This window comes from Budorcas taxicolor, chromosome 21, assembly GCF_023091745.1.
Source record: "Budorcas taxicolor isolate Tak-1 chromosome 21, Takin1.1, whole genome shotgun sequence".
NCBI classification, from domain to species: Eukaryota; Metazoa; Chordata; class Mammalia; order Artiodactyla; family Bovidae; genus Budorcas; species Budorcas taxicolor.
In genome coordinates this window covers 409033-524761 of record NC_068930.1, presented here as the reverse complement: position 1 = coordinate 524761, position 115729 = coordinate 409033, and the positions used below count along the sequence as shown (strand labels likewise).

The 115729-nt window shown below is 51.5% G+C and overlaps 1 protein-coding gene and 1 non-coding gene across 3 annotated transcripts; one reads left to right on the top strand and one right to left on the bottom strand.

Annotated features, from left to right (window-relative positions):
- Positions 1-7901: 7901 nt before the first annotated feature.
- On the top strand, positions 7902-8008 carry LOC128067151 (U6 spliceosomal RNA). Its single transcript, XR_008201353.1, has one exon. It is a non-coding gene; the product is annotated as a U6 spliceosomal RNA (small nuclear RNA).
- A 52586-nt stretch (positions 8009-60594) lies between these two features.
- Positions 60595-100585, bottom strand: LOC128066548 (Krueppel-like factor 13). 2 transcript variants are annotated; one of them, XR_008201225.1, is made up of 3 exons: positions 99655-100585; positions 62692-63301; positions 60595-62196 (listed from the first exon to the last, which is right to left on the bottom strand). XR_008201225.1 is itself a non-coding variant. In XM_052659580.1 (2 exons), the coding sequence occupies exons 1-2, from the start codon at positions 100241-100243 to the stop codon at positions 63012-63014; spliced, it is 879 nt and encodes a 292-aa protein (XP_052515540.1). In that variant the 5' UTR covers positions 100244-100585; the 3' UTR covers positions 60595-63011. The 2 variants fall into 2 exon arrangements, 1 of the variants encoding a protein (XP_052515540.1); XM_052659580.1 differs by having other exon boundaries at positions 60595-63301.
- Between the last annotated feature and the right edge of the window lie 15144 nt (positions 100586-115729).

Genomic DNA, 115729 nt, shown 5'->3' with positions numbered 1-115729 from the left:
TTCCCAGCATCCGGGTCTTTTCCAATGAGTCAGTTCTTTGCATCAGGTGGCAACATCAGTCCTTCCATTGAATATTCAGGACTGATTTCCTTTAGGATGGACTGGTTGGATCTCCTTGCAGTCAAAGGGACTCTCAAGAGTCTTCTCCAACACCACAGTTCAAAAGCATCAGTTCTTCATTGCTCAGCTTTCTTTATATAGTCCAACTCTCACATCCATACATGTCTACTGGACAAACCACAGCTTTGACTACAAGGACTATTGTTGACAAAATAACATCTCTGCTTTTTAATATGCTGTCTAGGTTGGTCATAACTTTTCTTCCAAGGAGCAAGCGTCTTTTAATTTCATCTGCAGTGATTTTGAAGCCCAAGAAAAGAAAGTCTGTCACTGTTTCCATTGTCTCCCCATCTAGTTGCCATGAAGTGATGGGACTGGATGCCATGATCTTCGTTTTTTGAATGTTGAGTTTTAAGCCAGCTTTTCCACTCTCCTCTTTCACTTTCATTAGAGGCTCTTTAGTTCCTCTTCACATTCTGCCAAAAGGGTGATATCAGCTGGATATCTGAGGTTATTGATATTTCTCCCAGCAATATCAATAACATCAGATATGTGCAGACGACACCACCCTTATGGCAGAAAGTGAAGAGGAACTAAAACGTCTCTTAATGAAAGTGAAAGAGGAGAATGAAAAACTTGACTTAAAGCTCAACATTCAGAAAACTAAGATCATGGCATCTTGTCCCATCACTTCATGGGAAATAGATGGGGAAACAGTGGAAACAGTGTCAGACTTTTTTTTTTTGGCTCCAAAATCACTGCAGATGGTGATTGCAGCCATGAAATTAAAAGACGCTTACTCCTTGGAAGAAAAGTTATGACCAACCTAGATAGCATATTCAAAAGCACAGATAGTACTTTGCCGAAAAAGGTCCATCTAGTCAAGGCTATGATTTTTCCAGTGGTCATGTATGGATGTGAGAGTTGGACTGTGAAGAAAGCTGAGCACCGAAGAACTGATGCTTTTGAACTGTGGTGTTGGAGAAGACTCTTGAGAGTCCCTTGGACTGCAAGGAGATCCAACCAGTCCATCCTAAAGGAGATCAGTCCTGGGTGTTCATTCGAAGGACTGATGCTGAGGCTGAAACTCCACCTCATGTGAAGAGTTGACTCATTGGAAAAGACTCTGATGCTGGGAGGGATTGGGGACAGGAGGAGAAGGGGACGACAGAGGATGAGATGTCTGGATGGCATCACCGACTTGATGGACATGAGTTTGGGTGAATTCTGGGAGTTGGTGATGGACAGGGAGGCCTGGTGTGCTGCAATTCACGGGGTTGCAAAGAGTTGGACACGACTGAGCAACTAAACTGAACTGAATCTTAATTCCAGCTTGTGCTTCATCCAGCCCAGCATTTCGCATGATGTACTCTGCATATAAGCCAAATAAGCAGGGTGACAATATACAGCCTTGACATACGTCTTTCCCAATTTGGAACCAGTCCACTGTTCCATGTCTGGTTCTAACTGTTGCTTCTTAACCTGCATACAGATCTCAGGAGGCAGATAAGGTGGTCTGGTATTCCCATCTCTTGAAGAATTTTCCAGAGTATGTTGTGATGTACACAGTCAAAGGCTTTGGCGTAATCAGTAAAACAGAAGTAGATGTTTTTTCTGGAATTATCTTGCTTTTTCAATGATCCAGCAGATGTTGGCAATTTGATCTCTGGTTCCTCTGCCTTTCCTAAATCCAGCTTGAACATCTGGAAATTCACGGTTCATGTACTGTTGAAGCCTAGCTTAGAGAATTTTGAGAATTACTTTGCTAGCTGTGAGATGAGTGCAATTGTTTGAACATTCTTTGGCATTGCCCTTCTTTGAGATTGAAATGAAAACTGACCTTTTCCAGTCCTGTGGCCACTGCTGAGTTTTCCAAGTTTTCTGGCATATTGAGTGCAACACTTTCACAGCATCATCTTTTAGGATTTAAAATAGCTCAACTGGAATTCCATCACCTCCACTAACTTTGTTCATAATGATGCTTCCTAAGGCCCATTGACTTTGCATTCCAGGATGTCTGGCTCTAGGTGAGTTATCACACCATTGTGGTTATCTGTGTCATAAAGATCTTTTTAATGTAGTTCTTCTGTGTATTCTTGCCACCTTTGCTTAATATCTTTTGCTTCTGTTAGGTGCATATCATTTCTGTCCTTTATTGTGCCCATCTTTGCATGAAATGTTCCCTTGGTATCTCTAATTACAGCCTAGCTTTGATTTTACATTATTGTCAGGGCGAGGGAAAGTGAGGCTTTGCCTAACCCAAACAAAAGTAGGGGAAAAGCCCAGTTGCAGAAGTCTATAGGCAATATAGGACTGCAACGACGTGGGCTTGAGAATGGCCAGAGAGAAACAGCAGCTTCTGAAGCCCCTCGTCAATAGCATTTTGAGCAGCTTCTGCACAGGTAAGCCTCAGGGCCAGCAATCTGGCCAGAAAGGGGGTAGGTCATGCAGTCTGCCTCTGGATGTTTCGTCATTCAGCAAGCTCACTGCCATTTTATTTGGTGGGACTGACGGCCATCTGTGGGGTCCTGCGCCTCCCTTCACCAGGGTCCTGCGGAAATGGAATGAAGTGGGTGACACTGGGCAGGCTGAGAGGTCGACCTCTGGCTTTTTGAGATAATGGAGCTCTGCCCGCCACTGAAAGAGGCGACCGTGAATAACACTACATGATACCGATGTTGGGGTTCTATACCTGTCTTACTTGTACAATTTTTTGTCACTTAATTGTTATTAGGTGACAGGTGCTGTTATTGAATATACATGAGTCCACCTGCAATGCAGGACAAGTGCCACCCACAGGTTCGCTCCTTGGGTGGGGAATATCCCCTGGAGGAGGAAATGGCAACCCACTCCAGTATCCTTGCCTGGAGAATTCCATGGACAGAGGAGCCTGATGGGCTGCAGACCATGGGGTCACAAAGAGTCAGACACGACTGAGAGACTGAGCACAGAATTGAAAGGATTTTCTCCTGTCGTTCACCTGTTCAAAAAATCCTTAGTTTGCTCAGCTGCAAAATGGGGAGAATAAGACTACCTTCCCATCGGTTTCCTGTGAGAATTGTATAGACAGGCTGAATGATGAACTGATGCTCAAAAAACGGTTAAAGAGGACACATCCCAAAGTCCTTACCTTGGTGTTTGAAGTCCAAACAACCCCCAGCTGTCCCTCCAGGCTTTATTCTTGTCCTCACAGCTTTCTAAACCCTCTTGTGAACAGGCTATGCACCCCATGAATTTATGCACCCTCTTCATTTATCTGACTAGTTTTTCCTTCAACTTTCCCTTAATACAACCCCTTCTCTGACCACAGAAACCCACAAAGAACCCTCACTCCCTTTTTCTGCATAGCATCTATCAAAGAAAGAGGCAGGGGCCTCCTGGCAACCCCATCACCACACCAAAACTCTGAGGTACATGTCTTGTTTTAACATTTTGAATACAAAATATTTTAAAATCATTGAAAAAATGAAAGTTGCTCAGTCATGTCCAGCTCTTTGCGAACCCATGGATTATACATTTCATGGACTTCTCCAGGCCAGAATATTGGAGTGGGTAGCTGTTCCCTTCTCCAGGGCATCTTCCCAACCCAGGGAAGAACCCAGGTCTCCTGCATTTCAGGTGGATTCTTAAACATTAAACACCTCCCTATTCCCCCTCTGCCCCTGGTAACCACCATTCTACTTTTTAAATATTTATTTATTTGGCTGCACCCGGGGCTTCCCTGGTGGTTCAGCGGTAAAGAACCCGCCTGCAATGCAGGACACCTGAATTCAATCCCTGGGTTGGGAAGAGCCCCTGGAGAAGTAAATGGCAACGCACTCCAGGATTCTTGCCTGGAGAATTCCGTGGATAGAGGAGTCTGGCAGGCTACAGTCCATAGGGTCACAAAGAGTTGGACATGACTGAGCGACTAAAACCATCACAACCTATCTGGCTGTGCCAGGTCTTAGTCGAAGAACACAAGATCTTCCATCTTTGTTTTGGCATGTCAGAGCTAGTTCCCTTGACCAGGGGTTGAACCCAGGCCCCCTGCATTGTCAGCATGTAGTCTTAGCCACTGGACCACCAGGGAAGTCCCCCTGCTTCCATCTTTTGATTCCTGTGAATCATGCTGCTCTGAATGTGGTGTACAGATATCCAGTCGATTCTCTACTTTCAGTTCCTTTGGGTGTCTTTGCAGAAACGGAATTGCTGGATCACATGGTAATTCTATGTGTAATCTTTGAAGGAAGTTCCTTTGGAACTTTAGCCTCTATTGTAAGTCACCTCCATAGTGCTGGCCTCTGTTTCTTCTTCTACAAAATATGAGACGGAGGGGAAAGATGAAATGAGAGGGGAGGCTGAGATAAGGCAGGGCTTAAGGAGGTCTAAGAAGCTCAGAAATTCGTGAACACCTGGGAAAGTGAAGTGAAAGTGCTAGTCGTTCAGTCATGTCCGATTCTTTGTGACTCCATGGATTGTAGCCCACCAGGCTCCTCTGTCCATGGGATTTTCCAGACAAGAATAATGGAGTGGGTTGTCATTTCCTCCTCCAGTGGATCTTACTGATCCAGGGATTGAATCCAGGTTTCCTGTATTGCGGGCAGATTCTTTACCGTCTAAGCTACCGCAAACGTGCTGGTTGCCCTTCCTTGAGTCTCACTGAGTGTAAGGAGGAAAGCTTTCTTTATTACAAAAAGGAAATGCACAACTTGATTTTCACTGGATATTGGGCCTGGGGACCCCTAGAGTTAGAGGGTGGAGGATGGGTGGCCAAGGTTGCACCAGTTGGCCTGGTGGCATGGTTGGGACCCCTCTGCTTCACTGCGTCCCAGTCCAGCATTTCCTCCTCTCTTCCCTCCAATTCTCAGTTTGCCTGTCTGTATTCAGAAGAAGAAGGTGAAGCCAGGGTTGAAGTGTGTCTGCAATCCAAACACTCTCGAAATTGTAATAAGAAAATTGCCTTGAGGGGAACTGTAGCATCTTCCAGTGTCACCATGGACATGGCTGAGATGAGCACTCTGAAGACCCTGGTACTCCTGTCTTCTTTTCTCCTCCCTCTGGGTGTACTAGCCGAAGCTAAACCCCACTCCTTAGTGGTCTGGGGAGATCTTTGTAGCCAACACTTTCTTTCTTCTATTTCCCTTAAAACTCTCCAAGGTCATCCACTGCCTCAGGATCAAGCCCCAGGTGCAAACACCTTAACAAGACCTGTGTGGTCCTGGCCTGCTCTTGCTTCAGTCTACCTCTCTGGTCTTGATTACCCATCCCCTCCTGCACTAGATGCTCCAGCCACATTGGGCTAGAAAGAGCAAAGCCCAGTGGACTTTCAAGCTTCCAGGATGCCACATGCACTTTTTGTTTTTCTTCTTTTTTTCTTGGCCATGCTGCTCAGCATGCAGGATTTTAGTTCCCCAACCAGGGATCAAACCCACGGCCCTTGAAGTGGGAGTGCAGAATCTTAACCACTGGACTGCCTGGGAAGTCCCTCACAGTTAACGTTTAAAGACACTGTGAGAGATGGGAGGTCCAGAGATGATGGCCCAGCACTGTCCTCAGTCTTGGTTGGCTGAAAAGGAATTAAGTATCATTGGAAGGGCTTGGTGCTCCAGGGCCAGGCAGACATGTGAAGGGACCAGGGCTGCCTGAGAGACTAGAGGTCTGACCTCAGGGGAGCCACTGCCGGGCAGGCAGGCCCAGCACCACCAGCTCTTCTGACTTTATGTAAAAAGGAACCAGAAATCTGGATTTTAAGCAGAAAGGCCTGATTTACAAATGTTGACAACTCTTTTAAAATGCCAGTATGTGTCGACTGAACAAAACCCACCTGTGGGTCACTTGTAACCTGCAGACTGCCAGTCTTCACCTCTGGAGTAGATTGAGTCAGTCCCTGAACCTTGCAGGATGGGTTCAGTGGGTGGGGACAGGCCTCCATGCCCTCCTGCTGTCTCAGATCTGGTGGGAAGAGTTGTGCCACCAAGAGTGAGAGCAGGTGCTCCATGCCTGTCACCAAAGACACCCCTCCCTGGCATCCAGCACCTCCCAACCTGAGTCCCCCAGTCCTCAAGGAATTAGCACCTGATCTGGTGGGTCAGACCAGGATGCCAGGCTAGGACATAAAGGGAGTGGTGGCTCAGGCAGTGATGGGAGGGGAGCAGGTGGCAATAGTGAATGGAGTCAAGTCTAGAGTCCAGCCTCATGTGCCCGTGTCCCTGGGGGTTGTTCTGAACCCCTCACCCTTTGTCTCTGTGGCCAATGTTTCTCATAATAGCGTCAATTTGATCTCTTGTGTCTGAAATTCGTAGTGTATGTACTATTGACACTTTTATCTTTCTGTTTTCTTTTTTACAGTATGAAAGTGAAAGTGTTAGTCACTCAGTTGTGTCTGACTCTTTGATACCCCACGGACCCACTAGGCTCCTCTGTCCATGGGATTCTCCAGGCAAGAACATTGGAGTGAATAGCCATTCCCTTTAGGGATCTTCCCGAACCAGGAATTGAACCTGGGTCTTCTCATTGTAGGCAGATTCTTTACCATCTGAGCCACTAGGGAAGCGTCTTTTACCGTATAGAGCTTCTCATTTAGTTTTCCAAGTGAACGTTAAAATCAGCTTGTCTGACTGCAAGAAGAAAAAAAAGTGCTTCTATTTCTTATGGGATCATGTTAAATCTACAAATGAGCTTAGGAAGGAACAATAAGTACAGTCCTCCACATATAGGACATAGTGTGTGAGATTCTACTTGTGTGCCTTTTGGAGATAGTATCATTTTCCCATATATGTGTTTCACACATCTCAAGTTCACTTCTCAATACTTTTGCTTTAATTAACATTATAAATGAAATATGCTCTTTCATTATGTCTTCTAACTTCCTTTTGTTTCTTGTCGTTGTTCAGTCATGAAGTCGTGTCCTACTCTTTGTGACCCCATGGACTCCAGCATGCCCATATCCTTCATGTCCTTCACCATCTCCTAGAGTTTGCAAACTATGTCCATTGAGTTGGTGATGCCATCCAACCATCTCATCCTCTGTCATCCCTTTTTCCTCCTACCCTCAATCTTTCCCAGCATCAGGGTCTTTTCCAATGAGTCTGCTCTTTGCATCAGGTGGCCAAAGTATTGGCCAATGAGTCCTTTAGCATCAGTCCTTCCAAAGAATATTCAGGGTTGATTTCCTTTAGAATTCAATGATTTGATCTCCTTGCCAGTTCAAGGGACTCTCAAAAGTCTTCTCCAGCACCACAATTCAAAAGCATCCGCTTTTGTTTCTGCATGAAGGCTGTTTTTCACGTGTGTCAATTTTACATCCTTTTTGTTCATGCTGTTCACAGACTATGCCTGGCCGTCTGCTTCCCTCTTGTGGGGACATGGGTGCATTGCCCATTCTGGCCCCTGTGGTTGGATGCACCCTTTGCTTCAACTGCCTTTTACCAAAACTCCATTCGTTCTTGACCCACTGGAACTCATCTTCTAGTAATCTTCTCATGAAAGATCCATCCATTTGATTAGTATTTCCAGAACTCATACATGTTTTTAAATGATGCGTCCGTAGCCTTTATCCATGAAGAAATAGCCTCAGTTCAGTTCAGTTCAGTCGCTCAGTCATGTCTGACTCTTTGCGACCCCATGAATTGCAGCACGCCAGGCCTCGCTGTCCATCACCAACTCCCGGAGTTCACTCAAACTCATGTCCATAGAGTCGGTGATGCCATTCAGCCATCTCATCCTCTGTCGTCCCCTTCTCCTCCTGCCCCCAATCCCTCCCAGCATCAGAGTCTTTTCCAATGAGTCAACTCTTCTCATTAGGTGGCCAAAGTACTGGAGTTTCAGCTTCAGCATCATTCCTTCCAAAGAACACCCAGGTGCTCGCTTCGGCAGCACATATACTAAAATTGGAACGATACAGAGAAGATTAGCGTGGCCCCTGCGCAAGGATGACACGCAAATTCGTGAAGCGTTCCATATTTTTTCCCACTGGGACCGTCTCCCCGATGGCTCCCCCCGGTAGCACTTGTCCTTCTAGAAGCTTCACTCCCTCTGTCGCCCCAGCCCTGCCCGGCGCCCTCTGCAGGGGCCATCGCTGTGTCCTGTGCGCCTCCCAGCCAGACGCTGCGCTGCACCAAGGCGTTTTTTTATACTCAACTTTAGTATTTTTACTATTATGAGACTATCCCTCCAAATTCTTCAATAAAAATTGCTTTTCAAAAAAAAACACAAAGAACACCCAGGACTGATCTCCTTTAGAATGGACTGGTTGGATCTCCTTGCAGTCTAGCCTAGATGGGTATAAACATTTCTCAGCTCACACCTCTTTATTTCTTTCAGTATCTTGTAAATGTGGCCCCCTGTGTCTTCAGGCATTGAATTTGGCTGCCAAGAAGTATGTTACCAGCCTGACTTTCTTTGTAGCTAACATATTCAAATAATTCTCTTTTATCTTTAAAACTTAATAATATTATGAGGCTATATCGTGGTGTCAATTATGTTAGGACAGTTTCCTTATATACAGTGTGCCCTTTCAGTGTGTAGATCGAGTGTTTACATCAGAAGTTCTGTCTTTTGAAAGGCTAAATCTGTGAGTGCTGGTCTTAGATTTCTCTTTTAAAACTGCCATCTGTGCTGCTCTTGATTCTCCTCCACTTTTCCCTGATTGAATATCCCAGATCACTCTACGATGGCTAACCATTTTTGTCTCTTCTTTTCCAACACAGACATCATATATTTTTATTTTATTCTTTTAATTATTTTTTAAAATTTTACTGTTGGAGTATACTTGCTTCACAATATTGTGTTAGCTTCTGCTGTACAACAACGTATTTCAGCTATCTTTGTACATATATCCCTCATTTTGTTTCTTCTTAATTAATGAAAGGATATTAAGGGGATTGTACATCTTAAATTCTTTTAGTATTTACATTTGTGTGCAAGCCATTTTTTCTGAAATGATGAGATAAAGCCATATATGGTTATGGTGATTGTTGTTGTTGTTTAGTTGTTAAGTTGTGTTCGACGCTGCGACCCCATGGACTGTAGCCCACCAAGCTTCTGTGTCCATGGGATTTCCCAGGCAAGAATATTGGAGTGGGTTACCACTTTCTCCTCTGGGGGAACTTCCTGACCCAAGGATTGAACCCATATCTCCGTGTCTCTTGCATCTCCTCCACTCATAGGCAGCCACCTAGGAAGCCCTTCTTTACCTCTAGTCTCTTCTGTGCCATTTGCCTTTAGCCTTTACTTCATTCCCTTGTGGCTCAGCTGGTAAAGAATCCGCCTGTAATGTGGGAGACCTGGGTTCGATCCCTGGGTTGGGAAGATCCCCTGGAGAAAGGAAAGGCTACCCACTCCAGTATTCTGGCCTGGAGAAATCCATGGATCATGTAGTCCATGGGGTCACAAAGAGTCAGACATGACTGAGCGCCTTTCACTTTCACTTTAGTTTATTACTCTTCTCTTTTGTTCATTTTACTAATTTTCGTTTTTTACAGTCATTACTATGCTGGCTGTCCCTGTTCTCTCTCTGCTCCCTTATAATTGGATTTCATCTCTGAAATTATTTTAACCTTTTTTTGGTTTGCTTTTACCCTGAGTTTAGTCAACTTTTGTTTTACATCTCCCCATGGGCTCATACGTCTCTGCTTCAAGGTTTTCCTTCACGGATGGGATGCTTTAGTGCTAAATTAAAGCATGATATACCCTTTTGAGAGACAAAGCAAAATAAACTGTTTAACTTGAGGTCGAACCCCACTTGATGTTCCTTTAAAGACAATACAAAATAAAATAAAATGAATTCGAAGTTTAAAACACACCCCTAGCAAAATGTGCTAGAGGGTGAAACCTGTACCTGCTGCCCCTGGATCACCTGCCATGCATGACAGTCACAAACCCATGTGGAACCCACAGAAACTGCTCCTAACAGATGACTGTTCTAGAACAGTGTTTCCCAGATTGGCTTGATTTGAAGATCCATTAGTTCAGTTCAGTTCGGTCGCTCAGTCGTGTCCGACTCTTTGCGACCCCATGAATCGCAGCACACCAGGCCTCCCTGTCCATCACCAACTCCCGGAGTTCACTCAGACTCACGTCCATCGAGTCAGTGATGCCATCCAGCCATCTCATCCTCTGTCGTCCCCTTCTCCTCCTGCCCCCAATCCCTCCCAGCATCAGAGTCTTTTCCAATGAGTCAACTCTCTGCATGAGGTGGCCAAAGTACTGGAGTTTCAGCTTTAGCATCATTCCTTCCAAAGAAATCCTAGGGCTGATCGCCTTCAGAAAGGACTGGCTGGATCTCCTTGCAGTCCAAGGGACTCTCAAGAGTCTTCTCCAACACCACAGTTCAAAAGCATCAATTCTTCGGTTCTCAGCCTTTTTCACAGTCCAACTCTCACATCCATACATGACCACAGGAAAAACCATAGCCTTGACTAGACCCATAGAGGATGCTTATTTAGAGTACTTGGCATGGAACTCTGCTCAATGTTATGTGGCAGCCTGGGTGGGAGGGGAGTTTGGAAGAGAATGGATACATGTATACATAAGGCTGAGTCCCTTCGCTGTTCACCTGAAACTATCACAACATTGTTAATCGGCTAGACCCCAATACAAAATAAAAAGTTCAAAAGAAAAAAATAAAGAGTCCTTGGGTCCGTTCGCCTTTACCAAGCGCTCCAGGGAGCCATGCGCCCCATCTAAAGAGGGAGCCTCTACCCTCTGCCCCCACCCACGGGTGGGATGCTGGGCCAACCCTCTCTGTTGGTGACTCTTGGAACTTTGGGAGTGGCTCCTGGGAGTGGTCCAAGGGCGGCTGTTTGGGAACCAGCCGGCAGTCTCCCTGGGCGTTGACTCGCCGCAGCTCAGCCCTGGGAGGGGCGGCTTCTGTGTGTCACACCACACCAAGGCAGGACCTAGCCAGTCTCTGGCCGAGGCAGGGCAAGCCGCCCTCTATCTTCCAAACCTGAGCACAGTGCCGCCCAGCTCCATCCACCTGGAAAGGAAAATCCAGGGGCAAACCTGTTTTTCCCTTATGGGGGGAGGGCATGGGGAGGGGATGAGTTGGTTAAGAGGATTATCTGTGTAACTTTGTCAACACTAGAGGGCAGCACTGAGCCAGTGTTTCCGATTTACAGGAAAATCCACTATTCATGGTATTCGATCTTGGATTTTTATGTATTTATTATTTATTGATTTGCCTTTCTTTTTATGCTATGACACACTTGCCATGAATCTTGGGGAAATGACAGACTCAAGGCCAGCACCTGGGGATGGGGAAGAGGAGGAGAAGTAAGGAAGAGGATGTTAGGTAAACCTCAGCAGGAGCCCGGTCCCACTTCCTGGAGTGGTGCCTGGGGGCTCAGTGTCAGAGATGGGTTCTTGGTGCCAAAGGAAGCAGCATGCAAAAGACCCCAGGTGCTCAGTCAGGATGGGAGAGAGGAGCTCCAGGGCAGGAACAGGTGAGGGTGAACAAAACAGGGAGGCTCCCCCACCTCACCAGCTGTCAGCTCCTCATCCACTTCCTCAATGATGAATGGGGCCAGCCACACCTGCCGCCTGAGCCAGTGGGACAGCAGAGGTGAGACCTCCTGGTGGAGGTCCTGGCAGGGCCTGTGTGAGGCTGCAACAAGACCCTGCACCCACGTGTACCATCCCCAGCAGAATTTCACACCCAGTTCTCCCTCCACCAGTGACTGGCACAGAGCCGGGAAGCCCACCTCCAGCAAAGCAAGCAGTGGCCTGGCCAGGCTCCGGGCTGTGCTGCTCTGCTGGGCCTGCCGTGCAGGGGGTCTGCAGGGCATCTTAGTACAGCCTGCCCCCCCACCCCCCAGCGAGGCTGCTGCTCGGTTCAAGGGCAGAAATGGGGTGACTCCCACTCTCTCTCCCCATTCTCTCTGCCCCTGACAACAGGGGTCAGCACATCACTAGGGTGCTGATCTCACTAGGCCCAGAAGGGCCCCTCAGATCCCAGACAAACCTGCAAACACAGGCCTCCACCCCAGCCTTTCTGATGTGGGCCCAGGTTCCTCCCCCCAGCCTAAATCAATCCATCGGGGCAGAGGGGGGCCCATCTCTCGTCGTCACTGCCTTGTCCACCTACACACTCTCTCATGGGAAGGCTTGCTGGCTGGCCTGCCCTAGAAAGGCTTGCCAAAGCTCCCTAGGTCTGCAGTTCACCACCTGACAGCTGAGCAGTGTGCCACTTGTCTATCCTGTCCTGGGTACAGGATGTGAGCTCCTCTGGCCAGGGTTCCTGGATCCCTGGGTCCCGCACCGACACACATTTGCTGAATGAATGAATGTAGGAGCAGGTGGGCCGCCAGCCCTCTCTCCCCTTCTCTGGGAGGAGATGGGCAGGCCTGGCCCCAAGCCCCCTCCTGGGTGACCATGTGTGGTACTCCATCTGACCCAGGTCCTTCCTCAGAAACTGCAGCAGCAGTAACAGCTTTTTTGGTCTGCTGCCCAAGGAAGGCACCTGCTTTCCAGCCCACGTCTCAGCCAGGTGATGTCTCCAACTGTTCTTTAGTGTCCACAGTAAAGAGGAAATACTTAAAACGGCTAGTGGTGGTTTTGAAGGCTCTAGCCACAGTGCTCATACGGATGCAGACATTCTGTGTACACCTCCATTTGGTTTCCTTCTTATTATTTTTATTGGCTGTGCTGGGTCTTCCTTGTTGCACAGGTTTTTTCTCTAGTTGTGGTGAGCGGTGGCTACTCTCTACTTGGGGTGGAAGGGCCTGTCATTGTGGTGGCTTCTCTTGTTGTGGAATACCGGTTCTAGAGCACACACTCAGTAGCTGCGGTTTGGGCTTAGTTGCTCCATTGCATGTGGGATTTTCCCAGATCAGGAATTGAACCTGTGTTTCCTGCATTGGCAGACAGATTCTTTACCACTGAGCCAACACGGAGGCCCTTTCTGGGCATTCTTATCTTCTGAAATTAAGCAATCATTCAATTGGAAACCTAGCATCACTTAATGAATTTTCCCTTTAAATCAGTGTGTGTGTGTGTGTGTGTGTGTGTGCTCAGTCATGACTCTTTAGGAATCCCTGGACTGTGGCCCACCAGACTCCTCTGTCCATGGGATTTCCCAGGCAAGAATACTGGAGTGGGTTGCCATTTCCTCCTCCAGGGGATCTTCCCCACCCAGGGATTGAACATGTGGCTCCTGCATTGGAGCTTCCTCCGGGAAGCCCTCCATACAGTTTCTTTAATCATGGAGACATCTGGTCTCTGTGGCCCTTTCCTGTCCTCAGTGAGGGTTGCAGAGGCTCTGAGCCTCCGTCTCCTCCTGGGCCACCTGGCACAGGTCTCTCTCTTTTGCGTTCCAGCCGGGATCCCTCTGAGGGACTCTGCACTTTGCAGTGGACACTGGGCTGGACTAGGGGTGGGATAACGCCCGCAGGGCGGGCCTAATAAGATCCTACCCTATGACGCCTCCCCGAGCGCCATACAGGGCGGCAGGCTGTCTCAGGTTTCTGTAGAGAGGCTGGGGGCGGTGCCTGGGGCTGGCCGGCCTGCGGCCGGGCCGGGGTACACGCTGGAGAGCTGGGCTCCGTCTCACTCAGTGTGCCTCTCTACAAACACCGATCCTGATCCTGTCGCTAGAAGCTAAGCTGGACCTTCTTCGCAGCTGCATCAATGTGACGCGTTTATGGATCCCTTCCGAGACCCGGGGAAGCCTGGCGCGCGCCGGGACGGACCGGCGGGCGGGGCGCATCCTCCACGCGGGGGTTCCCAGGCCTGCCCTCGGTCGCCGCCGCCCGGGCTCCGTCTGGAACGCGTGCCTGTGCGCTTGTGTGCGGCGGGTCGGGACGTAGGCGCGCGCTCTGGCTAGGGGAGTTTTTGTCCCTTTAGTTTCTCCAGAAGGAGAGGCATAAACACGCCTATGCAGAAAACAAACCGTAGGCAAGTCACAACCAAAACTCTCTCTGCCGAGATTGGAACACGATATGCTGCCACGGAGGGGAATTAATTTTAACACTGTGTGGGTCCTTGGGAAAAGCTGGGAACCGAGGGAGTAATTCTTGGGCACACCTCCTTCTCTTCTCCTCCTCCCGGGAGGGGAAGGCAGTGAGAAAGGTGCCTTCCACCCCCTGCAACTCCACCCCCCTACCCTCAGGGAGGACCCATGTTCGATATGCCTCCGGTTGCTCAAAGTATCTGACTGATTGCCGCGCGCGATCTCAATAGTAAAGCCCCAGGAAAAAGGATTTGCTTTAAAAAAAGAAGCAGCTTACAAATAATTGCTCTCCTACCCAATGTTTTAAAAAATGTTTATTTATATTTGGCTGCACCGTGTCAAATATAAATGAGATGATGAGATGGTTGGAAGGCATCACCGACTCTATGGACATGAGTGTGAGCAAGCTCCCGGAGTCTGTGATGGACAGGGAAGCCTGACGGTGCTTCAGTCCCCGGGGTCACAGAGTCGGACACGACTGAGCGACTGAACTGACTGACTGCACCGAATCTTAGTAGCAGCAGGTGAGATCTAGTTCCCTGTCCAGGGATCCAACTTGGGACCCCTGCATTGGGAGCTCGGAGTTTTAGCCACTGGACCACCAGAGAAGTCCCGTAACCAGTACTTTTTAAGTTTCAAGAGGAAAGCAAGTGAGGGGCATGACTGGCACACAGTCAGTACCCAGGACAGGTTGGCACTTCCCCGGGGCGCTTTCCTCCTTCAGCATTTTCGTGTATCTCGTCTTCACAGGCTCCCAAGGCAGGTCCCCGTGTTATTGATTGCACAAGTGTCAGTCGGTGGCAGTGTGGCCCCAGAGTCCAGATCCTGGGCTATATCGTGACGTGGTCGTGGGTGTCCTTAGAGAAGACCGCGCCGTCGCCCACGTACAAGGCGGCGGGCCCCAGGCGACAGCTGGAAGTACAGCATGGACGTGAAGCTGAGCTCAGCATCCTGCGCGCCGCCGTGCAGGGCGAGCAAAGGTTCATCTTCGCGGGCCTGCTGCTCACCAGCCACCGGCACCAATTCCAGGAAGAGGTGATCGGCTACTACCTGATCCGCGCGCAGGAGTGCTTCAGGAGCAGCGGCGCCGCGAAGCCTCCCTCTCTGCCTCCAAGATCAAGTGGCCGCCGGGTAGGCCAGAGGCCGAGAGCTCGCGGGGCTCGCGGGGCTCGCGGGGCCCGACGGGCCGGCTGCCCACCGAGCTGGTGCTCAAGCTCAAGGAGTGCGCGAGCCTCGTACCGGCGGCGGGCATTCGGGCGGCGACGTCCAGGCCTCCATTGCAGCCTCTGGGCGCCGGGGAGACAGAGCGTCCCTCAGGTGCAGGCGGTGGGCGCGCTGTGGCTGTGCGCCATGTATTGGCAGCAGAACCGCTTGCAGCCAGGCACCCGGGCCGGGGCGGCGGGGGCGGAAGAACCCAAGTCGCAGAGCTACACTGAGGCCTTTGGCCCGGCTCAGGCCGGCCTGGTGTTAGCCAATGCCAACGCGCGGGCCGCGCACTTGAACTGTTAGGGCAGCTGGGGTGCAGGGCCGGCACAGCGGCGCTGCCAGGGCGAGAACTACTGGCACCCGAGATCCAGCGCTGCAGCTCACGCCGCTGCTGCTGGGAGCGGCGGCGGCGGCGCAAGGAGCCTGCGGCCTAGATCCTGAGCGCGCGCCGCGGCCCCGCCTGCCCGGCTGTCCTCTCCACGCGGTCAGTGTCTCCTTTGCGGTCTGGTCCACCCGGAGGCCAGCGATCCTCCGTCCGTGCTCTGTATGCGTTTGGTCACAAGGTCCTCGTGGTGCCGGAACCTGCACTGACGCCAGCCACCCAGGTAGTAAGTACACAGATACGACACAAGTTATGCTGCGGAAAGTGGTGTGCTAGCTGGTGTCTGCCTCGTGCCTGTGGGAACTCAACAGCCATTGAATGGGGAGAGAAATAAAGACATTTACAGCCCTTTGCTTTTTGATGGGTATATTTTACATGCTTTGGGGGAGGGGCTTTTCCCCCCTAACCTTGGCAACTGGCCTCTTCCATGGAGCGGTCACCTGAGTGTCATCGGGCCCACTCAGGGTTTTGAAGTGAATTTGCCTCCCTGGGATGCGGGTGGCGGCTCTGCCCTGGCCTCCCACCTGTGCCCCCATCCCTCTCCCCGCGCCCCTTGAGGAGAGGGTGCTTGGATGTCCACTAGCGCCTTTAGGAGTACTGGTTCCATCTCATAAGCAAAACCTCCTCCCACACCCTCAACTCAACAGCGACATTCACACATCATCAGAACTGCCAGGGACTGCAGAATGGGCCTCTCCAGACAGCCTACCTCTCAGGTTGAAGGCCTCTGGAACTGTAAGATGCACACAACTCCCCTGGAATCTTTAAAGCAGATTGTGACTTAGGTGTGTGGCAGCCTGAGATCTCTGCATTTCTTTCTTTAAAAAAAGAAAAAAGAAAAGAAATTGGCCACCTGGGCTTGTGGAATCTTAGTTCCCTGACCAGGGATGGAGCCTGAGCCCCCTGCACTGTAAGTCTGGAGTCTTAACCACTGGACCACCAGGGAAGTCCCTGAATGAGGTATTTGTAATGAGCATAAACATGGGACATAATATTTCCATACGTTAAGAGAGCTGTCTACAGATGTCTTCCTTTGTTACCACATCTGCTGGTCACAGACCTTTGAATCCTGTTCTTTTCAAGTTCCTGACCATCCAGTAAACTGTCTTCCCCTACCCATAAATCAGTGTGGATTGGGATTTCTTTTTTCTCTCTCTTTTTTTTAAATCTTATTTTTTTAACACCGAAAACATTTTGTATTGGGGTATAGCCAATTAACAATGTTGAGTTAGTTTTAAGTGAACAGTGAAGGAACTCAGCCATATATATATATATGTTGGATCGAGATTTCTCTACAGTGGCGCTAATCACATTTGGGATTAGACCATCCTTTTTTTTAGGGGAAAGTCCTGTGTGCACTATAAGAAGTGCGCCAACGTCCCTGGCTGACCTCTACCCCCTAGAGGCCAGTAGCTCCCTCCACCTAAATATGACCAACAAAAATGTTGCCAGACATTGCCAAAGGTCTCCAAAGTGGTGGGGGAAGGGAAAGAATCACTTGTGTACTTGAATTCTTCTGGCCGTCTTTCAATCCAGAAAAGCAATAATCAGTCATTCTGCTCAAGCGCCATCCATGGGGATGGTTTCCCTTCCCCGCTTTCTTCCAGGGACACTTGACATTGGGGCTGTCATGCCCTCATAGCCTGCTCTCAGCAGAGCCAGTGCATCATGGAGAACAATCTGAAATCATGCTGCCTTGACCATCTGGTCCCTGGGAATATCCCAGGAGGTGTCAATGGAGGGAAAAGAGTTCACAAGCAAGAGGACATGTTGCAGGGTTTGAGCTACCTGTTCACTCAACTGCCATGCACCTTCTGGGTTTTCTCAGGCTCCCATGCATTACCTCTGTGAGATGACAGAATGCTACCATGTAGACCCAAATTCATGGAAGGGTGGGCCAGCTCACACTCAGTCCATCATGCACTGAGCTCAGGACTGCATTTCGCTGACATCCCAGCCAGCCGTTCAGTCCCCACCAAGACCCAGTAGTAGCCAGGAGCTGTTTCTTGGAAAGAGGAATTGTCATGTGCAGAGAGGAGGGTTTGGCTTTGTCCAGAACATGACTCTCTGCTTTGTGGTCTGCCCCCTGGGCTCCCTGCAGCCTTGCTATTGGCCTCAAACACTGAGTGCCATTGGGTCTGTTAGGAGATGAAGTCAGGGGCCTCTACCCATACCTGGTGGCCTTACAGGTTCCTTGGTAAAGGCCTTTGGAGGGCACAGCCAAATGGCCCACATGCATGTGTATGCGCTAAATTGCTTCAGTTGTGTCCAATTCTTTGCAACCTCATGGACTGTAGCTCGCCAGGCTCCTCTGTCCATGGGATTCTCCAAGCAAGAATACTGGAGTGAGTTGCCTTGCCCTCCTTCAGGGGAACTTCCCAACCCAAGGATCGAACCTGCTGCATCGGCAGGTAGATTCTTTACCACTAGCGCCACCTGGGAGGCCCAAATGGCTCACAGGTTGCCTTCAAAATCCAAAAAATGGGGACTTCCCTGGTGGTCCAGTGGTTGAGACTTCACCTTCCAATACAGGAGGTGCAGGTTAGATCCCTGGTCAGGGAGTTAAGATACCACATGCCTCAGGGCCAAAAATACAAAACAAAACAAAACAAAAAACAGAACCAATATTGTAACAAATTCAACTACAGTTGGGCACGTTTTGACAAATGTCTACTCCCTGGACACTATCTGGATAAGCTCTTATCCAGGCCATTCTAGATTTGCTCTGTTCTTACAGACACACAAAGGGAATCCAAATATGTCCTGTTTGGGGCCAGTTCTCATTTGTTGCACAGGTTTTGGGGATTCACCCAGACTGATGTGGGTCTTGGTCATCTGTAGCTGTTTTATGGCTGGACAATGTGACTGTACCACAATTTGTGTATCCAGTTTTCTGTTAGTGAACAGGTTGCTTACAGTTTGGGATGTTATGAATAAAGTCACCATGTACCTTTGTGCATGTTTTGTGGACACTAGGTTTCATTTCTTCTGCATAAATACAAAAGAAGCAAAATTCCTGGCCCACAGAATAAGTATATTTTTCACTTTATTAGAAATTTCCAGGGACTTACCTCATAATCCAGTGATTAAGACTCCATGCCTCCAACACAGGGCATGTGGTTTCAATCCCTGGCTGGAAAACTAAGATCCGACATCTTGCAAGGCCAAAAAAAGAAAAAAATCCCAAACAGTGTTTCTAAATATGTTTATTGGATTTCCAGTCCCACCAGTAATGGTTTTGGTTACTTGAGACATGAGCATACCCAGTCCATCTTTTCTGGATCCCTGTGCAATAGCCCCCTCGATCTTCCAACCAACCCCATCCCTGGAGCAGCCCGGGTGGACGTGGACTCCTGGCATATACAGACTTTTACACACCTGAGTGGGCATGTGTGTAGAAGCACGGGGCTGGTAAGGCCCTGTGGTGTGTTTGCACAGAGCTGCGCCATCTGTCTTTCCTGCCTCTGCCCTCTCCCCATGACTCCCTTTCTCCTGGAAGCTGAGCTCCATCTGTTCTCTGCCCTAGCCACACTCACACAAGCACATCTCCGTGCTTGCATGTTTGTCTCTGGGACATCAGGACGTCTGTCTGATTTTGCCCGATGCCCAGGGGGCACAACCCATGGGTGTGATGGCACCTTTCCCCTCCATATGGAAAAGGAGCTCTCCCCTGTGTGCCAGGTGAGCCCAGCAGGCAGCTGCCCAGGGAATAGGGCTGAGGACCCTCTCTGCATTTCCCAGAGCCCGGCTGGGCTCCAAGCAGGAATCTCTGGATAAGGAGTGGAGAGTTGCATCAGATGGAGAAGGGGTTAAGGGTATTCCGGCAGGTAGAGTGAGCATTCCTTACAGAAACACTGACCTGACCTGACCAGGAGACTGCTCTGTGCTGGGCACACTCACGCTGGGGACCTGCCTGGGAAGAAGACAGACCAGCTTCCTGCCCCTGGGGTCAGGAAAGGGGTAGTGACTGATTACTGTAGAAGCTCCTGGCAAGAGGATGGACAATGACAATTGCTTCATGGCAGTGGCCACTTCCACCCTGGGTCCCAGGACCAGGGGAGGCTTTAGGGAGCCCCTGCAGGAGGGTTGGGGATGTCCTGGCATGGCCTGGCCACTCTTACACCACCACAGAGGATCATCATGGCAGCTTGTGTACCAAGAAACCATGGCCCACTGAGAGTAACAACATCCACCTTGGGCTGCACACAGAGCCATCCACCGGCCCTGAGTTCCACATTTGTCCCAGACATGCCCGGAGAGAGAGGGGAAGCTGGGGGTCTTAGGAAGGCCATGTGTCCAGCAGCTGGCGATGCTGGCCTGCACTGGAGGTGGGGGGCCAAGAGGAGCATCCTATCTGGGTTGATGGATCTCCACCTGTCAATGACACACCTGCTTGGGGGCCCCAAATGCAAGTCCTCGCCCCAGCCCAGGCTGCCCCCAGGAAGACAGAATGGCCCACCCTGCACTGCACTCCGCTGTCTCTGCCCCATGCCTGTCGGAGTGGAACACACATGACTATGCATAGCACTGTCTGCACTCTCTACCAAGGGCTGGCACATGGTCCCATTCTGGCAGGAGACGTGCCTTAGAACAAGCCCCAGGGAAGTGGTCAAGGCCCCCTGGCAAAGTGATGGGGATAGTCCTGCCTTCCTAGGGCCCCCTCCGCCCTGGCAGAGCCCTGATATCCAGTAGGTCCAAATGCGTGGTCTGAACGCTTGGACTCACAGATTTCAGTAAAAGCAGCACAGCTAGTGGAATGACCACTCAGTGTGGAAACAGGGTCAGGAGTGTGTGGGACTCAGGAATGTACGGGATTTGTGTGTGTCCTTTGCCTCTAGAAGCCCGGCCACCTGAGGAGGAGGGTTGGGAGGAGAGGATGGAGAGCCCAAAGGACAAGCAAGCGACTCAGAAAAGGTGATGGGTCCTATGCGTGCTGTGCTAAATCGCTTCAGTTGTATCAGACTCTTTGCGACCCTATGGACTGTAGCCCACAAGGCTCCTCTGTCCATGGGATTCTCCAGGCAAGAATACTGGAGTGGGTTGCCATTTCCTCTCCTCCAGGGAATCTTCCCTACCCAGGGATCGAACCCTCATCCCTTATGTCTCCTGAATTGGCAAGCAGATTCTTTATCACCAGTGCCACCTGGAAAGAGTCCTGGGAAGTGTAAATGACACTGCCCCAACTGGGGGCTAAGGTGTCCTTTGGATTGGTGACTAATTCTAAATCTGTTGATTAATCATTTTAAACATCTACAGTAGTAAACATATTCATTCTGCCCTTCACAGGTGACCCAGCTGGAGATTACATGTGAATTTTGTATTTTCTTCTAGAAAAGAGGGAAATATGTAACGCAGTGTGGTGCACCCAACAGTAACTAAATCAGAAGTTTGGACTCAACACACAATTTTTTTAAAGATTTTTTTTTTTTTGATGTGGATTGTTTTTAAAGTCTTTATTAAATTTGTTACAATTGTTGTTCAGTCTGTAAGTCATGCCTGACTCTGCGACCCCAGGGACTATAGAATGCCAGGGTTCCCTGTCCTCCACTATCTCCCGGAGTTTGCTCAAATTCAGGTCCATTGAGTCGGTGATGCTATCTAGCTATCTCATCCTCTGCCATCCCCTTCTCCTCCTGCCTTCAGTCTTTCCCAGCATCAGGGTTTTTCCAATGAGTTGTCTCTTTTTGCTTCTGTCTTATGTTTTGGTTTTTTAGTTGCAAAACATATGAGATCTTAGCTCCCTGACCAGGGATCAAACCCCTATTATCTGCAATAGAAGGTGAAGTCTTAACCACTGGACCACCAAGGAAGTCCTCAACATTTTGTTTACGATAAAACAAAGACCAATCTCTTTGCCACCAATGAAAGGGTTGGGGATATGCCAGATCCATTCATTTCCCTGCCGAGAAACAAAATGAATAATGACACCAAGCAATGCACTTCAAAAACAACTTTTTATTTAAAAATGATCAATGCCATCAGTTAGATTTTTTGATACCATGTGTTAAAAAGTTCTTCTCTGGGTGCTTGAAAGAGAGATGCAATAGATATAATCACAAATCACTGCCTCTGAAGGAAAAATGTTTTAAAAGTAGCTTTAACCTTTGAATATTTTTTGAAGGCTCCTCCCCACCACTTTCCAGGGACAGGGGAGCCTGGTGGGCTGCTGTCTATGGGGTCGCACAGAGTCGGACACGACTGAAGCGACTTAGCAGCAGCAACAGCAGCAGCTCCACCACTTCCACCCTCCGAAAACACCCCTAGGGCCCCTTCCCACTTGGTCAATGCTTGTGCTTATTTCCTGCTGCAGGTAATGTGATTCTGGCAGCCATATGGCAGGTGCTTTGTGACCATGGATGAAACCCATTAGGTTTCATCTCCTGTGGATGCCCTGGACTCCCAGATGCCCAAGGGTGGGTGGTGAAAATCATGCCTCAGGAGAGGGCAGCGGGTCCCTGAGCAGAACCTGGCTGTGAAGAACGCTTGCTGGGGATCCCTGTCTCCTGAAAGTGGTCTGGTAATAGTTGCGATGCTCCTTTGTCTTTGCTTTCTGTTACAGATGGTGATGAACAAAATATTTGGGTCCCCATCAAAATTCATATGCGGAAATTCTATGCCCCAATATGATGGCATTTGGAGGTGGGACCTCTGGGGTGATTAGGTCATGGGGGTGAGGAGCTTGTGATGGGATTAAGGTCCTTATAAGAAGAGGCCAGAGCTGCTTCTCTCTCTCTCTCCTTCCACCTCTCTCCACCTCCCCCCTCCCTCCATGTGAGAACACAGCAAGGAGAAGGCCCTCTGCAAACCCTGTAGATGGCCTGGGCCCTGGAGTGCTGCTTCCCCCCACTGCTCCCCGCTCTACCTGGCCTGGAGCTGAGAAAGTGCTCGGTGAACCTTTGCCGGAGGAGAGGCCCAGAGAGGGTGGAGGAGCTGGAGGCAAGGCCAGGGGACAGCAGGGACAGAGGGATGGCTAGGGTGCACACCTTTCAGGAGCACTGGAGGCCAGTCCCCAGAGGCTCAGGGCCGGATGGGGTGGGGAGGGCCAGCTGGGCAGAATGAAGAACAGCGGGGCTGGGAGGACTGACAAAGGGGCAGGACCCACCAGGAGCGACCCCTGGCAGGGCAGAGGGCCTGAGGGAAGAGGGCTGCACGCATCCACCAGTCAGCTGCTTCTTGGAGGAGAAACGAGCCTCAGACAGAAGGTCTGGGTAAGGGTGGCCAGATTAGAAAGAATAAAATGTAGGATACCCAACCCAGTTGAATCTGAATTTCTGATCAATGATGAAGACAATATTTAGAACATACTTACACTAACAACAGCTTTCTGTTGATTTTCCACTCAAATTTAACTGGTGTAGTGACTTAGCAGCAGCAGCAGCAGTAATCTGTTGGGGCTGCTAGAACAGAATTCCAAAGCCTGAGCAGCTTGTATACAACAGAGATTTGTTTCTCATGGTTCTGGAGACTAGGAAGTCCCACGATCAAGGTGCTAGCAGGGTCATGTGTGGTGAGAGCCCACTTCCTAGTGTTTTATTTATTTATTTATCCTTGGCCACGCCGCACGACATGTGTCATGTTGGATCAAACCCCAGTCTCTGCACTGGGAGCCAGACTCTTAGCCACTGGACCACCAAGGAAGTTCCTCTGTGCTGTCCTTAGAGGACACCAATCCCATTCATGAAGACCCCACCCTCATGACCTCCCAAAGGCCCGCTCTTCATCCCATAACCTAGGAGATTAGGGCTTAAGGTAGGAATTGTGGGTGCAGGGTTGTCACATAGAAACTGAGTCCACAGCGTGTGGGTGTCAGGATTTTCTCTGGCAAGCCCAGCTTAGTGACCTGAGGGACAGGTGTCCCCTTCAACTACCCAGGCACAGAGGTGGGAGAAGGACCATCTCCGCTTATGTTGACGTTAAACCATCACAAAAACTCCGTTCCTAGAATTCATCTCTCTTCCTATCTGAATCCTCTGAATCTTGGGACTTCTCTTGAGATGGAAATCAACCTGGGAGAATGGAAAGAATTGAAGAGAACCTGCCACTGCTAATCACCCGTCACTGGACTGCTCGGCCAGCCACAGGCCTGTGGGCAGGGTGAGCTTGGTGGGGCTGGGGGGAAGAGCGACCCAGGACGCGCTGGCTGAGGGCCCTGTGACTTCATGCTCCGAGGGACCATCTACCTCCTGGCCTCTGCAGCCCTGGACCATGGAGGCTGCTCCCTCCTAACTGTGGAATTACTTACTAAAGTCTGAAAAATAGCAGAGCAGAGCAGCAGGGGCTCAAAATGGGCTCAGAGGCCACAGGCAAGGGGAGGGGAAGCAGCAGGGAAGGGACCAACCCTTCCTACAACCCTCTCCCTGCCCCCAGGGTGGATGTAGGGGTGAGGCTGGCATGTCTGATGGTCTTGCCTGCAAGCCTCCGAGAGAAAAGACTCCCAATGTCAGGCCTGGCAGGGCAGCCACAAGCTTGGCTGTGATGTGGCCTTCATGGAAGGAAGAGGAAGTGAGTGTATAGGAGGCCTTGGCTGAGGGGAACGAGTGCCTCTGAGTGTGTGTGTGTGTGCGTGCGCATGTGTGTGCACATGTGCATGTCCATGCCTGCTAGCATGTCTGCCCAGGGAGGTGTCTCTGGTCTCTCTGGGGATCTCCTGTGTACACATTATGCCCATCTCGGGGGCACGTTTCTTTTTTCTTCTTTTTTAAATTATGAAAGTATGATAACATTTACAGGAAACTTGGAAAATACAGAACAAAGTCACATATAGTTCCACTACATATTACAATTATTTTTTAAGTAAATAAATTAAGATTTTTAACTGGAGTTTCAATATCAGACTCACAAAAAATTAATAGAAAGAAAAGACAGAGAAGTAGAAGTATATAGTTAGATCTGAAAAGCACCATGAACCAATTCAATATAATAAAGATCTATACAATTTTCACACAACAGCAGGATACAAATTCTATTCAAGTTCCCATAGACTATAAATCAGGAGACACTGGAACATATCCAGGGGCGTAAAACAAGGTGCAAAAATTTCCTGGTCTAAAGGTGATGAAATCATACAGTCTGTTCTCTTATCACAGTGAAATTATATTAGAAATTAATATCAAAAGATATTTGAAAATAACCCACATATTTTCAAGTGCAATGTGACTGTTACCAAGAGAGACCTCTGACTTAGCCATTGAAAGGGGGGTACAGTCCTTCCTCCACAGCCACCCCCCAATTCTGCGGCAGGGAGGATAGAGGGGCGACAGGCCTGCTCTGTTCCAGGCTGAGATCTGGTTGTCTCCTCTCTCTTGCTGGAAGGTGTCCTGTGGGGGTTTCCCTCTGGTTCCAGGTGCCTGGAGCCTCCATCTGCTGCAGTCCACGGTGGGCAGGGGCCGCTGGGGTGGGAAGGTTTGAGGTGAGTCACTCTTAGCTACCCGGCCCAGACATCTCCTTGCGCCAAGTTGACTGCAGTGGGGGGAGGTGGGGCCGGAGTCCCGGTTTGTCTGGAAGCCCGGGTAAATAAACAGGAAATTCCCAAGCAGCTCGTGAAAATGACTCTGCGTCCAGTGGGGGTGCACATGGAGAGTCTTTTGGAAAAACAGGACTCAACGTTCACACTTTCTTCCCAAACTCACTTTTCCCCAAAGAGATGTTTTGATAAAGTTGTGAATAGACTCTACACATGCATGATAGAAGGACGTGGAAAGCAATCTGAAAAGGGGTGGAAACCAGATTTAGGAAAAGGGAACAGTGAGGCAGGGAACTGGGGTCTGGTCACCCATACTCCAAGGCAGCATCCGCCCACCTGCGGAGTGTGTGTGTTGTTTGGGTGTCCTGGCTGGTGTGAGCCTGGATGAAGATGCCGGGTGAGAACTTCTCCACCCATGCGAGCTAACTGTGTGCATATCAAATACAACATCAAAAGCAGAATTCTGGGAACTCCCTGGGGATTCATTGGTTAAGACTGCCTTCTGGGCGTCCCTGGTGGCTCAGTGGTAAAGAATTCGCCTGCCATTCAGGGAATATGGGTTGAATCCCTGGTACAGGAAGATCCCATATGCAGCAGAGCAACTAAACTTGTGTGCCACAACTACTGAGCCTGTGCTCTAGAGCCTGTGCTCAGCAACAAGAGAAGCCCATGCACCACAGCTAGAGAGTAGCCCCTCCTTGCTGCAACTAGAGAAAAGCCTGAAGAGCAATGAAGACTGAGCGCAGCCAAAAATAAATAAATAAATAAAATTTTAAAAGACTTCACCTTTCAATGCATGGGGTGCAGGTTCGATCCCTGGTCAGGGAACTAAAGTCCCACATGCTAAGGAATATTGCAACAAGTTCAACAAAAACTTCTAAAATGGTCCACATCAAAAAAAATATCATTAAGAAAATGAAGCAGAATCCTGCTTTCCAGCAGCAGACACGGCCCACTGTGTGAGTGGACGGCCCTAGCCTGAAATTGTGCTCCTTGATGAACTTGTTTCTTTGGTCACAAGCCCTCCTTTGTCACTTGCCTTCACTGTTTTGAGTCCCTTTGCAAGATCACACAGAGAAGGCAATGGCAACCCACTCCAGTACTCTTGCCTGGCAAATGCCATAGACAGAGAGCCTGGTGGGCTGCAGTCCATGGGGTCGCTAGGAGTCGGACACGACTGAGCGACTTCACTTTGACTTTTCACTTTCATGCATTGGAGAAGGAAATGGCAACCCACTCCAGTATTCTTGCCTGGAGAACCCCAGGGATGGGGAAGCCTGGTGGGCTGCCGTCTATGGGGTTGCACAGAGTCGGACATGACTGAAGCGACTTAGCAGCAGCAGCATATATATATATGTATGGGGGCTTGATATATATATATGTGTGTGTGTATATATATATATAGACTTCCCTGATGGCTCAGTGGGTAAAGAATCTACCTGCAATGCAACAGACACAGCAGACACGATTCGATCCCTGGGTTGTGAAGATCCCCTGGAAAAGGGCATGGCAACTCATTCCAGTATTCTTGCCTGGAGACTCCCATGGATAGAGGAGCCCGGCAGGCTACAGTCCAAAGGGTCGCAGAGTTGGACATGACTGAGCGACTAAGCACACACATACACACATATGGATATATGGATATATATGTGAATATATTGTTTAGATGTGATTAACATTTGAATCAGTACACTTTGAGTAAAGCAGATTATCCTCTGGAAAACAGACGGGCCTCACCCAATCAGTTGAAGTCCCTTTGGTTGTGAAACGTTGTTGTTGAACCACGCAAAGACGCCAGGATTCTTGGCCTCTGGAGGAGAAGAATTCAATCCAGGGCCAGAGATGAGGCTTGATCGCTCAGAGCTTCTGTGTAATAAAGTTTTGTTAAAGTATAAAGGAGATAGAGAAAGCTTCTGACATAGACATCAGAAGAGGGTAGAAAGAGTACCCCCTTGCTAGTGTTAGCAATGGAGTTATATACTCTCCAATGAATCCAAAGAATGTCTGGAGGTTGTAAAGACCTCACCAGACCTACTCGCATAATTTACATTTTAAAATAACAGAATTAGCCAGAAGGTTTAATCCAGAGACTGTCCTCAAGCAGGATACATTGTTATATAATCCTTGTAAAGACCAGGCCTACTCCCATAATTTACATTTTAAGATAACAGAATTAGCCAGAAGGTTTAATCCAGAGACTGTCCTCAGGCAGGATACATTATTGTTATATAATCCTAAGGAATGTAGAGGAAAAAAGGTTTGTCCTTTCTTCCTCCTTGAGAATTCCAGACCCCTCTTTCCTTGGGGCCCCTTAGACTTCTTATCAACCTGCCTAGGAAATGACTCTATCAGTTGTTGAGGTGTCACATGGTATACAAAAATTAACTCCAAGTGAAACATAAATCCAAATGAAATACCTAAGGCTATAAAACTCTTAGAAGGAAACAGAAATAAATCTTCATTAGCTTGGGTTAGACTAGATACAGCATCAAAAGCAAAAGCAACAGAAGTAAGACAACCCACAGAATGGGAGGGAAAAAACTGCAGATCGTGTATCTGATAAGGAACTTGCATTCAGAATATACAAAGAACCATGACATCTCAACAACAAAAACTCAAATAACCCAATTAAAAATGGGCAAAGGATCTGAATAGATATTTCAACAAAGAAGTCATAAGATGTTCAACATCATTAACTGACAGGGAAGTACAAATCAAATCCACAACTGATACTAGTTCACACTCACTAGACTAGATCCAACTAGAATAAAAATCAAATTACAACAAGCGTTGGCAAGGAGGTATCCCTGACTGCATGGAGTGCAAGTGCCAAGGGATCGGGTGCGGGACTATGAGGCCCACCAACACAACCACTTCCCTTTCAGTGCTTGCTAACCATTGACACATCAACTGTGATTTCTAATGTATGGACACAGTTCAGTAGGAGACAGCTGGCAGGAAATGGGGTGGATCACACATCAAGTGTATCACACACAGGGTGAGTTGATGTTTCCTAAATTTTACATCAGTTATAGATTCACATTTATGTTTGTGTGTGTGCAACTATACAGAAAATGTGCATGTATCACAGAGAGGCTGAGTGCGGGGCACATACAGCCAGTGTTTCTTGTGAAAATTGTCTCTGTTATAGATAAACATTTGTCTACACATGTACACATGTTTATACACACCTGCATATATACATGTGTACAATTGTGTGTGTGTGTATATGGGGTTGCCATGTGCATTGTGTCATCTCCTGTGAGTCACAGCCAAGGATGTTGGAGAAACCCCTTTGTATTCTGTTTACCTAAAGAGAAAGGAACACTAGCAAACCAAAGTTCCCTTGATCTCAGGAAACCATTAGCAGACACATTTAGCAGAGTGGGGCCGAGGAGTGGGGGAAGACTGGGTGCCCGGTGGCACAGACACTGGAGGGAATGTTGACATGGCCCATGGATGTCCAGGAACAACTTGGACTTAAGATGCAGGAAACAGTGTCTCCAAGATGCAACCACAGCTTCCCTGGTCCTCACATTCTTTACCTGTCTTACCTGCATCTTGAGGCTGATTTGAGACTAAGCATGATGTCACCTGTGAAGGTCCTTACCTGTGGCCCTAAGGAGACCCTCCTTCCTGTTCATTCTCACAAGCAGAGGTTTTTCACTTACAGAGAAAACCCAAGTCATCTCCGACATCCGCTTCAGTGACAAAGGCCTCTTAGGACGAACCCCACCCCTCTCGCGTGCAACTTGAAAAGGAACAAGACGGTAGACATAAACTTAAAAACAAGCAACAACAACACACCCTGAACCCGCCCGGTCCCCCAGCCAGTGTGCGTAAGACACACACAGGAAGGAAGTGGCCGAGTGATTCAAAGAGGCTGAGCTTCTATGTCTCAGGAAAGGAATATTTTCCGACCAACCCGCCCCGTCTGTGGTTGGGAACAAGGTCTCAGATGTAGCCTGGGCCAGCATCCCTTCCCCCACCCCTTCCAGTACTGTAGACAAAACAGTGAGGCCAGATCCCGCAGGAAGGCACCCTGCAGCACAGCAAACCTGCTCCCGCTGGTCCTTGGGTCACTGTGGTCCTGGCCATCCAGCAAGCAGGCGTGGGCAGCCACCCGGTCTGCAGATGCTGAGGGAAGACCTCCAAGAGGCCTGTTTCTTTGTGCGCTCCCAGCTACTGACTCACCCACAAACCTGTTTTAGATTTCTCTTCATAACCAGCTTCAGGCCCCAGCAGGTCTAGCCCTATGAAGGGAGTCACTACCTAGCAGAATACCTTCCACACCCCTGCGACCTGGAGTTGGAGGGGGGGTACCCAGACCTGAGCCAGTCCTGCCCCTGCCACATACCCCAGGGCCAGGCTCAGTGGATGGCCAGCACCCTGATTCGTCTATGCCCTTTGTTCTCCGCCCTTCCTCTCTGTTCTCCGTCCGCAAGCCCATCCCCGGAGCCTAGGTCAAGGCCACCTTCTCTGTGTACCCTCCCTGCCTGTCTCTTGCTGGGACTGATTTGGCATTTTACCGTGTCGGCTGCCACCTGTCTGGCTGTGTGAGTCTGAGCAAGCGGACAAACCCTCCGAGCCTCCTTCTCCATCTGTGGAATGGGGATGATCAAGATGCCAGCTGGGACAAGATCAAAGCTGCAAGGCAATGAGCTGATGCGCAGTACCCCAGGCTCCAGTACCAGCCGTCAGGAGGATACTGGCCTTCCATCCTCTGACAGGCATAATTTCCTGCAGTAGGATTCACTGGGCCTCATTCCATCTTCCCTGCATGCAGCAGGTACTCAAAAGAGAAAGGTGAGGAGCTGTGTCTTCTAGCTGTCTGGGGCCTGGGAACCCTGCAGGGTGGAGGGCAGCTGAGACACAGATCATGGCGAACAGCACCCCCCATGGAATGCACAGGAGCAGCTGGGGTGGCTGCATCCCTGAGGGACTGGCTCGGGGCCAAAGATGACGATCAGTGTCGGCCTTCCTCCAGCCGGGCCTGCCTGCGTCCAGACTGAGGGCTTGGGAAGACCTCTCAGGCTGAGCGTCCAGTGTGGGTGTGTCTTAGTTGATGATCCCTGGGGCCCTCAAGGACTCTAGAATCCAAGCATACCCACCAGCAGGGAGAAACCGAGCACACTCACCCACAGAGGCCAGTGCTGACCAGGGCACTGGGCTGTCACAGCCCCAGTGAACATGGGGCAGCCACCATTGGCAGAGAAGCCTGGATGCTTGTCTTCGTCCTCTGGAGGTCAGCGAAGGAAGGAGGATGGAAGGCCAGCATTCCCAGGCCCTGCAGTATGCTCAGGCCAAGGGAGACCCCAAGAGGGAGGCAGTCTCGGCCTGGCGTGGGGTGACTGGGCCTGCCATGTGGTCTAAGGAGACCAACAGCCAGACACATCTGTCCAGGGAGAATAGGGGCTGGGCCCTGTCCCATGTTGTGGAAGCACTAGGACAAGAAGCCAGGCCACCACCAGCAGAGGCTGAACTTCCCTGTGGGCCAGTCTTCTGCCTCAGCACAGACAGCCCTGCACGTCCTGATGAAGTTCATAGAAAGGTGGGGGCCGGTGGTCTGTGCGGTTCATTTGAATATCCTACTGATGCTGGGGGCTTCCCTAGTGGTAAAGAACCTACCTGCAGGAGACATAAGAAACCCGAGTTTGATCCCCGGGTAGGGAAGATTCCCCCAGAGAAGAGAATGGTTGCCCACTTCAGTATCCTAGCCTGGAGAATCCCAGGGACAGAGGAGCCTGGCAGGCCACAGTCCATGGGATCACAAAGAGTTGGACACAACTGAAGTGACTTAGCATGCATGCATGCACTGCTGTCGAGGGTTTCATTGTTGAAGTCACTCAGATTTTCCAGGCAGAGGCTCAAGTTTAAAAAAAACAAATTCTTCTTGAGAATTTCAGGACAGAGAATTGTTGAGGGATTCTGGCTTTACCCAAACAAACGACTGTTCTCAGGCTTGTGAACTAGGGAGGCTGGCAGGACCAAGGCCGAGAGGCTGGCCTTGGATGAATTGATCCAGCACTGGGGCCTGAGAAGAGGGGTGACTTTGAAAGAAGGGTTATAGAGGGGAATCTCAGTGGGGTAGACCCAGGGAATCATGTTTCCCTGGCGATCAAAAGCAAGGACTGGTCACCCCACCTAGGCATGGACCACAGCCTGAATGCCAGAGCTGTGCTGGGGCTTGCCCGGCCCTCTGGTCAAGGGGCTTCTGGGCCTCTGTGCTGCTGACATCACGCAGGGTCCCCTGATGCTCTGGCTCTCCTCTCTCCCCTGTACTCTCTTGTCTCCTCAGGCCTCCTCCCTCTCCAACTCCTGCCTGTGAAAAAAGGCAGCAGAGAGAAATTCTGAGACCCCTGCCTGCCCTGTGCTCAGAACCTTCTCTCCTGTTCCACCCGTGGTACAGCCCACCCGCCATGGGTGCACCCAGGATGGAGCTGCAGGGGCCAGATTTGCCCTCCCTCCCGAAACTACCAACACAACCAGACAAGCTTGTGAACAGCAGGACATTGGTCAAGGAAGGACAGTGGTCCCTGGGAGATGGGAAATGGATGAGTGAGCCCCGTGGTGGCCCCACTCACTGCCCGAGAGGTTTATGGGCTGCAGAGCACACAGGGGGCCTCCTGGATGAATGGAGAGGGCTCCCCAAATTCAGAAGATGGAGCTGGACATCCAAGGAGATAAAGACAGCTAGAGTTTTTAGGACAGAGGACCCCAAGGGGACTGCTGCTGAGACAGAGCCGTGGGGGTGTGCAGAGTGCTCCCTGGGGGCACTCGCACATGCCTGTGAAGAGCACTGTAAGAAGAGACCAGTGCTGGGTGTTCACATGGGGCTCCACCTCCACCAGCCAGACTGGAACCTCACATTCACCAAGTAACAGATTCACTGAGTAGCAGGAGTGGGTGGGTGCTCAGGGTTAAACCAGACTCTCCCTTCTAGACTGAGCTCAGCTCCAAACTCACCTGACAAATCACAAAAGCACTACCAAAAAAGATAAAAAAAGTTTCTTAGTAACTTAGTTGCATCTTAGAATAAAAACCTCAAGAATATTTCTCAAAATACAAAAATATCAAGCCTCCAATCTGGCAAAATCCACACTACCTAACATCCAATTAAGATGAACTTGCAAAAAATTTTTTTCAATTTTAAAAACCAAGGGAAAAAAATTAAAAACAAACAAACAAAAAATAGGATGACTTTGCCTGAGAAGAGGCAGGAAGACGTATGTCTAAGGAGGACAGCTGGGCATGGTTGGCTGGCCAGCACAGAACGTCTTGTTTGGGTCAGAGGCTGTGTCTGCCTGGGTGGCAGTGATATAGGAACAATGTTCAGGAGGGTCCCCTCTCCTGGGGCATGATGAGGGGGTCAGGGTGGGGAAGAGGTCTTCAAATATGACCATGAACCAGGGAAAAACGTCTCAACTCCACATCTGCCTCCAATAACATGGCATGGAAGGGTTTCACAATTGCTCTCATCTCTCTCCTCCTATTTTCCCTCTTAATTGTGAATATAATATAACATCCAGAAAAATGCTTTAAACATAAGTGCTCAGGGACTTCCCTGGTGATCCAGTGATTAAGACTAAAGGCTTCCACTGCAGGGGGCACAGACTCTATCTCTGGTTGGCTAACTAAGATCCCACATGCTACATGGCCAAAAAATAACCTCAAAACAAACAAAAAACTATAAGCGTTCAACACCAGCCAGACGCATCCCAGCAGTCCCTCCTCCCTCCCTGGATTTCTGGTCCCCCTTCCCTGGATTTCTGCCCCTGGCATTCCCAGGAAGCACTTCCTGAAATGGTTTTATGGTTGACCAGGCATTCTTATGTCCAGTGAGGACAGCTACACAGCTTAGTCTCCAGCACACTTTGAATAAACGTGGCAAAAGCAGTCTTGGTCCTGATCTGAGGAGGAAGGGTCTAGTCTTTCACCAAGTACGATGCTACCTGTGGGTGATTCACAGATGCCCTTATTGGGTGGAGGATATTTCCTTCTGTTTCTTAGCTTTGTGAGTAATTTTTATCATGAACGGGTGTTGGATTTTGGCAAATGAGTTTTTAATAATTTTCTTTCTTTATTTTTTGGCTGTGCTAGGTCTTCATTGCTGCGAGGGCTTTTCTCTAGTTGCAGCAAGCCAGGACTACTGTTTGTTGCTGTGCTGGGGCTTGTCATTATGGTGTCTTCCCTTGTTTCAGAGCACGGGCTCTAGAGCACAGGGTCAGTAGCTGTGCGCACCTTAGTTGCCCTGAGGAATGTGAGATCTTCCCAGACCAGTGACTGAACCTATGTACCCCGCACTGACAGGCAGATTCTTAACCACTGAGCCCTCAGGGAAGCCCCATCTATTTCTTTTTACGTCAGTTTTGGTAACTAGTATCTTTCTAGGAGTTGGTTGATTTCATCTAAGTTTTCTAACTTGCTGACATAGAGCTGTTCATAGTGTTCCTTTATGATCCTTTTTATTTCCATAAAGTTGGTAGTAATGTCCTCTCTTTCCTTTCTGATTCTAGTAATTTAAATCTTCTCTCTTTTTTTTTAGTCAATCTAGTTAAAGGTTTGTCAATTTTGTTGAACTTTTCAAAGAACCAGCTTTTGGTTTCACTGAATTTTCTATTATTTTTAGATTCTCTGTTTCACTAATTTCTGTTGTAATCTTTATTATTTTTTTCCTTCTGCCTTGTTAAGATTTATTTCGCTCCTTTCTTCCCCCAGTGTTTTTAGCTGGAAGATTAGATGTTAAATTATTGATTTGGAGGTTTTTCCTCTTTCTTTTTTTTTTGGCCTCATGGCATGTGGGATCTAATTCTCCAACCAGGGATAGAACCTGTGCCTCCTGCATTGGAAGCACAGAATCTTAACCACTGTACCACCAGGGAAATCCCTCTCTTAATGTAGGCATTTAAAGCTATAAATTTCTCCCTAAGCACTGCTTAAGCTGAATCCTATTAGTTTCTGAACTGCTATTAGACATATTTTGGACATCCTGGACTGACACCACACAACTCTTAACTGTCTCATATTTTTCATCTTTTTGCCCTAGTCTGGGGAGTTTCCTTGACTCTGTTTTCCAGTCCTTTTCCTGATTTTTTGTATGACAATCACATTTTTAATCTCTCTGAACTTTTTCTTGGTCCTTGACTTTTCCTTTTTCTGGCTACCTGTTCTTGTTTTGTGAATGCAGTACCTCCTCAAACACCTCTGAGATATTAACTATGATTTCTAAGTTCTGCTCATTGCCTTTATTATCTGCCTTCCTAGGATGGCTCTTACTTGGTTATCTGGGTCCTTCTCTTTTGTGGTGACTATTTCTCTCAGTTGCCAGTTTGCACATCCGAGACTGAGGTGTTTGGACAGCCAGCAAGGCTTCCCCTGTGGTCTAGAGCTGTTTCCTCAGCAGGCCTCACCCCTTCCTGGGAAGGCTGGCTCTGGCTCCGTCCAAAGAGTGACTCATCACAGCCTTCAGTGGAGGGGGCTGGGCCTTTTCACCCCAGAGACCTGGCCAGTGATACCCCAGGGTCACTTACAAGCCCAAACCGGACAATGCCAGCCTTCTGGTGGAGCTTCCAAGCAAGCGGAGTGCTCACCCTGAGGCTCTGTGGTCTGTCCCTCCACCATCATTCCCCTTCCCTGCAGGAAAGCCCCCAGACGGTCCTGTTCATCAATTGCAAACTGAGCTTGCAGCCTCCCCAGGTGGTGAGGAGCCTAGCACCTCTACCCAGGCTGCCTCCTGCACATGGGCTGAGCTGCAGTCTCCTCTGCCTTGGCTTACAAATCTATACAGTCATGCCTGTCTTTATTTTCTGAAAGTATGTCAGGCAGGAGCCCACCGTTACTCACCTGTGCCCCTCACCCATCCCTTGGGTCTGCTTGGAATGGTGCTCAGTTGCCATTTCCAAGGGGTTGGAGAGGGGAGGAGAGTAGAAGGGTGCTCCGTCTGCCCCTGGACACCTGAGCTGGTTTCCTTCTCTTGTGTGCCTGTAAGTCCCAGAGTTGGACCATAAAGAAGGCTGAGCGCCAAAGAAATGATGCTTTTGAACTGTGGTGTTGGAGAAGACTCTTGAGAGTCCCTTGGACTGCAAGGAGATCAAACCAGTCAATCCTAAAGGAAATCAGTCTTGAATATTCATTGGAAGGACTGATGCTGAAGCTGAAGCTCCAATACTTTGGCCACCTGATGCGAAGAGCCAACTCATTGGAATAGACCCTGATGTTGACAAAGATTGAGGGCAGGAGGAGAAGCAGATGACAGAGGACAAGATAATTGGATGGCATCATCAACTCCACAGACAAGAGTTTGAGCAAACTCTGGGAGACAGTGAAAGACAGGGAAGCCTGGGGTGCTGCAGTCCATGGGGTCACAGGGAGTTGGACACAACTGAGTGACTGAACAAGTCACAGACACACACCATTGTCACCGCAGTCATGGTAACATGGCCACATGTAGGAGGCCTCGTCCCTGACAAGACCAGGGTCATCCCTAAGTAAACTGCCTGAGCTTAGCTATGGTGCTCCTGTGCAGTGAAATCACTTGTAATCACTGGCTGATTTTTCTCATGAGAAATGTAATTCAAGCTGTGGTACATATACACAATGGAGTATTACTCAGCCATTAAAAAAGAATATATTTGAATCAGTTCTAATGAGGTGGATGAAACTGGAGCCTATTATACAGAGTGAAGTAAGCCAGAAAGAAAAACACCAATACAGTATAGTAATGCATATATATGGAATTTAGAAAGACGGTAATGATAACCCTGTATGCGAGACAGCAAAAGAGACACAGATGTATAGAACAGTCTTTTGGACTCTGGGAGAGGGAGAGGGTGGGATGATTTGAGAGGATGGCATTGAAACATGTATAATATCATATAAGAAACGAATTGCCAGTCCAGGTTCAATGCAGGATACAGGATGCTTGGGGCTGGTGCACTAGGATGACCCAGAGGGATGGTACGGGGAGGGAGGAGGGAGGGGGGTTCAGGATGGGGAACACGTGTACACCCGTGGTGGATTCATGTTGATGTATGGCAAAACCAATACAATATTGTAAAGTAAAAAAAAAAAAAGCCCTAAACAGAATATCAGCCAGTCCATCTATATATAAAAAGAATAATATGTCACTGCTAATTTGGGTTAATTCCAGGAATGCACAATTGGTTTAACATTAAACAATCAACCAATGCAAAAAAAAAAAGAAATATAATTCTCTCTAAAACCTCTGAGAGTGGTATAGCAGCTAGGACTGTCTTCAGCTGTGAGTGAAAGATATCCCAAAACAACAGTGACTTAAACAAGACACCAGTTTCTCCATGTGTGAGAAGGAATGTCTGTTAAGGAGGGTGCAGCATATTGAGGCTCTGGCTCCACCGCTCCCAGGCTCACCTACGTGCAGCTTTCATTCCTAGGATTATCTCATGGCCCAAGGTGACTGCTTCAGCTCCAGCCATCATATTGACATTCTAGCAGCAGAAGGATAAAAAGGGAGGAAGGACTTGCCCTATCCTTTTAAAACTACTTCCTGGAAAATAAAATTGAATTAAATTAAAAAGAAAAAACACCCAATTCCTGGAATGGAAGTTATTCTTGGTGATGCCACTCATACCCCATTGGTCAGAATTGGTTCAGATAGCCATCTATCACTCTCAAAATCAAGGGTCCCATTAAGGAAAGAGTAGATACAGTGGGGCCCACTGAGGGAGCCCAAGTAGACGACATATCGCCACCCTGAGTTTACTCTTCCAGTGGCCTGCATGCCCCGGGCACTTGGGAAGACAGCCAGTCCACGTCCGTAGCTCAGATGGCCCAGTCACTCCCTACCTCTTTTTGCTATGGTCTGAGCATCCTGTCCCCACCAGATTCACATGTTGGAATCTGTACACTCAGTGTGATGGTTTATTGGTGGGTGCTTAGGTCGTGAAGACCTCATCAGTGGGTTTAGAGATTACTCATTAGAGATTATAAGAGACGTAGAGCTCCTTAGACTGTCCCCTCTGCCTTTGTGAGGGCACGATGAGAAGTCTGCCACCCAGAAGAAGGCCCTCACCCAACCCTATAGGCACTTCAATCTCAGACTTCCAGCCTCCAGACAGTGAGAAGTGTATTTCTATTGTTCATAAACCACCCAGTCTGTGCTTTGTTACAGCAGCTGGAAAGCATGATGACACCCTTTCTGGGCCTGTCATTCTCTATCTAGAGACAAGAATTCTGGGGCCAGGGTCTTCCCTGGTGGCTCAGTGGTAAAGAATCCACCTGCTAATGCAGGAGACATGGGTGTGTTCAATCCTGGATCCAGGAAGATCACACACAATGCAGAGCAAGTAAGCCCAGGTGCCACAACTACTGAGCCTGTGGTCTAGAGCCCAGGAACCACAACTACTGAGGCCCATGTGATCTAGAACCCACGCTCTGCAACAAGAGAAGCCCACACACCACAACCAGAGAGTAGCCCTAGATCTCAGCAATTAGAGAAAAGCCTGCACAACAATGAAGACCCAGCCCAACCAAAATACATAAATTAATTAAAAAAAAATTATTATAGGGCCAGAGTTAATGAGCCATCACTTGCCAGGCACCAGGTTTCATTGCAGCCTTTGAAGCTTTGAAGACATTACCAAGCCTGGAGTGGAGGTTCTCCCCCAGGGTGGTTCCCAGCAGAAGAAGCCCTCAGAGAATCAGGGACTTCTGTGTCCCCAGACGTCACGGGGGCCAGGGGAGGCCATCCGGTGGAGTTGACGACAGTGCTGTGCAGAGAAAGTAAATGGAAAACCACCCACCCTTCCTCCCTTCCTGGGGCCTGGGCCCTGTGTGTTGGTTCTGGTGGAAGGAGCTGGGCTTGCAAGAGTCCCCAAGAAAGAAAGGATGGGTCACGGGGATGCTGGCCCGACCCCTCAGTGCAAGATTTTTCCACAGCAGCTTCCCCACATTTCCCGTCCCTTGTTTGGATGAGGCCCTGTCAATGCTGTGGGCTGGGCCAGAGCGTTTCTTCCTTCCCTGGGAGGCCTGCCCTGCAGAGAATTCCAGATAACAAGCTGTCTAGTGTCTGCTTCCCCAGCTCCACCCTGGGCTTCCTGCTGTGGGGGGTACAGCTCCCATCCCAGGCTGGTTGTCTGGAACATGTGCTTGCTGGCTGGGGGAGGGAAGCACTGGGTCCTGCTGGCTTTGAGCTCAGCCCCCTCCACCGCCCACTACCCCCCACCTCCCCACTGAGCCTTTCCGCCGCTGACTGAAACTGCCTTTCCAGGGCCTTTGTTATCTGTGGCTGCCTAGGGGAACCTGGGCCCACAATGTCTGCCCAGCATCTCTGTACCACTTGCCTGGCAGCTCAGACAGTAAAGAATCTGCCTGCAATGTAGGAGACCCAGGTTTGATCCCTGGGTTGGGAAGATCCCCTGGGGAAGGAAATGACAACCCACTCCAGTATTCTCGCCTAGAGAATCCCGTGAACAGGGGAGCCTGAAGAGCTACAGTTCATGGGGTCACAAACAGTCGGACATGGCTGAAACGACTTAGCACGCATGCACAGGACTGTCCCAGAGGCATGTGAGGCAGTCAACTCTTCAGAAGATTCAGTCCCAAGCCCAAGGTCCCCTCTCACGTGCCAAGCAAGATGATTGGCCAGAGACAACCCAGACCCTAACCCCATCACCATAAAATTTAAGACTGGGAGGCACATGGCAGAGCAGTCCTCCTGGGTTCTCTTAACCTCCTTCTTTCTGCCCAGGAGGCTCTTTACAATAAAGTCTCTTGCTTTTTCAGCATGTGTATCTCCTCGGACAATTCATTTCCAAGTGTTAGACAACAGCCTACTCTTGAGCCCTGGAAGGGGTCCCCCTTCCTACAACAAATTTAATTCCCTCCTGACATCATCTACCAGGAGAGAGCACCAGATGCCACAGGTTAGGGGTTCAGTACTGCAAGACAGCCCCTACTTCAGACAGTCCCAAGCCCAGGTAGTCACCTGTGCTTCTGACCAACTAGCTATAAATTGGAGGGTCTCGAAACCTGCTTTTCAGGTTCAATTAATTTGCTACAGCTGCTCACAGAATTCAGAGGAACACTGATTTACAAGCACTAGTTCAATGTAAATGGCGTTTAAAGGACACAGGTGAGGAGGTACATTGGGGGAGGCCTGGAGGGGTCCAAAAGCCAGTGTTTCTGTCCCTGTGGAGCTGGGCTGCATCACACCCCAACAGGTGGACATGCTCACTCACCCTGAAGCTCATCCCATCTCCTCGTTAAAGAGTTTTTATAGAGCTTAATCTGAGCCCCAACCCCCTTCCCAGGCTTTCCTGATAGCTCAATTGGTAAAGAATCCGCCTGCAGTGCAGGAGACCCCGATTCGATTCCTGGGTTGGGAAGATCCCCTGGAGAAGGAACAGGCTACCCACTCCAGTATTCTTGGGCTTCCCTTGCGGCTCAGCTCGTAAAGAATCTGCATGCAATGAGGGAGACCTGGGTTCGATCTCTGGGTTGGGAAGATCCCCTGGAGAAGGGAACAGCTACCCACTCCAGTATTCTGGCCTGGACAATTCCATGGATTGTATAGTCCATGGGGTCACAAAGAGTCGGACATGACTGAATGACTTTCACTAAACCTCTTCCCAGGGGTCAGCGGGTGGGGCTGCAAGTTCCAAGTAACCAAGAGGTTATTCTTGGTTTTGATGCTGACCGCATCCTCAGTCACCCCATTAGCATAAATTCACCTGGGCTCCAAGGGCTCCTGATGAAGAACAGAAGACACTCACCACTCAGGACATTCCAAAGGTTTAGGAGCTCTGCCGGGCCCTGGGTGAGATTACATACATGTCCTCTCCTTTTTTCATTATTCTTATGATTATTATCATTGGAGTAAAATTGCTTTACCATGTGGTGTTAGTTTCTGCTGTACAACAACATGAGTCAGATATATGTATACATACATGCCCTCCCTCTTGAGCCTCCCTCCCATTTCCCTGGTGGCCCAGTGGTAAAGAATCCGCCTGCCAATGCAGGAGACGTGGGTTCGATCCCTGAGTCGGGAAGATCCCCTGGAGATGGAAATAGCAACCCACTCCAGTATTCTTAACTGGGAAATCCCATGGACAGAGGAGCCTGGCATGCCTTTGTCAATGGGGTCACAAAAGAGTCGGATACGACTTAGTAACTAAATAACAATAACACACATAGATGATAATGCTGTTTCCAACTTTCTTCTTCCCACTCCCCACCCACCATCATCCCACCCTCTGTGTTATACAGCAGCTTCCCACTACTTATTTTACACATGGTGGTGTATATATGTCAATGCTATTCTCCAAGTTTATCTGACAGTCCCCTCCCTGCCCATGTTCACATGTCCATTTTCTATGTCTGCATCCCTATTTCTGTTTTACAAATAGGTTCATCAGTACCATTTTTCTAGATTCCACATATATGGGTTAAATATACATTATTTGTTTTTCTCTTTCTGACTTAACTTCCCTCCGTATGATAGTCTCTAAGTCCATCTACAGAGACTAAGTCAGGAATCTCTACAAATGACCCAGTTTTGATCCTTTTTTATGGTCAAGTAATAGTCCATTGTATGTATACACCACATCTTAAACTGTGGAAAATTCTGAAAGAGATGGGAATACCAGATCACCTGACCTGCCTCTTGAGAAACCTATATGCAGGTCAGGGAGCAACAGTTAGAACTGGACATGGAAAAACAGACTGGTTCCAAATAGGAAAAGGAGTACGTCAAGGATGTATATTGTCACCCTGCTTATTTAACTTACATGCAGAGTACATCATGAGAAACGCTGGGCTGGAAGAAGCACAAGCTGGAATCAAGATTGCTGGGAGAAATATCAATAACCTCAGATATGCAGATGACACCACCCTTATGGCAGAAAGTGAAGAGGAACTAAAAAGTCTCTTGATGAAAGTGAAAGAGGAGAGTGAAAAAGTTGACTTGAAGCTCAACATTCAGAAAACTAAGATCATGGCATCCGGTCCCATCACTTCATGGGAAATAGATGGGGAAACAGTGGAAACAGTGTCAGACCTTATTTTTGGGGGCTCCAAAATCACTGCAGATGGTGATTGCAGCCATGAAATTAAAAGATGCTTACTCCTTGGAAGAAAAGTTATGACCAACCTAGAGAGCATATTCAAAAGCAGAGACATTACTTTGCCAACTAAGGTCCATCTAGTCAAGGCTATGGTTTCTCCAGTGGTCATGTATGGATGTGAGAGTTGGACAGTGAAGAAAGCTGAGCGCTGAAGAATTGATGCTTTTGAACTATGGTGTTGAAGAAGACTCTTGAGAGTCCCTTGGACTGCAAGGAGATCCAACCAGTCCATCCTAAAGGAGATCAGTCCTGGGTGTTCATTGGAAGGACTGATGCTGAAGCTGAAACTCCAATATTTTGGCCACCTCATGTGAAGAGTTGACTCACTGGAAAAGACTCTGATGCTGGGAGGGATTGGAGGCAGGAGGAGAAAGGGATGACAGAGGATGAGATGGCTGGATGTCATCACCGATTTGATGGACATGAGTTTGAGTGAATTCTGGGAGTTGGTGATGGACAGGGAGGCCTGGTGTGCTGCAATTCATGGGGTCGCAAAGATTCGGACACAACTGAGTGACTGAACTGAACTGAACCCTAAGACCAGATACATTTCTTCCTAGCCCATGGGCCTCGTCACCCTCTGCCCTCCTCTCACCAGCCTCATCAACCTCTGCAGCTTGCTTTTGCCCTTCTCTATTTGGAAACTCTGCCCAGGTATCTGATAGGCTCCTTAGCTCACCTGATCCAGGTCCTTATTTAAACATCACCTGTTGAGGGAGGCCTTCCTGACCAACCCCTTTATGGCTGCTGAGCCCCCTCCACTCAAGTCCCCTTCTCTTCATTATTGTTTTCTTTTCATCCTAATCACCACCTGACATGCCGGCTTAGAGGTTTACTGCCCCTTCCCCAATTAAAATACAAGCATGAAAGTGGAGGTGGGGGACTTTCCCAGTGGTCTAGTGGTTAAGACTTTTTACCTTCCAAGGCAGGGGGTGGGGTTTCAATCCCTGGCGGGAGCTAAGATCCTACATGCGTTGTGACCAAAAAAAACCCCCAAAAAACCATAAAACAGAAGCAATACTGTAATGAATTCAATAAAACCTTTAAAAATGGTTCATATTTTTTTTAAATCTTAAAATAAAAAAAAGTATGGGAGGAATTTAAAAAAAAATAGTGAAGGTGGCCCTCACTCCAGCGATGCTGGGAGAGAATGACTGTGAAGACATCCCTTTCCCAGTGAGAAACCCCAGGCATAGGGAGGGGAGGGTGGCCTGGGAGTAGGACCACCCCTGATAGGTACTGAGAACCACTTAAGCAGCCTGTGGGTCCAGGCCACACTGATGGATGCTTGGTGGTCTGAACCACCCTCTCCATGGGTAGCACAGTAGAACAAAGGGATCATGAAAGCTGTGAAGGTCATCCAGGAAAAGGCCCCTTGAGAGGACCAGACAGGGAGGTATGGGGCTCAGAGCCAGACTCTCAGCTCCTCCCTGCCTGGTGTGCCAGGACAGGCCAGGCCTGAGGCCCGATGATTCCCTGGGCCACAGGACCCTCCCTTCCAGTGGCTTGCGCCCCTGGGCCGTGCAGCAGGCACACCCCGCACATGCACACAGGTGAGCCACTCTGACTCAGAGCTCACCCCTGTCTGGCACCCAGCCCGTGGATGGCAGTTAGTCTTCAGCACCTTGGGCCAGGTCTGGGTATAAAGGCAGCAGGCCTGGGCCTGGACCCGGAGCAGCGGGTGTCCAGGACCTCCTGGGGCCAGCCCGGCACCAGCGTGGGCCGGTTCTCTGGTGGTTTGGCACATGGACTCCAGAAAATGCAGGGGAGCAGATACCTAGCCTGGTGAGCTTTCTTTCTCAGGAGGGGCTGGGCTGAGGGACCCCTTCCATTTCCAAAGGGAGCCCTGCTCCATCGGAGGGGGATTGGGTAAGCCAGGCGCCGGGGGGAGGGGGGCGGGGCTTGGCGCCACCTCCTCCAGGAAGGCTGGGAAGGGGAGGGAGCAGGGCTCTGCCCAGAACACACAAGATGCTCGGGGTAGGACTGGGGGTGGAGCTGTCTCCCTCAGCACCGTCTCCATGGAAACCTCTTTGCTGATGCAGGCAGGCCTGCCCAGTGGGGTGGATCAAAGAGCCCAGTGAGTGAGCATTTTGTAGGCATCTGGGCGGGCCCTGTGCTTCCCAGGCCTGGCTACAGGGCCCTTCTGCCCACGGGGGCATGTGTGGCTGCCCTGGGCAGGCGGGGAGATGGGCGCCATGGTGAGGTCTCTACCTCCTGACTTGTGGCTTCTAAAACTTGGGCTTTCTGCTTGGTCTCTCCAGTGTCTGAAGACTGCGGGCAACATATCTGACACTGTGACCCCAGGGCAAAGGTGGCTCAGAGGGTCCTGGGTGGGCCCTGGGGATGTGAGCAGCCCCCAGAGGCACTGGCCACTTGCTGCACAGCCCGTGGGCACTGGCCACTTCCTCCAAGGCCATTCCTGCACCGTTGTGGGAAGAGGGGAAGCCACCCTGAACACCTGCCCAGAACAGGCACTGGATGGGAGTCCAGGTGCTGGCTGAAGGGCTGGCCCCCACACCGGGCGGCTCCCCACTATCCATCCCACCTCCCCACCTGAGCAGACCAGAGCCAGAAGCTGGCTCTGAGTTACCCTCCGATTGTCATAGGTCCTCGCAGCCCAGTGCCCTGAAGCTTATTCCCTGGGGCTGGGCTCTCACACGCGTGGGGGCGGGAAGCCTGAAAAATAACATCATTACCGCCCCACCCGAACCTGGCCTGGTTAGTAGTGGGACCTGTCCAGGCAAAGGCCTTAGTCGAGCGGTCTGGCAAATTACCGGGTAGCTGTCGGAGCAGAGCCCAAGCGCAGACTTGCGTGCAGCAGGCTCCTTATTAGGCTAATTACGGCTCTGCGGGCCCCAAACGGCATGAAACGAAGACAATCTTGGCGCTAGCCAGGATGGCAGATTTAAGGTGGTGTTAGCCTTGGGAGGAATCTTGCCAAAGGCAGGAGGGAGACAGATAGAAGAGGGGGTGGGGACCCCAGGAGGGGTCTGCAGACCCCACACTGGTCCCCAAACTCGCCCCCCCCTTCCTCATCTGTCAAGTTCATCCCTCTGCGTGTATGAGGTGCCAAGAACCGGGTTTGGTCCCTAATAATGTTATTAAGAAAACTGGCTTCCAGCTGTACACAGATCAGTTCATTTAATCCTGGCAACGAACCCATAAACACGAACCCATAAAGATGAGGAGTCCGAGGCCTGGCGAGGTCGAGTGACTGCCTAGCTAGCTGTCAGAGCCGGGAACCCAGAAGCAGCGCCTGCCAGGAAGGGGAGCCAGGCCCAAGAACCTGCCAGAACCAGAACAGACAAACGAGTGGGATGTGGGATGTGGCCTAGAGCCGCCCCAGTGCCCCTCCCTGAAGGGCTGGGCCCCCAGGCTTGCGGCCTGCTGGACTTCTCAGCTCAGAAGCCAACGTGGAGTCCCGAGGGGAGCGGAGGCGCTGCGCCCCAGGCCTTGCTCATGGAGTCCCCGTGGGCGCCGTACAGCAGCAAGCTTGGCTCCTGTCTGGTAATTACGGTAATTAGGTAATTACGTCGGGCGTGGCCTGGGCCCAGCGCCAGGTGACCTACCTGTCCGCCAAGCACACCACTGCCCTAACCTGACCTCCAGGCCCTGGCCTCCCTCAACACTCTCCCCCACCCCAGGCACCTTCTCAATTTCGACTCCGTGGGAAATGACCTCGGGCTGTCTGGTCGCAGAGTCAAAGGCAAGACATGGACTGGAGGAATGAGGAGGCCCAGGGGGTTCACAAGATAGGGGTGGGGGTTGGAGGAAGGTTGACACTGGCTAAATAAGCTCAGGAGCCTGTTTTCTCACCTGCCAAGTGATGCTTTCAACACGGTCTTTTATTCATACCTGCACTCGGTGAACTTGGGTGAATATGTATTAGGCACTTACTCCCACAGTTTCAGCAAACCCCGGGAGATAGTGAAGAACAGGGAAGCCTGGCGTTCTGCAATCCATGGGGTTGCAAAGAGTCGGACTTGACTTGGCGACTGAGCAACAATAACAACAACTTACTCCTGTATCAGACGCTGCCCCAGGCACCCAGAAGCCATCTGCAGACACTTGGCAGGAGGCTGGGCTGCGCTTAGTCACTCCATCGTGTCTTTGAGACCCCGTGGACTGTAGCACACCAGGCTCCTCTGACCATGGGGGTTTTCCAGGCAAGAATACTGGAGTGGGTTGCCATGCCCTCCTCCAGGGTATCTTCCCAGCCCAGAGAGTTTGATCTCCTGGATTGTGGGAGGATTCTTTACTGTCTGAGCCTGAGGGAAGCCCAGGAATACTGGAGTGGGTAGCCTATCCCTTTTCCAGGGGATCTTCCCGACCCAGTAATCGAACCAGAGTCTCCTGCATTGCAGCAGGATTCTTTACCAGCTGAGCTACCAGGGAAGCCCAATGGGGGAGGCAGTGAACATCAAAGAGAGAAAAGAGAAGGGCGATGGCAGTGAGGAGAGAAGGAAAAGTAGATGCAGGGGACACCTTCAGACTGGATGAAAATGATCTAACTTTGTAGTGATGGTTACATGTGTCTGGGAATATACTAAAATCCAGTGAACTGTGTACATCAAATAGGTGAATTGTATGATATATAGATTATATCTCAATAAAGTTGTTATAGGAAAAAATGTACACCTAGAGAAATCTTGCTATCACTCGAATCCCCTCTGCCCACAGTCACATGACTTCTTTTTGCAAAAACTGATATACAAAAAAATTTTTAATATCCTCTACTTTCTTACACAAGTGGTAGTATCTTATAGGTACTATTTGACATTTTACCTTAAAAAAAAACATACACACACACACACACACAAAACTTAGACCCTCTAAGGCTAGCTATTCCCATCTGTGCCCTGTTTTTTTTTTTTTTAAATTGTTTATTTTTTTGGCCACACCGCAAGGCATATGGGGTCTTAGTTCCCTGACCAGGGATTGAACCTTCGCCCCCCTGCATTGGAAGGCAGCATCTTAGCCACTGGACCACTGGGGAAGTCCCTGTGCCCTGCTTTTTGATGAGTGCACATACTCCCTGGTGGGGGCGAACACCCAGGCTTGCCTGTGGCTTGATTCCCCAGGGAAGGTGCCCTGATCTGAGAGTGTACTCTCCCCACTGTGGCCACGGAACAGGCTTGCTCTCCTTTCAGCCATGCAGATGGTGTTTGTCCAAAGACAACTGTTTCTTCTCATTTGTAAACCGGCTATTGTGGGAATCAAGCTTGTTGGCACAGGTCAGGGGTGTAGAACAGTGTCTGGGACATAATGAACATGATTTGAGTGGGATTCCAGAGGGTAAAAGTAAAATGTTCGCTGCAAAGGAGCAAGAATCACAGTGGGACCAGACTTCCCATCAAAAGCACTGGGTGTAAGAAGATAGTATTTTGAACCCAGTTTTCAGTATAGGCAGATTTCAGAAAGACTGAGTGTTCAGACCCAACCACCACAGTAAATACTGCAATAAAGCGAGTCACATGAATTTGTGGATTTCCCAGTGTATATAAAATTTATATTTATACTTTAGGAAGTGCGCAATAGTATTGTCTAACATTGTACACACATAATTAAAAATTGTTTGTTGTTTAGTTGCTCAATCGTGTCCAACTCTGTGCAACCCTATGGACAGACTGTAGCCTGCCAGGATCCTCTGTCCATGGGATTTTCCCAGTAAGAATACTGCAGTGGGTTGACATTTCCTCTTCCATAATTAAAAATACTTTATTGCTAAAAAAAAATGCTGTCATCTGACAATGCAGCATTGCCACAGACCTTCAACTTGTGAAAATCAAAATATCTTTGAGATGCAATAAAACGAGGTCTGCTTGTACTCGGCCAAATTACCAGTCACGTATGTGGCAGAACGTCAGTATCGTCACACCTTCAAGGATTCAGAAACACCTTCAAAGGATTCACATCCTTTATTGGACAGTTACTAGAGGATGTTTTTCAGCAAAGCGATAAAGAAAACAGAAAAACATGGTATTTGGACTCCAAAATTACTGTCCTGGGGCAGGAAAGAAAGTCCCGGAGTTGACAGCTCAGCACAGCCAGGTAGGGGCGAGAGTAGGGAAAGGGCTGGGGAGGAGGTCTTAAAACTGAGGCTCAGGCCAAGGCACCTTTATTAGTTTGCTAACAAGAAGGAAGAAAGGCATTAAACACTACAGAGAGGGACTACCCTGGTGGTCCAGTGGTTAAGAATCTGCCTGCCAATGCAGGGGATATGAGTTTGATCCCTGGTTCAGGAAGATTCCACAAGCCACAGAGCAACTAAGCCTGTGCACCATAACTACTGAGCAGTAGCTCCCACTCTCAGAGAGTGAGACTGCATGAGCAACAAAGACCCAGCACAGCCCAAAATTAAGTAAAAAGTTAATTAAAAAAAATGAAAACTACAGAGAAAAACAGGTATACTACAAAATTAAGTTCCAGATACAAGGCAAACTAAAATGAGATATGATTTTTAACTACTGTTGGTGTGTAAAATGTGCTCACCCAATTTGCCCTGGGTGCTAAAAATATCTTCCTGGAATGGTCCAAGATGAGGATGACTGTAGGTTCACAGAGAAGACTCTGCCTTCATATCAGGAAGCCCATTAATCACAAAAACCTGAGGACAGATAAATGTTCCCCTGAGGCTTTAGGGAATAACCAACAAGATATTTAAAAACAGAAATTATATAAAAGGCTTATCCCTGGAGTGGTGAACTTTCCGGGGGAGGGTCAGGGGTGAGTGGGGAAGAGAGAAACATTTTATCACTACGTTTTGGGAGGGTATTCTTTGGTTGTTTAGGTGGCTCAGTGGTTAAGAATCTGCCTGCCAATGCAGGAGACACAGGAGATGTTAGATTTGATTGGTTGAGAAGATCCCCTGGAAAAGGGAATGGCAACCCACTCCAGCATTCTTGCCTGGGGAATCACATGGACAGAGGAACCTGGAGGGGTAGAGTCCATGGGCTCACAAAGTGTCAGACATGACAGCATTCATGCACATGCGTGAGTGCATACACACACACATGCACATTTGGTTATTTAATCTTGTTCATATGTATTACTTTGATTAAAATTCATAACTGTTAAATAGGAAAGCTATGATCACATGACTCCCAAAGTTCACCATGCCATGATCCACAGAGTAAATACATTTTGCTGTTTTACTTTGTAAAGCATTTTCACTGGCACTTTTGCAATTAGTTTTATAGCCCATGTGTAAGGAGCATGCATCCTGTATACCCTATTGTATACGAGAAGGGGAAAAAAGACCAGTTTCAAATATTTACCTAACAGCACAGTGCCAGAGGGGCTGGGGGTGGGGTGGGTGAAGAAGAAGAATAATGATAAGTATAACAGCTCCCCCCACCCCCCAGGTGGATGCTTCAAGGTACCAGAGCAGGTAACAGGACCCCTTCCTGACCTCAGGGCCGCATCTCCCATAGTTTCATATCAATGAATCTTTCTTTTGTTTCTGAGGATCCCAGTGCCTGCCTCCTTTTCTCACAGTTTTATTTTTACTTTTGGTCACTGCTTATGGCTTGTGTCCCAGCCAGTGGCTATGCTCCCGGTGCCAGACCCCCTGGTAGCACCCATATTTCAGGAGCAGAGCTCCTCCTGGAACAGGCACAGCCTGTTGACCTGCTGGAGGAGCCCAAATGACACACATGGGCCCCATCCGTGGACAATGTAAAATTGTCCAACATTTCACACCTGAAGCAAATATGGAGAAGCTGACAACCCCAGAGCTCCCACCACCCAGCTCAACTCCTAAATACATGCTGTGTTGAAGGTACTCGTGAAAGCCCTTTGGGCCCTTCTAAGCCACCTGAGCCTGCTCTCCCCACGTCCTCTGGACTCCAGGATATGGGTACCAATGCTGATGCTCGAGGAACAGGGTCATGGCTTCAGGTGCTCTCCAGATTTCACAAGTTGGCCGCTACAGCAGTCTTCCAGTTTGCAGCTCGCCTTCTTTGTGCAGCAGTGTTTTCGGATATCATAAGGTTAATGTCCTTGATTCTGCATTGGTCACAGCACAGATGCGCAGACAGCCAGTGGACGTGTCCCTCCTTATGTGGATGCATGAGGGGGCCTTTGAGTGTGTCCAAATTTTGCTCTCCTGGAAGGCACTGCTATGAAAGCTGGTGGACATCTCCTGGCGGTGGAGTAGGTGCTCCCAAGTTAGCTTGGGCAAGTTTTTAGCCACACAAAACTGCTATTGAAATATTTTTAATTATGGTTTTAATTGGAGGATAATTGCTTTATAATATCCTATTAGTTTCTGCCATACATCAACACGAATCAGCCATCGGTATTTATATGTCTTTCATTCTAAACATCAGTTCAGTTCAGTTCAGTCGCTCAGTTGTGTCAGACTCTTTGAGACCCCATGAATCGCAGCATGCCAGGCCTCCCTGTCCATCACCAACTCCCGGAGTCTATCCAAACCCATGTCCATCGAGTCAGTGATGTCATCCAGCCATCTCATCCTCTGGCATCCCCTTCTCCTCCTGCCCCCAATCCCTCCCAGCATCAGAGTCTTCTCCAATGAGTCAACTCTTCACATGAGGTGGCCAAAGTACTGGAGTTTCAGCTTCAACATCAGTCCTTCCAATGAACACCCAGGACTGATCTCCTTTAGGATGGACTGGTTGGATCTCCTTGCAGTCAAAGGGACTCTCAAGAGTCTTCTCCAACACCACAGTTCAAACGTATCAATTCTTTGGCACTCAGCTTTCTTCACCATCCAACTCTCACATTCATACATGACCACAAGAAAAACCATAGCCTTGACTAGACGGACCTTAGTTGGCAAAGTAATGTCTCTGCTTTTGAATATGCTATCTAGGTTGGTCATAACTTTTCTTCCAAGGAGTAAGCGTCTTTTAATTTCATGGCTGCAATCACCATCTGCAGTGATTTTGGAGCCCCCAAAAATAAGGTCTGACACTGTTTCCACTGTTTCCCCATCTATTTCCCATGAAGTGATGGGACCGGATGCCATGATCTTAGTTTTCTGAATGTTGAGCTTCAAGTCAACTTTTTCACTCTCCTCTTTCACTTTCATCAAGAGACTTTTTAGTTCCTCTTCACTTTCTGCCATAAGGGTGGTGTCATCTGCATATCTGAGGTTATTGATATTTCTCCCAGCAATCTTGATGCCGGCTTGTGCTTCTTCCAGCCCAGCGTTTCTCATGATGTACTCTGCATGTAAGTTAAATAAGCAGGGTGACAATATACATCCTTGACATACTCCTTTTCCTATTTGGAACCAGTCTGTTGTTCCATGTCCAGTTCTAACTGTTGCTTCCTGACTTGCATATAGGTTTCTCAAGAGACAGGTCAGATGGCCTGGTATTCCCATCTCTTTCAGAATTTTCCACAGTTTATTGTGATCCACACAGTCAAAGGCTTTGGCAGTCAATAAAGCAGCAATAGATGTTTTTCTGGCACTCTCTTGCTTATTCGATGATCCAGCAGATGTTGGCAATTTGATCTCTGGTTCCTCTGCCTTTTCTAAAACCAGCTTGAACGTCTGGAAGTTCACAGTTCACGTATTGCTGAAGCCTGGTTTGGAGAATTTTGAGCATTACTTTACTAGCATGTGAGATAAGTGCAATTGTGTAGTAGTTTGAGCCTTCTTTGGCATTGCCTTTCTTTGGGATTGGAATGAAAACTGACCTTTTCCAGTCCTGTGGCCACTGCCGAGTTTTCCAAATTTGCTGGCATATTGAGTGCAGCACTTTCACAGCATCATCTTTCGGGATTTGAAATAGCTCAACTGGAATGCCATCACCTCCACTAGCTTTGTTTGTAGTGATGCTTTCTAAGGCCCTCTTGACTTCACATTCCAGGATGTCTGGCTCCAGGTGAGTGATCACACCATCGTGATTATCTGGGTTGTGAAGATCTTTTTTGTACAGTTCTTCTGTGTATTCTTGCCACCTCTTCTTAATATCTTCTGCTTCTGTTAGGTCCATACCATTTCTATCCTTTATCAAACCCATCTTTGCATGAAATGTTCCCTTGGTATCTCTAATTTTCTTGAAGAAAAGAAAATTTTCTGACAGAATGCGGTCCACTGGAGAAGGGAATGGCAAACCACTTCAGTATTCTTGCCTTGAGAACCCCATGAACAGTGTGAAAAGGCAAAAAGATAGGACACTGAAAGATGAACTCCGCAGGTTGGTAGCCCAATATACTACTAGGGATCAGTGGAGAAATAACTCCAGAAAGAATGAAGGGCTGGAGCTAAAGCAAAAACAATACCCAGTTGTGGATGTGACTGGTGATAGAAGCAAGGTCCGATGCTATAAAGAGCAGTATTGCATAGGAACCTGGAATGTTAGGTCCATGAATCAAGGCAAACTGGAAGTGGTCAAACGAGATGGCAAGAGTGAACTTAGACATTCTAGGAATCAGTGAACTAAGATGGACTGGAATGGGTGAATTTAACAAAGATGACCATTATATCTACTACTGTGGGCTGGAATCCCTTAGAAGAAATGGAGTAGCCATCATGGTCAACAAAAGAGTCTGAAATGCAGTACTGGATGCAATCTCAAAAATGACAGAATGATCTCTGTTTGTTTCCAAGGCAAACCATTCAATATCATGGTAATCCAAGCCTATGCCCCAACCAGTAACACTGAAGAAGCTGAAGTTGAACTGTTCTATGAAGACCTACAAGACCTTTTAGAACTAACACATAAAAAAGATGTCCTTTTCATTATAGGGGACTGGAATGCAAAAGTAGGTAGTCAGGAAACACCTGGAATAACAGGCAAATTTGGCTTTGGAACATAGAATGAAGCAGGACAAAGGCTAATAGAGTTTTGCCAAGAGAACCCACTGGTCATAGCAAACACCCTCTTCCAACAATACAAGAGAAGACTCTACACATGGACATCACCAGATGGTCAACACTGAAATCAGATTGATTATATTCTTTGCAGCCAAAGATGGAGAAGGTCTATACAGTCAGCAAAAACAAGACCAGGAGCTGACTGTGGCTCAGATCATGAGCTCCTTGTTGCCAAATTCAGACTTAAACTGAAGAAAGTAGGGAAAACCACTAGACCATTCAGGTATGACCTAAATCAAATCCCTTATGATTATACAGTGGAAGTGAGAAATAGATTTAAGGGACTAGATCTGATAGACAGAGTGCCTGGTGAACTACGGATGGAGGTTCATGACATTGTACAGGAGACAGGGATCAAGACCATCCCCATGGAAAAGAAATGCAAAAAAGCAAAATGGCTGTCTGAGGAGGCCTTACAAACAGCTGTGAAAAGAAGAGAAAGGAAAAGCAAAGGAGAAAAGGAAAGATATTTCCATCTGAATACAGAGTTCCAAAGAATAGCAAGGAGATAAGAAAGCCTTCCTCAGTGATCAATACAAAGAAATAGAGGAAAACAACAGAATTGGAAAGACTAGAGATCTCTCCAAACATTATACCTGAGTAGTTTCGAAATTTAGAGAATTAGCCAAATAAGTAAGCAAAAGTAACCTATGCTTTCCAGTACTTAAAGATAGCAAATGCTTGAGCTTTTTCTTTTACGAGTATTTTTTTTCTGTGATTATAAATATTTAATCACAATTACATAGCTATAAAAAACATTAAAAAAAAAATGTGGGTACTTCCCTGATGGTCCAAGAGCTAAGACTCTGCTTTCACTGTTGGGGTCTAGGTTCAGTCTCTGGTTGGGGAACTAAGATCCCACAAGCTACATGGCATGGCCAAAAAGAAAAATGTGATTGTACGTTGCATGTTGCTTTATAACCTGCCTTTTGACTTAATAATATAGTGGATATGGAACATACTGGATGTTACATGGTTTGTTTAACTACCCCTATTCCTATTTATGCTATTTAAAACGTTTTGGTAATTTTAACAAATAACTTTAACTTTTTTATTATTTAACATTTGCTGCGTTCATAAGAGTATGTGTAGTAGAAGGGGCTTTCCTGGCAGTCCAGTGGTTAAGAATCTGCCCACCAATGCAGGGGATATCAGTGTGATCCCTAGTCCGGGAAGATCCCACACATCTTGGAGCAACTAAGCCTGTGCACTACAACTACTGAGCCTGTGCTCTAGATCCCATCCTCCACAAGAGAAGAGAAGAGGAGCCACGGCAATGAGAAGCCTGAGCACCACTGCTGGAGAGTAGCTCCTGCTCACCACAACTAGAGAAAGCCCATGTAGCAGTGAAGATTTATCACAGCCAAAAAAAAAAAAAAAAAAAAGGAATATATATATATATATATAATGGAAGTTTCGACCCCCCACCCCAGCGAGATCTCATCTCTGACACTTGCTGGGTGCGCCTCCCTACCCCGTGTCCCCCGCCACAGAGGATTTGGGGTGTGTGCTTCCACTGCCATCAAAGTGGAACACTAGCAGCTGTGTTCCCAAATGGAAAGTTCACAGAAGAAATCCCCCAGACCATGGCTTGGAGAGAGTGGCGGAGTCCTGGATGAGCCACCCTCCCAGATCTGGGTCCAGGCAGTTAACCCTCTGGAATGTGCTTATGGTTGCAAAGAGCAGGAGATGAATGGCCAGCATAAAAAATCTACAAATAATAAATACTGGAGGCTGTGTGGAGGAAAGGGAACCCTCCTACACTGTTGGTGGGAATGTAAATTGGTATAGCCACTATGTAGAGAAGTATGGAGGTTCCTCAAAAAACTAGAAATAGAGGCCATATGTCCCAGGAATCCCACTCGTGGGTATATAACTGGAGAAAACCATAATTCAAAAAGATACACATACCCCACCATTTATTGCAGCACTGTCTACAGTAGCCCAGGACATGGAAGCAACCTAAATGTCCCTCAGCAGAGGAATGGATAAAGAAGATGTGGCACATAAACAATGGACTATTACTCAGCCATAAAAAATGATTAAATAATGCCATTTGCAGCATCATGGATGGACCTAGAGACTGTCATCAAATGTTAAGTAAGTCAGACAGAGAAAGACAAATATATGCTATCATTTGTATGTGGAGTCTTAAAAAGTAGATCAAATGAACTTATTTATAAAATAGAATCAGAGTCACAGATGTAAAAAACAAACATGGTTATTAAAGGGGGGAGGGATAAATTAGGAGATTGGGATTGACATATATATAGTACTATACATCAGATGGGGCTTCCCAGGTGGTTCAGCAGGTAAATATGCCTGCCAATGCAGAAGATGCAGGACACTCGGGTTCGATCCCTGGGTCAGGAAGATCCCCTGGAATACGAAATGACAACCCACTTCACTATTCTTGCCTGGAGAATTCCATGGACAGAAGACCCTGGAGGGCTACAGTCCATGGGGTTGCAGAGTCAGACACGACTGAGGACTCATGCATTATATATAAAACAGATAACCAACAAGGACACACTGCATAGCACAGGGAACTATACTCAATACTTTGTAATGACCTATATGGAAAAGAATCTAAAACAGAGTGGATATATGTATATGTATAACTGAATCACTTTGCTGTATAGCAGAAACTAACAACATTGTAAAATAACTATACATCAATAAAAAATTAATAAAAAGGAAAGAAAGGAAGAGCAGGAGACAGACAGAGAGGGGAGTAGCTTATATCTATCAGGGCCAGAGTTTGATACTCATTTTCCCAGAGCAATAATGGATCACCAAGCGGCAGCCCTTGTGTGGCTGGTGTGTGTGCTGATGACTCTTCCTGGGAGGTCCAAGGAGAAGCCTATTGACTGTGTAAACCATATTGATAATTATTGCTGGTACTCACGCAGGACTCCTGTGGAATTCACAGATAGCTCGTTGCCACGTTGTATTAATAGGTGTCGGGAATGGAAGACACCCTGACCGGGGCAGGGGTAAAGGACTCACCTCAGGGGCCACTCACTCCTGTGGAGCTGCGTTCCTAAATGAGGGTGACCACGATGTAAAACTACAATGGTCCCCATGCTTCTCAGTCAACACCTGCTTTTCTCGGGGCCACTACTACAGGATCTCTGACCCTGGCTGTCACCAGGTCGATATGCTTTCCTCCTGGAAGGCCCTAGGAGTGGTGCTAATGGCAGAAAGTTCCCCAGAGGACAGAAGAGGCTTGACTGGGGAGCTGCTTGAGCCACTCATGTGCCTGGAATAAGTTGCACAGTCTAGCCTGCATCTCAAGGCCCTCTGCCTTGAGCCCAGCTCAGCAAAGGCCAGTCCACATCCCATCAGGATTGCCAAGGCCACGAGGAGATAGTTTTGGATTTTCTCCGAAATACAGTGTCCTCATTTTGCCTCCCGGTCAGGCTCCCCTGCAGAATCCAGATCCCTATCTGGCAGTCCTGGCAGGCTCTGCCTATGCTGGGAACCCCTCCCCCCGACAGTGGGCCACTGGCAGGCCAGTGCTAGGAGATGGGAAATGCTTGGCCAGCCTCTGTCCTCCCAGTCAACACTCCCTCCACCAGACAGCCCCCCCCACCCCCCCACTCAAAGACAGCTCTCTGGTCAACTCCCTGCACCAGAGATCCGCTGCAGGCCAGGCTGTCCAGGCTGTGTCCCCCCAGTATTTGGTTGGCTAAGATGGGTCTGTCCCAGTCTGGAGTGGCACATGCTGGTGGCTCCGCTGCGGTCACATTCTCGTTGACATCCTGTTAGCCTGCTGGTGCTAGAATTCTCACTCTGGTAACCAAGTCATTTTCCCAGTGCACACCTATATGCACTTTCCCCACACCCTCAGCACTGCACCTGACTGCCTTCAGTTTGAGCTTTTTACCTGATAAAAATGCAGAGGGAGCGGGACCCGGTGCTGAGGCCCCATCTGTACAGCCCCTTTCCCCATGGTTGATGTGCTGTGTTTGTGGACACAGGCTAGTACATTTGCTTTTCAAGCAACTGGGAAAACCTATTGGTTCCCCCTGACCTCTTGGGGGTCTCCAGGGATCCCAGGTTCCTGAGATGGGGGCTATCTGAATGCCAGGCCCTGCTTGGAAAGGACCGATGTCACAACCTATGGCTGCTTTTTTCCCATCGATATTTTTGAAGCTTTCAGGCTCTTAGCACACGATTGTTTATGGAAGTGGCTCCATCTTGCTTGCTGCTGTCTAGGGAGTTGTGAGCAACCAGGAACTATCTCTGTAAGGCACAACCACAGTCGTCTAGGGAACATGTTCCTTCCCACCGAGACTGGGCTCCAGACTTTTGTTTGAAAATGCGTGCATGTTTTCCTGACAGTTCAGTGTATGCAGGGGGCTTCCCTCCCCACCCCTCCTCCTCCTTTATGACACAGAAAACAAGCTCTCATCAGGAAATGCCTGGAGAGTGTGGATGGAGCTTTAGGAAAAGGCATCTTTGGTCACCTGCAAGGCCTTCCTTTGTTATTGCTACCGTTTGTTCACGGTTTGCATGTAGCCTATGGAGAACAAGAGGTGATCACGGAAAAACCCGTTCTGCATCTGCACCTGATGGGCTGTGACCGTGGGTTGGAAGCACAACTGCAGTCCAGGACCCTCCCCCATCCCTGCCTGGCACAGACCAGGCCTGCTGCAGGGAGCAGCTGGTCAGTTCATGACTGCAAATTCAAGTGGGCTCTGGCATCAACTGGACATCAGGGCTTCCCTGATAGCTGTTAGTAAAGAATTCGTCTACAATGCAGGAGACCCTGGTTCAATTCCTGGGTCAGGAAGATCCCCTGGAGAAGGGATAGGCTACCCCCTCCAGTACACTGGCATGGAAGATTCCATGGGGTCACCAAGAGTCGGACATGACTAAGTGACTTTCACAGGCATCAACAGACATCACCCTGCACCCCATATTCTGGGATCCCTGTCCCTGTGTCCATGGTCCTAGGTTGGCTCCCTCGGTGTACTTCAGGGTCGTCTTCCAGGCTGACCTAGGGGCCGAGCTGGCTGCATACAGAGCATTTTCTGGAACAAGCACTGCACCCTGCACAGGAACCTGCCTTCTCAGAGCTCCTGGGGACTGGATTGGTGAGGCTGAGCTTTCTGGGGTGTGCGCAAAGTGATGAGCCAAGGGCATCAGGGTAGTGGGCCACCAGAACAATTTGTGCTTGTTGTTCAGTCACTCAGTCATGTCTGACTCTTTGTGATGCCATGGATTGCAGCACACCAGGCTTCCCTGTCCTTGACCATCTCCCAGAGTTTGCTCAAATTAATGTCCATTGAGTTGGTGATGCCATCCAACCATCTCATCCTCTGTTGCCCTCTTCTTCTCTTGGCTTCAATCTTTCCCAGCGTTAGAGTCTTTTCCAATGAGTCGGCTCTTCGCATTAGGTAGCCAAAGTACTCGTCCCCTGCAAAGCCTTCTCCCTCTCCCCCATGTAAGGCCTGCCAGTTCTGAGCTGGTGTCTACCCCTTGGGCCAGTTATATCCAACTTCTTAAACTGGGCCATTTCAGTTCCCTCCCCTTCCAGGGCCTCGCCCATCAGAGAAGCAGTTCTGGCAAATAATGAATCATAAATTTTATTTCAAAATGTAAACGTCACTAAACATGCATACACGTTAAAACAATAAAATTTACAGTTTCGTTAATTTTTTTTTCTTTTTGCATAGGACATCATTACAATATAGAATCTATGCCTTACAAAATACATACAAAGTTTTATCCGAGCAAGCCAAGGCCAGATTGGGAACTGTACAACTGTAATACTTCACTGTAGTGATCCGGGAAAGACGAGACGTGGCCTTCGGAAGCATGGTGTGGTGCTGGTTAAAAAAAAAAAAACCAAACAAAACCAAAAGTTCCTACAGAAAAGTGTGCTCGATGGAAATGGTCTTGGACCCTTGGAGTCTACCATGGGGTTTGGCAAACAATCCCAGAGAAGCTCCATCAATGGCTTTGGGAAGAGGAGGCGCCGTCTGTGAAGTCTAGGGTGGCTGAGACCACTAGTGCACCCAGCACACAGAGACTCCCGGGCGGATTCCTGGCCTGTGGGAGCTATAAACGGCCCTGCCCCCAACAATGCACAGCTGCTAAGCTACCCTCCAGCCCTCACGGTCCTCAGTGCTTGGCACAAGGACTCTCCAAGGTGAGCCTCCTGCCCACAGGCCCAGAGACAGGCACCCTGACCCAGGACCCTGGGAGGTGGCCCCCTGCTCCAGGGATGGCAAGGTGGCCTGGGACAGGCAGTCCTGGGCTGAGTAGGGGAGACAGCCTTCACCCAGACCTCTGGTTGCCTGGCAGGCATTCGGCTTGGTTTCCAAACAAATATGTGCAGCAGCCTGTCATCATATCACCAGGAAGACATCCTGGAGCCCTGGGAGAAGGCTGTTCTTGCACCCCTCCCCCACCCCCCATGTCTCCTGTGTCCCCCACAGGGAATGCAAGGTGTTCAGGGCAGGGGAAGCAATTTGCTCTCCTTTGTCCCTCATAAAAGTAGTAAGGTTTTAAAGCTGCACGAGAAGGGGAGAGGCTGGGCGGGGCCAGGGGGCACACTGCAAGCCCCATATGGCAAGAAGGGTTCAGTAGAAACCAAGCACAGCCCTGGGCTCCTGCCTCCTACCACATCCAACTCTTCTAACTGATGAGACAGAGTAGCGGGCAGGAGGAAGGTCTTCTCCCTGAACGGTGTTCAGGCATTTATCAGTAGTAAGCTGGACGGTGCATCTGAGTTCTGATACAATTCTCTGGAATGTGTCTGGGACAAACCTTTGAAGCTCAAGTCTTGGAGTCAGGATAATCAGTTACAGGACCTGGCTTTCCCCAGGGCAATCCTGAATTCAAGAAAAGTCTCGGCCCATACCCTTGGTTTTAGCTTTGGAAGATATACGGTCACCAGAATTAAATGTGGGATCTTTGGACAGCAAAGATGTGGGTGACCTGCAGAGCATTTCTTACAGGCTGCAGTGTGACCAACCCATCAATCTTCAAACCCTTCAGCACTGAGTCTTTGAATGACTTTGTAAAAGGGTTAAGAAAATTAAAAAGAAGAGAAAGTGACAGCTGTTAGAAAAAAAAAATCAGGTAGCCTTGTAAACACAGCCGAAACCAGGAGCTGAGCATCAAGGGGATGCTATTGCTCAGGTCATGCTTCCCTGCTGGGTGGTCCTTCGCTCGCTGAACTCAAGGAGTGAGTCCCTTGGGGTGCTCTGACCCTGCAGCCACCTTAGTCCTGCTTCTGGCAAGAAAAGCGGCCTGATCTTCTGGGGACAGTGGGCTGGGGGGCAGGAGACTTGAATGGAGACCCTGCTTCTGCCACACTTCACTTGGACCCCAGAAAGCCACCAGCCTTGTCCGTATGTCCCAACAAACAGGCTGGGGGCCACTGGTGGCCTGCTGTCTGTCCCTGCCTCTAAGTTGCCTCCCACCCTGCCACCCCGGTCTAAGCTGTGACCAAGAGCGTGGGGAGATCTGGGGACCCCAGTGCTGCTGCTGAAGTGTGCACCTGGAGGCCGCACCCTGGCGAATCCTGCACCTGCCTGGATGCCTAGCCTCAGAGTAAAGGGGTCGCCCTGCACCTCAAGTGCGGTGCATGGGCTGCCGCAGGGTGCAAGGCAGACACCTGCAGGATCACATTCCCATCAAGGGCACCACTACAGCACCCCATGGCCTACTGTGGAAGGGGCTCATCTTTCTTCATGGCTATAGTACAGGGTAGGCGTTTAGCGTGCTGACAACCCTAATATGGCTGATGCTGAGGGCTTCCTTGTTTGGGACAAGGGCCAAACACCAGCCCCCAGGTTGAGCCCAAGGTCACTTGTAGGCCTTCTTGGAGGGGAACCTCGGGCAACCTTCATTTTGAGATCTCTGCCCCCTTGGCCGACAAGAGTCAGCACACAAAGGTTGGAGTTTTCACTACTGTTTTCTAGGAGTTGTCACACTGAAGCCAGCAAGCATGGCCATAAACCAGAAAAATGAAAGACCCTGAAACAGACCTGGGCCGGGAAGACATTCTACTTCTTAGAAAAAAAATGCAGGCTGTTCAGCAGGGTCCTCCACCCACCCCTACCATGGTGCAACCACTTCCCACGGGGGTCTGAGGGAAGGAGGCCCCGCACTCCCTCCTTCCACATGTGATGATGAGATGCTAGCAAAAGCCCAACTGAACCTAGCCTGAGATGCATGGATTTTCCCCACCCTTCAAGTGAGATGAATTTTAGCCTCAGATGAGCCAGTATGGCCTGCTGGCTGGAGCTCCAGGCCAAGTGCTCCGAGTGCCAGCCAGTTCTCTCCAGATGCCCGAAGGCAGAGAAGCAGCAGCCCGTGTCCTGAGCCAGGCCCACTTTGGAAGGTCCGCACCCTGCCATTAGACCAAAACTGCTTTGGGAACGAGGACACACTCATCTGCCAAAAATAGCCCGTGCCTGCATATTTCTGTTTTAAGGCAATGTTACCCTTCCATCTAGCAGACGGAACAGCCCTGGGTCACTTAGAGGAAAAATTAAATTAAGTGCTCTCTTTGGGAACAGCAAACGCCCACTTTCCCTCCCTCCCCCACCCCCCTCCCCCCTCCAAAACAAACCAGCTCTTCTTTTATTCCAAGATGACTGGGTTTAGAGTCCTTTCCCCTCTTCCTATGTGCAGAGAGACGTGGGCTCTGAAACCCTCTTTCCTCGGCAATGCCACAGCCAGGTCGCGAGAAGACACCAGGCTCCCGCAGGGCACGTGGCCCCCCTCCCTGACTTTGGGGACCGCGTGGGCAGTGAGCGCACCAAAGAACTTTGGAATAAAATTCCTGAACCTGGAATGTGAGTTCCTGAGACATGAAATGTATTCAGAGTGTGGCTTTCTCGGCCCCACACAGAAACGGCTTTGGGAGGGACCTCCAAGGGCCCTGCCGGCCTCACTTGGGGACTGGGCGTGAAAAGCTCTCACCCCTGGTGCTCAGGGCACTGCTCTGTTCAGGTGTCCAGCACATTCTGTTCTCTGTCCTGGACCAAATGCGAGCAGGGCTGTCACCCAGCCCCAACAGAGGCCAGGGTGGGGCCTCACCCCCATGCCGCTTCTGCCCGACTTCCATGCACAGCAAGAGCGATACACCTGCCCACCTCGTACCTGCCATGCTCTCAGAAGCCCCTATCACACCACTGACTGACCCCAGCTGACATAGCAGAGTTAGAAATGGGCACCTGGAGTGCAGAGGACGGCAGTTGCTAAAGACATGGGGCGCCCATGTACTCTGGAGCCGCCCAGGGCCCATGAGCACCAGCTGGGGCTGGGTCTCCGGGGCTCCTCCATGCTGTACCCCTCATTGTGATCGGGTGGGGGCAGAAGCAAGATGGCCACAACCAAGGCACTCTGGGCTCAGGGAAGCCCTGCTACGGCCCTCTGAGGTCCCAAGGGTCATTCCTCCTCATTGAAATGAACAGAGGTCTCTGCAAGATACCCCAAGTCCTTCCCAAACCCACACTCCTGCCCCAACACACACACACACATACACACACACACATACACACACTATCCTGGGGACTTGTATTTACAGGCCCTGACACCCTGGAGGAAGGCCAGGGAGGTGCCTGGGCGGGGGCTGCCCCAGCCCTCCACAGGGGAGCATGATGGAGCCTGCCTGACCCACCTGCCCGGGTCGGGGCTCCCGGAGAGATGTCCCCAGCTCTCTGCTCGGGAAGGCTGGCAATGGGGACCCTATACCCCAGTGCCCCAAGGCTGGGGGTGGGCTGGGGCCTCCCAGGTGGGAGGGGGAGACCAGGGAGGGAGGAGTCCAGGGGACACAGCTCACGGAGAAGGTGAGTGTTCACTGAGTCTCAGCTGGGGACACGGTGGGTCTGAAAAAAAGTACTTCCCACAACTTCTGTCCGGTGCTCCCCGGGGAGGAAAGAGAATGTATGTTCTCCGACTGCATTTCCCATAGCGTCCACCTTGCTACCCCCCAAAGTTCCAAGTCACAATGTTCCGGTCTCTTGCTACCGAACAGTCTCCGTGGAGTGCTACGCAAGGCCACCACAGGCCACACGCACAGAGCCCCGCTTTACCCACCGTGTCAAACAAAGGCGTCTCACGAGCAGGGTCAGTTGGGAAAAATGTAGGAACTGGTTGCACTGGTGACACCTTTGGACATCCTTGTAGGAGGCCAGTCAGAGGACGTGGTATAATAGTGGAAGGTCCTGGCGCCTTCTGCGGGGACACAGCATCGCAAAGCCGTGTGGACATCAGACGGTGCATTGGTCTGCCCAACCCAGGATTGCATCTCTGCTTCCAGCGCTTGAGAGGGACCTGGGCAGGGTCCCCGAGGTGAGAACTGCTCCCCTTGCCCATCACGGCTTGAGGTGTTCCTTGGAGACCTCTGCATTCTTAGCCCACTGCCGCTGGGGCCAGCCTGAGGCTGGGCAGGGGGCAGGAAGAGGGAGCCGTGGGCCCTGCTCAGGGGTCTGCCCTGAAAGCACAAGGCTGGTGACCACCGCTCCATCTGCCGCCCGTGGGGAGCTCCACCTGCACTGCTCCGCCCCCAGTGTGTGCCCACACCTTGAAGGAAACTCCAGAGTGGAAATCTATGTACAGAATAAGGCGGCAGGAAGGGGGCATCCTCACTGACCTCATGGAACATGTCCATCCCTGAGAAAGTCGGGGGGGGGGGGGGGGCGGGGCGGGCTCAACACCACTGAATCTCACCTGCGTGGGTATGTCTCTTGTGCAATTGTGGATGGTGTTTTTTGGAATTTTTTTCATTGTGGGTTTTTTTTTTGTTTTTGTTTTTTACAAATTTGACACCTGAGGTGAAGAAAATTGTTTTTTTTCTTGTTGTTGTTGTTGTCGTCGACTTCATAAAGTTCTCTTTTTTTCCCTCTCTTCTTATTACAAAAGGAAAAGACACGGAATCACGAGAAGTGAGAGCATCTGCTCATGGCTGTGGAAAGGAGGCGGGGCCTCAGGGCGTGGCGTGGCCTGGTGGGGGCGTGGCTTGCCACGGGCCCCGCCCCACGTGCAAGCGCTCAGGGCGAGCTGGCTGGGCTGATGGTGGGGCTGCTGGCGTCCGAGCGGCTGTAGTCGCTAAGCGAGCCGGTTCTCGAGCCCCCGCCGCGCCGCTGCAGCATCCCCGGGTGGAAGTTGGCGTGGCGGCGCGCGTGCTTGGTCAGGTGGTCGCTGCGCATGAAGCGCTTGTCGCAGATGGGGCAGCTGAACTTCTTTTCCCCCGTGTGTGTGCGGTAGTGCCGCGCCAGCTCGTCGGAGCGCGCGAACTTCTTGTTGCAGTCCTGCCAGCTGCAGGCGAAGGGGCGCTCTCCTGCGGGCGAGAGGGCTTAGGGTCAGTCTCAGCGCACACCCTCGGCTGCCCCGCCCTCCCTGCGCCCCTTCCTTGGCGCCCCATCTCCGGCAACCTCCATGTGGGCGCCAGCACCCTCCTGTCCCGTCCCATCTGCTTCCATCCGACCCCTCCCGGGAGTAAATGACAGGATCCCAGGTGCTGCGGCCCCCTCAAGTGCGTGCTACCCAGCAGCCTGTGTTGGGTCAGCTGTGCCTGAGCGGCGGGAAGCACAGGCTGGTCCCTGGGCTCTAAGAATGGGAGCTGGGATCGGGGAAGGCTCCGGGAGAGCTCGCAAGCCAGCAAGTTTGGCCACATCACCCTGACCCCAAAGATCACCCTAACCCCACGGAAGCCCTAACTCCAGAGCCTCAAATCCTGCAGGATCTGCAGACAGTTTGCCGACCTCAGCACCCAGCCATTCAGACCCTCTGCAATCTCCTCATCTGTATTATGAACAGGTCAGGACAGACAGTTTTCTGGGACTAAGAGTCTGTTTATGGGCTTCCCAGGTGGTGCAGTGGTAAAAAGAGTGTGCCTGCCAATGGAGGAGATGCAGGTTAGATCCCTGGGTCAGGAGGATCCCTTGAAGGAGGAAATGACAACCCACTCCAGTATTCTTGCCTGGAACATTCCATGGACAGAGGAGCCTGGTGGGCTACAGTCCATGAGGTTGCAAAGAGTCGGACATGGCTGAGCATGCAGGCACTGGCCAAGAGACTGACTGCAGCTCCAGCTAGAGTCTGCTGCTGTTCCTCTCTGAGAAGTTCCAACCTGGCTAACAGTCAGCAGAGGAGACTGGGGGTGACACCCAAGAGAGGAAGCGGAGGACAGCTTAGAGCAAGAGGCAGGCCAGCCTTCACCCAGGCAAACTCTGAACCACACACAAAATAGGCATTAGTTGCACAGGGAGAACCAGCAGGGAGTTCCTGCACCCTAGAGGGCAGCCTCTGGCACTGGCGGTGGCCATAGAATTCCCCTTCCTGCTATATTTCTCTCCCTCCTTCCCAGACTCTGGCCCTCAAGCTGAGAGCTGGTCTTTAAAGCCCTTCCATCAGGGCTCAACGGAGGAAATTGACACTGCCCACCCCCAATGAGGCCATCAACCTTAAATACAAACAGACACCCAAAGATGGCCAGGCAGCCAAGGAAAACCAGTGGCACGAAAGGGCAAGGCCAACAGCAACAAAACCACTGACTCCAGAGGAAAAAGAGTGAAGCCAGGAAACAGAAGAGAATATTAACCTAAAAATTCTGACTAGCATTCTCAAGATATTTCAGACAAAATTTTATGCGTAAACAGGATACCATAAAAAGGAAGTTCAGAGTACAGAGAATAAGTGTTTTAAAATTGAGTATTGTTGCACAAACAAAAATCCCATAGGAAAACTAGAAACATACTCAAGGAAATATCCCAGGAAAACAGAAAAAAACAAACAAAAAAACAGAAACAGCTCTAGAAAATATGGGAATGTTGCGGTGTTCTCTGTCTCCTAGCAGTGCTGAAGCTAAGCTCTGTATGGCTCTGTATGCTCTCCTTACTGACTTTGTTTTGGGTAAAAGGGTGTGTGGGCAGGGGGTTCACAATCAAGCAGGCAAGCAAACCACTTCCCATCTGATAGTTACAAAGAGCAGGAGGTCACAGTTCAGAGTCACAGGGAATTGATCCTGTGGGTGCAACATCTAACAGAAGACATTATTGAGTAAAAGAACAGAAAAAAATGGAGGAGAGGAAATTACCAAAGAAACAATAGAATAGGATCTGTCAGCTGTTGCGAAGAGCCAACTCACTGGAAAAGACCCTGATGCTGGGAAAGACTGAGGGCAGGAGGAAAACGGGGCAACAGAGGATGAGATGGTTGGATGGCATCATCAACTCAACGGACATGAGTTTGAGCAAACTCCGGGAGATGGTGAAGGACAGGGAAGCCTACTGTGCTCCAGTTCATGGGGTTGTAAAGAGTCGGACACTAATGAGTGACTGAACAACCACAGCAATCTGTTACAGTAAAAGAAGGAGACAGGAAACTAACATGGAAAGGGTTATCATAGAGGTGGGCGGAATAGTGAACAAAGGGTCCTGCCAAGAGTATCTGCAATGTTAGAACACTAGAAGAGACTGCAGAACTTACTTGAGAGAAAGGGGAGAAGCAGGTCACCTGAGAGGGAAAGAGGCTGGGACAGACAGCAGCTGTCTTATAAGCCGCACTAGATGACAGACCAACAGATCCTCCCAAGAGTACCTCTCACACACTAGCAAAAATAAGAAGAAAAAGAGAAGCCAGGGAAGTGAGTGAACAATGAAGGGTCATCTCCGGACAGGAGTGAAGAGACCTGATGGGGCACTGGAGCTGTGGGCCAGGAATCACACAAGGAAGTTTACAAGAAAGGGAGTTCCACACACCAGAGAGTATAGTTAAGAGGCTGAATGAATTTCAGGATGCAGTGAAAGCACATAGTATTCTTTGGTTAAAAGAAAAAAGAGGCAATTAGAAACTCCAGGAAAAAGAGAAGGCATACAAGAAAATTGTCTAAATTAGAAGTAAACTAAAATGCCAAACAAGGTGACTTCCCTGGTGGTCTAGTGGTTAAGACTCAGTGCTTCCACTGCAGGGGACACAGGTTCGATCCCTGGTCAGGGAACTAAAATCCCACATGATGAAAACATTTTTAACTTAAAAAAAAAAAAAAAAGTTCAAATTCTATCCTAGCAGAATTACAGCACACAGTTGTTATAAAGTACTTGGAAAGGTCCAGCACAGGATATGGTGGTGTCCTTCACATGAGCAGTGCTGAGCCTCAAGGTGAGGCTCGGCCCCTCTCTCCACTATGTACTGTCTTAAGGCCTCAGACAAGTCCCTCACTGCCCGCCATGGGGTAAAGAGTGCCCCCACCACAAATATATCCAAGTGCTTACCCCTGGAAGATGGCAATGTGACCTTATTTGGGAAAAATGTCTTTCCAGATACGATAAGGTACAGATCATGGGAAGAGATCACAAAGACCAGAAGAGAAGGAAAAGGACTCCAAAGAATGATGGGCCCATAAGCCAAGGGACTCGGTATCTGGGGTGGCCACCAGACACTGGGGGAGAGAACTGACACTGCCGACACCTTGATTTCAGACTGCTGCCCTCCACAGTGAGAGAGCACACTTCTGTTGTGGGTGTTCAAGCCACCCAGCTTGTGGTAACTGGTTACAACAGCCACAGGAAATGAACACAGTGCCCCATCTTCATAGTGAGGTGGTGATTCTACAGGACTGAACTCAAGCAGCCCTTGGCACTGGGCCTGGTACATGCCCAGTGATGACTCCTGAGATGCTATTGTCACTTTTATCTTTTTATCAACTAGTCTTCTCAGATTTGGGCCTGCTTGGAGGAGCCAGGGGTTGGGGGCACAGAACCAACCCAAAGTCACACTCAGCCTTGCTTCCTAATAAGCCGCTCTGTCCTCGTTGGGACCTTGTCCTTTTCAGGGTCCTTCTGCTTGCAACTCTGAGAGGCTCCTTAGGTGGATATAATTAGAGAGGGTTTCATGATCCCAGGGCAGCAGGGAGGGGCGACATTCAGCAGGACAGAGTGCTGGTGCCTGGCAGCCTGGTGGCAGCAGGTGGGAGGGTCCAGCATCACCACTCAGCCAGCCAGCAGCCCTCAGCCTGCCCAGGTATCAGCAGCACGATGGAGTACAAACATAATGCCTGGCCCTGGGGATGTGGGTGTGATGCCCACAGACACAGCTCTCCCTGCTCCCTTCTCTATTCCTCCAGCAGCCTGTTCCCAGAGGCCAATAAGCCGGTCCATAGACAGACAGATAAACCATTCAGAAGTTATGATTCATGCTGGCTTCGAGCGGCACTGGGTCTGGCTCAGCTGGCCTCTGAGTGGTGACATTCAAGCGGCACCCAGGAGGTGGACCAGAAGCGTGGGGCAAAGGCAGCATGGACGGGAGTCCTCCCCAACAGCGCTGCTCACCCTTTTAGGAAGGGTGAGAGGGAGCTTCCCTCCCAGGGAGGGAGCTTTTGTTCACCTGGGTTATGTCCATCGACATTTATCACAGAAATTAAAACAAAATATTTAAACTCAAGCACACATTCCAGTAGCTGTCAGAGGGGTGATGTCACCATACATCACACAGCCTCTGGGATATTCCACTGTATTCTTTTGAGAGAATAAAGAACAAATAATGTTACTGTTATGAAAATAGTTCTGACCTTACAGCTCCCTGGAAGGGTCTGCAGTACCTGCAGGTGTCTCTGGGCCTCACTTTGAAAACCTCTGGAGGGTGGGGCTCCGGAGACTGGCCCCAGGTGGCATGGTGGCTGAGCTGAATGTGTGTGTATGTGAGGGGTGTACCCAGAGTCGGGCGGGAGGCCAGCAGACCCAGGTCGGGCCGGGGGGGGACGGTCCACCCATGCACTAAGTAAAGCCGAGAGGAAACCAAGCTCAAGTTCTGCACCTGCCTCCTCCTAGGATGTAATCAGGACACAGGAGCGCTACCGCGAGCTACCACCGGAGGGCGCTCAGCCCAGCGCAGAAAGGACTCAGACCCCAGACCCCTGAAGGGAGTCCAGGTCTCCTGCAGCCTCTCTGCCCACCACCCCCAACTTCAGAAGCCAGGAGGGCGGCAGGTATGTGGGCCGAGGGGGCCATAGGACAGGAGGACGAGAGACCTTGTGAAGAGAGGCAGGGTGACAGCAAAGGGACTGGATGCTCAGGGAGGAGAGAGGTAAACTGGAGGAGGGCCAGGGTGATAGTGAAGGGCCTTCGAGATCCACGGACTGGGGTAGAGGCCTACCACGATAGAGGGGTGGGTACCCGCCAGTGAATGCTAGGCCCCAAGGAGCCAGGACCGAGGGACGAGGGTAACGGTGGAGGCAGGTTGAGGACCTGCGGATGCTGATCCTTGGGGATGTAGTGTGGGGACGAGGTGGGGGGCCGAGCCTGGCGGTGTGCAGTTGCGGGGAACACGGTCCCGCAGTGAGCGGGTCGTGGGGGTGGGGTAGGGGCACGCAGGGCGGGGGTTACATAAATGTTCCCTGGCGCCCTGCGAGGCAGCCGAAAGCGGTTGCCTCATCTTATCAGGGAACAGGGCGTCCCACACTCTTGCCCAAGCCGCAGGCCTGGGCGGGGACAGCGTGTTCTTTCTGAGAAGCCACAAGAGGCCGGGCGGGAGCCCAGGGCTCTCCTCGCCCAACCCCCGCAACGGCGCCCCGCCCCGGGGCCCGTCTTGCGCAGGTGCAGCCGCGCTCACTAGTGCGCATGCTCCGCTCGGATGGGTCCAGAGACCGCCTCCCGTTTGCCCTCCGTCAAGGGCGTGTGCGCCCCGTGACCTCACTCGGCCCATCCTACCTCGGCCAAACTTGCCAGCCTCCACAGAGTGAGGGAGGTGCTGGCTCCAAGAGCAACTACGTCGTGGTTCTTTTCTGTGTGTGAGCCCCTGGTGGGCAGTCGAGGCAGTGGTGGTGCCCTGAGCCAGGACCAGCGCCGCGCCTGCAGACCAGGGCCCCTTCTGGGCAGTGAGTGCTGGGCTCTACCGGCCCCAGCTTCGGGGAGCCTGGGGAAGGGAGAAGGGAAGAGAAGTCTGACCTGGGGCCCCGGGACAGAAAAGCAGGTGGTCCAGGGGTGCCTAGATCCACAAGAGCACACCTCGGTGAGCACACGGCATCTGTGCGGGTATGTGGAGGATGATGGGGGAGGGGCAGGGCTGGTCCAGTCAGAGGGAGGCAGGGGCAGAGGCCTCCATAGAGAAACAGCTGCTCCCAGGCTCCAGTTACTGGCTGCCAGCAAGCGGCCTGTCATTCATCAATAGATCGCTCCAATCTGTGGTCTCCGGCATGTGTCCGCTTCCAGTTCCTAACCTCAAAACGGCCACGTTCTTCACTCCTGGGAGGCCTGCTTTCCCTCCCACTCTGGGCATCTCAGCAGATGGCTGACCACTGGGGCCGATCAATTGCCAGCCTCCGAAGAAAGCCAGACCGGCAGCCTCGGGGTCAACAGAAAGGCCTGTTCTCTGAGGGGGGAGCTGACTTCTATCTTCTTTAGGAGACCATTCGGCTCCTCTGCTGGTGTCTTACAAACCCACATGGAGCTGACACTTGGATGCCTGTGTCCTGGGGAGTCCAGGCTGGAAGCTCTTACCCACCAATGTACAGGTGAGGGAGGTGAGGCCCAGGAGAGAGAACTGCCACCTGGTGGGATCCCCCTTGCTCTGGGACTCAGCAGGCAGAAGCAGTGATTTCTGCCTGGAAGCTGCCCCTGCAGAGGTCAGCGCCTGCCCCTCTCCAGCACCTGCACTCCTGCTCATTTGTCTGGGCTGCATCTCACAGTAACTGTGAAGGTTTAGTGTGAGAACACACATGTGTTCTGAGAAGATAGGCGGTTATCATGGGCGGAGCTCCTGGGAGCGTCCCTGGCTAGACAACCAGCCAGTGCTCATTTCTGCCGAAACTGCCTGGCCCTGCCTGGGGTGCTGCTCTCCTTCAGCAATGCTGTGGTGCATGCATGTGGCTCATCACACGCTCCTGTGCACTCTTGCACATGCCAGGGCTGGCAGGACATGAAGGGAGGTGGTACCTGGCTGGAGACTGCTACACACAGCCTGGGGGCTCGAGTTAAACAAGCAAATCTGCCTTCTGCAGACCCGTGTGTCTCCACGTTTGTACAGTGGGTGCAGGTGTATTTTTTAAAAATATGTATTTGGCTGCGTTGGGTCTTAGCTGCAGCTCAAGGGCTTGGCATGTGGGATCTTAGTTCCCTGACCAGGAATCAAACCTGTGTCCCCTGCATTGGAGAGTGGATTCTTTTTTTTGGGGGGGGGGTGGTTTCACAGGTATGTTTATTCAGGACCGAGGGCAACGGCACCACGGCACGTCAACACGGGGTCCCACGTTCCCAGAGCACAGCCAGGGCGATGTCCCGTCCGCGGAAAGCTGGTTAATGATGACCATGAGTTGGCGCAGGGCTGGGAAGCTTTCAAGGCTTTACTTCTTTTATCAGCACTCCTGATTTTATAAACGATATAGGCCATCAACCCCGTTCCTACCCAAATCTCCTGGTAAACTTGGGTGTAGTAGGGTTTCATGGGGATCCAAACTTTCTTAATAAGACTCTGAAGCATCTCGGCCAAGGACCAGAGGCTCAGGAAGCCCCAACTCAGAACTGCAGGCTCGGAAAGGTCTGGACAGTGGATTCTTAACCACTAGACTCCCAAGGAACTCCCGATGCAGGTGTACTTTTAAAGTAGGCATTCTGGGTTGTTGTTTGCCTTGCTTTGTTTTGGAATAGGGTAACTTGGTCCTAAAATTCATGTAGAAAAATAGAAATAGCAAAAAAAAAAGAAAAAAACCCTCTGAAAAATAATATTGAAGTGGGGGGAATGACCACATCTACCATGCCATTCGTTGTACAGGCTGCTGACTAGCAGTAGAGCACAGCAGAAATGCCTGGACAAGATTCTAGGACCATGGAAATTATGGAGCAGAAAATGACATCTAAGGCAGGGTTCAAGGGATAGGGTCCAAAAATGTCTTACTCAGGATAACTAAGTAACAATTACCTCTTGCTTCATACCTTAGATCAGGATAAACTCTGAAAGGGTCAAAGATTTAAATGGGAAAAGTAAAACCACAGATGTTTTAGGGGAAAACATGAGAGAACATTCCTTTTAAATGCTAGAAGTTCTTTCTATGAATCAAAATCTAGATGCCATAAATGAAAAGACTGATAAATTTGACTACAAAAGTATAAAATACATCTCCATAAACAAAGTCACAAGGAAAGGCAAAAAATAAGTAACTGAGAAAAATGTATCTGCAGCTCTTGTTACAAAGGACTAATTTCCAATACTGGAAGAGATGACAGAAATTAAAAGGAAAACATAACACCCAATAGAAAAATGAGGAGGGCACTAACTGACAGTTCATCAACAGGAGGTACAATGACTCCTGATCATCCAAAAAGATGCTCAATACTGCCCATCAGGAGACAGATACAAGCGAAACCCCAGACACTCCCCTTCTTACCTATGACGGTGCTGAGACGGTGGGAGCTGGCATGCCCACTCTTTATTGATAGAAGTACATACTGCCACCAGCTCTGCAGAGGACAGCCTGGCAATGACTACTCAAATGACAGACCTGTGTATCCTTTGAACTCACAATGCAACTTGGGGGAACTATCCTGCAGACTACACCCGCACACCTACAAAATGGGATGTGAACTTGCTCATGCAGTGTGGCGAATGCCTCAAAACAACTCATGCTCTTCTAGGCTTTGTTACATACACTTAACAGACCCTCACACCACAGACTCCTATGAAGAAGGAGCTGAATGGGTTCTTTCTGAACTGAGATGGAAATCTCTGGGGGATGGCACTGAGTGAGAAATGCAAGCTCCCAAGCAGGACACTCAGTCTGGAGGCCAAGTTTCACGTGCGTGCAGGTCTGCCTGGATCTCAGATGCTCTGGGTGGGCACCTGAGGACGCAGGACCAGCATTCTGTGGGGGCAGAAAGCTGGGCGCCAGGAGGGCAAAGACTCGGAGAACTTTCCTTGAAAAGGGACTTAAATGCCCTGGATTTTGAAACATATGGCGTGTTTACCTAAAAATAAAAACAGAAATCCGTAGCAAACTCAGAAATGGCAGCCACAAATTCTACCTTTCTACAAGTTCCCAGGGCAGGACTGGGACTCCACCCAGACTCCACAGCCCGGCTGGATGGAGAACTCTCCCTGATAAACAGTGTGACAGACCTGGTATGGCTTAAAACACAGCAGAGACGCATTCCAACAGCAGCAGACCCGGGGTTGTAATCATGCCTGGAGGCCCCCCAGGTTCCTGCCATAAAAGTCGCTCTGTCCACTCTCCCACAGCTGACCATTTAGCACGAGCCTGGGTGGATGGGGCAGACACCAGCTGCCACCCATCCTCCTCCTGCAACCCAGGAGAGTTCATCCCACTGCCAGGATGAAAACCCCAAGTTCAAGGCAGGAGAATGGGAGTCCTTTGCCAGGGCAGGAAAGAGGGAGGGACTGGGTGTCCTGTGCAGGCTCCTGGGAAAGGTTTTCCTCCTGGACCAAAAAAGACAGGATGAGGGCAGGGCGTGTGCGGGATGGGGGAGCAGGAATAGCAATGGAAAAACCTGAGGTGGGGGAGACCTTGGGGTGACAACGGTCAGCAGTAGCTGCACAGAAGTCCTCGGAGACTCCCACGGGGACCAGACTGCTCCTTGATACAGATGAGCCAACCTGGGGCCCCACACTACCCACCAGGGCCCCAGGGGGTGGGGCACACCACACCCTTCTCTCAGGCAGAGGCTATGCAAGCACTCTGGCCCTACTTCCTCTTCCTGTGTCCCCTCCCCCAGCCCTCAGCCCTCAGGTTCCTCCCCGTGTGCCTCCTGGGTGGGCCTCGCAGGCAGGGAACCAGTCCCTAAGGTGCATGGGCGTCGGTACACCATTCAGGACCGCACCCACCCCAAGAGGCAGGTGGGGGGTCAGGATGAACCATCTGTAAAATGGGGCCTGAGGTCAAATGTCAGAATGGCCTCACCCAACTCACAGGAGGGGATGGCATGTCAGGATTGCCTCCCTCCCCACCATGGACCAGGCTTGGCTATGGCCAGCCGCCCATGCTGACCCTGGCCACTAACATCCGGGTTGACAGCAGAAGAGGAACCCTGGAAGCCACTGCCCATCATCCAGACAGCCTGGGGAGCCGCACCTGACCCAGCACAACCACCTTTCCCACAGAGCCACAAAGCTCCCCTTCGGCTCCTCAGGGTAGGGCCGGCAGACCCCCAATCCTGGGCAAGGGCATCCCTGTTGGCACCCACCATGTGGAAGGAGTCAGGCTGCTCTCTTCCCTGAGAGGCTGGCCTGTCTGTCTGCAAGGCCTGAGCGCCCAGAAGCTGCACCCTCAAAACCTGAGCCTGGGCTATGCCTCCAGGCCTGGTGCCTACAGCCAGCCTATTCCAGGGACAAGAAGTAGGCCGTTTCCCTTAGAGAAAAACAGTCACGAGGCTCGAACAGAACAGAGCCAAATGGTGGACTTTTCAGAGCTGACTTCATAAAACAAGTAAATCAGAATAAAAACAAGTAAGCCATTTTACTATCATCTGAAAATGCTTTTGGTTTTTGAGGGAGCAGATGCAAAAAAAAAAAAAAAAAAAAATCCTGTCACTGACCTACTTCTGCTACGACAGTTGGGAGACTCAGAGGACCTACCCAAGATGCTCAGGAAGGAGCCCAGGTCACCAGACTCGCCAGTGTCTGGCCAGCCTCGGTCACATGGGGTAGTTACACCCGATTCTGTTTGCTGGAGCAGAAGCCATAGCAGGAATTCAGGGGCATTGCCCTGCCGCAAGCCTGGGTGCTAGTCAGCACATCAGGCTGCACACACGGAGTGGGAGGCCACCCGTTGCCCGCCCCCCCAACTCTCCTGGTCTTCTCCCTTCCTGAAGATATACATGCTGTCTGGGGAGAAGTGCCCTCCTGGGAGCCTACCAGATCCAGGGAGAAAGGCTGGCCCTTCTCCACACACCCTGCCTGGCCCTCTGCCTTTCTCTGGCCCATCCTGGAGCAGGTTTCCAAGGGACCTGGGCCAGGAAGGAGAGCAGAAGCCACTCTGCAGCCCCCACTCCCGGCAGTGTCCTCAGAAGCCTTGGGCTGGGGTGCCCCCTTCCTCTATGGCTTGGCAAGGGACTGACGCTGAGGATGGCCAGTGAAAGCTGCCCCAAGGTGGCGCTCCTTGGAGTCACCCCCCAAGGTCACCACAGCCAGGATTCATGTGTTGGGTGGGGTGGGTGGGTATGGAGCCAGCCCAGTTATCTCTCTGGACCCCCCCAGACAAGGATCAACTCAAGCACTTCTGTCCCCACCGGCTAACCAGGAACACAGACCCGAGCAGTCAAGCCCCACTGTCCTGTGCAGGGGGAAGACGTACATGCCCCAGAGCTGTCACTGCATGGAGGACCCACTGCTATCTGGGGTGACCTCATCATGCCATCACTATGGTTTTCAGCTGCACTGCTTTCTACAGTCAGAATGCAACACAATGGTGATGTACACACACATTTACACTTATCTACATGTGTGTCTATGCTCAGCCGCTCAGTCGTGTCTGACTCTTTGCCACTCTATGGACTGTAGCCAGCCAGGCTCCTCTATCCACGAAATTCTCCAGGCTAGAATACTGGAGTGGGTTGCCATTTCCTCCTCCAGGGGATCTTCCTGACCCAGGGATCCAACCCAGGTCTTCTGCATTTCCTGTATTGCAGGCAGATTCTTAACCCACTGAACCATGGGGGATCGACAAACTTAACAGATATTTCAGACTTGGGCCTGTCTCCGTGGAAGCCAGCACCCAGGCCTCTGCCGAGGGAGTAGTACTCACCGACACGCGTGGGTGCACATGCCTGTGAAGGTCAGAAGGACTACACACCAGGCATTTCAGAAAGGTCTTTTTCCTGCTTTTGCTAAGGGTTACAAAACACATTTGAAAATTTCTGTACCCAAGGTCCCCTTTCTAACAGCGAGAATAAAATACCAATGGTTCCTACCAGCAGGCAGCCAGCAGCCACTCCAGACAAGGGCTTGAGTCCATCTCCGTGTGTCACACACATACTCGACTCACATCCCTGTACTTTTCCTGAAGGGGCAGGCTGGGTGAGGTGTGTCACCTCCCCCGCTCCCCCAAATGCTTCCAGAGCCTAGCCTGCTACACACAGGGGATCTCCTCCGGGGGACGTAATGCCATGAACAACTCATGTGAGCTGAACCCCAAGAACAGATGATTCCATCTCTTTCCTCTCTGTTCTGGTGGTCATGTCACTAACTGCCTCCAAAGGGAACCCACCAGTGTCTTCCCTGAGCTGAGGGGAGCAGCTCCGTCAAGGCCCAGCCCTCTCCCTGCCGTCTCAGAAGGAGAATCCTCCCGCCTTAGGAGCAGTGTGCTGTCAACAGCCTGTCTGGGAGTCTGTGATTGGTGGCACCCCAGCCCGAGCCCAGGAATCACATTTCAGTCAGTTTCATTGGAGTTCTTCTCAAACATCCCAGAAAGGTGAGGACATGTGTTTAGGATCCACAAGTAAAGACCCAGCTTTACTCACTTGATAAAAATATTCTTCATGTAAGGCTAATCAAAAGTAAAGTGGGACTGAGGCTTCCCTGGTAGTCCAGTGGTTAAGAGTCTGCCTGCCAATACAGGGGACACGTGCTCAATCCTGGGTCCAGGAAGATCCCACATGCTGTGGTGCAACTAAGCTGGTGAGTCACTACTGCTGAGCCCGTGTGCCTATAGCCTGTGCTCCACAACAAAAGAAGCTTCCGCTTGCCGCAACTAGAGAAAACCCACTCGCAGCAATGAAGACCCAGTGCACCCCCTGAAAGTAAATAAAAAGTAAGTAAAGGGAACTCATATCCAAAATATATAAAGAATGTTAAAATCCCAACAATAAGCGAACACTTGATTGTATAATAATACTGATGAGAGACCCAAACTCAACTATCAAAGATGCACAAATGGCAAATGCTATGTGAAAAGTGCTCAATATCATTTGTCATCAAGGAAACCAAAGGAAAACAAGAGGATGGCACCCTACACAAGTGTGTGTGTGTTCAGTCGTGTCCTACTCTTTGCAACCCCTATGGACTGTAGCCCTCCAGGCTCCTCTGTCCATGGTGATTCTCCACGCAAGAATACTGGAGTGGGTTGCCATACCCTTCTCCAGGGGATCTTCCCGCATCTCTTATGCCTCCTGCATTGGTAGGTAGGTTCTTTACCACTAGCCCCACCTGGGAAGCCCATACACAAATGAGAGCAGCTAAAATCCAGAAAAACTGACCCTGCTGGTGGAGCAGCTGAAACTTGTTTGCTACTGGTGACAATGCAACGTGGGATGGTCATTTTACAAGATGGCTGGGAAGTTTCTTAAGAAGTTAAACACAGACTCACTAGACAAGGCAGCAGTCCCACTCCTAGGCATTCATCAAGGGAATTCACCATCAGCCAACACTGGCAGTCAGCACTTTCAGTGGGTGAGGGGGTTAACATAAGCTGCATCCACACAGTGGAGCACCATTCAGTCACAAAACAGAAGGAACTACTGGTTAAGTGGATGCAGCTGAAATGCAACTTGCTACGAAGAAGCAGCTAGACCCCTAAGTCTATACATTGTATGATTACTCATATGACATTCCGCCAAAGGCAAAACTGTAAGGACAGAAAATGTACCAGGGGTTGGAGGGCTGTGGCCGACCACAGAGCGGAATTTTTAGGGCGATGGGACTTTTCTGCCTGGTACTGGGAGGGTGGCTACAGACTCTCCGCTTTGCCAAAACCTATAGACTGGACTTCAACAAGAATGTACTGGAATGTTTGTAAATGTTTAGCCTGGAGAGAAGGCTGGAGATCCCAGGATGGGGGCTGGCTGGGACAATAGACACCAGCCATATTAACAAACACATGGTGTCTGGGTGGGTGGGGAGACAGGGACAAGGAAGGAGGCCACACTTCAACAGAGCTCCAGTCTCTTCGAGGAGAATCCAGGGCAGACCATCCCAAAGTGCTTCACATGTGCTCCAGGGCTGAACAAACAGGTGGATGCAAGGCAGGGGGAGGGAGCCTGGGTCTTGCTGTCAGAGAGGCAACAGCCTCTGGACCAGGGGAGGCAGTGAGTCCTTCCTGGGGGATGGGGGAGGGATACCCCCAAATCTGAGATGGTGTGAACTCATGCTCAGTCCTGTGTTGACACAGAGAGCTAAGTGAGTGAAGACTGTGGGCGAGGACACATCCTGGCTCTGTCCACCAGGAAGAGCAAGAAGCAGTGACACCCCCGGGAACAAGGAACACCCGTGGCACCTAGATCTTGGTCTCTAAATACCACTTTACAACAAACATAAATGGGGATCCTTGGAGACATGGCTCATTCTGGGACTGGAGTGATAAACATACAAGATGAGCCAGAAGCAGCTTGTAATGCCAGACAGTGAAGAAGTGCACGGAAGTCAGCATGACAGGGGCAAGGGACCCAGAAGCCAACCTGACCTGGCCCTGGCCAAGGCTGGAATGTTTGAGTAACAAAGTACATACCAGCTGTCGCTCTCCTACCAATATAAAGTGATTAGAAGAACCCTTCTAGGAAACGACAGCCCACTCCAGTATTCTTGCCTGTGAAATCCCACGGACAGAGTCTGAGCCTGGTGGGCTATAGTCCATGGGGTTGCAAACTGTCAGACATGAGTGACTGAGCACAGAAGAGCACTCCTCCTCTATGGTGTTTTTCCCCCAAAGCCATAAACCCAGTCTCACTCCAAGAAAAACATCAGACAAATGCAAACTGAGAGACATTCGACACAATCCCTGGCCACCACCCCTTACAATGGTCAAGGTCAAGGGAAACAAGGGAAGTCTGGGAACCTGTCCCAGTCGAGAGAAGCCCAGGAGAGCTGACTACTATAGTAGTTAGACAGTGAATTACAGAAAACTCTGCAGTCACATTGTGGGATCATGACAGCAGTGACTTCTTTCTAACTTTTTATTCTGGGTTAGACTATGGCGATTAACAACGTTATGATAGTTTCAGGTGGACAGCAAAGGGACTCAGCCATACATATACATGTATCCATTCTCACCCCCAAATTCCCCTCTCATCCAGGCTACCTGGCTTATTTCTGAGAAGTCAGTCAGTACTTCTTAGATAGTGCAAAGGGCTAATACAGCCCCACTTGTTGGGGAATAAAGTAAATGCTGGTGAAAGTGAGATTTCCAAGGTTCCTCAGATGTGTTAGGAGGACTGGCTCACACAGTGGCTACCGTTGCCAGCCAGATACTTCCCTGCTGAATGCTTGCCCATTCCAAGGATGAATGTGCAGGAACTGCCCAGTGGTGACTGTGGCAGAAACAGCCAAGTGCCCAATATCCCAGCACCTGCTATCTGGGTCTTCTTTTCTCTAGATGACATAACTTTCACTTCTGCAGCAACAATGCACCAGGGGAAAATGCTTCCAGCCTGACTCCCTTGCAGCTACAATGGGCTTTGGGAACTGATTCTGCCCAGTTTGTTGTAGTTGTTCAGTCACTAAGTCATGTCCAACTCTTTGCGACCCCACTGACTGCAGCAGGCCAGGCTTCCCTGTCCTTCACTATCTCCCTGAGTTTGCTCAAACTCATGTCCATTGAGTTAGTTATGCCATCCAACCATCTCATTCTCTGTCATCTCCTTCTCCTCCTGCCCTCAATCTTTCCTAGCATCAGGGTCTTTTCCAATGAGTTGGCTGCTTGCATCATGTGGCCAAAGTATTGGAGCTTCAGCTTCAGCATCAGTCCTTCCAATGAATATTCAGGGCTGATTTCTGGTGACTGAGTTCTAGATAAACCACTGGGTGCATTTTCATGATAGAGGGGGGTATATGCACTCTGCCTTTCATACTTGCCTGGACCATGTCCTCCCTACATGGACCGAGTCCTCCCCACCTACAATGTGGGTTCCAACGCTGGAGGACCACCAGGGTTATACCATCACTGGCCTCAGGGACAGCACTTTCCTCTTCCTGAATGACTGCCTCCTTGTGCACCCTGAGAAGACTTCTGGCTGGGGCTCTAGCTGTCCCTCCTGGATAACATCTCTGGACAAGAGTAAAAGGAGGGCCCTAGCTGACCAGCTGGACATTATGGCCCAAGGCAGCAGTGGCACCTGTGAGAGGAAGGGGTTGTCCTGCCCAGTGGTGTGGCAGGTACACCCCCAGGCAGCTCCCAGCCTCTGGGCAGAATCACCACTGGCCACCAGACACATGAGAAGAGCCTCTGACGTGCGTGGCAGGCCAGAGGAAAAAGGCAGCCTGGGGGATGCAGAGGTGAGAAGAAGCAACTCCCAGAGCTGTCACTGGTGCTCAGAGGTAAGATACGACATCTATGAAGCAAAAACAGGATGCTCCTTAAAGAGAAGAGACCCAGAAACTGAGTCTGAAAGCAAAGACACACAATATGGGGATATGGCAGAGATTAAAATCCAGTCTCAGAGTTGTCAGAGAACATGGAGACAGCACCACAGAGAAAGAGCAAAAAATGAGAAAATGGATGACGAGAGGGCAAAGGTAAGAAAATGAAAGGATCCGGGTACGGAGCCCAGAGAGCAGGAGGACAAATGGGTGAGTTGTCACCCAGGGTGGGCAAGAGTGAGGCCAAGTTCAGGAACACAGCCTACTGGGGGGGCGGTGGGGAGGAGGGTGAACCAGGTGCACCACCCCCATAGAGACCCCTGACAGAAACCACACCCACAGTTCCAAGGACAGGGGAGCGTGTCAGGTGCCAGGAGTTGAGTGGCTGCAGCCTTGCCAGCAACCACAGCAAAGGCTCAAGACTGCAAAGCAAGGCCCCCCGAACTCCAAGCTGACTAGGAGACCCAGGACCAGACATCCAGCCCAGAGGACTCAGGTGCGAGGCCAGGAGCAAAACACTGCAGATACATGAGTCTCCAGAAACAGCTGCCTGTGCCTTTCTAGGCTCCACTGAGGAGCAGAGGCTCCAAGAAACAGGGCCTAGATGGCGGCAGGTCCCAGGACAGCAGCACCACCAGTCCAGGGCCTCAGGGAGCTGGAGAGGAGTCCCCTAGAGGACAGGCTGCATGTCCCACCCTGTGCGGAGGGCCATGTGGCTGGGGGCAAGGGTTCGAAGCAGTAATATCAGCGCTGAGAAAACCAGGCAGAAGGGCAACTTTTAGTTCTCAGGAAAAGAAAGAAACGTGAGCAACACCTGGGATGCCTGCAGCATCTCTTACTCCTGAGCACCTCTGAAGGTGAGTGGGATAACACCCCAAACTGCGACTGGGCAGGGGGCAAGGTGGTCACCACCAAAGAGGCCACATGGCTGCCTTTGGATGGGTCATAGCCAGAACGTGGATGCGGGCCTTGGGTCCTGCCTGCCACCAGCCCCTCTCCCGAGTGACTCTGATAATACTGGAGGGACAGGTCCAGCATTCTTGGCAGCCCAGCCTTTTCCTCGGAGAGTTGCTGTGCTAGCCTCATCACCCGTCTGCAAAAGCCATGGAGGGCACCAGGTGGGTGGATGCGGTGCCTGCCCCACCCCACCATAGAATATCCCCACCAGCCTGCATCACCCCACGAGCTCTAGGCTGTTTCAGTCATTGCTCCTGATTTCTGTAGAACTCTGTGTGCAGAGCAGCTCTGACAGTGTGCTTGTCTTGGGAGCTGCTTGCTCCCCTCATGCAGCTCTGTCAATGGGTGCGGGGTGGGGGGCTCCCCACTCCCCAGCTCCGTGGCCACCGGAGGATGGGGGGCTTTCAGCTTCTGTGTCTTTATTCCATCTTACTGAACACTACTCTAGGCCAAGACACGCCAGACTCTGGTCTCCAAATCGGGACCCTGATATGTTAGGGGCGCCTGGAGACCTTGCAGAGAATCAAGGGCTGAAGGCTCTGTTCTCTCCTCCAGCAGGCCCGGCTCAGAGGCCAACCTGCTCACTGGACCTCGTCCCTCCTCCAATGCCTGTGGCCCACTTGCCGCTCCCTAGGCTTGGGCTTTGGTTAGCGGCTCCAGATCCGCCCTATGGAGGCCAGGGTGGCGGCCTGTAGGCTGGGCGGGAGCCCTGGTGCTGGGGCGGGGGCTGAGCCTTCCCTGCCAAGCGCCACATAGGCCCCTGGACTGTGCGAGTCCCCTCAGCCCGGAAGTGGGGAGTGCTTTGGGGAATGCTATGGAGTTGCTGTCTCCAGGGGTCCAAGAGCCAGGTCGGGCCATGGGGGAGGGGGACTTCCCAGAAAGAGCCTGGTTTCTGTTTAAAAGGAGAAACAGACTCAGAAGAGTCCTCCTCTTCCTCACATCCAAGCCCTGTGGGTGCAGGATCCCCACCAAGAGGACCTGGGGGTCCTGCTGCAGACCCCGGCCACCCCCGCTTGTGGCCAGATGGCTGTGGGAACTCTGGCCGCAGACACCGCCCCCCTTCTAGGCGCTATTCTTGGTGTGTGTCTCCCTTTGGGGGGAGGATGAGGGTGGAAATGATCAGAAGCTAAAATTAGCAAATGGCAAACAATTGAGGCCAGGGAACTGAGGTCGGCTGAGGATAACAGTTTGTTTTCTGTGGCCCTGAGGTGGTTTGAGCAATAAAGGGAATTGAAAATGAAAATAAATCTGGACGCCACCCAAGCCCTGCTGGGACCAGCCAGACAGGGGGCACCCGGGGGTGGGCGGCCAGATGGCAGGGACCAGCCTGGCCCCTCCTGGGGCTCCCCTCCTCCCGCCCACGGGGACTTCCTGCTGCTGCCGCCCTGCGAGCTGGCCTTCTCTCCCATGGCTGCAGGGACGGCCTCCCTGGCACTAGCCTCGCTGACTTCTGCTCCAGCGAGGGCTGGTATAAACCCCCGTGACTGTGCCCTGAAGCCAGGCCTACGAGCCCCTGCCCTGGTTCCATGGGGAGTGGCGGTGACACACCAGGAAACCAGGCCCAAGGGTCTGTGACATGCTGGGTCACACGGTTGGGCGGGCAGAGGCCCTGAGCACACAGGCATGGCTGGGAGGTGGGCGCTGTGACTCCTGACTGCCCTGAGAGGGGCTGGCTGCACAGTGGCTGCAGACAGAGAAGGGAGGGGGCCAGGTCTTGTTGCTGCTTGGCGGTCAGGGAGCTCTGCTCCCCTAGAGGTCACACTCAGTGCTCCTGGGAAGGGGGAAACAAAGCCCCCGTTTGCTCCTAAGGGTGCTCGGCTTGGCCTGGAACACAGAGGCCATGGGGGTGGCTGTGGCCCCAAGGATGGGGCGCCCATTCCCAAGTCAGAGCAGCTGCTGGAGGCCCTTCCCCGGGGCCAGCCCAGGGCCATGAGCTTGAGGCACCGCAAGTGACTCCACCACCACACGTGTGCACATTTCAGTCCTCGAAGCCGCCACAGGGCGAGCGCTGGCCCACACCTAGCCAGGCTGGCCTAGACCCACAGTCGCCCAGCACTGACCTCAGTGCCATTTACATCTCCAGAAACTCTGACCAGGGCTTGGCTGGCCACCACCCGGGCCACCAGGTCCATGTGTACAGAGCAGGGAGCCCGGGTAATTTGAGGAGTGGAACTGGAGTCCAGGTGGAGGGTCTCCTGTGGAGACCAATGTTGAGAAGAGATGGAGAGCTGTGGGTGTGGCCTGAGCCAATGATGAACACAGCTTCCGTGGCCGCTTCCCAGAGCCAGGAGATCTCGGCATCCGAGGCCTCACGCCCTCTAGCCCTGAGGGCCCAGAGGTACAGCAGAGCAGTCTGAGGGGCCTGGGGTAAAGAGCAAGTCTGGGGCCTTCCCTACCAGCCAGCTCAGCTCACTGTGAAGACCTTGGACATTTAAGAGCACCCTTCTTCCTGCCAGGGTGCTGGGCTGGTACTCCCATGCATCACCGGTAGTGTCACTCATTCTTCCTTTCTAGAAGGCAATCTGGCCCTAAGTGAGCATTCCTGTGCTTGCTCCCAGGATGATAACCAGGACAAGCCCACCATGGGTGACAGTCAGTCACAGGCTTTCCAGGAAAGCAAGTCACTGGAGGTATCACAGCCCCCAACCCAGAGCCTAGTAAGGACACCAGGGACGAACAGACGAGGATGCACAGGGCAACCATGAGAAGCCAGGTCCAGGGACCTGCTGGCACTTTGGAGATGTGACCACCACAGAATGTCACAGTGGGAAAGGGCCAAACGTAAAATGACTGTGTGGGATGATCCCACATTTCATGTTAAAATAGATACAGGCAGACGTGTTAACACAGTGTCTCGTGGGAGGTGGGATTAAAGTTACTGCTTTTCCTCTTTTTCTTTTAATGCTTTTCCATTTCCTAAATCCTCTTTCATGAACACACTTGGCTTTTATAATCAGAAATAAAAACAAGTGCAATGCGCTAAAATCACAGTTTCCAGTAAACCTACTTCTTACAAGAAACAGGAACACATCTGACCCGGTCCCAGAGCACTACCAGCAAGTCATAAATGGGTGGAGCACACATTCTCCAACTGTCGATGGGACCCGACTCAGAAACTGCCCTCAGGTCCACGGATGGTGGATCTGGGTCATCTGAAAAGACACGTCTTTCCGGGAGATGCTGTGGAGTTCTCCACTTGGCTGTCCAGCATCCCCAGTTTTGGAGAAGAGACCTAAAGGTGAGGACAGAGCCAGACAACTGCTCTGAAGAGGTAAAACTGGGTGTCACATAATCTCTTTTTTGAGTTTTTCTAAATTTTCCAAAATTGTTTGCAGTTAATATCATTTTCAATAAAAACGTGTGTCTGCACATGCATGTGCGCATGCCACACATGGCCCTCCTCTTCTCAGAGAGCACCAGGCTGGGCTGACACAGCCAGACCTTGGGCTCTGCTGTCACTTGAGCACAAAGCCAAGTCAGAAGTGACAGAAGGGGCTGCCGGCTGCTCCCGTATATGTTCCTCGTGTCCTTGTCTCTTCTCTAGACTGGACTCTTCCGTGGGTAGCCTGACATCCCGCCACGTCCTGTGCATTTTCCACTTTCCTCCATCAGCAGGAAACCTAGGGTTCGGGTCCTGTGTTCAGAAATAGATGAGGGGCACCCAGAAAGAGCAGGAAGAAGCTGCCAGAGCCTTCCCTCCTCCTGTGCATTCTTTCAAAGATACCCTTGGAGGGGAGGGGTATGCATGCAGCCCTGGGGCCCTGCCCTGGGGGACACGAAGGGCATCCGTGACACCCACTTTTCCTTTTTCCTTCCCTGGCCTCCAGAGTCACCCACCCCTTCCCTCAGGGCCCCCATCCACTTTGCTGATGAATACCCCCACAAGACTCCCCCTTCCCACCACCTCTTCTTGGCTCCTGGATGCCCACACCCTGAGCCTGGCTCTCATCACCAAGGTAACAGCCCTCTGGCCCAGACTTGCCTCTGGACTACCCCCCAGAGACGGGGCAGTGCCTCTCTGCTCCCACACCCCCACAGTCCAAACTCTATCCCCCTACCCACGCCTTACTGGAGACTGGTTCACAGCTTTGGAAAGACCTGCCTTTCCCCTCTCTCCACCCACAAGCGCCAGGAAGTGCACTTCCCTAACCTCTGTCAGCCCAGCAAGGTCTAGGCACAGGGGCCAGTGCCCGTGACCTTGGTCTCCCAGGTGGTCCCCAGGGTGGGCCACAGGAGCCTTCTCCTCAGGAGCCTTGGTGCCAATAGTGGAGCCCCAGGGGGGTGCCTGGGATACTGGGGAAGGGGGACACCAAACCCCAGCTCCATGCCTCCCTGGCAGGTTTCTCAGCCTCCAAGTTATCATACCTACTGAGCACGGTGCCTGTCACAGATGCCCCAGGTCAGCGGTGTTCATGACGGGAGGCACCAACCCACCCCCGCCCGGGGTCTCAGTGTGGCCTCGTGGCGGTGACACCCCCAGCCAGGCAGGTGCTGCCCAGCAGGGACATCAGCCCCACTCAGCTTCCCCACTTTCCAGACTCCATCCGCTCCTCTCCCTCCCCAGTGCCTCCTTTTGCTCCCAAGGGTCCCGTCACCACACACCTGCACAGGGCCCCACAGTCCAGGAAAGAGAAAGTTGGGGGGGGGGGGTGCAGGCTTCCCTCACCAGTGAGAGCCGGGGCCTTCGAGGCACTCAGGACAGCAAAGACACCCCTGCCCTGGCACCGTCCTGTGGGGCAACCCCACACATGTGGCTTTACACTCGGGTCCATGTGTGCCACTGGCCAGGCCAGCCCCTAGCTTCAGCCCTGGTGCCTTGATCTTGGCTACTGTGTGGCTAGGAACCCACTGCCCGAGGACGTGGCACCTCACATGACTCCTGGCCAGCCCACCCTGCTCCTCGGTGTGGTTAGGTTCTCAGTGCTACCTCCTCCAGACCCATCACCCTAGCCAAGTCTGTGAAGGCCTGGGAGGACGCAGATCCCCAGCACAGAAGCATCTTCCCAAGACCACAGGCCCCAGTCCCCGGGCTGGCCCCAAGGATCAGTGCACCCCACTCATGGCCTTGGGTGTTGGAGCCTGTCATTTGGTGCCCGCCGCCGTGTGGGGGCAGGAGCCTGCCCAGCCTTGGGGAGGCTGGCACTGTCCTCCAGGGGTGCGGAGCGCTCCTGGCCACAGCGCCCTCACCACCCCAACCCCTGCCCTGCCAGCCGTCCTTCAGGCTCTTTTCTGTCCTGTAACCCACAGAAATATTGTTGACAGAAAGGTTCTACTGCTTTTAAGGAAAAAAAATCCATAAACCTCTGAACCAGAATTCATTCTCCACAGTCTTAGGACAGATCCTGTGATGACCGGGTTTGGCCCCAGGGAGGGTTGGAAGGACATTCCAGGCCTCCCTAAGCTCTCCCTGCCGACCTCTGGAAACAAGTCCCTCAGCCTAGGCCCCCGAGTGCAGGGTGACTCCCCACAAGCTAGGCCCATGTCGGTGGGGCAGGGGTAGGCCACCCCAACAGCCGAGCACCCGGCTGTTGTCAGTTCCCGGCGCCCCGGCACCCCTGGCTGGACTCAGGGACACGTTTTGACCCTGGCCTGATAACAGGGGTGAGGGTGGTGATGAAGATGCTCAGGAGACCATTCTGCTGACCCCCCAGCCCTGCCGCAGGTGTGAGAGTGGGGACCAGAGGTCAGCACAGTCTGGTCCCGTATGCAGAGGAGGGAGGGAGTGAGGCCAGCCTCCGGACAGAAGTGATAGGCTCCAGGCATAGTGGGCTGGGCCCCCCCGCCCCGAGGGATGAATGACTCCAGCCTCCAGTGAGACGGGGAAGCAGACACCTCCCCCGTCCCCAAGTGATTCAGGAACTGGGACCAGGAGACAGCAGGCCCGGCCTGGGAGCCAAGGTGCCCTCTGGCCACCTGACCCAGGGTTTGTAAGACTCCATCCTCCATGGGGTTCACAGGGCCACCATCTGAGCCTGCAAACCAGAGTGTGTCCCAGGACCCAGCTGACCAGCTCCCAGAAGCTCTGGACTGTGTGAGCAGTAAACAGTTCTCAGTCATTTCCTGTGCTGAGAAATTGTACCCTAACACAAGAAACCTGGTTGGCATCACTGTGGCCCAGGGTGCTGCTGACACAAGGAGTGTCCCACTGTGTGCCCCGCAGAAGGCTGGACCCCACTTGGCCTCCTCACCATCTCCAAGCAGGTGAGCATCCCGAGGGCGGAGACAGGGGCGGGGCTGAGCAGGTACAGGGCTGCTGGAGGCATCTGGCTCGGGGACCTCACACACCGACGGCCTGGTCACTCAGCGTCCTCCTCTGTCCAGCGACCCCATGGAACAGCCCCTGCCCCACCTGGATGCCCACAAATGTCCTCTGAAACAACCAGATGCAGGACAGAGGAAGGACGGCCACACAGGTGCCCAGGTGTCACTCAGCACAGAGGTGCTCCTTCCACGTGGCCCCTCAGACTGCACAGGAAGCACCTCGATGCCAAATGCACTGATGCGAGGGTGAGAGCCTCGAGGAGAAGGACAGAACTGTGGTTCCGCAGCTGACGAGCTGGCCTCAACAAGGCTCCCACACTTCCCTCTAGGACACAACTCTCGAATCTGCAAACAGAGAACTGCAGCCCCAAAAGAGAGAGAAGAAAGTGGAGAAAATCCCCAGATGGCCCGGAGTCCATGAGAACAGTCACCCTGGAAAACACCCCGGGTGCTGCACAGACCCAGGGCTCAGGAAGCCCATGGTCCTAAGGATGCTCCCCTGGCCATGGGGACAGAGCCCTTCACCTGAAGGGGCCACAGTCACTGCCAACGAGACCTCTGTCCTTCCGACTGAAGAGGCTGCAGTTTACAAAGGGGCCTCCCCGAGGTGAGCCTCTCTCCCAACATGGCCGGCTTCTGGAAGCCCCACCCAGAGGGCCCATCCATCCAGGTGGAGTGCCCTGGCAGGACTGGCACTGCTGCTCATCACCATGAGATGGTCAAGACCAGTGATACCCAGTGGTGAGGAGGTGGAGGATGCCACCCCTGCTCCTACCCCTGGCCTGGGCATGTTCAGAGCTGCTCTGGGGACAGGGGCCTGGGCTTCTACCTCAAGGCTCCAGTTCGGCGGCTCCTGTCTTACAGTGTGTGGTCAGGGCTGAGTGCCTGGTAACCAGTAACCAGTGAGGCTCACCTCTGAGGGTGCCACTCCCCAGCCTGAGCACAGACTCTGGGCAGCGCATCTCCATAGCAATAGGATCTCTACCGCCTTTCTGCGGCCCAAAATGGATGGAGGGGCCCTTGACAGACCCGAGCTGAGGTTGGGACACAGCTCACCCACACAATGAGCCCCGGGGTGGTTCTGGGAGGCCCTGATGCACGAGCTGGAACCTACTTCAAAAAGTCATTCTAAGTCATCTGTTTCTCCCCAAAAGAGAAGTCAGCAAAAATGTCTGTTAATTCAGGTGCCCAAGAGCAAAGCAACAGTGGGGGGAATCCTGCTCTCATGGGGTAGACACACACACACACACATGTACAGACACATGCACTCGTGGACACAAACGCACTTGTAGACACACACACACTAGTAGACACTCAGACACACACGCACTAGTACACACACTTGTAGACACACACAAACTCACAGACACACACATACTCCCAACACCACATGCCTTGTGCACGCTCTCAGGGCCACTCTCACGGCCCAACCTGCTGCCCAGTTGAGAATGTGGAGCCAGGCTCCATCTGTTCTCCCTCCCAGGCCAACACCATACTGCACTTTGCGTCCGTTAAAATGACAGCACATAATCAGACAAAAAGCCCTTCCTCTGATGAAAACAAAGCATTGAGAGGCTCTTGACCGAGGTTACTAAGACACAGGGCATGTGCAGTCAAGCTTATGTGGGGCTGGGACCAGAGATACAGCAACAACATGGCTCCAAGTCCACAGCCCAGATGGTCAGGACTTACAGATGGCAGGACCCCCAACACACTGTCCCTGCAACCCCAACAGCCGCCTCCTCAGGGAGCTGCTTCTCATTCAGGAAAACCAGGGGTGGGGGGCCCACAAGGCAGCCCTGTCTTGTGCTGAGGGAAGGGAGCCAAGAGGCCTGCATACCCACCACAAAGACTGGCCCTGGACACAGGCCTGGCCCAACTCTGTAGACGGCCATGTTGGTCTGCTCTATGCATGATAAAACCAACAAGGTCAGCTTCCTTGCAGACTCACCTGGCACCTCCTCAGTGGGGGCGGATGGAGCAGGGCAGTGCCAGGTAAAGGGAGAGGCCTGTAGGAGAGCCTGTCACTGGGTGTCACCCAGCGAGGTGCCCCCTCCTGGCTAGACCCTGTGGAATCCAGGGATACCCAGCCCAGCCACCTCTGAGAGCAGCAAGGTTTAAGAGCAAACACCAAAGTACACCTTGTATCAAGGTGTACACAAGCTCCTATCTTGGCCTCCCAGGAGAGTCTGGCATCTGGGGGGTGGGGGGAAAGGCACTGTTTGGGCTTAGACAGACTTCTGGATGCATGTTTTGGGGCTCTGAACACCCTGAGATGAGAGAGGTATCTCCCCAAATCTCTCCAGAGAGCTTCATCAACCTCAAAGTCAACACAGTCCTTGGGCAGTGCTGAAGTAAGCACTCGAGGGCCAGGACCCTGCCATCGCACCCTCTGCCCCTTCCTCAGCCATGCCAGGGCCTCTCCACAGTTTAAAACGAAAAGCCTATGAATCATGGGAAGAAACATGCCTCCTATAAAAGGAATATAAATGTTTATTAAGAAATTCTAGGAACCAGGTCAGGCATCTTGGTATCTTAGTCACTCCAGCTAATTAAAGGAAAAAAAAAAATCAAAATAGAAGCTCATCCCAGAAACTTGAGACAATGAGAGCTTCTCTCACCACAAGCACTCTGAGCCCTGGCTCAGCCGGTTGCCAAGGCAACCCAGTGTTTACCTCTCCCTCCACTGTGTAGGAGGATGCTGACCATTGACTGGGAACAGCTAGGCTGCCACCTCCAACACCTCACAGGAAAGGCCGCCTGGGTGTCCCCAGGGGCCCAGAAGACTGAAGAGGAAGCTACAGCCCCACCCCAGCCCTCTACCACTCTCCCAGGCTGAGCCAGGCCACAGCACAAAGGAAGGGCTTCTCCAGCATCCTGGGCCTGCTCCCCAGTGCACCCACCGCCTCTGCCCAGGACTGGAAACCCTTGAGGACAGCTTGGCAGTATGCGCAGATCCCAGGTTGGGGGAGAGGAAAGGAAGGAGGAGGTGAAGGAAAGGGAGGAGAAAAAGGAGGAAATATGAGGACCAGGCTGGACTTGCTGCTTAGCTTGGGTCAGCCACAACCAGACCCCATACCAGGCTGCCAGCCCAGATCAGGGCAGAACAGCCCAGAACAAGTGACCTACTGGCACCCAGGGAGTCACACCCTCCAGCACGGCTCCAGGATCCCTGCTGCCCCTGCAGCCACTCTGGACACATTGTGCCTTCCCCAGGCTCCTGCAGGGTGATGCTGGGCGTGATGACACACCTGCTGCAGCTGGACCCACCTGGCCAGAGGCCTCCTGACAGGCCTCCTTCCAGAGAAACAACTGCCCTGAGCTTTGGCAGGAGGCTGGCCACATTCACACACATAAGCATGCACAGCACGTGCACACATGCATGTCAGTGTCTATCTCCCAAGGCCCTGTGCAGAGCTGAACACATGATGGGAGGAGCTGAACATGGAAGAAGTTAAAACAACTGGCTCACAAGTTAGGGAGATGATCAGGGGAAGGGAGATCAATACTGATGGTTCTCAAAGGCTCAAGTGAGTGAACTGAAGGCTGATGCCACCTGTCCAAAGCAGGATGAGAGCAGGTAACACCCAGTCCAGTGTTCAGGAAGGAAAGCCTATCAAAGAAATCAACCCTGAATATTCATTGGAAGGACTGATGCTGAAAGCTGAAGCTCCAATACTTCGGCCACCTGATGCGAAGAGTTGACCCTGATGCTGGGAAAGACTGAAGGCACAAGGAGAAGGGGATGAGAGGATGAGATGGCTGGATGGAATCATCAATTCAATGAACATGAGTTTAAGCAAACTCTGGGAGATGGTGTAGGACAGGGAAGCCTGGTGTGCTGCAGTCCATGGGGTCGCAGAGAGTAAAACATGACTTAGCAACTGAACAACAACAAAGAAGACAAGGCTGAATTTCCTGCAAACCCCAGAGGCCTGATGGTAACTCAGGGCAACCACCTCGATCACCAACACAACAGCTATCACCGACACAACAGCTATCACCAACACAACAGCACGACACCTGTGCAGTGAATGCTCAGGCCCCACCCGGAAGAGGGCTCAGAGGAAACACTGAATGACATTTCATGATCATAAAAGATGGCATTCTGCAAAGTCCCTCAGACTATCCCAGGGAATACCCTGGTGCCTTAGGCCACACAACAAGGCAACGTTATTATTTTTTATTTTTTAGCTGCTCCGTGAAGCTTGTAGGATCTTAGTTCCCTGATCTGGGATTGAACCTGCAACCCCTCTAGTGGAAGTGCACAGCCATAACCACTGGGCTGCCAGGGAATCTCAAAGGCCACAGGATTTTCAGGCAAGCGGCCCAAAGGGGTTCTCTAGAAAAGACAAGGAAACCTGAGTAACGGCCCTGAGCACCCAGGGCTGCAGAAGCGGGAGTCTCGAGTGGTCCTCCTGACCATACACTCCCTGTCCTCGGGGACAAAAATGACAACTGATGAACAAACATGGGGAAGTCCTTCCAGAATGGGAACTGGGCGAGACCTCAGTGATGGATGGAGATCTGCCTGAGGCCCACCTGCCTGCCCCACCGTGCTCACCCCCAGTGGGAAAGGATCACCCACGACCAGTGGGCAAACCAGAGTGGTCTGAAGTAGAAAGGAGGACAAACGGCAGAAGTCAGCGAAGCAGGCAGGGCCCCTAAGTGGCCAGACTGCCTGTCACTCACCATACAGCTTAGATTAGTATCAGTGGCAACTGTGTAATGAATCCACACTTACTATCTCTCCCTCTAGTGAAAACCTGTAAGGTTTGTTACTATAAGATGCTAACCCCCCAGCTTCCAGACCCTCCCCCATCTCAGACGAACAGCTCAGCCGGCCAAAGGCCCAGGCAAAACACCACTGTCCGCCAAGGACATGCCTGTGCCTCCCAGGCCCTGGTCGGTCCCTCCTGGCGGCTGAGTGCTGAGGTTTGTGTGTGCCTTTTATGGTTCCTCTCTGTTTCCCAACACTTTCTTGCAAAAACCTCCACTCTTGATCTGTCATTAACTTTAGCTTCTTCCTCTAGCCCCCAAACACTGTATCTTTTTTATTTAATGGAAGTGTGTTAGTTGCTCAGTTGTGTCCGACCCTTCGACCCCATGGACTGTAGCCCACCAGGCTCGTCTGTCCATGATATTTCCCAGGCGAGAATACTACAGTAGGATGCCATTTCCTTCTCCATTTTTTAAAGTGAGTGTTAATATACTAAAAGAGTTAAAAACAAATGAGCTCAGAGAAGGAATATAAGAGAAAGAAGTTCCTGTCCTGCTCCCATCGGAGGAGGATGACATCCAACTTAACCCAAGGGTATAAGGAGCCCTGTCCTGGGCCCTAGACCCCCTGCCAGGCTGCCTAGCTGTCACCCTGCTGGGGCCCCAGGTGGGGGCCAGGAAGCCCCTCCAACTCCTAAGCCCCCTCCCTCTCCCACACCTGTGCTTCCTTCCAGCTGGCCGTGTCTGCAGGACACGGGCCTTGCCAGAAGCTCCTTCTGAGACAGGACCCAGCACAGGCCAAACGTCATACTCCCCGGTGAGTGACCACCAATTTGGGCCCCAAACTATTTCTTGCAAGCTCTTTCTCCGGCTCCAGGAAGCAGGCCTGTGCTCAGGGACCATGGGCCACCCACCTGTGCAGGACAGGCCACGGCACAGGGACGCTTAATCCAAGGCCTCAAGTCTCAGCACTTTTCCAAACAGGTCACCTTGGGACAGACTGGCTGATGGCCATGGAGGGCGGCCAAGTTCCTGGTTAGCAAGTGTTTTTGCATGATGAACTTGAGAAAAGGAGAACAATCAACAGATCACTCCCACCCCCACCCCCTCTGCATACAGTAAAAACCTGGAGTGTGGCTCCCCAATCCATGCTGCAGGTTCAGAATGATGTCATGCAGATGCCACACTGGGCCAGGCTGCCCTCACGGTACACACAAGGCCCATGGTGAACAGGGAAGACACCCACCCCATCTGCCGCACTGGGCCAGGCCTCCCCCACACTGCACACACAAGGCCCATGGTGAATGGGGAGGATGCCCTGCCGCACCTGACTCAGTGGGGACAGGGAGCAGGTGGAGGACACGGGACAGCCAGGCCACTGGAGGACCAAGGAGTGCTGTCTCCCCTCCAGGGCCCACTCGCCCACTGCAGAGCCTCCTTGCTGGAAAAGGGCTGGGGGCGGGTGTGGGCCCCGACGTGTGAAACAGACAACCGGGACCAGAAGTCATGGGTTCCATAGAAACAGGTTCCATGGAAACACACTGCAGGCTGAGATACTCAGGCCAGCTACAAGGGACAGAATACCTTGTAAATGGCAGAACTCGGGGTTGGGTGAGGGGTTCTCCTGTCCTAAACTAAGTACCTCATGTTAGATCACTGCCCTCAGAGTAAAAACTCAGAGGTCCAGCCTCCATTGTCTTGGCCCAGGGCAGGGACACAGGCCTCTGAGCCCAGGGCTTGGCTCCAGGGGACTCTGTCCTCTCCAACCGCTTCCAGTCACACAGGAGCAGGTGCTCCTGACTTAACTAACAAGTTTATTCCCATCTTGACAGGACACTGACTTCTAACTTGGGGCTGTGAAAGGAACAGAAAGCAGGCTCAGGAGTGTGGACTTAGATTCAGATTTGGTTTTTTTCTGGATAGTATGTTGAGATCCACTAGGACATTAAGGGTGCCATGGGCTGCAGGACCTGCCCACCCAGGTCTGGGAGACGGGTCACTTTGGGCACAGAGCCGGGTGTGGGTGCGCTGACTGTGAAGAACACACCCACGGCCACCTCCTAAACCGTGACGAAGACTATCTAGAAACATCTGATTCAACCTAACATTAGGGGACTCCCGAGTTGTCCTCTGACTTTAAAAAAGACTTCCAACAACAAACCTGAAAAACCAGCACTGGTCCAGGCAAGGAGGCTGGGGGATGCACAGAAGCCAGGCAGGTGGACCGGGCAGCAGGGGCTGAGTGCAGGTGAGCAGACGGTGCCCCAGCATGGCACCTGGCTCCACGCAGGACCAGCGGGACCCTCTGGCAAGCCACGGTCTCAGAGTGGTATTTATTGTTGAGAGCAGGACATTCCTGTAGAGTGGGGCAGCCTGGCAAACACCCCTTCATTTGCAATACAGCACCGCATGTCCCCCTCTGGGGCACCAGCACTACCTGCGCTGTAGTTTTGACCAAAGATGGTTTACATGGTATCTGATCATGAGAAAAACGATGAGACAAGTGCAGATGGAGGGATTTTTCTGCAAGGCAACTGGCCTGGGTCCTAAAATGCCAATGACCCAAAGACCCAGTGATGCAGAGAGACGGGGTGCTTTCAGACCCAGGGATGCTAAAGAATGAGGACAACCAAATGCAATGTGTGATTAACCACATCCTGGCTCTTGTGTGGGCCACCTGGGGGTGGGTGATGGTTATCAGGGAAACTGAATATGGACTGTATGTTACATAGTAAATAGTATTTTGAGAGGTAAAGAAGGCAGAAAATATAATATTTAGAGAGAGGAGGCAGGAAGGAGGGAAGAAAGACTTTTTTTAAACCGGGAGAGAATATTAACCTGGGAGAGAATATTAACTACCGACTAGGAGAATATATGCAAGTACACTGTACCATCTCCTAATGTTTCAGAAGTAATAAGGACTTGCGGGGGAAGCAGTGTGCGAGGGGCACATGGGCTTCTGACACCCTGAGGCCCTGCTCACCCGTCATCCCCAGGTTCACATGGGCGCAGCTGTCACACACGCAGACATACTCTGGAGCGGGGCTGCCTGGTATAGGTCCCAGCTCCACCCTCACCTGCTCTGCAACCTCCGGCATATTTCTTAACCAGTCTGAGTCTGGCTGTCCTTTAAAAAGGAGTAGCAATAGCAATGCCTGTTCCATAGGGTCCTATTGCAAATGGAAGCCCTGGCCCCTGGCGAGCAGTGTGGATATGCTGGACACAACCTAAGAGCTGAGTGTGTCATTCTACAGGTTTTTTATTTTTAAAACTCTTTTCACTGCCTTCTTTCAGCCCAAACCAGACACACCTTAACTATGCCCTGAAAGCTCCAGACCTCTGTTGGGAAGATCAGGTGTCACGGGGCACAGGCCCTGGGGATGGTGGGGAGGATGGCATGGCTTCTGCAGACACCCCAGGTCTGTCTGCTCTAGTGCTGTGGGGTTTGTGGGGTTTCTCAAGTTATGCATTTAAACACATTACTACCACATGTGAATAAGCCTTTGGTTTAATTTCTCCCAGACTTTTAGCCACCAGCAGTGCATCTCACCCTTGCCCTTCTGATGCACTACATCCAGGAGTTAGACAACCACCGACATTCAAAGTCATGTTGGGGCAGACAGGCCCTGAGAGCCAGGAGTCCCCACGAGCCCCCTTCAATGAGTGGACTTGGCAGTAGCACCTGCTCTGAAGAGGGGACTCCCCCAACCCTGTTGGTTCCAGAGGCCACACACAGACAGGGCCTCTGATTAAGCGAAACCTGGTCCTACCAGCTGCTCACATGGAAGCAGGTATGTGTGTATGTGTGTGTGTGGGGGGGGGGGGTTCCAGTCTGCTTTCAGGCAGGGGAGTGGGGAGCAAATAGCTCACATGACACTCCTCCACTAGTGCAGGCTGTGCCGGGTGGCCCACGGGGCATACCTCACTGCAGCGGTGGCTGAGCACCAGCGGGTAAGCCATGTCAGGATAGCAGGATGGCTGGTCGTGAGGCATGGCTAACACGGCTTTGTTGAGGTTGCTTCAAAAAATGTTCTCGGTGTGGTGCTTTCACATGTACAAAAGGAGAAATGGAAGATTTTTTTTTTTTTTTTAGAAAAAAAGAAAGGACAGCCAGCAATATAGCAGGACCCTTAGCCCTGGGGAGACCAATATCTTTTGGTCTGTTTCCTTTCAAAACATAACCTGTCCTTTAAGTCAACAGACTAGCTGCACCACGCACGCGCCACCTATGCTGTCACTAATACCGCTAGGTCTCGATCCCCCACAAATGCCAGGTGGACACCAAGACACACACAGGAGTGCCCTGCTAAATCGTTTCCAACAGCAAACAAATGAGAAAAGCAGCACAGCTGTGCCTGCAGCAGGTAAGAGGCTGGGTGACTGACAGTACCGCCACAGAGCTGCACGCTGGAGTATGAGGCAGCCAGGAAAAAGAATGAAGCTGCCTCCCTAAGCAAACACACAGGACAAAAGCCTTGACTGGATGTGTTCTGTGGATCCTACATGTGTGTTTTTAAATCACCTACTCCGTGGATAAACATGCATGTGTATATACACAAAAATGCATTAAAAGAATCTGGAAAGAGATGTATCTATAACATAGAGAAACAGTGGCTAGCTGGGGGAGGGGAGAGCTCGTGAATTCTGCCTGCACACTTCTGCATTGTTTGAAGAGTTTCACAACCAGGCCGACTGGCTGGCTAGGACTGTGGGGGAGCAGGGGCGGGAGATACTGGCCTGGCTGTGGCCCAGACAAAGTGCTGGCCCTCTGCCAGCGTGGCTTGCTCTGGGTGAAGGAGATCCTGGCAGCCACCCTCCACGCTGATGGGCTGCCTTCCCAACACAGCTGCCTGGGGAGCACCTGCCAGGGGTCTAGGCTGGCAGTGTGCTTGGAATACCACGTTCTAACGCCAGAGCTCAAGTCAGGGGAGAGTTAGGAATAAATCCTGGCCCCCGTAATGGCCCTGGGAATCAAATGCCCTGTTCAGGGGGTCAAGATAAATTTTAAACAAACCCTGCCCCAAGTGATCACAGGAAATGGCTGAGACAATGCAACCTTCTCTACTTTCCATCCCACACAGGCCAGGTGAGCAGGAGCAACTAACTCTGGGACCACAGGAGGTGGGGCTAGATCCACCTTTCTAGCTAGGCCCCCAGACCTGCTGAGATGGCCCAGTCCAGGGTGCAAGGAGAGGTTCTGGCTGCTGGAGCTGGAGGGCGAATAGGGTACAAAGGTTATCTGAAAACAATTGTTTGTGAGAACCCACAGGGAAGAATGGATCCAGGATGTGTCTGGCAAGAAAGTCCGGGCCCACTCTGCCTGAGCTCCACTAAGCCCAGCAGGCAGGAACCCTCACATGTGTGACATTGCCAGGTAGGAGGGCTTGGGGGTGTCCTCAGAGGGATCCAGTGCTTCCCTTCTCCAAGTCCTTGAATTTTCAAATCAAAGCCCTTCAGACTCCAAGAAAATCTGCTCCTGGTTTAGGGAGTCCCCAGAGTGAGGTTAAGCAAACTTCCCAGGTCTGAGCTGGGAAGTTATGATCAACCAAACAGTAAGGGGATTCAGTTGCAAAGATGATCGTGTGTTTTGTTCTAGCATGTGCATGCTCTAACACCAGTTACCTAAAAGTGACAGAGGGTCATCAGTCCTGAGGATGACCAGTGGGGGATGTAACAGGGGACCACACTGCCACACAGCTAACCAGGACAGGTGGCTCTTTGCATGTAGTTGGTCTGGGTGGTGGTGGGAGATCGAAGTCAAAGCTGACCTTAGGACCTCCCAGAGGATTTTCACATATGCACACCCGTTTCCTGCAGACCTTCCAGGTGGTCAAGGGAGTAATGGGAATCAGTCCCTGGTCACAGAGCTAAGCAAAGCAAGCTTCCAACTGCCTCCTTTGCTAAAGTCATATTGGTATTCATGCCCCCCCATCATACAATCACTATTGTTAGGGGGTCCCTAACAGTTTGAAAGGCCTAGCGTGACCTGAGTCACTGCCTGCAGAGACACTCCCCACCAGAACACTCTGGGAGCCCACAAACCAGGGTCTGCCTCCTGAGTCTTCCCAAATCGCCTCTGGGTCAGCCCCTGCAGCTAGCTTGCCTAGCCTCTCCCTTCTGTGGGCTGCCCCTATGCCCTCTATGATCACCAGTTACTTATGCTCTGCACACCTGGGCTCAGGCTTCCTGAAGGTGCCCTGAGCCATAGGTAGGTCCTTAGTTCATAAGCAGATGCACCTGGAGGGACCCCTTAAACTTCAGTCAGCATCTGGGACCTAGGAACTTACATTTCCAAAGGCCCCAAGGGACCCTGTGCACTCCTGACTTGGAGATCTGCTCTGGAGGCAGAGATTCGAGTTTCTGCACACCTGGAAGGCGGAGCCGGCTCCCTGCTCTAAGAATGAACAGACTAGCACACTGCAGGCCAAAGAACGGATTCATCCTGTTCTGGCTTCCAGGCACCCCGGAGAGGCTGGCTTCCGCCCCTAGCGCCCCTGCCCTAAACATCTAGCCATCTTGCCCCGTGCCGCGCAGGGCACAGGCAGCCTGGACCAGGGGGCTGAGGCAATCCGGAAGGCAGCCCCAGCCGGAGGCCCGGGCGAGCCCCGCCCCGGGGCCGATCCCTCCGCAATTCGCGAATCTGGCTACCGGGTGCTGCCGGGTTGGGAAAGAAAGAGAAGTCGCTCAGTCGTATCCGACTGTTTGCGAACCCATGGACTGTAACTGACCAGGCTCCTCTGTCCATGGGATTTTCCAGACAAGAATACTGGAGTGGGTTGCCATTTTCTTCTCCAGGGGATCTTCCCGATCCGGGGATCGAACCCGGGTCTCCCGCACTGCAGGCAGACTCTTTACCGGGTTGGGAAGCCACAGTAACACAGGATTCAGAAAGCTTTTCCAATACACTCCTGTTCGGTACTGGCCTGGCTCTCAACCGAGTGCTCAACTCCAGCCACAAACCAAACGCGGCCCGGCTACCAGGTGATCGGGTCCACCTCGCTCAGAATCCAGAGTGGCCCCTCCCCCACGACCACACCCACTCTTGCAACAACGTCCCCACCTCCGAGTCCACACAGCCCGAATTCTGACTCAGCCTAGAAATGGCCCCGCCTTCACCCGAGACCCCACCAAGCTGTTTGAGCGGTCATAGCGCGGGACCAGAAATGCGGGGCCGGCGTGGGAGGTGCAGTTCGTGAGATACGCGGTTCCTGACACCTGCAGCCCGTGGGGCGGTTCATTTGCAAATTTATCGGGAGAAAAAGCTTTTCAGCTCTAGATTCTTGAAAACTGCGGCTTTTAAATCAGTCATTTAATCAGCTTATTAACTGTTTGACAAATGAGACGCCTCAACTTTTGAAACAAGGTTAACGGTATGAGAGTTTTGAACCGGTCCCCAAAGTGGAAGACTTGTGTCCAGAAGAGTTCGCGTGGGCTCAGAGGAAATACACAATTCTTTAAACCAAACTGGGAGAGAAAGCATGCCATCCATTGAAAGGTTGTTTCCACTTTTGTGTTAAAAGACAAAAAACCACAGAGCAATCTACGACAAAGTCCTGGGCCCGCGAGAGGAAAATGTTGCCCTGGGGTGGGGGGCGGGCGGCGGTCTGGGGCTCCTAGAATGTCAGCTCCCGCCACCCGCCCCCGTGCAGGTGCTGCCCGCCCGCATCCGGCCCCGGCAGGTGAGAGCGAGGCCGGGAGGAAGGCGGCGCAGATCCGCGGCCAGAAGGCAGTGCGCTCCTTTCGGGAGACAGCGCCCCGGCCCCAAGGAGCCCCTCGGGTTTGGCGCGCCCCCGCCGGCCGGATGGGCGGGGCTCCCACAAAGAGCCCCGGACGAGGACCCAGGACCGCCCCCCGCGTCGGCAGCCTCTGGCTCCGGTTTCGACAAATTAAACCTTAGAGCGCTGGAAAAATTACAGGAAGAGGAGAGCGAAGAATGTGCCGAGTGGCTGGAGAAAGCCCTGTCCCCGCGTGAACTTCGCCCGCCGCGCGCCCGGGCCGGGCCCGCCCCTGCTGAGCGCGCGCCCGACCGACGGGGGAGGGGCCAGGAGAGGACACCCGCTCCCCGCGGCTCCCGGGCGTCCGGGCGGCCAATCTCCCCGGGTGCCACTTGCGACCCCCATCCAGCTCGCCCGCACCTGCCCGCGCGCCCCCGGGCCTGGGCGGGGTCCCCGCCCCCGGGCCCGATGACGACACTCGCCCCCGCGGCCCCGCCCGAGCGCGCCGGAGGAGGGGGCGTGCCCGGCGGGGGCGCGGTCGCCGGGCGGGTGCCGGCTCCCAGCGCACCGACCCGCTTCGCGCGGCGCGCAGGGTCGCCCGCAGCCCAGAGCCACGGGGAAAGGGGCGAGGCCCCGACCGTTCCCGGCCCGATCGCCCTCGCACCCAGCTGGTGGCTCCGAGGGCGTGGCTGGGCGACTAGCACTGGCCCCGGATCGCTTGCTCGGGGCTCCCGGCCGCCCCACTGACCTGTGTGAGTTCTCAGGTGCGCCTTGAGGTGCGAGGATTTCCCGTAAACTTTCTCGCAGCCCGCGTAGTGGCACTTGTGCTTTCTCTGCGGGGACTCGAGGTCGGTGCGACTTCGGCCCCGCCGGCCCCTTTGTCTGAGGCCGGGCTCGCCGCTCCCCGCGGGCCCCGGCTCTCGCTCGGGCTCCAGCCCCGCCTCGGGTTCGGGCTCGGGCTCGCTCCACGCCGGGCTGAGGGGCGCGGCCGCCGCGCCACTGGCGCCGGGGAAGGCGGGCTCGGGGGCGGGTGGCGGCGCCGGTGGTAGGCGGCAGGGGGTCCTCGCCTTCCGGGCCGCGGCGCCTTCTCTGCGCTCCGCCGGGGCGGGCGCCGGCGCTTGCTGGTTAAGGTCCGCTAGGATCCGCGCCACTACGAAGAGCGAGGCACTGTCCTTGCCGTCGCGGCGTTCTTCGACGCGGGGCAGCGTGGCGGCGACAGTGGCCGCGCCCTCGGGTCCGGGCTCCGGCCCCTCCCGCGGCCCGTGCACGACCGCGCGGTTCGACATGGACACGAGGCACTCGGCGGCGAAGTGGTCCACATAGGCGGCGGCTGCCATGCTGCGGGATCCAGCCGGCGGACGGGCGGCACTGCTGGTTGCTGCGAGTCGTCAGCGGCGCATCCGCACCCACGGCCTCCGGAGAGCGGGCGGGGGGCGGGGGCGAGGCGCGCCCTCTCCGCGGGCTGGGCTGGGCGCGCAGCCGCCTCTGCCGTCACCCGCGCGGCTCCGCGTCTACTAGGCGCCCGCCCGGCTGGGCTCCGAAGAGTGAACGCATGGGGGGCGCGGGCGAGTGGGATCCCCACGCGACGTCAGGGGCGGCCTGTCCTAAGGATGCCGAGCGGCGACGTTAGGGACGACCGCGCCAAGTCGCGGCCGCAGCCTCGCCGCGCATTGTGGCAGGCGGGACAGCAGCCGTGCGCGCCGCGGCTCGGTGTGGGCGGCCCGGCTCCGGGGGTGGGCGGGGCCGGGGCCACATCTGGACCCGACGTCAGCCCCCAGCCACATCCTGGCGGCGCAGGTTACAGGCGGCGGCGGCGGCCGCGGGGAGCCGCGCACGCGGAGGGGGCGGGGATCCTGGAGCGCGCACCGGCGGGATGGAGCGGTCGCGCGCCCGCCTCTGGGGAAGGGGCGTGGTCGAGGACAAGGACTGGCGCCATTGGCTCGCGGGTATGCGGCCCGGCCAATCCTCACAGTGAGAGACTCCCACTCGGCCTAGGGGCCTGCGCGTGCCAATGGGCGTGCCCCCTTGGCGGCGGGAGGAGGGGCGGAAATTAGAGCCGTGAGCCGGGCACGCTGACGCACCACGTCCGAGGGCGGCAGGCTGGGGCGTGGCCGCGCGGGTCGCTCCCCCACCCCTCAGCGGCTGGGACCCTGCGGGGTATTTTCCTGCTGGAGCTTTTGTACGGTGACAGCCTTGAACCCCGGCGCGGAGGTGAGCGCTCAGGAGGGCGCCCCTTTGTCCCTCCCGCCCCGCCTCTGCCGTGCGCCGGGTGGGCGCGCCCTGCGGGGCTCGCCTCCGCTTCTCCCTTTCCCCTCCCGAGCGAGGTGCCCAGCGAGGAGGCGTGTCCGCTCTGGCCAGCTCGGAACAACCCCGCCGCACCCGGCCGAAGCTGGGTTCCTGGGCGGCCGCGCCCCGAGATTCGGGCCGCTCGCCCGCTGCAAGCTCCTCCCCTGCGGAGCCCGGTGTTCGGCGCGGCCCAGCAGGGAGCGGGGTCTCGGGTGGGGCAGTGGATGCACTGACGGGAGGGACCTGGAGCTCCCGATCGTCCCGGGCAGCCTGGAACTGGGACCGGCCGCACCGCCCTTGAGCCTGGGTCAACCGGAGGCGGACTGGCACCAGGCTGGTGGTTAGCCTGGCAGCGTGGGTGAAGTGCCCACCGCGTCCCATGGTCGCAGGAGTGAACTACGTGCCGGGGCGCTGGCGCCGCTGCTCATGGAACGCGGGGCCCCTTCCTCTGCCTCCCCTCCCCAGGCCCGCTGCCAACTTCTCCCGGCTGCCCCTCTCCCTCGCCGCCGGGGAGGCTTCCGACGCCACCGACTGCGCGGGCCCCGCCCACAGCGCCCCGCCCACCCGCTGCCTGGCCCCGCAGAGGAAATGCTCCCTGCCCTGCCCCGCCCACTTGCCCTTGGCTCTCGCCCGCGCCCTCACCCTCGCTGTCTCCGAGACCACCCCACCGCCCTTCTCCAGGCCTAGGCCATCAGCCTAGAGGTTAGAGGCTGAAGCCGAGGGCAGCAAGCCCCTGGCCGGAGAGACCGGCCGGGGTCTGCAGCCCTTAATGGACATTCAAACGTGTTAGCTGCCCGCTCGGGGAGAGTGGAAGGAGGGCAGCCCAGGCACTGGATCCCTTGGACCAGAGAAGAGGGGTGGGTGGGACAGAGTCGTTCTGCGCACAAAATTAAGAGCAGCCATTTCACACCAAATTATCTTGGGGCCTGGGTAGAAAAAACTTTCCAGGTCACCAAGGACAAACGCGTTTTGGGTTGCATGTTGTGGTGACCTGTAAACTGGTGTGGACGTCTGGGCTCCCTGGGAATCTGTGACTAAAACCCTAAAGTTCCAGCTCACTGGTGGGCGCCCCCTGCGAAGACCACACAGTGTGCTCTGCAGCGGTGGGGCTCTGTACTGGGCCATTGGGTCAGACTCCTCCTCTAAGAGGGTCTCCTACTGGCAGGAAGTAATCTCTCTTTTCCCAGGCAACTTGTGTTGATGACATTTAAGAGATTTGTGTTCTGACCAAATAATGATTCAGACTGTTCCTGCAGTCTCACCACATGTCACAATCAGTCACTTCATTAAGGATGGAGCTGGCCCTGTGCTGACTTACCAGCCATCCACCACCCCCACCCCCCACTCTCTCCAGCAAGCAGGATTCTGCTCAATCTCCAAGGTACCACTAGCTCCATGACCCCCCCCTCCCCCCCCAGCCCCCCGCCCTTGACACACTCCAGCCTGGTCACACCCTGGCAGGCCTCTTAGGAGTAGGCGCCCTTCTAGGCGTTGGGCTGCAAGTGACCATCCTCTGTTCTGGGTGAGAGACATAGGCCTGGGTCCTCCGCAGGCGCACACCCCCCCACCCCCATCCACAGCCCAGAACAGTCCCAGGTCTCTGCATGGATGCAGCCTCCCTGAGTGTTTTGGCTGCACTCTCAGAGCATCCTGGGGGGCAAAACTCACACCCTAGGCCTGCTTCTCCGGCCTTTAACAGTTGTTCATAGAAGGAGGTCCTGGGGCCCAGTAACCCTCATCCCAGCCCCACATGGGAGTGTCTTTCAGATACATACATTCTCTTCCTGAGGGGAAAATCTCACCATAACCGCTGGCCTGTTTTATTTTTGCTTCATCAGATTTTGACAGATGTGGCTTCTGTATGTCTGAGGGTGGGTGGGGATCAAGTGTCAGGTGGAAGGAATGGAATAAACAAAAACAGGAGCTGCAGGAGACCCAGGTTTAGTCTCTGGGTGGGAAGATCCCCTGGAGGAGGAAATGGCAACCCACTCCAGTATTCTTGCCTGGAAAATCTCATGGACAGAGGAGCCTGGTGGGGCATATGGTCCGTGGGGTCGCAAAGAGTCAGACACGACTGAGCACACAATTCAGGGTGGGAAAGATCAGCCCAGAGCAAGTGAATGGGGATGTGTCTGGAGAGTGGAGAGGCTGGGCTGGAAAGGGGGCTGAGGTTTCCACTGGAGATGGCGGATGGATGGTGTGTGTTGACTCTGACTTGTGGAACCTCCTTTCACAGCAGTGTTTGCCTGTTGTCAGAAAAAAACTGGCAAGAATAGGGCAAGCAAGGGAACAAGTAACTGCAACACAGTTGTTGAAGCTGAAATACTATACAGATCTGAGACAATGAAGTCTTGAAATGGTAGCGGAGTGGCATAGGGTGTGGGGAGCCAAGAAAAAAAACTCTGGAGTCCCCAAAAGGTCCACCAATGGATGGCACTAGGCACCTCTGGATGGGGGTTTGAATGGGGGCTAAGATAATAATTGGCTGAAAGTCTACGGGAGTTGGTTATGGACAGGAAGGCCTGCCGTGATGCGGTTCATGGGGTCGCAACGAGTCGGACACGACTGAGTGACTGAACTGAATTGCTTAAGAAGCACCCAGACTGTCTCAGCAGATCTGTGCTGCCTTCTCCATTCTGACCAAAGATGGGATGTCTGTCATCTAAAGAAGGTTAAAGGGTACTTCCTTGGTGGTACAGCAGTTAAAACTCTGTGCTTCCAATATTGGGGTCATGGGTTCATTCCCTGTTCAGGGAACTAAGATTTCACATGTTGCCCAGCATGGTCAAATTAAAATAATAATAATAATATAAATAAGGTAAATGGAAGCAACTTGGGATGAGAGATACCATGCACAGTGAAGGGCAGAGATGGCATAATAGGAACAGAGGAGTTAAATGAACCTGTAGATATTAGATGCTGAGGCCATGTTCCAGCTTCCCTTCTGGGTTTTCAGAACACGGGCAGCCAAGAGGCTAGAAGGGTCTTTCCTGGGGCATTAAAACAGGCCAAGGGGAACACCCTAGTTTCCTTACATCTGCAGCTGCCCAGTGGAACCACCCACCAGACCACACTCCAGGGAAGGCTGCACTTCCCGAGCCCCTACGATACTGAGCCTCTAATCCAGCTTTCACAGGTGGCCAGAGCTGATCCAGCATCTCAGGAAATCCTGTGTCATGAAATCTAAAGCCCCAGTAGATTTTTTAACAGCAACTTGGAGGAAACAGACTGTGCAGAGAGAAGTACACGGCAATGTAATCATCAATCGAAGTCATGTCGTCAGAGTAACTAAAGAAAATACAACAACCCATGAAGGGAGGCCATGTATAAAGAAATTTTCGGTGAACAAACAAAAAGTGTTCATAGAAATTTGAAGTAGTGGAAATAAAGGGCTTCCAGGTGGCTCAGTGATAAAGAATCTGCCTGCCAGTGCAGGAGACATAGGTTTGATCCCTGGATCAGGAGGATTCCCTGGAAGAAGAAATGGCAGTATTCTTGCCTGGAGAATCCTATGGAGAGAGGAGTCTGGTGGGCTACAGTCTGTGAAGTCTCAAAAGAGTCAGACATGACTTAGTGACTGCACATGCAAAATTTAAAAAAAAAAAAATACTGCCAGGAGGGATTGGAAGATAAAGTTGAAGAAATCTCTGTGAGAGCAAAACAAAAAGAAACCTCCAAAATGGGAAACAGGAAAGAAAAAACAAAGGCGGACCGTCCAGAAAGTACATTAATGAAATAATAGGAACCCTAAAAGAGCGATCAGAGAAACACGGGGGTGGGGGTGGAAGGGAGGAAATCATCAATGAATTCAACCTTTAAAAAAATCTCCCAAACTCGAGAGAATGTGTTGAAAGACCAACAAGAAGCTTAACAGGGAAAAAATAGTTCTCCCCAAAGGCATTTCACTGTTGGAGTGCAGAATAATGGGGACAGAAGTGTCCTGACATTAGAAGCAGGTCACAGATAGATGGTCAGGAGTCAGAAGGTGAGGGGCAAAGCCTTGGGGATCTAAAGGAAAATTATTCTCCAGTCATCACCCAGCAAAAGTATAAATGAAGTACTTTGAGATGAATGCGGTCTCAAAATTTTATTTCACCAAAATAAAGAAGCCAGCTGAGAAAGAGGGAGGCGTGTGATACAGGAAAGAGGCATTCAACACAGGAGGAAAGGGAGGGGCATAGAGGCACCAGGCCAGGCTGGAGCAGGGCAGAAGCTCCACAGACACTTCTTCAGGAGATGAAGTAGACAAGATCCGTGTACCTGTCAGGAGAAGCTGGGCCATGCTGCAGGAAAGACTGCCTGTAAATCTCAAATGTTAATTTTTGGCAATGCTACACTTCCTTTGTGAGTTGCCTGGGGACACCCAAGTTGATGGAGCAGACTCTGTTTAGAACATGCTGGTTGCCATGGCAGAGGGACCCAGAGTGTCCATCATGCCTTCTTTTCCGTACACAAAATACACTGTCCCCCTCCCTTGGCGGGAAACCTTATAAATCCTGACCTAGAGATCAGAGACAGGCAGGAAGACAGAGATTCAAGCATCGACTTGGAGATCCATTACCTCTGTAGGCTGCTGCACCCAACCCCCAGCCCCAATACACAACCCCAATGTGCAGTGATGGGAAGGGACAGAATACACAACAAACAGACCAATTCAGAAAGGGGAGGCGGGGGCAACCCCAGCAGACAGTGTTCACAGGGATTCTGAACACTGCTGGGCAAATTTTGCCCTTCATCCTGGAGTGAGTGTGTGAACAATCCAGCCCCGCTCCCTGGGAGGCCAGGTCACCATGGGGTGCTCCTCCACTTTGAGGGGATCACCCTCCACCATCATTCTCCTTGGCTGTCCTGGGAGTGAGGGTGGTGGTGGTGGGCAATGGGAGTCTGCCTCCCTTAGGGGGCTGAGCACTTTCCCCATCGTGCTTCCAGCCTGCAGGAGGTTAGAGATGAAGGGTTATCTTAAGTTCCAGACACAAACTCTTTTAATGCTTGGACATGGTTTCTTTGGTTTTATTAGTTCCTCAAAAATCTAGTTAATAGACATTGAATATGCTGATAACCTTGATCTTGGACTTGCAGCCTCCAGAACTATGAGAAATAAATATTTGTTGTTTATAAGACACCAGATATTGTGTTTCAGCAGCCCAACTGGCCTAAGATATCCACAAAATCCATCCCCTCTTTCTACAGCAGTGAGCAACCATACTTTCCACACACCTGTGCAGTGAAGTGTGACCAGGTGACTAAGTCCCCAGGGTGGGACTGTGAGCAGAGGGGCTGCGGGCTTTTAGAAAGTGGATCTCTCCTCCTGTATCTTCTCTTCTCCCTCTGCCCAGTGGATGCTTACGTCAACGAAGCCCTAGGGGATGAGGGATGATGGAGTCACAAAATAGAGCAGCCTGGAACCCAGAAATCTAGCCAAGGGTGCTCACAGATGGTCACTGTGTTTGAGCCATAATCATCCAGGGGCTACCTATTACTGCAACTTAGCCCACCTTCATGAATACAAAAGTAGGAGGAAGTGACCGAAGGGAAACAACAGAACATGGTTTATAGAGAGAAGCTTGGTGTCAGGTGGAGTGAGGTCTGTGCTTTGTTCTATAGCATTCTCCTCTGAGGCTGGCTTCCTGGTGGCAGCCAGGGTGTGGGGTGACAACTCTGGGCATCGTCCTTCCTCTTTCCCAGGGAGTCACTGATGGCTTGCCGTGCTAGTAGGGGAACAAACCATTCTCTGCTGTATGACATGGGGGTGGAACAGAAAACTTTCTTCACGTCCAGTCTCCCAGTGGTGCTGGAGGGAAGAATAATCCATTGGGGCCTGAACAATGAGAGCTATCCTCACATCTGGTACAGGTTTACATGGGGGAGAGATGAAAATGGGAAATGCTTCTGAGACTCTGCCATCCAAAGACTTAAGAGATGTCTACAAGATCAGCAACAATGTGTGAGGAAGGCACGTTAAAATGATGGATGGTCTCTTCCAGGCTTCCTGGAGCAGATGGCTTCCACAACTGAGCACAAGCAACATGGGACCTGCCTGCCTTCAGGATGATCTGGGAGGGTCTCTGATCTCAGTGGAGATTGTCTGTTCTTTCAGGGACTGTCCATCCCCACCCTCAACACACACCTGAATGGCCATTCATAACTTGTAATCCCCTCCCCCAGGAGAAGGAAATGGCAACCCACTTCAGTATTCTTGCCTAGAGAATCCCGTGGACAGAGGAGCCTGGTGGGCTTCTGTCCATAGTGTCGCACAGAGTTGGACATGACTGAAGCGACTTAGCATGCATGCTTGTATTGGAGAAGGAAATGGCAACCCACTCCAGTGTTCTTGCCTGGAGAATCCAAGGGACAGGGGAGCCTGGTGGGCTGCCGTCTATGGGGTCGCACAGAGTCGGACACGTCTGAAGTGACTTAGCAGCAGCAGCAGCAGCAATCCCCCCCTGGTGGATGTTCTGAGCCAAATGCTGCATTTAATCCTTTTGAGTTGATTCTGAGGTTCTTACTCAGGACCCATCAAGGTCAGTAAGTCCTAGCCTCTGGGGAATGCTTCAGAGCTCCCCTGACATGTTGGCTTATTGTCTTGCTTGGAGATGGCACAAGAAAGGGGCCAGGCCTTCCCACCCTACAGGTAAGAAAACTAAGCCTCAGTCAGGTCCAGAGACTTCCCCGAGGTCACATCTAGCGAAAGGCAGAGCCCAGGTTCTCTGGCCTTGTCCTGGTGCCTGCATCCCCAGCCTCTGAGAAGCTAGCTAATTAATATGAGAATTTATCAGATCAATTAAATAAGAGCCAGGTTAGTCCATTCTGGGCTCTCAGGGGAATCCTGTCTAATGAGTATTCCTGTTAAGAGGGTTGGGCGGATTTGCAGTGAACAATGTAGGATAAAGACTTCTTAATTCTTGGCTGTTTGCTTGTAGGTCTTAGGGAAGGACTGAAGGATGGTTGACAGGATACAGGGAAGCAGTATTTTTTTTTTGGCTAGTGCAGAAGGGAGTTAGAAAGTGGGGTGGGGTCATGCCCAGTCTCTTTAGTATGGGCACCAGGGTTGTGTGGTCACCTTTAATATCCATCCATCATTCACATCCTCACATGCATACCTAGTTTCCTGGATTGTGGGCTTCCTGTGTAGGACAGTACATTGAGAAGTTGTTCAGTCTCTCAGTCATGTCTGACTCTTTTGCGACCCCATGGAATGTAGTCCACCAGTCTCCTCTGCCTATGGGGTCCTTCAGGCAAGAATATCCAAATGGGTCGCCATTTCCTTCTCTGAGGGATCTTCCCATACCAGGGATCGAACCCACATCTCCTGCATTGCCAGGCAGATTCTTTATCACTGAGCCATCAGGGAAGCCATACATTGAGAGAGTCAGTAGCTATTAGACCTGATTTTATAATTAAACTGGTTGGTTTAAAATATTCCAAACGTAGTATGGGCTGATTGTTTTTATCTGAGGGTCTTTGAACCAGAGTTTTCTGGTTTGGGATTTGGATTTGGTCTTTAGTATGAAACTTCTTTCGTGTGTAAAGCAGAGAACTGCACAACTAGGGATATTGATGTTTCAGGGTGACAAGGAAATATTTTCCCCCAAGGAAAAGGAAAGGAGAAGTTGAAAATGAATTAGTTTTTTTTCTTTTTTAATGTATTGATTTTTATCTATTTGGCTGCACTGGGTCTTAGTTGCAGCATACAGGATCTAGCTCCCCTACCAGAGATTGAACCTGGGCCCTCTGCATCGGGAAGGTAGAGTCTTAACCACTGGACCACCAGGGAAGTCCTATGAATTTGTTTTAATCACATTTCAGGTAACTCAAGAGCAGCCAAGAGTTTGCCATCTCCAACCAGAAGTCGGTTCCTTGAAGAACAGAAATAATTCCCACTGGGAACAGCTGACGGAGTGATCTGCTTTGGCTCTGGCAGGTCACTGGGAGGCAGGCCCTCCAAAGATTCCTTTCCAAGGGGACACGGATGCCCACCGCTCTGGGCCAGCCACTGGACAATGCTATGTCATATGCAGTGCCTTAGGGTGTGCAGCCCCTCCCAGACGAGTCCTCAGTGAATGGCGATGGGTTGTGCTGTGTCCTTGAAGTCTCACCTTACAGACCTTTATCAGCCCACTCATTATGAAGCAGTAACTCCTGGGGTGGGAGGACCCAACTCAAGAGACTGCAGCCCAGACTGGTGGGTGGGTTGAGGGGAAGGAAGCCAGGCTCATCATCTGAACCATCCCAGTGATGCACACAGTTCTACTTACAGCAGCTTTACCCACGCCGCCTGTGGGAGCTCTCTTCAAGGGAGAAATTGTTGCAAGATCTCAAGGTGCTTTAAAATATTGTTGCAGTGTTGTTGCAGTTTTTAAAAATCGCCATGAACATTTTCAAACTGGTGACTGCTTCAATCCCCGGAGCCCAATGAAAGGGAGGTGGTGTGACTTCCCTGAGCTTCCATGTAAGACGTCCTACCACCCTGACCTGGAAGCCAACGCGTGAGTGTAGAAGGGGCTTAGCAGCCATGAGGCCAAAGCATCAGTGGTGCAGAAACAAACCATCTCTTCTCAGCCCTTTTGAAATTCCTGATCCATGGAATCAAGGGTTGTTGCTGTAAGCTGTTACATTCAGGGTTGTTATGGAGCAAAGTGTGTTAGTTGCTCAGTTGCGTCAGACTCTTTTCGACCCCATGGTCTGTCCATGAATTCTCCAGGCAAAAATACTAGAGTGAGTTGTCATTCCCTTCTCCAGAGGATCTTCCCAACCCAGGGATCAAACATGATTCTCCTGCATTGCAGGCAGCTCCTTTACCATCTGAGCCACCAGGGAAACTAAAATAAGTTAGCTGAAATAAACACAGTCCCTGTAAACCAAGAAATGTCTGACCTAATGCTCATTCAAGGAAAAGGTTTTTGTTGTTCTTGTTGTTGTAAATTTTATAAAAATTTGATCCTGTAAGCAACATAATATTCCATAATGAGAAAAATCAAATTCATTGAAGTATTTCTCTATGTGTGGTGATCTGGTTACTTTTTCATTCTCAAGGTGAATTGCATTCTTTTGTTTTAATCGAGGTAGTGTTGATGTACAATATTATATAAGTTACAAGTGCACAACATAGTGATTGACAATTTTTGAAGATACTCCATTTATAGTATTATAAAATGTTGGTTGTATTCACTGTGTTGTATAGTAAAGAGAAAGGAAGGGAGGGAGGGAGGAAAGAAGGAAGGAAAAGGTTTTCTTTCTATCTTGGTGAGGGAAAAGCCAAGATAGCAGGGTTGGGTCTGAGGTCTGGACTCTATGTGTGAGCTGTGGGATTTTCAAGGGACTTGACCTCTTCTGTGTTTGACTTAGGGACTGATTTGAGACTCCCCTCATAGGTCAGGGAGAGACCCCAGTAGTGAGCTCCCTGCCTCAGACCCTCCTCTGACAAGCCAGGTGGAGGTGATTGTGTGGACCCCCATCCATGCCACACATCTGGCACCTGACCCATTTGGGGGTATTTGCAGCCCAACTTCTTCCTCCGGAAGGTGACCAGAACTATGACTCTCCCAAGCCTGGCCCCTCGGACACACACTCTAAAATCCCAGGCTTCAGTGGCATCCTTATTATAATACTATTAAATTTGAAAAATATTCAAAAGCTTAAAAAGCTTCAGTTCAGTTCAGTTGCTCAGTTGTGTCCAACTCTTTGTGACCCCATGAATCGCAGCACGCCAGGCCTCCCTGTCCATCACCAACTCCCGGAGTTCACTCAGACTCACGTCCATCGAGTCCGTGATGCCATCCAGCCATCTCATTTTCTGTCGTCCCCTTCTCCTCCTGCCTGCAATCCCTCCCAGCATCAGAGTCTTTTCCAATGAGTCAACTCTTCGCATGAGATGGCCAAAGGACTGGAATTTCAGCTTTAGCATCATTCCTTCCAAAGAAATCCCAGGGTTGATCTCCTTCAGAATGGACTGGTTGGATCTCCTTGCAGTCCAAGGGACTCTCAAGAGTCTTCTCCAACACTACAGTTCAAAAGCATCAATTCTTCAGCGCTCAGCCTTCTTCACAGTCCAACTCTCACATCCATACATGAAGCTTAAACATTGCCAATAATCTCCATTCTCTCCATGAAAAGAATCACTTCTTTGCTCCTTTCTGCCATCTTTTCCAATGACAGACCAGTTTTCTCTACATACTCATTGTGACAGTCATTGATAATTGTTTACTCTCTTAGCTACTGCTGCATAACAAAATGCCTCACAACTCAGTTGTTCGAGATAGCAATAAACATTTATTGTTGGGACTTCCTTGGTGGTCCAGTGGTTAAGACACCACACTCCCAAAGCAGGGGTGTGTGCATGCATGCAAGCTAAGTCGCTTTAGTTGTGTCCAACTGTTTGGAATCCTGTGGACTGTAGCCTGCCAGGCTCCTCTGTCCATGGGATTCTCCAGGCAAGAACACTGGAGTGTGTTGCCATGCCCTCCTGCAAGGGATCTTCCAGACCTAGGGATCAAACCTGCATCTCCTGTGGCTCCTGCACTGCAGGCAGATTCTTTACTGCTGAGCCACCAGGGAAGCCCCAATACAGGGGACCTGAGTTCAATCCCTGGTCAGGGAACTAGTTCCCACATGCCACAACTAATACCTGCCAGAGCAACCCCCACTCAAAAAAACAACAACAACAACAACAACAAACCTGGCACCCAGAAGTCACACAGCAGTGTTTCCACAGGACTCTCTGCACCAGGGCAGTCACAAGGCATCCCTGCTTCAAGGGGAGGACATCTCTTGGTGGGTGAGTGGCAAGGTTCTCCAAGAGGTATTGCTGTGGAATTCTTCAGGAAATGAAACCTGCCATTGGGAGCAATAGTGAAGGCATTTCCATGCTGAAGCAGGATGGTGTCGCATTCTTCTGCAGCTCATAAGGACATGGCTGCTGCTAAGTTGCTTCAGTCATGTCTGACTCTGTGTGTCCCCATAGACGGCAGCCCACCAGGCTCCGCCGTCCCTGGGATTCTCCAGGCAAGAACACTGGAGTGGGTTGCCATTTCCTTCTCCAATGCGTGAAAGTGAAGTCAACCAGTCGTGTCCGACTCTTTGCGACCCCATGGACTGCAGCCTACCAGGCTCCTCTGTCAATGGGCTTCTCCAGGCAAGAGTACCAGAGTGGGTCGCCATTGCCTTTTCCAGGAAGGACATGGCAGAGGCCTGAAAAGCCACAGCCCAATTTCCCTTCCTTCCTTCCAGGAAACCAAAGTTTTTTTTTGAGAAAAAGAGGTGTTATTTCCCTTTAAAGATAAACTCTCATTTCATCAGTGTCAAGGAGAGGTAGATCTCCACGACAACCTGTGGTCCCTGTGGAATCTGAGTTTATTGGGAGAAGGAGAGAGATTTCAGCAGTTTGAGAGATGGTTCCAAGGCTACTTCCCAGAGGGTCATGCTGAGAGTGACTCTGGCAGAGACCCACTGCACCCCAGATGGGTCTCCCCAGGGCCTCTGCATTAGAGGGGAAAATGAAGTCTCTGGTCTTCCTGTCCTCCCTCAGACCTGGGCATGCCTCTGACTCCATCTGAACCAATGGGATCTAAGGGGACCACGGAGATACGGTGTCCTGCAAACCCCAGGATGGAGAGATGTGGACACTTGTTGCCTTCCACTCCCAGTGTACCACTGCCTGGAATCTAGGGCTCTGGGAACAGCCATGCCTGTCCTGCCCCAACCTCTGGGCTGCTTCCCTGGGGGAGGAATCAGTCCGGGCTGGGCTTTCTCCTGTGTACTCAGCCTGCCCCTCAGCTCATGGCCTCTCTCCCGCAATACTTGGAGTGGGCATGGTCCCTCAGCCAGGAGAGGATGCCTAAGCAGAGCCTACTGGGCCCTGGATGCTTTCTGTAGGATTGGCCTGGAGGGACCAGGCCTGGAGAAGCACTGCAGCAGGACCTTTGGACAAGAGAGCTGCCCTCTGTCCATCCTTTGGGTTCTGACTTCTGAGGACACTGTGGCCACCTCTCTCCACTTGCTGTGCACATCAGCTCTTGCACCCTGGCTTCCTCTCGCCGCTGTCTCCAGGTGGCTTGGCTTCAGCACCCTCTGCTGCCCCTCTGAGGCTCCAGGGACAGAACCACCAGGAGAAGGCCCAATGGACAGAGGGACAGCCCTGCTGGTGGGTGGCTCACACAGCAGGTGTCCCCAGGGCCCTGGCCAGCAGAGCAGCTGCCCTAGGTGAGTATATGAGAACCGCCTGCTGCAGGGGGAGGATGGGGAGAAGTGTGCAGCTGGAGCCAGGGAGTCTTAGCCCCGCCATGTCTTAGTGGGGACATGCAGCCAGCAGAGGGGAGTGGGCTCTGGGTTGGAGTCCCAGCTGGACCACCTCTACCACCTGGCGTCCTCATTCTAAAATCCTACGCATCCTTCTCCATCACACTGTAAACACCTCAGTGTTAGGAAGGGCTCTGGGTGATGCTTGGCCTATGAGAGACGTCCCTGGTAGTAGCAAAAAGGGCAAGAGGGCAAGGTGTCCCAGGCTTCCTCTAACTCAGGGGGCACTGCAGAAGGTCAAATGCCTTTTGCTTTCCTCTCTAACACTTAACTTTGAAAGTTTTCTCCCTGAAAGAGAAGTGAAATGAGCGTCTTTTATGCAGACTCACCAGTGGTTGAATTTTTGCCATCCTTTCCTCTCTTTCTCTCTCTGTATATCTTTCTGTATCTATTTTTTCCTGAATCATTTGAAAGTACAGTGTTGACACCTTACTCCTAAATATTTTTCTTGGCTTTGAGAAGCCAAGAAGCCATAGTTGCACTCAAAATGTTCATCATCCTTTAATGATGATTACATAATATACAAACCATATTTAAATTGTTTATAATGGATTTTAATCTCTTTTCTGGCCACATATCTCTTCTTTATCAACCAAACTGAGAAAGCTTCACTCCCTCCCAAACACACCCTACTGCAGGTGTTTCTATGGAGGCTGCCCATTGGGTGGGGGGCACTGTGAGGGAGTCACCAGGGACCAGGATATCTCATTGCCCCCTGCCATCCTCATCCGGCCGTAATCGGATGGAGTTGAGTCTGGATAAAGGTGTGGGGTTTTTTGCCTTTAATTGGCTTGATCTCAAGCCCTGGGACTTTGCCCTCATCTATCTCAAGCTACAGGGCTGCCCTCAGCCCCCAGTCATCTGTACCCCTGTCCCCACCTGGTTACCATCTCATTTCTTCTTATAAAGACATGAGCTCCCCAGGTGGCACAGCGGTAAAGAATTTGCCTGCCAATGCCGGAGACACAAGAGATATGGGTTTGATTGCTGGGTCAGGAAGATCACTTGGAGAAGGAAATGGCAATCCACTCTAGTATTCTTGTTTGGGAAATCCCATGGACTGAGGATCCTGGCAGGCTACAGTCCATGGGGTCACAAAAGAGTCAGACACGACGAAGAGACTGAGCACACATGCATGCATAACGACAGGAAAGAACACGCATCCCCTTCAGAAAAAAGGGGATCATGCATGGAAGAGAGCAGTGATCACTAGCAAATGGTCCGTGTTTATCCACCCATGGATAACACCATGCACTTGTATATGGTCCCTGAAACGGCTCCATTGTACGGGCTGAATATTTCTGTCTCCTCCACATCCATCTGTTGGAGCTCCAACCTCAATGTATTCAGAGGTAACTGGGTTTAGAGGAGGTCATGGGTGGGGCTCCCAAGATGGGATTACTGCCCTTAAAAGAAGAGGAGGAGACATAAGAGATCTCTTTCTTTCCACCACGTAAGGACACAGCAAACCAGAAAGAGAATTCCCACCAGATCTTGAATCTGAGCCACCTGGGAAATCCAGCCTCCAGAACTTTGAGAAATTCATATTTGTTGTCTGAATCACCTAACCTACAGTATTTTGTTATAGCAGCTGGAGTTGACTGAAACAGCCTGTTGTTGTTCAGTTGCAACTCTTTGCAATCCCATAGACTGCCGTATCCCAGGCTTTCCTGTCCATCACCATCTCCCGGAGCTTGCTCAAACTCATGTCCATTGAGTTGATGATGCCATCCAACCATTTTATCCTCTATCGTCCCCTTCTCCTTTTGTTTTCAATCTTTCCCAGCATCAGGGTCTTTTCCAATGAGTAGGCTCTTCACATAAGGTGGCCAAAGTAGTGGAGCTTCAGCTTTAGCATCAGTCCTTCCAGTGAATATTCAGGGCTGATTTCCTTTAAGATTGACTGGTTTGATCTCATTATTGTCCAAAGGACTCTCAAGAGTCTTTTCTAGCACTACAATTTGAAAGCATCAATTCCTTTTGTTCCAAGGAGCAAGAGTCTTTTAATTTCATGGCTGCAGTCACCTGGAGGCAGGGTAACTTTCCGCTGCACAGGGAAGCCCACCCACCCAGAGAGGCACAGAGGCTCAGGAACACCCATCTCACTGTCTGGATTCCAAGCCCAACTGATCAGTTTGAGATGGTTTGAGTCATAAGTAAAAGAACCCAGGCAATTGTCACTTAAATAAACAGGGGTATCCCATGAAAAGATGACAGGGCTGGAGAACTGGCTTAGTGTGCCC

Bases quoted from the DNA above. Each gene is read 5' to 3' on its own strand.
- LOC128066548 (XM_052659580.1), bottom strand. From the start codon at position 100,243: ATGGCAGCCGCCGCCTATGTGGACCACTTCGCCGCCGAGTGCCTCGTG. The intron at 63,302-99,654 runs GTCAGTGGGGCG...TCTCGCCCGCAG, and splicing joins GCACCTGAGAACTCACACAG to GAGAGCGCCCCTTCGCCTGC.